General features: G+C 42.1%; 1 protein-coding gene across 1 annotated transcript; it reads right to left on the reverse strand.

The window, feature by feature from the left end:
* Nucleotides 1-547: 547 nt before the first annotated feature.
* On the reverse strand, nucleotides 548-91,006 carry RSBN1L (round spermatid basic protein 1 like). Its single transcript, XM_065406043.1, has 8 exons — nucleotides 90,448-91,006; nucleotides 71,298-71,414; nucleotides 50,255-50,898; nucleotides 25,766-25,903; nucleotides 24,259-24,401; nucleotides 22,920-23,087; nucleotides 1,760-1,868; nucleotides 548-1,672 (listed from the first exon to the last, which is right to left on the reverse strand). The coding sequence occupies exons 1-8, from the start codon at nucleotides 91,004-91,006 to the stop codon at nucleotides 1,016-1,018; spliced, it is 2,535 nt and encodes an 844-aa protein (XP_065262115.1). The 3' UTR covers nucleotides 548-1,015.
* Nucleotides 91,007-113,492: the final 22,486 nt, after the last annotated feature.

A 113,492-nucleotide genomic window follows, 5' to 3' on the forward strand; every position in this document is an offset into this window, starting at 1 on the left:
CTCTCACACTGCCTGGGGTCCTGGCCACCGATCCGGGGGGGGGGGGGGCGGCTGCTCAGCATTTTAATTTAATTTTAAATGAAGCTTCTTAAACATTTTAAAACCCTTATTTACTTTACATACAACAATAGCTTAGTTATATATTATAGACTTATAGAAAGAGACCTTCTAAAAATGTTAAAATGTATGACTGGCACGTGAAATCTTAAAATTAGAGTGAATAAATGAAGACTCGGCACACCACTTCTGAAAGGTTGCCTACCCCGGTGTATAAGGCTGTGCCTCTCCTGTTCATCTGCCAGCAGGCACTAAGGAGTGCGTGGTACACTTTTAACAAGCAGCTGCAAGTAGTCCTGTAGAGGGCATTCAGACTGATCTTTCGTTACAAACACAGAATGCCCCATGCTATCTGTCTGTCCGCTGCAGCTCCTCATTCCAGAAACAAGCAAGGGCACAACTGGGTCTTTCAGCAAGTACAGCACAAGTAGATAAACTGCCTCTTTAAACTGTTGTGTAACTGAGTTGTTCTTTTTTGCTGACCCAAAAGTAAAACCAATTTGTTATTCTGAACCTTTATTAAGCGGCTCACATTTCAGTATAAATCACACTAAAAAGATTTTTTAAAAAAGCTATTTACACTACAGTGCTGACACATTTAAAATGAAAAAAATTGGTATAAATAAGCTCTATGGAAAAGCCTGGAATTGTCAAAAAGAATTCTGGCTCATCTTACAAAAAATATATATGTTAAATGTCAGCTCTACTCTAAAACCTACAACTCAAATTATTTAAAGACTTCTTTATGTTAAACCTGCAGTGTTTACAGTGCATCTGGCCCTAAGTGCTTTGATACTTCACAGTTATGGACAGGCACTGAGGAATGTTACAAAGCTACATAAACTATTTTCTGTAACAGATGTGAGGGCAAGTCACAAGCTTGCCTCACAGAATTTATGAATCTTTACATTATTACGTCATTCAGTTTAAAAAGGAATTTAAAACGATATGTACAAACTTAGCACAAAAAGTCATCTTCTCTTTGTCCATGCAGATTTGGATATGTTGAACCCTGTTGTCTTGTATCATACAGACTTATGTGACTTCCAGAGCACAACTTATCCTGTAAGTCGTTGTTGCCAGGTTCAAATTTAGAGTCCACTTCACACTTAAATCCTGTCAATTCAATATTATCAAATTTTCCTTTAACATTCTGACATTCCATATCATTAGGTGCCAATGTCTTCTCAGGAAGATTAACATTCATGGATTCCTCTTTAATTCGGTGAGATGCAATAAGTTCATGTTTTATCTGTGTGAATTCCTGCTGTACATATTTAGTTTGCAGCGTATCTGAAAATTTGGTGTCTTCGGAGGTATTTTTGCTTATTGTACAGATTATGTTGTCAGTCTGAAGTCCAATAACCGAAGACATGGGGTCTGCAGATGTGCCTGCTTCATAGGTGCTTGCATTTTGAGAAACATCTCCCTCTGAATGATATAGCTTGAGCCGAATGTGCCAAGCCAAACTGCAAACAGCTGAAACTGTCTTGAACTGGTGCACAACATTCCTTGGAATAAAATAAATGTCATTATCATATAATTGAATCCTAGCATATCGAATGCCTTCCCTTCGCAGTTGGTTAAGTTTTGCATCATCAACCCACTGGACACACTGAAGGAGGAAAAATAAGAATAAAGATGAAAAATCTATTCTAAAACATGAGAAATATTCATGATTAATAATTCTCAATAAGCTTACCTGTGAGAGTGGAGGCTCATGCAAATCTAATTGCATTCGCTGAACTACCTCTAAGAAATCTTCAGCATGAAAACAAATTACATCTTTGGTTATACGAGGTTGCTCAGGCCTACAAAATAAATAAATAAATAAATAAATAATAATAATAATAAGCAGAGTCAGGGCCACAATTTAAATTGCTACAGACTTTGTTAGTCTCTGTAGCAAGAACAAAGCAAACAGAATCTAATATTTTACAACACAAGTTTGAAAAGAAATTTGAAAAAGCCTGTTAGTAACTAGCTCTTCAGCTACAACACACTAACCACACTCAGGAATATAATTCAGTTAACCAGTTTCTACCAGTGCCACCAACAGTGACTGTCTTTCATCATGAAGAAAGGCAGAGGTTAGATGTTCCAGTATGTTCTTCTAACAGACTGTCAAGATAGAGAATGGTACAGACAGAGCACTTGTTGCTCTGATAAAGGACTTCCTTCTGTACAATGACAAGGGAATATCACCAAATACTTGTGTCCCACCTTTAAAGTTGCCCTAGGGATGGAGAGAAATATTCTGACATGCTTCTGGCCAAACACAGAGACACTTATTTATGGGCAACTATTCATCTCAAAAGCTGTCCCCTATGGAATCCTACAAGGTTCAATCATCTCCCCTGTATTGTTTAGCCTCTGGGAGAACTGGAGAGATAACATGGGCTGAGATACTAAAAGTTGATGGTCAACATCCAGCTCCACATTTCTTTTATGCCAAATGTGACCAGCATCATCTCCCAGCTTTCTCAAAGCCTAGGTGAATCATCACCTGGATGAAAGTAGCAGGACAAAACAATCTATGCAAGACTGAGGTAATGCTGAAAAGAGGGAAGAACTTATCTCCTTTATAACATGCCCCCCCCCCCGGGGGGGGGGGGGGGAGATAACCTCAGATTAAGTCAGTCTGCAGCTGTAGGGTCCTTTGGTCACACAGAGCAGAGTCCAAAGAGCCAACCCTGCAAAAATCCACATTTCTATTGGCATCTGGCCAGAAGATTGTACATCAGGCACAGACCTGGCCACAGTGATCCATGCATTTGTGACCCCTAGGATTTGATTACTGTAACTCAAATAGAATGAAGGCACACAATGAATACAGCAGACTGTCTGATTAGCTCAAGTTGTGGTGAGTGCCTTGCTCTGGTGCTCTGCCCTTTCCTTCTACTCCCTGTTGAATTCAGAGTCCAGTACCTCATTACTGTCCTAATATTCAAAACCCTCCATGCAAGTTCACCTCTCATCCCACAACCATGACTTCCCACAATAGCTGCATCATTCAATTAAACCATGAAACTGTCAACCATAGGGAAGAGGCTCAAGAACACAGGAGAGAATTTTCACAGAAGCTGGACTCCAGATAATGGAACCCACTCTCACAAAAAGCAAGACTTACCATGTTCCTTATTACTTTCACATCTGAATCCAAAACTCAGCTCTCCTTCAACAGCATACATACACACACACACACGCTACTCATGCTATTTCTCCTATAGGGTAGAAAGGATGAGAGGAATTGGATGATATTCAAATATTACACTGATGGGGGGAGGAGATTTAGTAGAGGTTTCTAGGTATATATTGAAGACAAAAGTAATTGTTGAAGTGTCTGTCTGTTCTATTCTGTAATAACACGAAGCGACTGGTTGTGGAAATATGCATAGCAGGGATCGGCAACCTTTGGCACACAGCCCATCAGGGAGATCCGCTGGTGGGCCAGGATGGTTTGTTTACCTGCAGCATCAGCAGGTTTGGCCGATCGCGGCTCCCACTGGCCATGGTTCGCCGTTCCAGGACAATGGGGGCTGCGGGAAGCGGCGGCCAGCACATCCCGCCTGCCTGATGTATAGGAACAATGTCTACCTGAAAATAATTTCTGGTGTAAAATGTTGTGCATACTGGAGTTGCAATTAACAGGATTACTGTAACTAAGTTACTGAAAACATCTTCCCTGTGCGACGGGAAATGCTGCATTAAGTATTGTCAAAAACACAAACTGCATCTCCCTTGCAGGGTTGCAAGGCACTTTCTGTGGAAGGGGGCAGACGAAGATATGGAACAGTGTCAGTTCAAGTTTCCCCTCTAATGCCCTGCTAACGTGGCATAGTTGAAGAGGGGCATAATTGGTTTCTGAATGAGGGCTCAACTTTCAAAAGTCTAAGAAACAGCAACCTAACAGTTAATTTAATTGTTTCTCTCTTGGTGTAAAGACTATTGAAGAATAGGGGAGGCAAAAACACCTTCTATAAAAAAAGTTTTTGTTTTTAATTCAGGATGTATTTAATAGGTGCTGAAACACCTTGGACTTAAAAAAAAAAAAAAAAAAAAAAAAAGAAGAAGTCAATTATTTAAAAAAAAAAAAGCTGATTGTGTCCCTTTAATTGATCTTTGTTTCTAATTACTTGGTGACTAACACATGGAGCTACTCTAAGTTCCAAAGAGTTGGTAGACTAAAATTTACAGTTAATTTAAAACTGAGATAACAAATGTTTAGGCCATGTGCTGTTTTTCTTCAATAACTTGCAATCTCAGCTATGAAACAGCTAATCTGAACATTTATATCAAGTTGGTTTTGTTTGTTTTATTTAACAGAATAGTGAATTAGTCAGGTATGTAACCTACATCATTACATTAAAACACCAAATTACAAATTCTGTGCTAAACTAGGATGTTCCCTTATGAAATTTAGACACTGACAGTACTGTAATGAGAATTTCCAAAGCTTACAACACAAATTGGATGACAGGAGAGGTCCCAGACGACCGGAGAAGGGCTAATATAGTGCATCTTTAAAAAGGGGGGAAAGGAGGAGCCAGGGAACTAAAGACCAGTCAGTTTGACCTTGATACCTGGGAAGCTACTTGGATAAAATATTCCATTTGCAAATACCTGGAGGATGAAGGGGTGATCTCTAGCAGCCAGGATTTACCAAGAACAAATTATGCCAAACCAAACTGATTTCCACCTTTGACAAGGTTATTGGTTGCGGTGGCCATAAGATACCTGGATTTTAGCAAGGCTTCGGACACAGTCCCACATGACATTCTCATAAGTAAGCTGGAGAAACATGGGCTTGGTAGAATTACCATTAAGGGGATACATAATTGGTTAAACAACCACAAAGAGTGGCTATTAATGGAATGATGTCAGATTAGAAAGAGGTTTCAAGTGGGGTTCCACGGGGATCTGTTCTGGGTCATTTTTATTAATGATCTGGTTGTAGGAAAAGAGAGCTTACTGATCAAATTTGTACATGGTGGGGGAGGGTGTTGTGGGGGGATGCAAATACTTGGAGGACAGAACTAAAATTCAACAGGATCTTGATAAATTGGACTATAGACACCAGAATGAACTTCAACAAAAACAAATGTGAGGTGCTACACTTAAGGAAGAAAAAAAAACAAAAAACACACAGATACAGAATGGGGGATAACAGGCTTGGCATCAGCACTGCTGAGCAGGATCTGGGAGTCGTGGCGGATCACAAACTCAACATGAATCAACAATACGATGTTATTCCAAAAAAGCAAATGCAATTTTGGGTTGCATTAACAGAGGTACAGCATGCAAGTCACAGGAGGTGATAGTACCACTCAGCCCTAGTTAGGCTTCAGCTGGAGTACTGTGTCCAATTTTGGTCACCAATGTATAGGAAGGATGTAGAGAAACTGGAAAAGATCCAGAAGTGAGTGACAAAAATGATCAAAGGGATGGAATGCAAGCCATATGAGCAAAAGCTGAAAGAAATGGATATGTTTAGTTTGGAAAAGAGGAGATTAAGGGGGAACATGATAGTGGTCTTTGGATAGCCTGAAAGGCTTCCATAAGAAAGATGGAGAAAAACTGTTCTCTTGCCACAGAGGGCAGGACTAAAGGGGCAATAGGTTCAAACTACAGCATAGCAGATTTAGAGTAAATCTCAGGAAAACTTCCTAACTCTATGAACAGTATGACTATGGAACTAACTGCCTAGAGAAGTCATGGAATCTCCTTCACTGGAGGTTTTCAAAAAGAGACTGGATAGCCATCTGTCTTCGATGGTTTAGACACAACAAATCCTGAATCTTGGTAGGGGGTTAGACTAGATGACAACTGTGGCCCCTTCTAATCCTCTGGTTCTATGATTCTAATTTGAAAGATATGTGATCATATACATACATTAAAAATAAAAAGAGCAACTGCCTGTGGCTCTGACACTTTAGACAACTTTTTAAATATACAAGAAGTGAAAAGCACCTACAAGCATCCTTCAATCAAAACAGCCCAATTACAATAACTAACTCAGTTCTAAAATATTAATAGGTTATGTTCTGACCCTTTGGAAACCTCTAATTATTACAAGTTAGTCAGTCAAAATGAAGAAGTGTCATCTCCATTTTCAGATACAAATGAAGTCGCATTTTTATCCCTCACTCCTGAGCATCATAAACTTCAGAGTGAAATGAAAAAAGTGACACTATTTTTACACGATTTAAAAATTCAGACAACTCAATGCTAAGGTTCCCATAGTGGCCTTAACTTTATCTTGTTGCTTTATGCATTTACATGATCTCATTATACAACTACTCAAACTGGACAATCTGCAATTCAAAGCATCAACTGTTTCTCTTTCTAAAGCCTTTCAAAATGCTCCGTAGATTTATTTATTACTAAATAAGCTTTGTGTTCATGTAATGAGACATCTGTTACAATGTGGATGTGTGCACACGCCCCCACACATGAAACAGGGCAGAATTAATTTTAGTGTGAATTTTAACTCCATTTTCTGACTTGTGGTTTAGCTCAACTTTAATGTTTCATCAAAAAGATTAATGTTTTCTTTTACAAAGTATAAAAATGATAAAAAACACATACCTAAGAATAAAAAAGATTTAAAAGAAGAGAATGCTTTATAGAAAGCTCATTTCAGTCTTTAATCATTTTTGTAATAAATGATGTAATTTCTATAGGCCATGACACCTATAATTAAGGGGTCCGCAAATGTTAAAAGGTTGAAAATCACTGCTCTAGAGTCAGAGAGGTGTTTTTTGGTGTATATATACACTGCAACATAAGCCAGTGCTTCAGCTCAGGCTCAAGCCTAACCCACTTGCATCTACACTGCTAACCCAGGACTTGGACCCTGCAGAGCTGGAAGTTCTGAGCTCGAGTTAAGCCAGGACCCAGGGTCCGAGCCCTGTTGCTTTGCAGTGTAGATGCAGCCCCGCTTGACTTAGGTCCCAGGAATCAGTCAGAAGTATCCCACAATTCCATGGGACAACTTCCTTAGTCCTTTCTATCCAAACAAACTCTACTGAAAATGGAAGTCCCCTTCCTCCCCCCACCCTCCCATTTCCAAAAGGCAGCAGCTCAGGTCAGCATTAATCCATTCTCTTCTGATCACTGATCTGCAAGCGCACTATCAGAGAGCCTCCTGGGTTTGCAATGGAGAGCAAACTGATCAAGCCTTTTGCAAAGCGAGCTGCTTCCTGGTAACATGCAGGGTGGGCAGTAAAGTTTTCCCACAATGTACTACAGTCCTATGGCTAGAGCAGCCACATTTGGGGAGTGAGGGGGGGTGGATGGGAGGGAAATGCTAGGGATTCAGATGTGGTTACTTTGATGTCTGTGCACTGCAGCGTGGACGCTAGAGCCCTAGGTTCGAGCAAGGGTTAGCAAACTCTTAACATAGGGTTAAAATACAATATAGATGCTCAAATCCAGGGTTCCCTACCACAGGTCAGTTGACTCGAGTCCCACTAATCCTGGGTTTACATTGCAGTGTAGACATACCCTTACTGTCCCTGTGAAAAATCCATCCAAGGCCATAAACTGAAAATCCCACAGGCAACCTCAATTCTGGCATTTCCTAATCTTTGAGTGCTTGACTTTGCAATATTAACATTCTTTAATGCATTTTTTTGTGTATGTAATTATTTTGTTGTTTCTGGGTTAATATATCTGGGAAAAATGACAAGTCTGTTTATTTATTTGTGAGTTTTAAAAAGTTTGTCAAGGTTGCCTAGATGGGTGCTTTTTAATAATTTGTGTATATCCAAGTAAATAAGCCAAACAATGGAATAAATCTAAAAACTTTATAGATGGCTTGCAAAAGAAAAAAAAATAGGATTTTTGTACTTTTTTTGTTCATAATGATGTATAATGAAGCTATGGAAGTTTAATGTTGTGTCTCTCTCCCCCCTCCACAAAAAGTATTTTTTTACTGCCTCTTCAGAAATTCTGATCTTGTCTACCCTGAAAGACACTATGGTGACTGAATAACTAGTGAAATCTCAAGACTGAAAGCTGAGTAACTTAAAGGCAAAGAAATGTGTTGGGCTGTTTTAAGTTATTTTTATTAACATTTACAATTCTAATACCTAATGAACACCTGGGAGAAAGGATATCTTTGTTAAAGATTCAAATACTCCCACCATTTCAGTTAAATATGAAGAGTTCACAAATTCCAATAAATCCTTTCACAAAACTAGGGAAGCCATGGCACAACATAATATTCCTGATCTTTCTAAAAGAAAGAAAGACAAGCTGATTTTTTTTTTAAATGAAAAATCATACAAAACAAGAAGGCAAACTAGATAATCATAATAATCACTCCTGGTCTTAAAAATCCATAAATGAATATTCTTCTATTATCTTATCAAGCAGTCAACTCCCTTGCCATCTTACCACCTGAACATTACCAATTGTTGTATAAGGATAATTTAGAAATAGGTCAATACAGCTAATACCCAAGTTCCCTCTGGCAAAAAATGCATAGCTTGAGATGTACTGGACAGGAAGCAGAAAGGTATCAAAGACAACAGTGGATGAAGGGTTATTCTTTTTGATCGTTCTATTTCAGAAAAGAATTACACTGAGGACATTGGAATCCCAAGACAGTATATTACCTAGGATATTTAGACACTCTGGGTAAAGGCAAGTTTCTTCCCCTCCCACAGAGTTGCATACATACTTGCCTTCTTTCCCTGATAGAAGCTTAAAGATGACCTGCAAAACGATTTTAAATAAATTGGAATTGTAAGTTTGTTCTTTTGTTTCATGACACATTATGGTGGCCTGAAGAGTATTTTTCTGTATTTTTTTGTTTAAACATTAGAAATAACAGGAACATAAAATCTGGACTTCTGCTGAACAATCACTGGGCAGCATACATGTCAACATGGAATAGAAGCAACTTATGTACAACACAAAGGACCAAACTGTGAAATGCCTGTCACACCATAACTGACAGATAATGCTTTTTGGCTATAAAAACAGTTATTAAGGATGTTTATTCACTGGGAATAAACAATTTAAAAAGAAAACTGGAAGAACAAATTCCGTCACTGTGTTCAATGTACAGATGACCAGGATTCCCGCCTGCACCGCAGCCTCTCTGGCTTCCAAGTTCCAGAGGCAGCAGGGTAGATAAAGACTGATGATAAACAAACCTATTTAAAATTAAATTTGAAATCATGACAACCTATGTCAGGGCCTAAACTTACTATAATTATTAAAATCATTTTAAGTAAATAAAAAATATGCTACATCAATGACCCCTACTCAAAGTTTAAGAAGTTAAAGGGTGCTACTTTTTAAACTATATACAGAGCTTGGGGAAAACATCTTCTGAGGTCAACTCAAGCTTTATAAACGTATTACAATGTCATGTACTGTATTAAGTTACTAAATCATATTCAGTGTTCATAATGAAGGAATGGGTGGTATTTACATTTTTTCAAGTGTCTGTACTTTCAGTTTCTGTTGTGGAGAAAAGCTTTAGCCTTAATTATTTTTGGTTTCAGCTTATCTAGCAGATGTAGAGAGAATATTTTCTTTATTTGGACTAGCTATTCAAAGCTGAGAAACTAACAGGGAGCTGAAAGCTAGTTTTACTCTTCCATCTATTAATAAAAGCAGGTGTACTGTAACTGTTGTTCTTTGAGATGTAGGTGCAGACATGTATTACATTCTGATATGTGCATGCCCAGCACACTGAAGCTTTGGAGAACTCTGCTTAACTGTACCCCTGGGAACTGAACTCGCACCCTCTGGTCCTCATAGCCCCTTCCATGGCTATTTAAGGGTGGCACCACCCCGACTCCCCTCAGGTTTCTTCGCACCAGAATCTTAAGATGGGAGACTCCAATGCAGAGAGGATGGGTCCTGGAATAAACCTCTGCACCCATATCTTGAACAATTGTTACAGTACACGTAAACCATTTTTTCTTTTTTCAAGTGGTTGCAGATGTGTATTCCACTCAGATGACTCAAGTAATTAATGCAAGTGTAGCTCAGAGTCTTCTTAAATAACTGCAAGAACTGCCTGTCCAAATTCTGTGTCTGATCTAGATGCCATCGTAATAGCATAATGCTTGGTAAAAATGTGTGTGGAAGACCAGGTAGTGACCCAGTGGAAGTCCAATATAGAAAAGTCACTGAGAAGCACAACAAAAGGTGCTTGATCCCCTGTCAAATAAGCCACCAGTCTCTGTGGTCATGGAGGTGTGGCCTGAGTTACCCCATATGCTGTGGTAATCCATCTGGAAACAGTGTGTGCAGAAACCACCAAGGAATGAAGTCACTGTTCATCTGCATTTGAGACAGGCTTAGGAAAAAATAGAGGTAACTATATGGTTTGGTTAAGGTGAAATTGTGACACCACTTCAGACAAAAACTTAGGCCACCTGGCCTTAGAAAAACTGATCATATACAGACGCTGTGCCATGAAGGCCTACAGATCAGTAGCTCTCCTTGTAGAAGTTATGGCAACAAGAAAAGCTGTCTTTTGGTACGTAGAGACACAGCAAGTGGCTAGGGGCTCAAACAGAGGACCCCTGAGGGCAGCCAGTACAGTATCAAGGTCCCGCAAAGGACTCTTCTTTTACAAGTGGAAAGAGGTGGACAACACCTTTCAGAAATCTAACTACAATGCAATTGAAAAATACCAACTTCCCTTGGATCAGAGGATGAAATGTTAAGTTCATTGCTAAGTGGACCCTCACCAAGCTGAGCGACGGACTTGAGAACTTAAGATGCAACAGGTAATCCAAAATGTCTTGAATACATACTAGCATTGGCTAAATTCCCCAAGCCAATGACCAAACCAAAAAACACTTCCCACTTAGCCAAATAGGTAGCCCTAGTAGAAAGTTTTCTACTATTAAGCAGGACTTGCTCATTTAACCATGCAGCATACATGCCATCAGATACGGACTGCTCAGCATTGGATGCCATATCTGACTGTGGCATTGTGTCAGCAGGTCAGGAATGAGGAAAATAGATCTGGGAAGTCAGACTGTGAAGGTTGGAAAACTAACACTGTCTCGGTCAAGCTGGCGCAATGAGTATCATCTTGGCATGATCCAGCTTCAGCATGAGAATCATCTAGGAAATGAGTGAGGGGGAAGTGTGGGGAGGAAGGCATACATCAGTGCCAATCTCCAATTCAAATGGAAGGGGTCAGTTAATAAGGCTGGACTGAAACCTGCTCAGGAGCAAAAACTGACTGCACTTCTTGTCTTTCATTGCAAATAGGTCGATCATTGGAATGCCCCATTCCTTCAAAATGGACCTCAGCACGCCACTCTTTTGAGATTCTGGGAAAAGTTCCTGCTGAGGTGATCAGCCAAGTGACACTGAGCACCTGGCAAGTGAGCAGCTGTAAGAATGATATCTTCCCTGATACACAATTGACAAAACTTCATTGCTTCCTGACAAAGATGGCTGGAGTGGGATTCTCCATGCTTGTTCACATAATATATTGCGGTGGTATTGTCGGTGAGGATATGAACCACTGTGCCCTTGATCTATATCCAAAAGGCATAGCACGCATTGCAAATGGCTTGAAGCTCCAGGATGTTTATAAGAAGAGATGCTTCCTGTTCTATCCACAAACCTCAAAGTTTCAATGTTTCCAGATGTTCTCGCCAACCTATTGTGTAGGATGGTCAAAGAGAACACCTTCACAAACATTGATTGGATCTGTCCACCATTGCAGGGTCTTCAGAGTTGCCGGTGGCACTCACACAAGGCTGTCCAAAGACTGACATTCAGGTGATAGGCAACTTCAACCAAAATTGAAAAGGACAAAGGCACAATCTTGCATGCTGGAGTACGTAACTGCATGGAGCCACATGGCCTAGTAATAAGGTTGCCAACCCCCCAGGATTGACCTGGAGTCTCCAGGAATTAAAGATTAATCTTTAATTAGATTATGTCATATGATGAAATCTCCAGGAATTTGTCCAACCAAAGTTGGCAACCCTACCTAGTAACCTCAGGCACACATGGACTGTAGCTGAAGCGTGAGATTGAAGGTAGAGATAGGTGATGAACTGTTCTGAATCGCTCTTGAGGGAGAGTATCAAAGGGGTAGCCGTGTTAGTCTGGATCTGTAAAAGCAGCAAAGAGTCCTGTGGCACCTTATAGACTAACAGACGTATTGGAGCATGAGCTTTCGTGGGTGAATACCCACTTCTTCGGATTTTCTTCGGAGAAAGGCCCTCACACTCGTAGAGTTTAGTAGGGCCCAATGAACTTGATTTTTTGTGTTGGAATTAAACAACTTTTCTTTAATCAAAATCAGCCCAGATCCAACGTGAGCTGGACATGATGGAGGACTTGGATCTTCTGATTTGCCCCCCATTAGCCAATCGTCTAGGTACAGGAAGACATGGGCTTGGGGAATCAAAAGTAGCAGTAGAATCCCTATCCTCCGTGCTGACGGGGAACTTCCTCTATGGCTTCCGAATGAACAGGGACTCACGAGAGTTGTCCCTGAAGAGGCACGAGATAGGTGGGTGGGAAAGAGGTATGGACAGGAATTGGATGGCATAACCTGACCTCACAGTGCATAGGACCAACTTGTGATTAGTTATTGCTTCCCAATCACTGAAAAAGCAGGAGAGGCTGTCCCCAAACAGAGGAGATATGGTCGAGAAGATCTCACCTAGAATGATGTCCTCACTAGGAGAGTCAAATTAACTGCTTGCCCAAAGCTGATGGAGGATGGTCTGGTTGGTTGAAATTAGAATGAGAAGGCCTTCTCCTTTGCAACTTACGTCTCTTTCTGGAGAAGTCCTGCTCTCTATCTCGATAAACCAACTGCTGGAAATACTGTTGGGAATGTAGTCGGTAATGTTGCTACTATTGTTGCTGACTCCGAGTGACATCTTTATCGCTGGGATATACACTCCCAATGAACCTAAAGTAGTTTGTGTCTTTTTTTTTTTTTTTTTTTTAAAGGGTGTAATGTCTCTCCAATTTTCTCTGAAAACAAAAACTAAGCCATCAATTGGTAAATCCTCCATGCTTTGTTGGGCCTCAGGGGCTATGCCAGAGTTCCATAACCACAAAGCTCTTCTCATTATTACAGCTGAGGCCATAATACTGGAGGCATCCGCGATATCTAGTGCTGACTGTAGAGATGTCTTAGTGATTAAACGACCTTCCTCGACGAAAACATTAAGCTCGTCTCTGGAGGATTCTGGTAATTTATCTGTAAATTTGTACATAGTGCCTGCCAATTATTGATGAATATTCATAAAGTGAGGTTGAATAAATTTTTCTTCCCATTAAATCCAACCTTTTAGACTGTGTCTTTCAGCACTGACTTAAATCTCCCTTCATTATCTGTCATTTACAGCCATTACAACCAGAGAGTTAAGGGCTGGATGTGAGAAGCAGCACTCAAAACCCTGCATAGGGACATAATACCATTTGTCAGCGCACTTCGTTGTGGGCAGTAAGAAAACTAAGTATGCCAAAGTGCTTCATTTATAGGAAGAACTACCCTCTGGAACTAAACACTGGAGAATATCTACTCATGTATGGGTATTGTCCTGAAAAAAACTGTGCCTAAATGCCCAAAGTTGTATTCATTCACCTTAGAAGATCCTGATACAATTTAAAATCCTCAGGCACAGGAGGGAAGGAACCTGGTAGAGCAGAACTGTCCTATGAACGAGATGAAGAGGAAAGCGGGGGCCAATGGAATCTGCTGCGATCCTGCTTACTCCTGCTCAGATGAATCAGCTCAGAGAGCACAATCTCAGGGTATATCTTCACTACCCGCCATATTGGCAGGTAGCAATCAATTTATCCGGGATCGATATATCGCGTCTCGTTAAGACACGATATATCGATCCCCGAATGCGCTCACCGTCGACTCCGGAACTCCACCAGAGCGAGCGGTGGTAGCGCAGTCGACGGGGGAGCCGTGGCCGTCGATCCCGCGCCGTGTGGACCCCAGGTAATTCGATCTAAGATACTTCGACTTCAGCTATGCTATTCGCGTAGCTGAAGTTGCGTATCTTAGATCGATTCTCCCCCCCAGTGTAGACCAGCCCTAAGTATGCATCTCCAGCCTAGTTGGGTCAGGAGGTGAGACAGGAAGAGGGTTTGATGATCATGCCCTGGAATGAGTGCATGAATGCCATGGAGGAAATAGACATGGCACTGGGAGCCAGTAGGAACTAGGCTATGAACCCCTATCTCTATTGCAAGAATGGTACCGATCCTGGTACCAATAATGATCCCCCAAAGATCTTGAAGACTTTCGAGCTTGGTATCTGGATGAAAAAAAAAGTGGAAGCTGACTCTGAACTTGAACGCAAGGAACCCTCCAAACAATCCAAAAGGAATGGAAGAGCCATGCCTGGTGGAGCCATCACATGTCCCGACTGACTCATCGGCACAGTATATGGGCACAGAAGAAGGCAGAGCAGTCACAGTGCCTTGAATATTGGCAGTGTCATTAAGGCAGCACTAACACTCAATACCAGAATAGACATCAGTATCAAAGTAGAGACCAGTACTGCATTCGTAGCTCCAGCCCGTATCAGACCTGTAGAAGCCAACATTGTTTCTGAGGGTCGAAGATGGAATCAGTATACAAGAGTTCCCTCAGTGCCAACAAGGACAGTAGTCTTGTCTCTTCAGCCTGATTTTTAAATGGTGCCAGAGACAACACTTGCAACAGCCTGTATTCTGAGGTAACCAACCCAGATGGTCCAAGGATCACAGAAGATACCGCCACGGCTGAAGACTCCTGTATCACAGCTAAGTCCAGCACAGAGAGGCAGAGTAAATCTGCAGGTGCTTGAAAAGCCTGTGGAGTCAGTATGGTCAGTGTCGAGACCCATGTTGTTGGTAACAGATTCAAGAGCTGCTCTACTAATGGTACCGAGTCGACAATGGGGTGCTGGAACGATCTCACCATGACACAGGAGAGTGAGTAAAGTGCCCTGCTCTATCCTGTGTACTCAAGGAAACCTGGTTGTGGCCAGCACCCCACTTAGACAAGGATGAAGAATCTCCCCGAACCTTAGAGTGACTATGGTCAGTTTTCTAAGTTTTCTTTCTCAGGTGATGAGAGGAAGGATAAAGAGTCTCCTCTCCTCCTTGGAGAAGAGTCAGAGCCTCAGCAGCACCAAAGGCCTCGGAGAGGCCAGACAATCTGATCCTGGAAACGTAGTGGGCTTGCTCTATCAGGGGCTGCTTTAGGCGCAAGTCTCTAGTTACCATGTCCTCTTTGTGAACGACTTGCATATGGAGTATTTAAATATGCCCCTTCCTCAGGCACAATAAGCAATGAGTATGGGGACCATTATTGGGTATGGCTACCCCACATGAGACATGCTTCTTGCTACTTGGAGAAGGCACTGCACCAGGCAAAAACAAAACTATTAATCTAACTAATTGAACACTAAGGGTATTACTACTAACAGGAAAAACGGAGTTAACACAACAAGTGAGAGGTAAATACCACACAGAATGCTCCAACTCAAGCCAGGAAGGAATTGAGTGGGGTTGATATGGCATTGAACTTAAAATAGTCTTGGGAAGGGCTACAAGGGCCAAAGGGTGCAAGCACCTCCCCAATGTGTACTGTTAAACAAAGTTCTCTGGCTTTGGTTTGCTGGGCATGTGCACACATGAGTGGAATAGATGTCTGCAGACACATGAAGAAGAGGAGGATACCTACTAATTCTAAAAACATGAAAGATCCAGAGTCAGACTTTAAAAGGTATATAGGTGCCTACAGATATAAATAGGTGCTTAGAGTGATTTTCAAACCCCCACTGGGAGTTAGCTTCCTAACTTGCTTAGGCACTTTTGAAAATTGCATCTATTTAAATAAAATAAAATAAATAAATAAATTAATGGAGATATCCCATCTCCTAGAACTGGAAGGGACCTTGAAAGGTCATCGAGTCCAGCCCCCTGCCTTCACTAGCAGGACCAAGTACTGATTTTGCCCCAGATCCCTAAGTGGCCCCCTCAAGGATTGAACTCACAACCCTGGGTTTAGCAGGCCAATGCTCAAACCACTGAGCTATCCCCCCCCCCGGGCAACTTTACGCGTCTATATACCTTTGAAAATTTGGCAAACGCTATCCAGAAAAAAAAAAAAAAAATCAATCAGTCAATTCACTGGCTAGAGTTAAGTTTCCTTTATTTAATTAATCAGTTTTAAATGCAAAATGTTTTGATGAACTTAATTTTTTTCTTATGTATCCAATACATTTAAGGCAATTTTACTTAACCAATAAAAACTATTTTAAAATGCTGTGCATTTAATTGAATTCCAATTTCATCCAAATGCAGCTTGACACAAATCACGAGTAAAAAATTATCTAGTAAACAAGTGTGTCATTCACCATTTTCTAACTAAAAATGTAAAGTTAAGAATCTTAATAAATGTATGTTGAGATATATAACTGCTTAAATAAATGTAAATAGACACTGACTCCTCGGTTTAGCAAAAAGTAGTATTGTAAAGGCTGCAAATCATCATGTTTAATGATTATACCAACCAAAGAAAATGAATTTTTCTTTAGGAAAATAACTACAAATGCAAAACATGATTAAAATCAATAATTTAAATTAAGGTTTAATTATTTAAATTATCACGAAAATCGATAATTTAAATCAGTCCACTCTGTCTTGTGGCTTAGCTCACTGAACTCCTCCAGCATGGCATGACTCTCCAGATCCCCTGGATAGCGGGCTTGCTTGGGCAGCCCAGAGGAGCCAGTAGCCCAGTGAGCAAACAAAAAGTTTCCATTTTGGTTCTCCCAAAATTAACTTTTTTCCCCCCTGCTGAAAAAAATTCAAAATTTTTGATTTTTCTTTCCAATTCATGACAATTTTTTTTTTTTTTTTACACTTTACATTTTTCAAGAGGAAAAGGCTGTTTTCCAGCCAGTTCTAGTAAGGACCCCCTGCCGCATGGGTCAGCATAAGAGTTCAAATTCTTGTCCTTCAGATTCAGAGCACAGACTATTACTTGAGCTAGAGGAACAAGTGTTATCCTCTATGTCAGGGGTCTCAAACACACGGCCTGCGGGGCTCTTGCTTGTGGCCCGCCAAGCTCCCTGTGCCCCCCCACCCTGCCTACCCATGGGATTGCCCCCTGTGAAGTTGCGAGCCCCACGCCGCTGTCTGAAGCAGCTGGCAGCATGCCCCTTTGGGCCGGGGGGGAGGGGGAAGGAGATAAAGGGCTCCTGCATTGCCTCCTTCCAGGCACCGCCCCCCGCAGCTCCCATTGGCCGGGAACAGGGAACCAATGGGAGCTTCGTGGGAGGTACCTAGAGGAGCGGTAAGAGCAGCGCACGCACGGAACACTGAGCCGCCCCCCCCTCTCCCCCAGGGGCTGCAGGGACACTGTTCCAGCTGCTTCCTGGAATGGAGCAGCGCGGGGCCGGGAGCCTGCCCTGGCCCCGGTGTGCGCCGCCACCACCCCGGAGCTCGCACCCTGCACCCCAACTCCCTGCCCTGAGCCCCCTGCCACATCCCACACCCCTCCTGCACCCCAACCCCCTGCCCTGAGCCCCCTGCCATATCCCGCACCCCAACCCCCTGCCCTGAGCCCCCTGCCACTTCCCATGCCCCTCCTGCACCCCAACTCCCTGCCCTGAGCCACCTGCCGCACCTCTCACCCTCTTGCACCCCACCCACCAACGCCCTGCCCTGAGCCCCCTGCCGTACCCTGCACACCACCTGCACTAGTCCTCATGTGGCCCTCGTGGTCATTTGAGTTTGAGACCCCTGCAATATGTGGACCACTAGTTTGGGTGTGCAGCACATTTTTCCAGTTACATAACTATATGCTACACAGCACTAGAAAAGTGGGGGTCAGGATTTCTAGGTTTTATTCCTGCCCTTAGGAGAGAAAAATTTATTTAGTGGTAAGAGCAATGGGTCCGAATACATAGATTTAGCACATTCTGAGGTAATGTGGTTGAAAGGATGAGAGCGTTGGTATACATAAAGGTTTCATTCCCAATTCTGCCTCAAGTGACATTGTGCCACCTCTCAGTTAATGTGAGGGGAATGATACTTGCCTCCCTCAGAGGGAAGGGATATGAGACTGCATCTGGAGCCATCCTGCACTCAGAACCCCTGCCTCCGGACCCCCACTGAGCTCCCTGCACTCAATCCATGACCCTAATGCCCCATCCCCTGCACCATCCTGAGCCCCTACATCTAGACCCCCAAGCCACTGACTCCCAACTAGCTGCACTCAGACCCCCCACCCCAGCACCCAGACCTCCTCCTCCCCTGCTGGGCCCCAACCACCTTCACCTGGAAGCCCCTGCAGAGTCCCATTGCCCCTGCACCTGGAACCCCCCAACGGGCCTCTGTGCATCCAGATCCTCCCACACCTAGCCCGCCCCACTGAGCTGCCTGCACCCAGATTGTCCCACATAGAATCCTCTCACCCCACAACTGGATCCCCCCCACACTGAGCCCCTCCACACTTGAATCCTGCCTGGTTGAGCTTGCCTGCCCCACACCTGGTGCAGAGGGGCAGAGCCCCAGGGTGTTTCCTTGTGCTGTGTCAGAGTCGGGTGCAGCCTCACCGCTGAGTCTGTGTCCTGGGGGTGGGGGAGCTTCAGGGTGATCTCCCACCTTCGTGCAGCCAGTGGCCTGTGCTCCCCACTGCCATGCTGGAGCCTCTACATTTATTTATTGACAAATAAAACTTGCAGAATTTTAAAATATTGTGCATAGAATTTTTAATTTTTTGGTGAAAAATGCCTTTAGGAGTACTACAGTAGTCAGTGAGGAAAGGGTGACTTTAGATCCCATGGTCTCTTGGCTTCCTGCCCTGCATACCTTCCCTTGAGTTGAAAGGTATTCTACAGGGCAGGACCTCTTCCTCTCTCCATTCACATTCCAGCTTGGCTGTACTACAGAATAGAAGATAAGCATGTACACCTAAAAATTAGATTATTTCTACTAAAAATGTCTGTAGATAGCATTATAATGCATCCAAGCGGTAGAGGCAAGCTGCAATATGTTTAAATAAAAAAAGAAAAACTCATGCAATTTACATATCATTTTGTACTTTGGACTAGCATAACTATGTATTTTACTGTTCATATTCCCCTGTGCTTGCCAGATAGATGCAAGTTGAGATTTATGTGCACATAGATTTTTGCCCTTTGGGACACAATTTTTTAAAAGCATAGTAAAGAGATGGCAGAAGCTGCCATCAGGACATTCAAAATCTCATGATCCCATGACTTCAGAGTGGTTTTCCTGGACCACATGAAGTAGATTTTTTCAATTGCACCAAATGTGTATTTTTGTGCGTTTGAAGAAGGGGTGGCAAAAGGTCATCGTAAGAACAAACATTAGTCCTATGCCTTTAAAACTTTCTTTGCTTCCACAATCACTAACTGCCTATGCATGATTTGTATAAATCAAGATAAACATTTTCTAACTACAACAAAAAAAGAGCATCCATCTAATGCTCTGGGTGCCCTTGACAGTTTTTTAAAAATACACTAAAATAAACATTCTAAATTCCCAAATCAACTCAAAGACATAGTGTCAACAAATATAACTAAAATTAATAACTCACCACACACAACCCCCGTCACCACTACCTAGCTCTACCCCACACTCAATTCTTCACAGGCAAAGGAGAAAAGGTGGGCCTTTCAGCACACCCTGAAGTCTAACTAACTCAGACTTCCTCCAGGGAGGAAGCAAATTCCAAAATGCTCTGCCAGTAACCCCTCTCCCTACTATCTAAGGGTACTGTCTGCACATACTGTTGGAGCAAGCCTCCAGCCCAGACAGATTTGGAATAGCGGGACTGACACTAGTGCTCTAAAAAAAAAAAAAAAAAAAAAAAAATTGCTGTATAGATAGCACTTTGAAGTTGCAATTCGGGCTCTGAAGTGTAGGGAGGAGGAGGGTTTAAGAGCCCAAGTTCCAGACAGAGCTGTAACTCAAAGCACTGTCTATCGAGCAAATCCTGCCAGCCCAAGTCTATTGACCTGGTCTGGAAGACTCACTTCAAAATGCTATGTAGATCAACCCAAAGTGCTTCAGCTCAGGTACCTCCACTAATCCTGCCACTGAGGCATTATGTTATAGGGAAAGAGGCAAGGTCTTACACAGGTAGATCCCAGGCCTTTTAGGGCTTATAGGTAAAAAAATCAACATCTTAAAATCAATCCGGAAACCAGATGCACAGTGCGGAGCATAGGTTTAATAGGCTCAAGGAAAGAAACATTGCTTCATAAAGTAGGGTTACCATACGTCCGGTTTTTCCCGGACATGTCCAGCTTTTTGGTAATCAAACCCCCGTCCGGGGGGAATTTCCAAAAAGCCGAACACGTCCGGGAAAAATACTCTCAGCTTTGCCAGCATCCCTGGCTTACCTTAGAGCGGGCTCCGGCGACTGCTGCTGCTCCCTGACTCCTCAGCTCTGTAAGAGCAGAGCTGCCCGAGCGCTACCGGCTTCGGGCAGCCCCCATGCCTCTGGACCCTGCGCCCCCAGAGCCTAGGAGGGGAAGTGCCCGGCCGGGGGTGCAGGATCCGGAGGTATGGGGGCTGCCCGAAGCCAGTAACGCTCGGGCAGCTCGGCTCTTACAGAGCTGAAGAGTCAGGGAGCAGCAGCCGCCGCCGGAACCCGGGAGGGGAAGTGCCCGGCGGGGGGCACAGGGTCTGGAGACATGGAGGCTGCCCGGCAAACCGTGAAGCCGGTAGCACTCGGGCAGCTGTTTTGCGTGGCTGGGAGGGAGAAGGGGGGAAAGTGGGGTGCTCAGGGGAGGGGGCGAGCCGGTCAGGGAAGGGGCGGAGTTGGGGCAGGGAAGGGGAGGGGCCAGGGTCCCATGGAGTATCCTCTTTTTTTAATTTTTAAATATGGTAACCCTATCATAAAGGCACTGCTGAATTCTGCATCAGTTGCAGTTTTTTTAATAGATTAAAGCTGGCCAACAACTCTTAGATTAAAAAAAAAGTACTGTCATTCTAAAGTGTTCCCAAGACTTCACAGCCCACAAGATACTATGCTTTAAAAATCACTTATTTCTAGGCATTTCACTCCAGCTGTGATATCTGATCATTAGCAAGCACCTCAAAGTTGGCTACTGCATATATCAGGAAGCTAATGTTGATATTAAAAATGTTCAGACAGTATAAAAAGTTAGTCATCTGCCAGAGCTAGAAACCATCTACCACTAAAATGTTTAAACTGAACAAAATAAACAAAAATAATAGAATGACATTTTATGGTCTAATCTTTTGTCTTTCTAGGGTTATAAATCCATGTTTTATACCAATGGAATGCGGAGACTCCAATCTTTTCAACAGTATATTCATGATCAGTCCTCATTGTGCAGATGCTATTTCATCTAACAATCATCACTGATCCCTGAACCAAGCAGTGCTTTTTTGGAACTGGTCCAGGACTGACGATAGAATAAATTATGGACCAATGTAATTTTCGATCTGTTTGCCTTTGACAATATGTAAAGAACAAAACTCAGAGTTTAATAGAGTGGTCAAAAACTAAAAAATGAAAGATTGAAAATTTTTTGCATTCAACTTTGAATATGAAAGTACACATATTCTGCCTGATATAAAAGAGTTTGCCATAAGTGAAATCCAACCTTTTGACAACAGAAATCCAACTTCACTAAATGCCAACTTCTAAGTGACCAATAAAGGAGACCACCACAACAATGAATGAGTTAATAGAACTGTGCCAACATTTCCAAGTCAAACGTGGAACAGTCCTGAATTTGCAGGAACTAGACTACAGGCCTTGAAGCTTTAAAAAAAAAAAAAAAAAAATGTTCACATTTGAATGACCCAGTTCCCTCCCATAGGGAATTTCTTTCTTACAAGTTCTGGTTCATGCACTGTTACACATATTTGCACCATTTCACACAAAGAGGGATTAAGTCTGGGCTCTGATGCAATATCAGAATTCTTGTCTCAGTAACCATGCCAGTCAAACTATAAAAAGCATGCGTGTTCTCAATAACTGAGCAGGGGCGTTGGAACAATTTTTATAGTGGGGGTGCTGAGAGCCATTGAACCAAACTGTAAGCCATGTATATAATGGAAACCACTTCAAGCCAGGTGGTGCAGCAGCACCCCCCAGAACCCTTAGTTCCAGCACCTATGTAACTGAGTGGGAATTACTGAAGGTAATGTACTACAGCACCACATGCCAGTCTCAGAGACAGAAGTTAAGAGGACCAAAAAAATCCCCCAAATTATCACTTTTCCAGCTCAGTGAAAGAGCCCAACTAAAATGTACTCTTCTCTTTCTGATAAAACAAGCAAAAATGGATTCTGCTGAGCTGGGCTGATCCCCTGGATCACATATGAGAGTTTCAGACTATTTGGGACACTAAAGAAATGCCATGCAACTTCCACCAGGCTTAAAACAACCACCACTCCCTCGAACCAGAATTGTGATGTTTGTTTTTATCCACAGACAGAGCAAAATGTTCCCTGAAGATTCTATGTGCAGTTCAGATAAAAATGTAGGCAAGCCACTACTGTACTGGTTCACAAACATCAAGACAAAAATCTAGACAAGTTTGAGTGCAACAATTTACACAACTGTATTTATGAAGCTGTTATTGAGACGGGAGGCCTTTCTCTAGTTTCCACCAGACTGCAAAGTTGTATCTACATTAGAATGTACCCAGCATACCTAGCTCCTCAAGACAAAAGAAAAAAATACAGTTTATTCAATAGTTATGGCTTTTTCCAAAACATACTAGTAACTGGATTAACATATTAACTAATGATCCTTCTAGAAGCTATAAATGGAAATTCATGCAAGTATTTTTCAAATGTCTAACAAGACTAAACCAGTTGACACATACCACTCTCCACAGTGCACAGCCTTTAACACTCCTACAGCAGCTGTAGTCTGTCGTTCAAAACCTTGTCCTATGTGATCTGCATGGGCTCGTGTCCTGTCTTCAAAGAGCATTTCACGGGGCTCACTAGTTCGAGGTAGATATTGCAGGTTTTTTATTTCATTGGTAGTTCTGTTTAAAAAACAAAACAAAACAAAAAACAAAAAATGTAACACTCCCCCCGCTCAAGTTTAGTTTTCTACATTCAACAGGATCCATTTCTTCCTTCAGCATGCACATATATTAGAATAAGAACATCTTGGCCAGATTACAGGATGATTAGCAGTACAAAAGTCATTTAGGGAACATTTATGAAATGCTAAAAGTAATCATATGTGCATTCACATTCATTTGTTTACATTTCTACTGAACAATTTGAGTGTTGTGTATTACAGCTCTGTTCCACATTTCATCACTGGGTAGGAAAAGGTTTGCAAGACTACTCGTCAGAGATGTTAGAGTAAAAAGAGAAAACATCACTGAGGTGGAACAGATCCTCTATGATCATTCAATTGCTAATCTAAAGCTGATAGTGAGAGACCATATCACATTAGGTGGACATCTGAGATTCTACAAACTAGGAGTCCCACCTGAAAAATATTTGGATGGGAAATCCACAAGGAAAATCTACATGCTAAAAGAAGTTATGTTTGATTCTGTAGGTGGCACTCTTCATTTTGAGTCATTATCTAAATCAGTACCCCAATATGATGTTATAGTGACTTTGTACTGTTAGAGGTCCCATCTTTCAGATGGAGACAGAAGTCTTTGTCACTTGTAGTTTTTAAAGGTCCAATGGCACTTAAAGGTCCATAAGCACTTAAGAATAGGGGAGTTAATACCAGTATCCTAGCCAAATTCAAATTTGAGTAACCGTGTGCTGCCTACTTAAAATTTCCCCTACAGTATTCATATAGATATAGCATTCTTCACTTTTTCCCCAAAACACGTTTCATTTTGCTTTATGCTGTTACCTCAAGGTAGCTGCAGTTTAGGGAGAGTGAAGAAAAGATGACCTGCTTTGTAAAATTACTGTTTTAGTATTCATTACAGAAGCCCAGAGGCTGCAATCAGGATTGGCACATCATTATGCTAGATGGTGTACAAATGCTTACAAAAAACACATTTCCTTCCTTGAAGAACTTAAAAACTAAGAAGTGATTTTGTTTCTTCTTTTGGGGTAAAAAGCTATATAAACATAAGAATTATGCTATAATATAGCTACAGCCATTGGGATGAGTGGAAAAGGGATAGGTTAAAAAAACTAACCAGATAACTCACCAAGCTAAGAATCTTAACATACCTTTTCCTTTTGAAAGGTGACTTTGGCATGTCAGCCACAGGGATCATCTGTTCTCCTGGACGTACCCACATGATGGGACCATCATCGCTATCTTTACGACTTTCTAATTTTAGACTAGAGAGTGTCCCCCACGGCAATGTACACTAATGGGAAATATAACAATCCACATTTTGATGTGAGTTATTTTCAAATACATTTAAAAAATGGTTATTTGGTAAAATGAAAAAAGTTAACATCTGGTAAATAAGTGAATGTAGGCAAGTGTGATGACTTGAGGAAACAGTCTGTACAATTTATGAATTCTGAACAATTCAGGAGATTTCATCTTTACCAAGATGAAAACTCCATCCTGAATACAGGGGCTAAGCAGTCTTCTCTGTGGTCCCTCTACCTCCATGTTGGACTGAAGTTCCAACAGGTAGTGGCACAGGACTGACAATAGAGGGTCATTAACTCGAAATGGTCCTCTAGTCTAATACAAGCATCCTAGGTAACAGATTGGCTTCCACTTAGAAGAACTGGTTTCTCAGCAAACAGAATGCCTGGCAATGAAGTCACTTGGCAAAGAGGACCATGATCACCTGTTGAGGTCGATCCAGAAGTCACCCGATTAAGGGACTGAAAGGTGATAAAAAGGATTCACAAGGGGAAGGCTGAGGGAGACCAACAGGAAGTTTGGTCAGGAAAGGGGACAGTCTGGCCAAGGTCACAGGAAGCAAGCTGGGGGGCGGGGAGGGGGAGGTGCAAGAGAGCTCCATGGTTCAGAACCCAAGCCATGCATTGCAAACAGAAGGACTCTGGATGGCCCCAGACAACCCTGACCCTAGCCCAAAGAATGTTCTGGAAGGGGCAGGTAACTGAGGCAACGAATGCATGTAGGGTTTTGTTTTTTTAAAAAAATAGATATGTATATTTCTGTGTTATTGAAGAAAGAGCAGTGGTAGTTCAGAATCTTGTGCAATCTTGTCTGTGTGTATTAAACATGTGTCCCCTTGAAGAGATAAACCAGAAGGCCAAACCTTCAGGTGGAGTTCAGGGAAAGGGTGCGTTTAAGTTCTGAGGAAGCCTGAGGAGCCAGCACTGGTTCCAAGGACTGGGCAGTGGTCCACATGGTCAAAGTTCTCAGGAGTGGGTGCCAGAGAGAAGATCTGCACCCTGAGTATGTGCCAAGAACAGCAACAGGACTCTGTTCAGATCTGAGGCTTAAAAACCCTGGAGACTTAATGGCTGGATGCCTTCACAGGAGCCTGGTGAATGGCCAACATGGGTGCTCAACCAGACCTGTGAGATAATAAGTATTACAGTTCTTTTACTTTAATATAGAACAGTGGTTTTCAACCTTTTTTTTTAATTTGTGGACCCCTAAAAAATTTCAAATGGAGGTACAGACCCCTTAGAAAATTTTAGACATAGTCTGCAGATCCCCAGGGGTCTGTGGACCACACGTTGAAAACCACTGATATAGAGTATTTGGAAGAATATCTCCCCTTTCCCATCTTCCCCTTACTTTTAAGAAAGGTGACTCTTCCAACATATCAAGGAACTCTGGAAAGTAATCCCCCACTTCCTCATCCACTGCTCCAACCAAGCTGATCTGTCTCATTGGGCCAGCTCTATATGTACCATGGGAGTATGTTCTTTTTACCTAAAAGAAGAATATGAAAGTCAATTACGAGTTACATTGAGTTCATTAGGACTCAACAAAAGTTTACAAATCAATGCCATGTGCACATCCTGTCTTTGTCTTCTCTAAAACATGTGACTAACATTAATACTGTATACAGTCCTTATTAAACAGTATTAACAACTGTATTATATACTATCAATTATAAAACCATTATTTTGAAACACCAACTGGCTGAAGTAGCAGGTAGCTTGAATGTAAAACTCATTTACTATATCTGAAAACATGTATTTAAAATACAAAAGAATAAAGATAGAAGATATTTCTGGCAAGTTGCAAGATTCACAGTTATGTCAAGTTAAGGTGGAATTTAACAGGGTGTTAAATATTCATTACTATGCATATCCAAACAAGCAGCAAGATGTTTTGAGTGATGTTCCTTTTACAGAAAGGGGATGGAATGTTGAAGTTATGGTTCCATGACAGCTGGCTAGAAAGAGGCCTACAAAAAAAGTAGAACAGGGGGACAGAAACAGGTAATATCAATATGAAGCAGGGGAAAGCTAGAGAGAGTGTAACTGTATAAAGGAGGTGAACCTATTGAAAGTAAGAAGATGAAACAAACCATCTTAAAACTTGAAAAAAGGGCAAAGAAGTGAGACCAAGGCCATGTCTACATCGAGACTGTCAAGAAAGTTAAGGCAAATCAACCAAATGTATGCAAGTTAAAGCACATTAAACCCCCAGGTGGATTTTCTCATTCAGGAGTAAAGTGACCTACGGCACGTCTACACTTGAAACTTACCATGGATTTTGTGTATCTGCGTTATGTGATCTGCAACAAGTGTTTCACAAGCAGTGCATCCACATCACATTGTTATCCTGTGATTAAGGTACTTCTGCCTCATATCATTGCACCCACACAGCACTTTTGAAATCAGCAACCAGCATTCTGGGCAGACATCCCAGGCGCACTGCTCTGCCACTGTGCTCTATGCATTCTGGGATTTTTCATGCTGAGCACTCAGATACTTATTGGAAGGCAATGGAGTTCTGGAGTTTACTGTCAAATTAAATTCCCATGATTCCTCATTTCATCCTATCAGGCATTAGGGTTTTTAGAGCCATCCAGTGCCATTTTCAAAGCACTGTCATGCAACATGCAACACACATTGTGATCGCTACAATCCACACTGTGATGAACATAAACAAGCTGCTGTTAACATCTAAAGTTGGGCAGTGACTTCAGAACTGGGATGATAAGGCGACCAGAAGAGGAGATGGCAGAAATCAAGCAGACACTTGCACAACTTTTCCTGAAGCAGCTTCCCTTGGTGGAGCACCACTTTGGAGCGTGGCCAACAAGTACCGACTGGTGGGAAAGTACAGCACTGCAGATTGGGTATGAACACGAGTGGCAGCAGAATTTCAGGATGTCAAAAGCCACTTTCTTAGAAAGCTGTGCAGAGTTCACACAGGGGCTACAGCAGCAGAATATCTATGTAAGAACTGCCCTCAGCATAGAGAGGAGTGTGGCCATAACCATCTGCAAGCTTGCCAACCCTACTACCTACAACCAGTCAGTAGCTAGCCAGTTCGTTGTTGGTAGATCAACTATCTGGGCTGTTGAAATAGAGATGTGCAATGTTATCAAGGCGGCTCTATCCCACTGTATCTTAAGACTGGGTAATGCACAGGCAATTAATTGGTTTGCATTGTTGAGGTTCCCAACTTATACTGGAGCCACTGATGGGTCCCACATGCCTATTCTTAACCCTCCGTATCAGGCCTTAGAGTCCATCAACAGAAAAGGTTTTTCCTCTTCCCCCCATGGTGCTGCAAGGCCTGTTTGATCACCATGGAAAGTTCACCAGTATTTATGTGAGATGGTCTACGAAGTTCCATGACACCAGGATCTTCAGGAAGTCTAGAATGTTTTCTCCACTGACCAGTGGAACTTTTAAATCAATAGTATCAATGTACCTTGGTGGCAATGCCATTCCATCACTCATTCTGGGAGACTCAGCTTACCCTTTGCTTGCCTGGCTTAGCAACAGGTGGCCAGACTTGGCAAATGTTTTGAACAGCCAGACTGGAGGCCCCTACAAAAGGATGCAACTACTCTGGGGCACAGAGCAAGAGATGCATTGTGTTCATACTTCAAGTTTAGGTGCCATTTGTAAAGAATGCATATACTTTTGCATAAGGCACTGATCAGCCTTACTGAATATGTCTTGTGTATGTGTACTGGTGCAAGGATTTAATCATACTTGGTGTGTATATCATCACATTTCTTGTTGCGTTTTTAAGATATTGTGAGAATTGTTGTATTATAATGCTTGAAATATAGCTGGGGTTTATGTATTTATTGTGCATGCGTGGATACTGTGACCATGATGCTGCACATTTGAATGAATGATGCAAGACTCAATCATGAATGTAAACACATTTTCAATATTTCAAAAGGAATGAATACACCAAATTGAACATTGTGAGCAGTAAAAATAATATATTCAAATTCATAAAGCTGTGCAGATTCAGATTTGAAGACCATGCGCTCCAGGAGGTTTCTTTACCTCTCCATCACCTGTGTCTGATGTGCTACCCATTTCTCTGACCTTCCCACCCACTCACTCCCTCTCCCCGTGGGTGCTATGGGGAAAGAGAGGACAATGGACAAATTATTGTCCAAATTGTAGTCTCCATGCCAACATAGATAAAATGTTGCTTTTTCATTAACTTTGAAATTCCATTCCCATAGGCTCTTCCCAGTCCTTGAGCTTGGAGATGGTAAGACGAGCTTGGAGATGGTAAGACGAGCTTGGAGATGGTAAGACGAGCTTGGAGATGGTAAGACGTTTGCAGTCTTCCCCCTTTGACAGGGTCCCCTGAGCCTGTGGTGTGAAAGGATAGCTAGAGGAGGTGTCTGTTCTGCCAATTTGGGATTCAGGATAGTATATTCCAGGTGGACTATGAGTGCTTGCTAAAGGGAGTGCTTGCTAATAACTGAATGTGTTTCTCTGCAGCTTGCTGATAGAATAGCAGTAGGTTTGGGAGTGAGGGGAGCAGTGGCAGACTAGTAATTGAACATGTGCTTCTGCAGGCTGTTCTTACTTTGGAGGAGGTTACCCTGATAAAACATCCCCAAAAGACAGAAAAGGATTTGTTTAAGAAGGTATTGAACAAGTTTGAAAGATATGCTGTGCTGGTGTTTGCTAGGATAATTCCCCTAGATTTGGTGCAGGAGCGGAAGGGAAACAAGCTCTGTGTGCAGTGCAGAGATAGCTGCATCACTCTGCAATCTCCCTGCCAAATTAGAGCACTGTTCACGCCTTAAGTTGATATCTAACATCCACGATCAGCATAAACTGCACTGCAAAATTAACAGAATTCTGAAACAAAATAATTCATGTCCCTTTTAGTTAAATGTTTTAAAATCTCTCTCTATGAAAATGTCTGTAGCATGATTTGGGCAAGGTAATATAACTCTCGTTCACTCAAAAATGAGGACATTCACAAAACTGTGGACCATGACTTTGTTTCTTCTTTGTATTAGATGCCTTTCTTCATATAGTCTCATGGGTCAACTAGGCAGTGCTGCCATTATGAGAGAGAAAAGGGGTTGGGGAGGCAAGAGAGAGACCAATAAGCACCATCAGAAGGGGGTGTGGATCAGTACATGGCAAGCTTAAGCGGCACTTGTGTTTTTGTTTATAGAAAAAAGGCATGGAGAGTTTGTACAGTCTCTGGTATAACCATCACTAAGTAGAAGGTGTGGGTGAGACAGAGGAGGCAGAGAGAAGGTAGATCAACATTGTGGTACCCTTTACAGTACCTGGAAATAAGTTATTCAAACCCCTCACCCTCCTGGCTTAAAGTGTTATTGTAATATGTCATTCCACACTCACTAGAATTGGTCCCCTCCAGTTTGGATCTGTGCCCGTGGTTTAGATTGATCCTCCAGCTGTGATTTGAGATGCTCCTGAATCTCTGCAACTGTGTCTGCCCTAGAGTTCACTAGATGAATGAGATCCTGGTTTGGAGGCTCAATCAGAAAGTCCACAACATGCTATGGCTGAGTGGCGCAATCTCTAGCAAACATATGGTCCAGCTCCTAATAGTACCAGTAGACTGTGCTAGCTTTCCCTGAGGTCCCATAGTACTTAGCAGTTCTATACTCCACTGGAGCTCCTTTGCCTTGATGATGATGATGATGATGGAGTCTCACATCAATGATGATGTATGAAGAGTCACCAAACACTATAGGTGAACATGTGCCTTACTGCAACACTGGAGAGTGTCACAGCTGTGCCCCCATCTTGCATTTGTCAGGATAGCCACTTTCACACCTGTGCTGAACAACTGGTGTTCAGATGTGCCTGATCACATGCCTCTCTCTAGAGGGCAATCAAGTCCACAATCTCAGCACAGGACCACAGTAAAGAATGAGGATGACTGATCAATAATCAGGAGCACGACAGAGGTTTGCGAACTCCACAGCAGCTGGAATTACGAAAGACAGAACCTGGTTGTGTGCCAGCATTTAAAACAGGGAGGTGACTGCTGGTTAGGAGGTCCCTTGAGCAGCGCCGGGCACACAAGTAAACAGAGAGGATGAGCAGATAGCCAGTCAAGTGTGGTATACCAGTAGGGTGACTTAGCAGATGTGCAACCATTTTTTTGGGATGAAGATGCACCCACACATACTTTGCTGAAAGTAAACTCCTCCCGCATCTCAGTGAACCCATCTTCAAAGTGGGTTTAACAATACACATTAAAACGCTAGATGATTTGTAACAACAAGAAGAAACGTTTAGGATGCAAGGCATTTAACAAAAAATAAATTAATCCACAACAAATTTCAAGCACAGACAAGCCCTTAGTTCACTGTAGCTTAATCCTCCGCCAAGGAGAGTTAAGCTACAGCAAACGAAGGCTATTTTACTCTTGAATGACAGAATTCACAAGGGGGTTTAATGCACTTTGACCAATGTGCATTAATGTCACACCTTTAGTTGATTTATATTACTTCCTGAGTGTCCCCATATAGACAAACCCCACTACTGGGGCAGATAGAAACCAGAACATGAGATTCCACCTTGGGTAGGGAGAAGCTTTCAGATCCAGAACTTTTAGGTGACTGATTGGTTGGGAGTTTATTTGTTACAAGTTTTTTTTTTTTTAACTCATACATTTCCTACAAATCAAAAATACGCAATTAGAAGTGATGACTGCAGTAAATTAGCTTCCCAAAGAGATTTATACTTACATATTTTAAAGATTTACATTTCAGTCAATGGTTTTCAATAATTCTCTTTTCCTCTCTGCTTTCTATCATAAAAGCATAACTTATTCATAAGAACATAAGAATGGCCATACTGGGTCAGACCAAAGGTCCATCTAGCCCAGTATCCTGTCTACTAACAGTGGCCAAGAGAGAGTGAATCTAACAGGTAACGATCAAGTGATCTCTCTCCTGCCATCCATCACCACCCTCTGACAAACAGAGGCTAGGGACACCATTCCTTACCCATCCTGACTAATAGCCAATAATGGACTTAACCTCCATGAATTTATCCAGTTCTCTTTTAAACTCTGTTATAGTCCTATCCTTCACAACCTCCTCAGGCAAGGAGTTCCACAAATTGACTGTGCACTGTGTGAAGAACAACTTCCTTTTATTTGTTTTAAACCTGCTGTCCATTAATTTCATTTGGTGGCCCCTAGTTCTTATTTTATGGGAACAAGTAAATAACTTTTCCTTATTCACTTTCTTCACATCACTCATGATTTTATGTACCTCTATCATCACACTCCCTTAGTCTCCTCTTTTCCAAGCTGAAAAGTCCTAGCCTCATATGCAGGGCCGGCTCTGGCTTTTTTGCCGCCCCAGGCAAAAAAGCCTCCGCCGCCCGCCCCCCCCCCCCGTGGGGGGGGGGGGGGGCGGGGGCGGAGCCCGGGGGGGGGCGGCGAGCCCCGGCGGGGGCTCCGCTCTCCCGCCGGGGGGAGGGCGGCCGGAGCCCCGGGGCGAGGGTGGCGAGCTCCGGCGGGGGCTCCGCTCTCCCCCCGGCGGCCGGGGGGAGGGCGCCGGAGGGGAGAGCGGCCGGAGCTCTGGGAGGAGGGCGGCGAGCCCCGGCGGGGGCTCGGCTCTCCCCCCGGCGGCCAGAGCACCGGGGGCAGGGCGGCGAGAGGGTGGCGAGCCCCAACTGGGGCTCGGCTCTCCCCCCGGCGGCCAGAGCGCAGGGCGGCGAGCCCCGGCAGCCGGGGGGAGGGCGCGGGGGGGAGGGCGGCCAGAGCGCCGGGGGGAGGGCGGCGAGCCCGGCTGTGGCCCCGCTCTCCCCAGCGGCCCGAGCGCCGCGCCGCCCCCCTCCAGGTGCCGCCCCAAGCACCAGCTTGGTTGCCTGGTGCCTGGAGCTGGCCCTGCTCATATGGGACCCGTTCCAAACCCCTAATCATTTTAGTTGCCCTTCTCTACTGTTTGCAGTATTCAAGATGTGGGCGTACCATGGATTTATATAAGGGCAATAAGATATTCTCTGTCTTATTTTCTATCCCCTTTTTAATGATTCCTAACATCCTGTTTGCTTTTTTGCCTTCTGCTGCACACTGCATGGACGTCTTCAGAGACCTATCCACGATGACTCCAAGATCTTTTTCCTGATTAGTTGTAGCTTAATTAGCCCCCCATCATATTGTACGTATAGTTGGGGTTATTTTTCCCAATGTGCATTCCTTTACATTTATCCACATTAAATTTCATTTGCCATTTTGTTGCCCAATCACTTAGTTTTGTGAGATCTTTTTGAAGTTCTTCACAGTCTGCTTTGTTCTTAACTATCTTGAGCAGTTTAGTATCATCTGCAAACTTTGCCACCTCACTTTTTACCCCTTTCTCCAGATCATTTATGAATAAGTTGAACAGGATTGGTCCTATTCAAATTCAATTCAATTCAAATTCCAACTAACATTCAGAAGGTATTAATGAGGTTTCTAGTTTTTACTTTATAGATAAGCATTGACAGACTATACTTTTATAGAAGTTATGCAATAGGAAAGGAAATACACCTCTACCCCGATATAACGCGACCCGATATAACACGAATTCGGATATAACGCGGTAAAGCAGCGCTCCGGAGGGGGCAGGGCTGCGCACTCCGGCGGATCAAAGCAAGTTTGATATAACGCGGTTTCACCTATAACGTGATAAGATTTTTTGGCTCCCGAGGACAGCGTTATATCGGGGTAGAGGTGTAGCAAGTACTGGACTTTGAAGGGGAGATAATTTAAAGAATCAACACTAAGAGAAAAAAAGTCTTCATTAGCTCAATAATTAAACAATAAATAAGAAAGAAACTCATAATGAAAGCAGACTAACCAGTAAGAACAGTATTCAAAGGGGCATAAAAGGTTAGCATGAAACTTACAAGGAACCAGAAAAAGACATCGCATTCATTGCTTCATGAACGCTTAATTTTATTTCATACATGCACAAACTCACACACAATGTTTGCCGCATGTTATATGAACAAACAATACTTAGGCATAGAACAAGACAAAGACTGAGGAGCACTGTTAAGTAGGGAACTGGAACCACAAACTTTAAGAGGAACCAAATCCTGGAGTGAAAGACCTACTGGTATTAAACAAAACATGATCACATCAAAACAAATGAGAAAGCAGATGGATTAGAACACAAAGTAGCCAAAGAGAGACACCTCATGGGGTATCATCTACCATGATCCTGCATTCAGAGCAACAAGGAAAAAAAAGAGCAGAAAATAGTTAATTATACACAACTCACTCGCATCTAAACAGACTATTAGATTTATAAGAACAAGAACAGAAGAGAACCAGCAGAAGCAATTCCACAAAATATAACTAAATAAGCTATACTGCAGAGTTGAATACCTCGCCCTTCCTAGAAATTAGACTTGCCTAACAAGTGTGTTCCAGACCGGTAGGAAGAACCTAGTCTTCAGAACATCTGCTGATCACTAAGTGACAAATGAGTGGAGGCTTAAGTGAGACCTTTGAATCACCAAATGTTTATATAAACCAAAAATTTATGCTACTAAAGTCAGAAGCAAGGAGGTCGACTCAAAAGTTTTTTATGGATGTACCCAAAGTAATCCACAGCTTTAACTAAATGGTACAGTCTCACACATCAGGGAGAACAGATTTTTCAAGCACTGGGTTGAAAGAGGGGTAATTGGGCATAGTGGACAGCACAGATGATGCGGGAGAGTTTGTCAAGGTTTTTAAAAAAAAAAAAAAAAAAAAACATCTGGCAAATGTTCCTTTATCGGGAATATATGCCACTAAATATCTACAGAAACATAACATTTGAAAGTTTAATACCGGATTCATTTTAATCCTTGAATGAAAAAGTTGAATGTAAGATTTAATCTACAAAGGGAAAACAATCAGAAATTCTTAGGAAACAATAAGGAAGTTGTTATTGTTACAAGCCTGGATGATAGGGAGAACAGATGGAGAGGTTAACTGGTTTTTGGAGAGAGGGGTGGATAGAGGACAGAATCAACTGTCACTGGATACTGAAGGGAACAAGTGAAGTTGTGAAGTGCAAATGGACTTAGTTGCCAGAAACTAGGAATTTCTGAAAGGTGGGTAGGGATCCAATAATAGTTCTATATAAAGCTGGCTAACTCATCATATTCTTCTTCACCCAGTGTTGTATTAACTGAGTGGTTATGCCTCATTCTAATTGTAATAAATGTGAAAGCTGCTGACTGTAGATCTGGCTTGACATGAGTAACTGGACAAGCTAAATTAAAAAAAAATCCTAAAAGGTCAAAAAAGCCAATGTCTGTTACCTATTTGCACAAAACCAAAGCAAAAGTATGCCACCCTTCAAGGACTATATTTAGTAAATACAGTATTGCAGGCAAAATGTACTACATTAAAAAATAAATGCCAAAAAAAAAAAAAAACCCAACAACCTTAAAGCCACCAAAAAAATTAGCTTCTATGGAGATATACCTATCTCATAGAACTGGAAGGGACCTCGAAAGATCATCAAGTCCAGCCCCCTGCCTTCACTAGCAGGACCAAGTACTGATTTTTGCCCCAGATCCCTAAGTGGCCGCCTCAGGGATTGAACTCACAACTCTGGGTTTAGCAGGCCAATGCTTGAACCACTGAGCTATCCCTCCCCCCTAAAATGTATCACTTCAAAACAGTTTTTGCACAAATAAACACTGCAAAGTTCAGAGGGAATTAAAGAGTTGCGGAATGTGACAATGTTAAAGTAAAAGCATTAAAGAGGACATTAAATTGTTAAAGAGGAGAATTCTTGGTTTAATAATGAAACCCAGTTGTAGTAGTATAACTCAGTGCAGTCACGTCCGGGGAAACCCTTAGTAATAAAACAAATTGTGCAAAGGGGAGGTCAGGTGATGACAATTAGCACCACTATGTTTTTTCCCCCATTAGAAGTGTTCATAGCCATTCTGGAGGAAATGGGCCCTTCCTGATGGAATGGATCTATAAATAATCAATTGTAAATGACACTGCACGTACACAGTGACAATTTTATTTGTATTTCTAGACTATGGACAGTACAGTTGAGACACTGGGATACTGGTAAAGTAAGAACTGCCTATGCTAGTAACAAGTATTGTGTGGTGGCTAAAAAAAGACCACTTCTGGCATATTTTTAAATAGTTGTACCAATTTTTAAAATGTAATAAAAGCAAAATTAAAATTAAAAAAATGCTTTGAAGACAAAGCAAGCTTGTAATGTAAAATTACACCCTATTGTACTATACCAGAGGAGATGAGCTTGCACCCCGGGATAGTACTTTAAAGACTACTATTAATAGTAATTCAAATAATTACAACTACTATAATCTTCAAAATGTGTTGCTAAATAGTATACTTTAAAAAAACAAAACAAAAAAAATACAAATAAAACAAATGCTAATATTAAAAAGAAAAACAAAAGCAGTGGAATGTAACCCTGGCTTGACACGAGTTACTGGACATGTGTGAGGCCTCATTTCTTGCGAGACAGGATTAGGGAAGTAAATGGATCAGCAGGCTGGAAACAGAATGTCTGTACTAGCTAAGTCCTGGTCTACACCAGATAATTAGGTCATCATAACTATGTGGCTCACGGATGTGAAAAATCCGCACCCCTGAGCGGCATAGTTAAGCAGACCCAATTTTCTAATATAGACAGCGCTAAGTTGACAAAAGAACTCTGTCAACCTAGCTACCACCTCTTGGAGAACAGGCTGCCCCAACACTGATCAATATTGCAAATGAAGGATTACCAAATACCAGCATGAATTTCTGACTCAATATACCCAAAAGTTGAAAAAACAAGTGACTGGACTTAAGGAATGAAAACCAATAGCCATTCCAAGTAAAATATAAACAAATATTGTCAGGAGTTGTTAAGCAGCAAGATAAAGGATTCATGTTCATCGAGAAATGAAGAAAATCAGTTTATCTGGATTCTTTTTTAAGATCACATGTGCCACTGAGTAAAGTGTTGTCTAGTGAAATGTAAGAGAACCTGAATGAGACATTTTCTGTAACTGAATGGCATCAAAATGAAACTGATAACAGAAGGCCCTATTCCACATCTTCCAGAAGAGCTCTTCAACCAGGTCTGTTCATAATTCTGTTAGCTTACAATGACCAGCAAATAGCAAAGATCAATTGGCAATTATGCCATAAAAACCAAATTAAAAGGAAAAAGCAAACTAGTTAAGAAAAGCATGAATTTTTACACTTTCAGTGTAGTACAAGAGGAGAAATTTAAAGAAATGACTGCACCACTTAAACCTGGATATACTCCTCCAGACAGATTTAAAAATGTGTAGGTCCACTATTAGTCATTGCAAGTGAAGTAGTGGAGAAAAACTTAAAATAAACAAAACTAAAAAGAATCAACAACATTAATAAAAGACAGTTGGTCAAACAAGATAAATGACTGGATAATAGCTATAAGCATCCAATAAGGGAAGAATGAATTCCTCCCTAATTTTATTTATTCTAATCAGAAAGGAAATCAGCAAAATATTTTGTCCTGATCAAAGTAGCTGAAGATGTCATTCAAGAATGCAGATAAAAGTATGACAAGATCTTTGTCAATTACTCAGACAACAAAGTAAAGTGAAACCTTATTGAGAAGGTAGCAATAGCAAACAGTCTTCATACACACTGCAATTTTGAAAAATTATTTTCACTATCTCCCTCATTTAACATGATGGATGGTATTGAAAAAGAAGGATTAATGCCTAAATTTCTGATGATATTGTCAACTCTTAAATACCATAATGATGAATGCAGTCTCAAGAACCTAAACAGAATTATGTATCTACATTTGCTATAAATTATCCTATATTTCAAATCTGCACTGAGTAGAAGTATAGTAACTGATCAAAATATAGCATGCTGTTTAAGGGACTATGCACAAAGGTAATCAGCTTACAAAAACAATGATAGGCCGTTTCTGAGAGACTTGACAGATCACAGGCTGATACTCCACTGTCACAGTGCCAGTGAAAATCTTGCTTGTTACAATTAAACAGAGAACTGGAACCATACAGGCACAAAAATCAAGAAAATAGTCAAAGCAGCTATGGAATCTTTCCATTATGTAGTCTGCATGACTGAATCCAAATTCACAAGACATAGGCAGAGTCCAGCAGAAGAAGTGACAATGTCTACTATTTAAAATTGAAGATACAAATGTCTACCCCAAATCTGTCTGTAAAGGAAGATGTGTCAGAGTTTACTGCATGGAAGTGATGTAAAATTGTGGAAGTAAAATCATCAGACAGGATAGTTGAAATCAAAACTGTCAGTTTTTCACTAACATCCATTTCTGTGGTCAGCGTAGTACCAATCAAGTGTGTTTTTAGCACAGTCTGATTAGTTTAATAAAGACTTCAGAACAGTCCAAGGCTTTAAAAAGCAAATTAATTTGGTAAAACTGTACAGGTATCTAACAGGGAAACACTAAAGCGTTATTGTGGGGGCTCAATACAGAATTACAAGGTTCATTTTGGACAATGTGGACTTTATTTGTAAGCATTTTTAAAGTAAAACACAGTGTATATTTTAATAAACTAAATACTTTTGTGCTTTCCTTTTCCAAATTGGGGGCGGATAGGTGATAGAAGCTAATTTTGGATTAGGGCGAGTCACAGCCACACTTTGGGTTTAGTTTAGCAGGTTCCGTCCTCTGGCATTCATTTGATACATTTTTCAAGCCCTAAACTACAGTGGGCTTGTCTACATGATGCCAGCAGAGCACTAGAAGGGTGTGATTTGTAAAGCACCCAGACTGGCACATTGGAGATCCTGCTGGTGCACTTTAAAAGGGTACCACATTGCATTAACAGTCTGTGTGAAACAAGACTATATTAACACAAACTAGGTTCCTTTTAGAGCATGCCACCTGGGTCTAACACAGGGCAGTCAGAACACAGCACATCAGTGTGCTTTACAAATCACACCCAACCCCAGTATGTTGCTGTTGGAACTTCATATTTTCAAATCCTGGATTTTTCTGTTTTAAGATTTCAACTTTAAAACCAGGAAGTCAAAATACAAAAGGAGGAGGAAAGTGGTGCAGACAGACTACTTTAGGCTGCAGACACAATTTAATGCAAAAGCTGAACTGGAATTAAGTACTTCTGGAAAATCCAAACCTCTATGTGAACTCTAGTTCCACTTGTGTAAAATGTGTTAGGAGACCAAAGAGTTGCAGGAATGTAGCTTTGAATTTCAGTGCACAACGGCATAAGCCATGCGCTTACACTTGTTACTGCCTATCTTCTGGACTTCCTGCCTCCTCACCTAAAACTTACAACTGGCTGCTGTAATAGCCCTGTTCAGGAAGTGGTGGGGTAAGGACTGCAGCAGGCGTCAGGTCTTCGCTGCCACCTCTTTAAGCTCTGCAGAGCTGACTCGGTAACAACTCGTCTCCCTTAGTCTTCATGGAGATCTTGGCTCTCACCCTCATCTAGCTCTTATACTTTTCAGAGTAACCCTCCTACTGCACCCTTTGGGTACGTCTATACTTACCTCCGGGTCCGACGGCAGGCAATCGATGTTCTGGGATCGATCCCGGAAGTGCTCGCCGTCGACGCCGGTACTCCAGCTCGGCGAGAGGAGTACACGGCATCGACGGGGGAGCCTGCCTGCAGCGTCTGGACCCGCGGTAAGTTCGGACTAAGGTACTTCGAATTCAGCTACGTTATTAACGTAGCTGAATTTGCGTACCTTAGTCCGAAGTGGGGGGGGGGGGGGGTAGTGTGGACCAGGCCTTTCACTTCGATAGCTGGTCAATATGCTACACAGTTAATGGTTTACCCAACCCACAAGATTTTAAAAAATTTTCCCCATCGCGTACTGGGATGAAAAGAAAGAAGAAGAAGAAGAAGCTGAGACTTTTGCAAATCAAAAATTTTAAAAAAAAAAAATTCAGATTAACAATCAAATCATTTTGTTTTATAATTTTAAAATGTTTACTTTTATTTCAGGTTTTTAAATTTTGTTTTACTTTTTTACTATAAATTAACTTGCATTTCAAGCAGAAAAGTAATTTCAAACCAAAAAAAAGATATATATAATTTTTTATTTCTAAAATATGTCCAAATTGAATTTTTGACAACTGGAAAACGTTTCAAAAACAGAAAATTGATTGAAACCAACTCTTTCCTGTGAAAAGTTTTGGTTTTTGACAATTTCTGATAAACATATTTTGTCAAAAAATATCCGACCAGCTCTACTACACAGCACAGCTCCCTCTGTTTCCCTCTACCATTGCTACTTACCTCTGTGGTAAGAGCGCTGCCTGGCTAGCCGCTGCTGGGGAAGACAGAGCATGAATGCACCAGACTTTCTAGAGCATGCTAACCTGCAACTCCACATGTGAATTGGGAATGGCAGGAAGAGAAGGGGAAAGAAAGCCAGTGGATGAACAAGATGATCCAGGTAATTATATGCCTGTTATCTTACCTGGGATGGATTTTTAAAAATAATGTAACTACTAATAAGGGACTCAACAATAAAAAAAAAATTCCAATCTTTAATGCCAATCAACATGCTTGCATGGAAAATATATCTGGTCAAATCAACTTCACAAGTTTATGGAGTCTAGTTGAGAAATGTAGCCAGCTGTGTTGACATATTTAGACTTCTAGAAGGAATTTGAATTGATATTACTAAAAATTAGCATTATACAAAAATCAACATGGCATATATTAAATGGATTAAAACTAGCTCAAGAGATCTCAAAATATAATGGTCACTGAGAAAATCAACAGGAGTCTGCATGTGGTTGCTTCTAGTATAGTTTCATGTAGACTGATTCTCTGCCCAATGCTATTCAATATTTGTATCAATAATCTGGGAAACAAAATCACTGCTTTGAGTTAAACTTTGCAGATGACAGATTGGTGGAATAATAAATGAGATATGTCATACAGTATCATCTAGATTGCTTGGTAAAATAGGATGCAAACAAGCGAAGTTCATTTTAGTACAGCTAAATGCAATCATAAATCAAGGAACAAAAGTATAGGCCACACTTGCAGGATGGGGAATTTGTACAACAGAAAGCAGTAACTGCAAAAAAGGATTTCAGGGTTATAGTCTATAACCAAGTTAACATGAGCCTCCAATGCATCACTGTCTAAAACAGCTAAGGTGACCCTTGGATGTCTAAACTAGGGAATATGAAGTAGGAGTAGGAAGGTAATAATACCTCCATATATGGCATTAGTGAGACTACTACTAGAATACTTCGTCCAGTTTTGATGTACACATTTTTTAAAGAATGTTGAAAAACTGGAGAGGGTGTTCAAAAAAGCTGATTCACAGTATATAAAATATGCCTGACAATGAGAAACTTAAGGAATTATTAGCTTATCAAAGAGAGGGTTAAGAGGCAATTTGATCATGGTCTATGAGACCATTACATTTTAGAAGGCTCTTCAATACAGTAAACAAATGCATAGCAAGAAGCAATGTTTGCAGGTAGAAACTCAAAAAAATTCTTTAGAAATAAGACAAATCTTTCATGAGATTAATTATTGGAAAACCCTACCAAGGAATGAGGTTAGAATTTCCATCACAGAGAATCTTTCAATCAAGATTGGATGTTGCTCTTATATATATTTTAGTTCAACCACAAGTAGGCTTACCAACTTTCCAGGATTGCCCTGGAGTCTCCAGGAATTAATCTTTAATTAAAGATTATGTCATGTGATTAAAGCTCTAGGAATACGTCCAACCATAATTGGCAATCCTAACCACAAGTAATTGTGTTTGATCTAGAAACTACTGAGTAAAAATTCTATGGCTAGTGTTATGTAGGCAGTCAACCTAAAATGGCCATGACCAGGGCCCTGAGGTACCACACAGCACAATGAGAACAGAACCCTTAAATTCCATGGCAGTGCGAATTTATTCTGCTGCCATGACGGTAATCCTTTGATATTTAAAATAAAAGGTCAAATTCTAAAATAAGACTCTGTAGCAGGAGCTGAATTCTGCAGAATTTTGCTACATCACAGAATACCCAAGGCCCTGATAATAAGGTCCCTTATGGACTTAAAATCTATGAAATGAGCAGATGAAAAGAACTAGGTATTTGTGTAAAGGCCAAGAGATGAGGAAACAAGGTAGGTCGGAGAGGAGTATTTATTCCCAAATATGCTGCAATATTCCTCTTCACACATCAAAAGAAATAGAACGCTGGCATGGCAGCTGAATTTGACAAATTAGAGAAGGAGTAGACTGAAGAGTAAGTAGCTCCTGTACAAAGGGGACTACTACAAACCCACCAAGGAGGGTAGCATTAATTGGAGGCAGGGGACAATGAAGAGAGAACAGCATAAGCTAGGTAAAAATGAGTTGAGAAAGAGAAAACGGCTGGAGAAACAAAAAGCCAAATCCAAACGTGTCAAAAAGAATGACCTGAAAAGTGATACAGGGAGAACCAGGGGCATGAGTATGTGAAGAACCAGAATCACTGCCTGGCCAGGTTTGCTTAAAAAACAGAACTACGCTTATCACCAATTTACCCCTCTAGGACAGGAGTAAAGCATGGCAAATTGATTCAGGAAGTAAAATTGTTAGTAGTGAAGTATTTGTTGTGCACTGTGAGGATCTGGGGCCACAACAAGGGATTACCTGTCATCCAATGCTAGGGGCATCTGGCTGTAGTCAACAGGAAGGGGCTGTTTGAGGCATTTACCTTGAGTTAATGAATAGCTTAGACAAAAATGGGATGACTGCAAGGCATAGCTTACTCCTGGGGGAATTCTGCGCAGAATTCATACTGTCTGCAGATTTCTTTGCTCCCCTACAGAACAATGGGTATGTAGAGAGATGTTAAGAGGGCAGGGCAGGGCGGGGCGGGTGCCTGCCTGCGAATGAGCAAGAAAGACTCACTTTGTCCCTCTCGCTCACTGTTGTAGTGCCCCCAGCTTGGAGGAGTAAGGCTTTGTAAGGCAGGTTCTGTCCCTGAAGCAGAGCAGAAATGTAACTAAGCAGGTAGGCTGCTAATGTTCCTATTGTCAGTTAACTGTTCTCATTCTTAGTCAATTCCCCCAGGAGCCTAAAATGTGTAAAAGTTTTAAGGCTCTTTTACATTGCCAGAGTGGTGTAAAGGAGTCTTATTGTAAAAGACAGTAAGGGAATCCTCAGCTAGAAAGATCTATGTGCTTTCTTGCTTTTTTCCTGTGACAGAGTGGCACAATGGGGTTAGATTACAGTTCAGGATCTATTTTACTTACCCATTTTTTAAAAATGCAGCACGATGATTAACAAAACTGTATGACTTTCATATGTGAAAGTCTGAGCAATTTAAAGTGACATTCTACTTTATTTTTATTTTGGTGTTTGGTATTCTGTAATGTAATTTAAATGAAAATCCAGGATTATAACTGGAATGCAGGGTATTGGTTACCAAGTATTTGCAACTTAACTTTCATGTGTTTAGGAAATGCTGACCAGTTATTGTGATTTTTTTTTCTGTATGGTAGTTTAAATAAATTACCAAAATAAGTGAAACTGATGTGATTATATTGCATTATTTTGACAAATACAATATGTAGAATTTTGCAGAATTTTTAATGTTTTGGTGCAGAATTCCCCCAAGAGTAATAGGTGGTGCTCAGATGTTTCAGTGATGGGGCTATATAAGGAAAGAGTGTACAAGAAGGAAAAGGTTCTGTTTTGGAATTGGCTTCCTTGTGGATGACCGATTTTGAGACACAAACTGCAGACAACTGAAACATATATGGCAGTAGAAAAAAGAGTGAGCATGAAGCACTGGTCCTGGTGTAAGACCTGAGACCTGAATCATAGTCAAAGTCAGACCATGCCGTGAATCAAGGTCAGGCCATGTATTAAAGCAGATGCTTACTAACTAGTTCACTGTCTGATACATGAACTTGGCAAGGGTACTGCTAGCGTTGCTAAAACACAGGCACACCTAAGAAGCAACAGATGCTGGGTTGTTGTTTGTATGTATGTTTGTATGTGAATACATTCCAAAAGATTAACACAGGTGCATCCTGACCTAACACAAGAAAAAAGGGCTTAAATAGAAGTGATGTATAGGGATGTTTTGCTCGAGACATCTGGAGCAAGGTACAAGGGAGATAGATAACAAGCAGATGTTATGAAACACATAAGGTGGTAAGCAAATTGTTTGTCTCAGTCTATAAATATCAGGGTACCACACTGTAACCTTTTGTGTGGCCAAGGGGACAGCAGAAATTCCCGCTGCTGACTGAATCATTCCCGGGCAATCATGTTAGTTTACCTGTAGCTACTATGGGATGCTAGTACTGAGCCTTGAGGGCAATAAACTTGGCTGAGTGCCTTTTGTCACCAAACCATTCCTGTGGTCTCTCTTTATGAGTAACGTCAAGGTCTGCTGAATTAGCAAGCTGCATTCTCTTCTACAGTGTTCCCTCTAAGCTGCACATCTGCGTGGCTGCACAACAGTCCATCAAGTGCCACACACTTGATTATTACAGCCATGCACATCCTCAGCAACTTGTGTTCAATGCCCCATCCCTACTGCCACACTGCTCCTGTCCTCTGCGTTAGAGTCGCCCTGGCCAGCTGCACCCAGGAGCCTCCTGCTTGCTCCCGGGAGCCTCCTACTTGTATGTGCAGAGGAGGGGGGTGCTGATGTCAGGGTGTGGTCCCCCCCCCTCACCCATGTACCCCATCCCCACAGAGCAGGGGGGGAGAAGAGGGTCATGGCTTGGGAGCAAGATGGAGCTGCTGGCAACTGCTGTTATGTCAGAACAAGCCTTCAGACTGGTGAATGCTGCTCTGCTTAAAGTGATAGTACATGGTTTCTCATACACTTTCCCAGCACACAGTCTCCATCTCTCTTACACACACGGTCTCTCACACGGTCTGTCTCACTCTCTTAGACACCCACAGTTTCTCTCTCACACTGTCTGTCTCTCTTTCACACTGTCTCTCACTCTTATACACACACACACACACACACACACACACACAGTCTCTTTCACACTCACCTCCCAACACATACTTTTATTGTTGGTGTTGTTACTTCTTGGTACTTCCTGCAATACACATATATTGTCTGTAATTTCAATTATTTCAAAGTGCTGTTTTAGTTTTTTGACTGGTCTATGCATTTCATAATTTTCATCTCTCTCATGCTTAAATTTAATTTTTTGAGTAGTGAATTTTAAAATGCCTAACCTGTCCTGGCTGGAGTAATTATCATTATTACTTTTATTATCGTATTGTGCTTTGTCATTCAGTATTTAAAGTGGTATAATCAAATAATAGTACCCTTCTAGAATGTAACTTTAACTTGTAACCTTAGCTGTGCCAGTTTAAAAAACATTAACTAAACACATAAAACTTTAGACACTGTGCAGATGTACGCTGCTTATTTTCAAATTGTATTTTTAGTTATATCTGTAAAATAACAAAATTTGCATGAAAATAAATGTAGTAAATCTAGGGTTTTTGTTTCTACTGGTGGTGCACATCCACACATTACCTCAATATTGGTGCACATAACAAAATTGATTCCACACATGAATGAAAAAAAATTAGAGGGAACAATGCTCTTTTAGTGCCGATAACACTGGGGCTCCAAGAACGGAAGCACTGAGCACCTGTATCAACCTGGCAACAGTAACAACATTCTTAAGCAACATACTTAACAACAATGGCCACCTACAACACCGAGGCAGATGGTCTAAGGGAGAAGATCATAGATTTTATCTAGGTCACCTGCCAACAGAATTACACTGCCACATGAACTCACATATCTTAAATTCCGTTATGGGTGTCTTCCAATGAGAATTAAAGACAAATATCTGGATCCTGACCCAGCACCCTGAGGAAGCACAAAGCAGTAACAAGTATGCGAGAAACAAATGTCTAGAAATCACTAAGGAGAAAATGAGCATTTGGGAATACATATATAGCTCAACTATATTTCCAAGACTGAATCATAGACCTCATAGATCTGAGGGTATATACTACTATTAATGAAGGATTCATCTGCCAAATGCAGAAGGGACGGCCTTATCACCAGGTATTGAAAAAACTAACCTGAGAAATACAGAAGTTCAGAAACAGCTAATATGACAAGGAAAGGGGTAACCACAAAAAAAACATGAAAGCATAGTGGAATCTTCTCTCAGATTTTGCTGGAAACTGAATCCAGATGCTAAAATGAGGCCTTGAGAATGAAAAAAACATACTGAAGGGAACCTCAAGTCTGCATTTCAGCTAACCAAAATTAACAGGATGACAGTTGAGGCTCTGAAGCAAGTCCTTCACAGTCTTGCAGAGCCATCCAAAACCAACTGTTGTCTGGCCCAGTAAAAACTTAAATTACAACTACACCTCTACCTCGATAGAATACTGTCCTCGGGAGCCAAAAAATCTTACCGCGTTATAGATGAAAACGAGTTATATCGAACTTGCTTTGATCTGCCGGAGTGTGCAACCCCCCCGGAGCATTGCTTTACCGCGTTATATCAGAATTCATGTTATATCGGGGTAGAGGTGTACATTGCATACAGCAGCAAGTTGAAATAGTCTATTTAAGGCTGAACTGGAAGAGCTAATAAGAAGGCTGCAAGTTTGTGGAGATCAGGAAGAGGATACAACTGCTTCCCATCCACAACATGAGTCTGATTCACCAAAAGAGTAAGATTCAGTGATGATAATACTAAACCATCATACTTTATATGCAAGGGTCATCAGAGGATCTTAAAGTGGTTTATAAAATGGGAATATTTGCTCTCCTTGATAGATGGGAGAAACAGTACAATTAAGAAGTTTTTCATGATTACACTAGAAACAGTCTCTAAGTCTCCCAACTCATACTCTAGCATCCTATCCACTGGACTATATGCAGGCAGAGTGCTCACAGATGGGAGCTATGCTGGAGGCAGAAGCCTAGGACTTCTATAATGCAGAGCTAAAGGCAGATTTGAAAAGTGAAAATTCTTCAAGATGTACTGTAATAGAAGCAGAAGGCGTAAGAATCCCTTGGGTAACCAGGGAATATTCAGAAAAAACGTTGCAGCTCAGAGGAAGCAGCTATGAAACTCGTATCCAACGGCTGCAAGAATCTTAGTTTAACTTTGTAGTCCTAAAATCTGCCTAAGAGGCAAAATGAGAAACACGAGAAGATGGATATGAATTACAAGCAAGCAGACAGATTGGGGAGGCTTAGCAGCATTAGTCCTTTATGACCAGCCATCCAAGATCTTGATTCCATTGTTTTCTGGAGACATTAAACCAAAGATGGTAATGAGAATTTTCCCAATATATGTAGTGTGCCTATTAAGTTAGCAAATACACAAGAAGCAAAGCATTAGCTGTCATGCAGCCAAATTCTGACAAGCCAGCATATGGAGAGAGGTCAGTGATCAGACAACTGAGAATGCATTCCAAATCTACTGAAAACTTGACAGAAAGCACAGAGAAGAAAAAACACAGGATACAAAGCTTTCATTCCAAATAAAATGCAGACAATGAAAAAGAAAGAAGAGAGAATCTTGGATGCATTAATGCATGGATCTTTTGCCTCCTCAATCCCTATCATCCTTAGTCTTTTTGCATGTCTCCAACTAAAATTTTAAATTTAAGCACAGAAAGTTTTAGAAGTTCTTACAACCAACAGTCACAGAACTGCTGTAATTATGAACGAGGAATGGAGACTGTTATAATGTGGCATTAATTAGTAGTTTTAATAGGATGTTTGATTTACCATTTATATGAACACATGTAGGTACAGTTACAAAGCAGAACAAAAAGTAACAGTTCTTCTCTGTAACTTGAGATAGAACAACAACAAATTCTGGGGAATGTAAAAGGATACACAGAGTAATATTCTTTTCCTCCCTACTGCTAGTCAAACAGCCATCAAATGGCTCTTTAAGAGAAAAGATGGAATATTGAATTAAACGTTCCATAGCTGTTGGCTACAAAAAATAAAATAAAAAAAGGTCAGTGCAAAGTATAGGGACAGCAACAAGTTCCCTTTGAGAAAGAAAGGCTGAAAAGATTATAGGAAGCAGTGTAAAGCGGGAGAAATAGCATAAGGGAGGTGAGTGAGTTGAAAATAGGAGGCTGGAGTGAGAAGAGCCAACATAACCAGACAGAGAGAGAACAAGGATAAATGAGATGTGCTCCTAATTATACTAAGAGAATTCAAAGGGTTTATTATTGCCTGAACTGCCTCAGTACAAGAGACAAGCTACCTAACATAATTTATCAGAGAGAAAAAAAGTCTGAGACCACTAGATGTTCTGGTGAATGGTAATTTTGTTCAGAGGGCAATACTACTAGTACTGAGGCAGTTAATGGAACATGGTACTGTGATTCAGATTCAAAGAATTATCAAACTAAGTGATTCTGGGTCATTAAATTCTAGTTACACTGCACTGGAAGGAAAAATTATAGCATGTGTTCTCTCTAACAATTTCAGACCTAATGACAGTCCACAGAGGAGCTATATTAATCTTTCTTTATCCAAAAAGAGGCTGCTGAAATGCAAGGCTTTTGTGAGGGCTTAAGAGTAGATCACAGATGACACCTATTGAGGAGACAATAGCAGAAGTGAAAAAACAGAAGGAGGGAACGGCAGAAAAATGGTATGGGAAGGAGGGAACAATTGGATTGGAATATTTTGGCCACAAGTTCAGTCAGTATATGACAGAATTAGATTAAAGAAACTGGAAGAATCTCTCCACTTGAGAGAATCTGGGAAGGTCTTCACTTGAAACTGTTGCTGAGTGACTCTCTAGGAATGTAACTAAACATAATTAGTTTTCCTTACAGCTAACCTAACTATAAGGATAGTTAAGCTCAGGAATAGGCTTCCAAGGGAGGCTCTGGCATCCCCATCATTAGAGTTTTTTTAAGAACAGACGGGACAAACACCTGTCAGGATGGTCTAAGTTTACTTCGTCCTGGTACAGTGAACAGGGCTGGACTTGATGACTTCTCATGGTCCCTTCCAGTCCTACATTTCTATGATTCTACAATAAATACAAGAAAATCAGTTGTATTTAATGCTCTCTTATTAGGATTTCTTATTTAAACATATGATTCTATTGTAAAATGCAACTAACATAACACAGAGGTGGTCCACATGTTTCAAATTTCCAGATCCAATTTGCTCAATTTACAAGATATTTTATTTAACTGATAATACTACAAACTGAGCTGGGACTTAAAGTCAAGTTGTGGTCTGACTTATGCTACAACAGCAGCTACTGCAACTGAAATTTTGCTATACTGATTCACAAGACAGAAAAGAAATCTAGTTCACTCTCCCAGAGCTATGTATCTCTCCGTGGTGCTAAAAAAAGCAGAAGCTTATATGTGTCACTTGAAACAGGCAGATAAGATCCAGAATATACACAGGGAAAAGTTCAGCTGTAAGTGCCATCTTCACATACATTTCTTGCCATAACCATACAGGTAATCAACCCATAGCTTCAGGGTAGTTTATCTATCTAAAAACTCACTTCTAATGCATACATCACCACAGTATCTAGGTACAGAATTAAAGACCACAGTTGGATCCATCTTGACTACTTTAAGTTGTCTCATGAAGTGAGAACATTTTTGGTAATTATTCCATAATTCTAGAAGTCTTATTTAAGACAGGGAGTAAAGCTTTGGTACAGATATTTGTGGCAGTACTGAATATAGGTGTTCTGTAGCAAAAGAGGATGCTTTGTCTGTTAACCACCAGAGTTTTCACAGCAACATGTCTTAATTCTGGGTATTCCTTGTGGGCAGTTCTTTTCTGTACACTACGCATGTTTTAGCAAAAGGTTATTTTGCAAAGTTTTACACACAAAGTAAGATGTATAGTACACTATTCACATTTGAACACAATTTTTTATGATTACATTTATATAGGCGAAAGTTATATGTGATGTTTTTAAATGATATATGAACATTCTTTAAAAACTACATAGTAACTGGTTTCTTCTGGCAAAAAGTTAAATGTAAATATTATCCAAATTTGATGTTATCAAAAATAGAATTCTTCAGCTTCTTCATTAGTTCTTTCGTGAACATCTATATAGGTGTTTATACGGCATTCATCATGGAAATCTAATGAAACTAAAAATAATCTCCTGAAGTTATACAAACTGAAATGATTTTTGTTTCTCTAAGAAATAATAATGTCTTTATAGCTCTTAAAGAAAGAGAAGAAATATCTAGCAAACAGCAGCTATTGTTAGAGATTATACAATAATTTTCCTCAGATAAAACCTAATTCAGGAAGTTGACCCACCATTTTGCCCCATGATTTAATAACTTTCAAGGGAACATAGTTAACTGAAAGGATTCAGACTAGCTGTAGGTCAGTGCCACTATATGAATGCATTTAGAAGCATCAATATATATCTTAATATACAATAAAATGTGCATTAGATGGGCTCTATGTATAAAATGTTACTATTATGTGAAAAAAGAACTGTTGTAGCTTTATGATTCGTGTCCAGATATCTAAATGAAGCCAGCACCAGGCAGAAAATTCATTCTCCTGTTCCAAACACGACAGCTATTTTTCAGCCAAGGAAAACCAATCTCCAGAAGTGCATACACGTACACACACTTCAACTGATCATAAAAAATGCAATGTAATGTTTGAATGCAAACAAAGCTTCCTTATTGTCTAGATTTTAAGAATAAATAGTTGATTACTCAAATATTCTTCGGTTATTAATCTTCTGTTTTATCTATACACTCTAGCTGATAGCAACTGCATTAAAAAAATCATTTACAGTTTATTTGAAACCATTAGATGTTTTTAGAAAAAAAAAATGTGTAACCTCTTACCTGAGCATGGAAATTTGACATAGTCGTTGTCTCTATATCCTTCTTTCCCAAAATCTCCATTTTCACTGGTGAATTGGGAAAATTAAATGAAAAGTAGTCTAAAAAGTCAGGTAAATAAGTAGCTGCCCCATGAACAATACCCATTACATAGTAAGCTGCACAGTTTTCATTTTCACTAAAAACCAGACCCACAAACTCTTCTGCAAACCTCTCCATCTCCACAGGAGACAAGTGAGAGAGTTCATTACTGTAGGCATGGATAACTGATGCACCTCCATTAGGCTGGTGCTCAATATGAATGAGCTGTTTGAACTCCAATGTGTCCAACCTTTTGAGTTTATTCTGAACCCGTGGCTCCTTTAACGAGACAAATGGAAACTCACTGTTCTCAGGTACCTTGGACCCACAGTCCTTCTTGGGATCCATATTCTTCTCACTGAAATCCTTAAGATGATCATCTATGATGCCTTTGGCTTCTTGATCCTCAACATCAGAAACCAATCCTGAGCAGATGGTCTGAATAGATTTGCTGTACATTTTTGGACGCTTCCTTTTCTCACATTCTTTGTGTTTCTTTTTCTTTTTCTTCTTTACCTTTTTAATTAGTAATTCTTCTGCATTGGTTTTTGGTTTTTCCTTCCCACCTGTAAAGAGGAAAGAGATTTCTGAAACATCTTTATTTCCCCATTTAAGTAACAGCATTAAAAGTTACCCATACATACCCCCATAAGAGGCATGCTGAGTGAGACTTAAGACTACAATTAAAGTATCAAACAACTTTAGAGGCATTTTACTGAAACCAAATAGAAACTAGAGCAATGTTATACAGTCACGTTATGTCTGACCACTTATTCTAGCAGGATATTGACCATACCACCAGTCATCTCCAGAACCCCAAAATTTACCATTAGCTATAATTCTATCAAATGTATTTTATCTTCATATTATGCATTATGAAATAAGTACTCTGGAATACTGTAGATAGAATTACTATTTATGATTAGAAACATGGCCCAATTGTTAAAAAACAGGGAGTTTTCAGCTTTTTAAAAAAAAAATTCAGCAGACTCATGCACTCTGAAAAAGTTAATAACCCTACTCTGAATATTGTTTTTTTGCTTATACTACTGAATTAGATAAGATGTGTGTGGGTGCAGGAGACGGCAAAGAAAGGCACACCAAAAAAACCCAGATTGACCATGAAAGGAAAGTTTTGTACAATCACAATCTTACCTATGCTGTTTAATCTGTAGTGCAACCGCATCAGCAATTATGCCAGTAGGTTAAATGATTTAAATGCAGACTGCAGTGTTGTAGCCATGTTGGTCCCCGGGTATTAGAGAGACAAGGTGGGTGAGGTAATCTATTTTATTTACTCCTGGAAGAATTCTGTGCCCCTGCGCAATTCAGAATTTGCACAGAATTAATGTTCTGTGAAGAATTTCCTTTTTCCCCATAGAATTGGCGCTGTACAGCTGCTGGTCGCCCCTAGGAGCAGCTGGATCTGACAGAGCCCAACACCCCAGTTCGCAAATAGAAGACTGCTGGTGGGAGGGGGAAGGAGGAGCTGGAGAGTTCCTGGCAGCTGCAGTTCCTGGCACACCCTGAAGGAAGGAGGCAGTGTGCAGGAAACTCCATACAAGCCTGGGACCCAGCATCAGGCTGTTTCTCTCTCTCTCTAGATCCCTGGGCTCTAGAGGGTGCCCTGAAGCTAGGCTCTGTGGGGAAGAGGTTGTGGGTGTCTGGGCTGGGGGGCCCCATGCCTGGGCTCTATGGGGGCTGGGTGAGCACCCCAAGGCTGGGCTCTGAGGGGGAAGGTGGTGTGGGTGTCTGCACCAGGAAGGGGCACCCTGCAGCTAGGCTCTGGGGAAAGAATGTGTGGGTGTTTGGTGGGGTTTCTTTAACTCTCTACTCCTGGGGGAATTTTTTTTTGTCATCTGTATTATTACAGACAGAGTTGCTGACAGATATTTTGAAATAAAATTACCAAAATAATTGAATCTGGTGTGATTATATAGTGTTATTTTGACAAAATATGCAGAATTTGAAAATACTGTGCACAGAATTTTTAATTTTTTGGTGCAGAATTCCCCCAGGAATATTAATTGGACCAACTTCTGTTGGTGAAAGAGACAAGCTTTCAAGCTACACTGAGCAATTCTTGAGGTCTAGGAAAGGTACTAAGAAGTGACACAGCTAAATACAAGGTGGAACAGATTGTTTAGAATAAGTAGTTACATTCTAGGAGACTATTCAAGATGAAATGGCCCATTAACCCCTCTGCAGTCATAGAATAAAAAAGGAAGGTGGTGCATTACAGACTGTTGTAATAAGCCATAAATCCAATGTCTTTATTAAGACCATGATTTTTCGTGTCCAGCAAAGTTATGAATTTAAGCTCCCAGGCTCATCTTTTGAAGGTGTTGCACAGGTTTCCTCTGACAATGAAGACTGATAGGTCAGATATGGAGTGATCGTTTTGTCAAAAATGTTCACCACATGAATGTTTTTGTCTTCTATCATGTTTCTATGAGAGTTCATTCAAGAGAGTTGAAATTGTCCGGTTTCGTCCACATTGTATTTTTGGGGGCATTTAGTGCAGTGGATGAGGTACAGCACATGTTGCAATAGACATGTGTAGGTAGGGTTACAATATGTCCAGGTTTTCACTGACATTGCCTCTTTTTTGAGGTTCTATCCTCTGTCCAGGTGGTTTTTCCAAACAGGAAATATCCTGGATTTCTACAAAGCAGACACTGCAGCTCAGAAAGAGTCCCAACTGGTCCATTCACCGGCAGCCACATCCCGCTCACCCAGGCCCCGGATCCCAGCCCTGGGGAGGAGGTCCTGCAGGGAGGCACTGACTGATGGCTGTTGCTGTGCCCTAGGCTTGCACCAGACATGCTGCCACTCTGACAAGGAGCAACACTACTCCCCCATCTCTAGTGAGTGCCCCCGCCACCGGTACCCCCTCCAACTCCCCCAACTCCACCTCCAGCAGTATCCTCTGTTTGGGAACTTGAAATATAGTAACCCTATGTGTAGGACCCACAGATCTTGAAAGGTAGCGTTATGGGGGTATTGAGATATGTCTGCAGATTTTTCGTCTGTGGTTATGGCTGGTTCTGGTGCTGCTTTGTGTTGGTGTCCTGGTCTGTGGGGAGCTTGCTTCCGATTATGAGCTTGGCAAGATTGGGAGATTGTTTGAAGGCCAGAAAAGGGGGTCAAGAAAGATTTCTTTCAGGATATGGTCCCCACTGAGTAGGGACTGTAATTGTTTAATGATACTCCATATGGGGTCCAGTTATGTGGAAGGTGCGTTATTACTTAGAATGTGTCTTTACTGCTTATGCTAAACAAGCTGTTCCACCTCTGAGTACCATTCCCAGATCTGAAGAGTTCTCTAGGGCAGCGTTTCTCAAATGCAGCCACGGTGACCACATGGCCACCAGGGTCTTTTCTTGTGGCCACAGGCTCCTGGGCTGTGACTTGAGGGGGGGTGTCTGGCATGCAATATAGTGGGCCCTCCCCCTTACTCCTGCATGCACCACCTTGGTGTTGATTGCTGGGGCTGCCAGCAGGGGTTGGGCCCTACCCCCCTCGGGAGACACCTGGGGCACAATGCTGGAGGAGCAGGCAGCCAGTGAATTCTCCATCTTCCCAAGGGCAGTGGGGGGCTCAGGCTTAGGGCTTCAGCCCTGTGGGGGTGGTAGGATAGCAGGTTGCAGCCGGTGGGCTTCAGGCCCCTGCTGCCTCCCCAGCCCCTCTCCCACCCATCAACCCCCATTGCTCCTGGCCTCCACTGCCTCCCCCGACTTCCTATCCCGGGCTTAATTTGGCCCCAGGCTTGATAGGGCTGAGTAAGTCTTCTGTGAAAAGTGATATTTGTATGCTTATTAATATCACTTTTAACAACAGACTTACTACCTAGCAATAAATAAAATTACAGTGATTTGGAGGTGTATATGTACATATTCATGTGTTTTTCCTAAAGCAAATTAAGTATTTTAGAAAAAAGTGAGAGAGCAGCCACCAGCAAGAGTTGGTGGCTGCACTCTGAGGCCACCAAAAAACCATGTCCTGAGAACCCCTGCTCTAGGCCTATGTCTACACTTAAAATGCTACCACAGCACAGCTGCAACACTGCAATTATGCCGCTGTAGCACTTCACTGTAGACAATCACTACACTGATGGGAGGAGTTCTGTCACTGTAGTTAATCCATCTGCTTGAGAAGCAGGTGGTTAGGTCAGTATAGCTACAGCCAGAGTTAGGTAGACATAAGCTGCCTTATGTTGACCTAACTCTAAAGTGTCTACATTACAACGCTGCTCCTGCTGATGTAAGTGCCCCACTACACTGACCTAATAACTCCACCTCCACAAGAAGTATAGCACTTAGGGTGACACGGTATCTGTGTAGACGCTGCACTACTGACATTGCCCCAGCTGGGAGCCCTGCACCCAACTCCCTGCTGGGAGCTTGGTGCAGAGCCAGCAGCCTGAGCTGTCAGCCTGCCACACTGCCCTACTTAAGTCTGTTCAAGCGTTCCTGGTGAGGGGACACACCACCAGCAGAATGAAGGTAGCGTGGACATGAAAATCTGCAGTAATTACTGCGGCGGCTATGACTTAATTGTGTAGTGTAGACAGGCCTATGTCTCGGAGGGGTGGATTTTTCACATCCAAAAAAGATATAGCTATGTAAGTTTTTGGTGCAGACCAGCCATAGCTCAACAGCTCAACTCTTTCACCAACAGAAGTTATCTTTTATTGGAGCATTATCTCACCTCTTTAAATGTTGTCAGACAGGTTGCTAAACAAAAGATCTGAAAATTGCCATTGTGTATCCATCCATCCACCTAGTTGCCTGAGCTCATGCTGCTGTCAGAGTCCTCTCCTCTCTTGACATGTAAATTATGGAGTGGTCCTGCCAGCACCACATACAATTGAGCAGGACTTTTCAGATAGAGCTAGTTTTTCCAAAGTGTCTTAAAATCTACATGTATACTGAAGTTGGCCTGAAAATTGCTAAACGGACCAGAGTAGAGTTAGTGGTAGAAGTTTGGGATCATTTGCTAAAGGGGCTCCCAAGCATAACTCTCTCCAGATCATCTCATTTTAAAATTTGCTGTTTCTTACAGCACTTTTCTTCCAAACTTTTTTTTTTGGGGGGGGGGGGGGCGGGGGAGAGAGAAAGAGGGACACTGTAGGGGTACATATGGGCAAAAAACTTATCCCCCAAAAAACTTCTATCACGGGACTACGCTGAGCTTATTTAGAGTCTGGCTCCACAATCCAGCTTGAGAATTTAATAACTGAAGTTTTAGGCTTTCTTACTGGGTCTACAGAATGGTGCACATGACTGATTCAAGCTCAAATTAGCCACATGCCAGAGGCTCCCCTTAGATACAGTGAGAAAGGCTTGGAGCAACATTACTGTACCACATATAACCTCTAAGTGCTCTAAAAATTCTCAAATTCCAAAAACTGGTATGCCACACCAAGGGTTGGGTGTAGACATTGCAGTACAAATTTGGGGTCCTTGAGCCAAGAAGTTCCAAAGATGCAGTTCTCCAAAAGTGACACATTTTAAAAAATGGTGGCTTGGTGCATAGCACTGTCCACATCAAGCTGAGAACTAGGAGGTTTGGGGTATGACAAGCATATAGTGCGGAGATTAGCAGGGAGGAGAGAACCACAAGTTGATGAATGAGTTAGGTCACACCTCTGCCAGGCTACTGAGGTGTGAAGCTGCTACTACAAAGCTCCCGGTATTTCTAAAGGGGGGGAAAAAATAACATTTTCCCCTGCTTCTGTGTGGGGAGGAGGAACTCTGAACTCTTTTCCCACTCATTTTCCCCCCCAAACAAGGAAATGGGCTCTGGGATTCCCCATCACCCATCCTTCATGACAACGCCCCCTCCGGTCACCAGTTTCTTAAAAAATAGGGCTGTCACACAATGAAACAAATTAATCGCGATTAATTACACTGTTAAACAATAGAATACCATTTATTTTAAATATTTTTGGATGTTTACTACATTTTCAAATATATTGATTTCAATTACAACACAGGTATCAGAGGGGTAGCCGTGTTAATCTGAATCTGTAAAAAGCAACAGAGGGTCCTGTGGCACCTTTAAGACTAACAGAAGTATTGGGAGCATAAGCTTTCGTGGGTAAGAACCTCACTTCTTCAGATGCAAGTAATGGAAATTACTTGCATTACTTGCATCTGAAGAAGTGAGGTTCTTACCCACGAAAGCTTATGCTCCCAATACTTCCAATTACAACACAGAATACAAAGTGTACAGTGCTCACTTTATTTTTTATTACAAATTTGCACTGTAAAAAACAAAAAAGTGTATTTTTCAATTCAACTCATACAAGTACTCTAGTGCAATCTCTTTATCATGAAAGTTGAACTTACAAATGTAGAATTATGTACAAAAAAACTGCATTCAAAATAGAACAATTTAAAACTTTAGAGCCTACAAGTCCACCCAGTCCTACTTCTTGTTTGTCTGAGTGATTGGCTGACCAAGGTTGGTTACAATTTGTAGGAGATAACGCTGCCTGCTTCTTGTTTACAATGTCACCTGAAAGCGAGAACAGGCGTTCGCATGGCACTGTTGTAGCTGGTATTGCAAGGTATTTACGTGCCAGATGCGCTAAAGATTCATATGTCCCTTCATGCTTCAACCACCATTCCAGAGGACGTGCTCCCATGCTGATGATGGGTTCTGCCTGATAACCATTCAAAGCAGTGCGGATTGACGCATGTTCATTTCCGGCATTTGGCTCAGATGCCACCAGCAGAAGGTTGATTTTCTTTTTTGGTGGTTCGGGTTCTGTAGTTTCTGCATCAGAGTGTTGCTCTTTTAAGACGACTTCTAAAAGCATGCTCCACACCTTGTCCCTCTCAGATTTTGGAAGGCACTTCAGATTCTTAAACCTTGGGTTGAGTGCTGTAGCTATTTTTAGAAACCTCAACGGTACCTTCTTTGCGTTTTGTCAAATCTGCTGTGAAAGTATTCTTAAAATGAACATGTGCTGGGTCATCATCCGAGACTGCTTAAGGTGAAATATATGTAGAATGCGGGTAAAACAGAGCAGGAGACATACAATTCTCCCCCCCAAGGAGTACAGTTACAAATGTAATTGACGCATTTTTTTTTTAAACGAGCATCATCAGCATGGAAGCATGTCCTCTGGAATGGTGGCCAAAGCATGAAAGGGCATACGAATGTTTAGCATATCTGGCATGTAAATACCTTGCAACGCTGGCTACAAAAGTGCCATGCAAACGCTTATTCTAACTTTCAGGTGACATTGTAAATAAGAAGCAGGCAGCAGTATCTCCTGTGAATGTAAAACTTGTTTGTCTTAGCAACGGACAGAATAAGAAGTAGGACTGAGTGGACTTGTAGGCTCCAAAGTTTTACACTGTTTTGTTTGAGTGTAGTTATGTAACCAAAAAAATAAAAATTAAAAAATCTGCATTTGTAAGTTACACTTTCACAATAAAGAGATTGCATTTCAGTACTTGTAAGAGGTGAATTGAAAAATACTATTTCTTTTATCATTTTTACAGTGCATATATTTGTAATCAAAATAATAATATAAAGTGAGCACTGTGCACTTTGTATTGCATTGCAATTGAAATCAATATTGAAAATGTAGAAAAATATCCAAAAATATTTAATAAATTTCAATTGGTATTCTATCGTTATAAGTGCGATTAATCGCGATTAATTTTTTTGAGTTAATTGCGTGAGTTAACTGCGATTAATTGACAGCCTTATTAAAAACAAGGGAAATTCACTAATAAAAAGCTTTGTTAAAGGGGTGTTAAGGCTGCTTAGCAGTGCCTCATATCCTTCCAGAATGTGGAAGTTGGAAGCCAAAGAAAGGCTCTAAGAATCAGGAACGGCATGCAACCAGACAAAATACAAGTTCGAAAACCAACTATTGTCATGCTTCCTATACCACAATGGACCCAAACTTCAGACAGAGGAAGTAAAAAACCCAAAAATATGGCACAGGGAAGTAGGTATGTGTCTTATACACCCACATGTGGCTCGTAGCAACAGAAGAGGGGGGAAGGGTTGGTTTTTGTATTTTCTTAGTTAAATAAAACAAATTATAGATAAGCAGGGAGCTTGAAGGCAGGTGTAATACCTGAAACCACTTAGCTCTTTATATTGTCTAGATTTAACGTTGGTGTCCCTGCAGGTACCATTTTAAACATTACTATATATTTCCAGACTGCCCTATGCTGAAAGCTACTTTGGCAACCATGAGTGAGATCAAGGGATTCATTTATCTGTCAGGGTAGGGACAACCTTCCCTCCACTTTCAAGGTGGCAAAGAAGGGAATGGAGGTTGGCTTCTTTTTGGGGGGTACTATCAGTAGTATTGAGAATGGCAGCCAAACCCATTAACACAAGTATGGAATTACATCTGATTTTTGATTGTTTAAACATACCATGAAGTACTAGTAGGTTCCTACACTTTATTTTTAAACAGATACTTGTTTCCCCTTACCCCAAAATGACACAGAAGAGTACTGAATGTTTCACTGTCTACCTTGGGTACTTTGTATAATGGCCCCCATTACTGTAGTATCTGAGCATATCACAATCTTATCTATTTGTGCAAGACAGTATCTCAGAAACTAAGATAAGAGAAAGGTTCTTTGATTGGTCTTCTATGGGGGATTATGCCCAGCTCTGGCTGTTCAGTGAAGCCCAAACAGCAGATGCTATCAATATATTTCACTCTACCTCTCCTGCTAAGGAAGATGCAAGAGTGGCAAACATACTTGTGCAATTTTCCACTTCTGCTGTACATGCTTTGTAGAGATAGTGGTGAGAAAGAGAGAAGTCATTTCTCTTACATGCAGTTTTTAAACCGTCACAGATGATTCTTAGCCACACTTGGGTGTGCTTAATTGTATACATTGTATAGTGTACAATGCAAACGTAGACCCCCAATGAGCTTGCAGTTTAAGGCTATGTCTTCACTACCGACTATGTTGACAAAATTTATGTCGCTCAGGTGTGAATATTCCACTCCCTGACCACCACAAATTACGCCAACATAGCACTAATATGCATAGCGCTGTCAGCAGGAGAGCTTCTCCCGCTGACATAGCTTATGCCGCTCACATGGGTGGTTTTTTTATGCTGACAGGAGAACGCTCTCCTGTTGGCATAGAGCGTCTTCACCACGTGCGCTATAAGCATAGACCTACCTTAAGGCAGAAGTACTCAGTAAGTGGACAGCGGGCCAAATCCAGACTGCCACATGATTTTAAACAGACCATGAAATCTTTTTTATTTACTTATTATCATTACTGTTATTGCAGTGTGAAAAATGTCTCTCTGGAGTCTGGACCTTGACTATACCTTGACCAAGAAATTTGGACACTGACGAAAAAATAATTGACTTCCCCTGATCTAAGGTCTTGTCTACACAAGAAACTTGCACACGTTTAAACCGATTCTGAAATAGATTTTAGTTAAACCAGTGCAAACCCATCTCACACGTCTCATAATGCTTCCCCAGTCCTGTTGGCCCTTGAAGTCCATGACCTTATCTTCACTAGGAAAAATAATGGTGTATTTAACACATTGGCTAACGAATGTGAAAATATACCTTTCCTCTCCCCCCCCTCAGTACAGAACTGGTTCATCAGGTTAGTTAATCCTTCACCAATCACTAGAAAGAACTATCTGTTCAGTTTTGGAGGCAACAAGTATACATACATACATATAAAACTCCTAAGATTACTAAAACTGAAATATATTAGCAATAATCCCTATTTCTTTCATTAGAAATATAAGCATGACAGGAAGTGAAAGTGACTGTATACAAAGTTTTAATCACATGCTGGAGTGATTATACCATTTATGCACATAGCTGCAGTTATCTCAGAACTATATTCGCCCCCAGGCCCTACAAGAAGGCATAAGGCTACTGTTGCTATGTGAGGTTTAGGGTCAAGGAAGTACCTGCTGGCAGCATGACCCTCAACAGGACCAGAGAGAGAGGTCCTCTCATCTTAACAAGACTCAAAAAAAAGTACTGGAACAGCCAAGCAGGGTAGGAATTAGTCTACTTTCTCTGACCTCCACACCTGGGGGCAGGAGAGGGACGGACAAAAGAGAAGCAAAGTGCTGGATGAAATTCCTCACCAGATCTTGAATGGAAAGCAGTGGAGATCCCCCCATACCATCTCCCATCTACAGAAAATAGCAAGGAGAAGCAGCAGGTCTGGAGATCAGAGTCATCCCTTGATCTCTCCTTGGGGCAAGGAGGGTGGGAACGCCTCCAAACAGAGAATATGAGCTGAGCAAAGAGGAAGTAGCACAGACAGGAAGGGAAACTGAAAACAGCTCATATTCCCCTGCTGAAAGACCCTTAAAATACACCAACTAGAGTGCAGAAGTAGTTTTCTTATTTTTTAAAGGAATTAAAGTTTCTGGGCTTTACTGAGAGGCTGCACGATTAGAGAACTGGGTACTTTAAAGTTAGTCTTTAATCTTTCAAATTGACAGCCTCTCTTTAAGAACGGAAGACTTTCTTAAAGCTCCCTGCATTCTTACACTGGTCTTATTCTTCACTAAAGTTACCATTAGAAACAGCTTAACAATGCAGAACAAGTTTTTTGTTTTTGTTTTTTTTACACTACATACATGTTAGTTTTAATCAAGCATTGTGCTTCACTTTTACTCTGAAAGCAAATCTTGCACTTTACTTAACAGCCCAAGTTCCTGTATGGAAGATCCTTGAATCTCACTATAATCATATGGGTCACTATCTTACTACATATAAAAAAAGCAACATTAAAAAGAAAGTTATTTAGGTTGCAAAATCAAATTGTTGAAATTTAGAAATGCCAAATTTAAGATTGTGTTCAGGATTAATCCTGGCCCTCGTGTGCCCTTCCAATGCATTGAATGAGACAGGGATCCTGTGGTAAAAAGTAGCATATGATCATGCAACTAAAGACTGCATCGTAATGCATATTATGCACAATGGGGCCAAATCAATGTTGCACAGAATCTTAAATCAGGCATTTCTTAACTTTTCAACTTAAGTGTTCTTTAAGTTGATTTTTACTTCCCCAAGAGAGCAAGTAAGAGTGCCTCTAGGGCATAGTGCATAAGCAGTTTGATGAAAAGATTACACAGCAATCTAAAGCCAATTACATTCCGATATCAATTCTGTTTTACTATTCTGAATCAAAGCAAGATGAACAGTTAAACTATAAAAGGCTTAAATTCCAAGTTAAACTTGATTTTTATTTAAAAAATTCAAATTTCAAACATGGAAAATGTAGGGCCCACTCAAGGATATGCCACTGGCATTCACACTCACTGAACACACATCAAAAAGCTAAAGGTATGTGTTCACTGCAGAGTCAACTTGGATGACCAGCACCCAGGTTAGCTTAGCTGAGGTATGAGCAGACACGCTGCAAACCATTCCCAAGTTAGTGTCCTCATTGGTGCTGCATTCAATGATGTGTGTTGCTAGGACTCCTGAGGGCGTCTCTCATTGTTCTTTACACTGTAAAAAACTCAGCCACCCTATGCTTCCTTCCCAGTGAATTGTGGGAAAACTTGTATGTCATTCCTGGCACATGGCAAGGGGAGGGGGAAATTGTGGAAAGGTTTTGGAGGACTATCAGCACCCAAGTGATGTAGCCGGTGTCCTCACAACACACGGGATAAGTTACCAATCAGACTGAAAGCAGCACTGAGCTCTATCCTATGCACCCAGCTAGGCCAGCTAGCCTGGCCTGAAAGCACCACTAAAGTGCTCCCCACTGAAGTTCAATGCCCTGTAACACACACTGTAGCTGACAGTCATTGTAGGACCCTATCTATTCTTCTCTGCATATTCTCAGTCTTAAGTTCTGCTATATCTCCTCTGCAGACATGGAGAAATAACTCGATTTTGTTTTGCACATTAAGAATAGCCACATGCCCAAGCCGCCCGTATAGCTTGCAAGCTCCTTCCACTCCTACAGCGCTTTTGTGGGGTTGGGGGGAAATCATCCTGGTAAATAACTTCACAGCATATCTTCCTGGTCTGCCCTTTGCCTTTCTGAATAAAACCACTTTCTACCTCCTAGTCATCCACCTCAGCATAATGTCATTGAGAATGAGGACAGCCTAGATGTGGAGGGAATTACAATCCAGCTCACCTCCCAAGAACCCATAACCCCTCTCTTTACACCTATGACATCATAACAGCACTTCCAGCACACAAACAGAACTACAAACATAAACCTGGAACCACCCTCACCCCTAACAGCATGGAAGCAGACAGTACACTGAAATCCAAATACATGCTGACCACTTAGATCTCTGAATTTCTTCCAAGAATGGGAAGTGTCGCGTGTAAGATCACAGACATGCTTAAATCATGGTGCTTGTTGTTCATATCCCAAACAAAGTAAGCTAAGGTTCCCTCCAACCTTCCCCCCCAACTCCCACAGCCATAGCACCTGCAACAGCCAGACAATCAAGGACAAAGTCTCTATATACTACTGACAGGCTGGCCAATCTGAGGGGGAGAAAGACGGCGACTAGGGACAACATGTTTGCAGAATTCATTCCAGAGTCACAGAGGAAAGCCAGGCTGCCTGAGAGGTGGAGGCTTTACATGAAGAATCAGAAGGACAGAGAAATGCACTTATTTCAGGAGATCATGGCAGCGGCCAAGGACAGAATCACCATGCTCAAAGAGCATGGAAAAGACAGATGCAGAGGCAACTCATGGACACTATCCTGAGCCAGAATGCCCTCCTGCAAAACATGCTCCTGATAGGGCAACAGGTCCTGCATTCCCATAATTTGGGACCCAGCCATGTCCTTCAGCACTTGGACACTGCTTTCCATTGGGACCAGCAACAACTCCTAACCTCTTCATCCCCACAGCAGTGCTCCCAGCAGCTGTGATCATTCACCACAGATCCAACTTTTGGGCACAAAGTACACTTGCACCTGGAAGTCCAGCTCTTTTAAGCCTTGCAACAACCCTGAAAATTTTGAGCAGAGGCACTCAGTCCCAGAATGCAAGCCAACAAGAGCCAGAGGCAAGGCTTACAGTCACTTATCTCCCTCACCAAACTGTGGTATTTGAAATGTCCTTACTGTTGCACTTTGAATTCTGTTTGCACTGTTGCGGTAATTAAACACTTATGTACAGTTGGTTAATATTGTATTTAGAAACATTTAACTAACCAAAGATATTATTTTTCCATTGGTTTCATTAAAATTTTATAATTTTGATTGTTTCATAATAAAACCATTTACAATACAGGCAGAGTCATCACGGCATTTAAAATAAAGAACCCTTGAAATAAAACTGAAATAATTCACAACGTTTTACAACGGCACATAAGGAACATTAAACTTCAAAACATGCACACAATGTTCCCCAGTGTTCGTGTCTGCATCTCACCACCCACCCCATCCCCCCAGGCTAACATGTTCAGGCATGTGACTAAAATACAAACAGTAGGCATCCCTGACAGCATTCCTATGGGTGTTTATGTTCTCTGTGGAACCCCTGCTGTCTGCTCAGACCTCAGAGCAAGTCTTCACACCTCAGGTCTCCCATCCATCAGTAAGGCTTTCCTTTGGCTCTCTCAAATATTGTCCAAAAACAAAACATGCAATTACAATGGTTGGAACATCTTTTTCTGCTGCTTCCAACCTGTTCCACAAACAATACCATCTGCCTTTCAAATGGCCAAATGCACACTTGACTACCAACCAGCAGCTACTCAGGTGATAATTAAAATGTTCCTTCCTTCTGTCCAAGCAACTTACGTATGGCTTCATTAGCCAAGGCTTCCGGGGATAAGCCAGATCTCCCAGAATAACCAGACCAACCTACATACCATTAATGTCCACATTACTCCTGGGGGGCAAATAGTTCTGAAAGATCCAAGCATCGTGGACCCTTTTAGACCACCCTGCATTTATGTCTGTAAACCTGCCATGGTGGTCCACCAGTTCCTGCAGCACCATGAAGAAATAATCCTCTGTTTATAAATGCTGCACCATGGCAGACGGGAGGGAAGGGATTGGGGGGAAATGATGGGGCAATTGATGGAACCATGTGCCCAATTCAGTTTAGGAACTTCAAGCATCAATAATCTGAGCATTACTAAGCTTCCTGAACTGGTTAGACAGCATCTTAATGGCTTAGCAAACCTGCATGAGAATAGTCCCAACAGTTGATTTCCCCTCACTGAATTGGTTGGCTACAGACCGGTAACATTCTGAAGTGGTCAACTGCCAGATGGCAATGCCAATGGCAGCCCGTCTCTTCACAGATAATATGGGGCAACGCACCTTGGTATGCTGTCCCTGAAGCTCCTGGGTCAGTTCTATACTGGTCTCAAAAAAGGTAACCCTCCCTGCTCTAAAGTTTTCTTGTCACTACTGGTCATTCGAGCACTGCAGAACCATCTTCTCCCACCAATCCACGCTGAATTTCCTGGCCCAGAAATGACACAAAATGCTATGTAAATGATCCAGGAACTGGTCCTCTTATTCCAAGATCTTGGCATCCTCCAGTTCTTCTACCTTGTCCTGCTGCCACCACTGCAGAATATCTTCCTGCTGCTAGAGGAGCTGCTGCTGCCATAGAATATTTTCCTGCTCCCACATCAGCTTGGTGGTGTGACACACAAAGTCCAATACAGAATTAATCTGGCTCCAAGTACTGTAATACAACTGAAGCAGCCTGTGCATATTCACAGTTGTCACCATAGAGATAGAGATACAGAGCAAGTTGTGTCCAGGCTGACGACAAACAGAAAAATGGCATGAGCCAGCCCAGAAAGGAAGTATGGGGCGGTTTTGGGTTTTTTTAAATTGGTACCCACCTGACTTTCCACATTTACAGCAAAAACAATCTTAGGATGCACACTGCTCAGCAGCAAAGCAACAGACCATAGGATATCCTTAGAGAACACTACATACACTATGTGCATATTATGTGTAACATCTTAGTTGAAACATTTTCTAATGAGATTATTCCAGTGTAGACATGTAAACCCATACAAAGGAAATAGCTTGCAACCTCAGATATTAGAGGCATCTATCATGGAGAATGCTGGTCAACACACTGGGAAAAATCTTAATACATTTTTTTTTTAAATTGAGATTAAGAGAAATCTAATTTCCATCCAGACAAATAGCAGAAAGCAACAGACTACCCTCTAAAATAGATCATTTCCATCTCTGGCTGCTCCAATCCATATTTATATGATCAGAGTTAAGAGTATATACACAAAACCCTCCCACATTGGGGGGCCCAGAAATATGAAGCAGAGAGATGTGAAAATTCACCTGTGCATTAAAATAGCCCTCTATGGAGTTGTGTGGGCCAAAGGACTCATTCAGAACTCCTAGAATAATGAGCAAGATTGTCACATATTATATATAATATGGTCTGGGAGGGTCCACAATGCCTGAATCTTTCATAACTCAATCCTATTTAAATAAATGGAGAAAACTGTTTGCCCTCAGGAATACTGTGGACACTAATAGTGTGGAGGTTGGTCCGGTTATTCTGGGAGACCTGGCTTATCCCTTTTTTCACCAAAAAGTTTAGTAGCGATTTGATGTCTAACACAGTGAATGCCAGTGAAAATGAAATAGGATCTAAAGCTAAAACAGGGAAAGAAAAAGTTAAAAAATTACTTGGACAAGTAAGATGTCTTCAAGTCACCAGGGCCTGATGAAATACATCCCAGACTACTCAAGGAGCTGACTGAGGAGATAGCAATTATCTTCAAGAAGTCATGACAGACGGGACAGATTCCAGAAGACTGGGAAAGGGCAAATATAGAGCCAATCTATAAAAAGGGGAATCAGGACAACTGGGGAATTATAGACCAGTCTGTTTAACATCAGTACCCAAAAAGATAATGGGGCAAAAAATTTAGCAATCAATTTGCAAGCACCTAGAAGATAATAAGGTGATAAGTAACAGTCAGCATGGATATGTCAAGAACAAATCATGTCAAACCAACCTAATAGCTTTCTTTGACAGGTTAACAAGCCTTGTGGATAGGGGAGAAGCAGTAAATATGGTAGATCTTGACTTTAGTAAGGCTTTTGATACTATCTTGCATGGCCTTCTCATAAACAAAGTAGGCAAATACAACCTAGATGGTGGCTGCATAACTGGTTGGAAAACCGTTGGGGTCCCACAGGGATCGGTCCTAGATCCTGTTTTGTTCAATATCTTCGTCAATGATTTAGATAATGGCATAGAGACTACACTTAAAGTTTGCGGACAATACCAAGCTGGGAGTGGTTGCAAGAGCTCTGGAGGACAGGATTAAAATTCAAAATGATGTGGACAAACTGGAGAAATGATCTGAAGTAAATAGGATGAAATTCAATAAGGACAAATGCAAAGTACTCCACTTAGGAAGGAGCAATCAGTTGCATACATGCAAAATGGAAAATGACTGCCTTGGAAGGAATACTACAGAAAGGGATCTGAGGGTCATAGTGGATAACAAGGTAAATATGACTCAGAGTAACACTGTTTGGGGGGAAAAAAGGCAGCAAACATCATGCTGGGATATATTAGCAGGAGTGCTGTAAGCAAGACAGGAGGAGTAACTCTCCACTCTACTCCGTGCTGATTAGGCCTCAGCTGGAGTACTGTATCTAGTTCTGGCACCACATTTCAGGAAATATGTGGACAAACTGGAGAAAGTACAGAGGAGAGCAACAAAATTATTAAAGGTCTACAAAATGTGACCTATGAGGAAAGAGTGACTAAAATTGGTTTTGTTTAGTCTGGAGAAGAGACGACTGGTGTGTGTGTGTGTGTGTGTGTGTGTGTGTGTGTGTGTGTGTGTGTGTGTGTGTGTGTGTGTGTGTGTGTGTGTGTGTGTGTGTGTGTGTGTGTGTGTGTGTGTGTGTGTGTGTGTGTGTGTGTGTGTGTGTGTGTGTGTGTTTTCAAGTACTTAAAAAGGTTCTTACAAGGAGGAGAGAGAAAAATTGTTCTCCTTAACCTCTGAGGCTGAGACAAGAAACAATGGGCTTAAATTGGAGCAATGGAGGTTTAGGTTGGGCATTAGGAAAAACGTGAGGGTAGTTAAACACTGGAATAAACTGCCTAGGGAGATGTGGGATCTCCATCACTGGAAGTTTTTACGAGCAGGTTAGACAGTCATCTGTCAGGGATGGTCTGGATAATACTTAGTCCTGCCTTGAGTGCCGAGGACTGGACTAGAAGACCTCTTGAGGTCCCTTCCAGTCCTACAATTTACTATGATATTTCCACCCGTAAGTATGCAAAATTGCAGCTACAAAGAAAGCTTGAGTTCATATTTCAATGAGGAACAGGAATAAGGTAGGGCAAGATTACAATTTTGCTTCCATTATTTGGCTGGAAATATATCATTACAAGAATGAGTTATCAGGGAAGCAGCATATTAACACAGGAACATTAAAAAATATAATTTGCATTTAATCTGTGTATGCATACATGTATGTGTTCAGTGAGAAAAGGCTCTTCTCTCTGCACTACAACTTTTAATATGCCTTGTCTACCTTCAGTTACAATTATTTGCAACCATAGCAGCTAACAGTTTTTGCCACTGCCTGAACCCTAAAATGGCACATGCATTCCTTCCAGCAACTAGTTCAGTACTCTTTGCAGTGCTGACAGAACCCTTGCTACGCCCACTTGACCAGTCCTCCCTCCTTTCTTCCAATTCTCTGTACAGCAGGATCTCTCAGCTTGTACTGCTCCCCATGCTGCACACAGAGCTGCACTAGCATGTCCATACCTGTTAAGGTTGGAGATTCAGAATTCCTGCAGTTTTATGCAAATAACCCAATGCCCTAATCTGCATGCTTGGTGAATATGCATATCCTTAGATACATAAATGGCAGCATATTCCCTTAACACCAGATTTTAAGACTGACAAAGCTGCAGCATGGAGGAACAAACTTTAGGAACTGCAACACTCCCAGGTGGTTTTGGGATCTTACCAGAGTTAACATCCAAGAGGGATGGGGGAGGGATAGCTCAGTGGTTTGAGCATTGGCCTGCTAAACCCAGGGCTGTGAGCTCAATCCTTGAGGGGGCCACTTGAGGGATCTGCGACAAAATCAGTACTTGGTCCTGCTAGTGAAGGCTGGGGGCTGGACTCAGTGACCTTTCAAGGTCCCTTCCAGTTCTAGGAGATAGGATATCTCCATTAATTTAATTTAATTTTAAAAAACTCTGGAGGGTCTACCTGGCTGCTTTTGGTCCTCGACCCTATGGAAGGTTTCGGTTGGGTTGCTAGCCTGGTGCTGCTTGCTCGGGATCAGGAGGCAGATCTGTTTACCTACTGTAATCAGCTGTGAGATACTCTGCTTGGGCATATGGCTCCTACCTGGGTGTCTAGTTCTGGCTACACCTTGCAGGGGAGGCTCTAGATGCCTCTGCACCCTGGTTGGGGGAGGGAAGGGGAGAATGGAAAGGAAGTAGCTTTTGGCTGCTATTCGGTTACAATCCCAAGTGACCACATAACCAGGGTCTGGAAAACATTTTTTTTAAGCCCTATAAAAATCCACCCACCAGCTGCTCATTTTTAAGTTTACATCACTCAAATATTTACAGGACTATAACAAGTGAAAGTTTAATACTAGAAGTTAAACTCTAATTGTAATCCATTAGTGAAGAAGTTTATTCTATAAAAAGAAAAGAGTTTCTATTATGCCTACTAGAGAATAATAAGTGTCTAGAAATTCTAGATGGATGGGAATATGTACAGTCATTGGTAAACAACAAGAGGGGTAAAGCGAGCGTGCCGAATCCCCTGTCGCTGGATAGGCTGAAAAACTAATAGGCTATGTGTTGCAAAAAACAAAAATTTCTTAGAGAGTGTACCAATACCTACAGTCAGATACAAAAGTGTAGCAGGCCTAATCAGTTAGATTGGGAACTATCAGCGATTTTGTTTTAACTTTTAGAATTGCAAGCTTTTATTATGGGAAGCATGCATAGCTTTTTGCCTGAGGAATAAATATGCTTAAAAAAAACACCACAGCACATACTGTGTAATTCACTCTTTATTTCATGACCTTTGTGGTGTTTGGAATTCCCTCTCCCTCCTGGTTGAAAGTCACAACCAATATGGGAAAAGCTGACCAAATTTTCCAAGAATGCACCAACACAAAACATGATTAAACAGCCTAATAGGTTTAGACATGAAAACAGGATTTAAGAATAGCTGCTACATGGCTACAAAAACTGTACCACACCATGTTGAACCACGTGGCTTCATAAAAAGAGCAGAACTTCATTAAGATGTGCAAACCTGCTAGAAAAGCATGATTAGAATTTCTTAATTATACTTTAAAAAAAAAAAAATCCACCTCTTTCCCCAGTGCCAAATCTAATCCTCAAAGGAAAACTATTTGTATGCAACTACGGGAGTTATGTCAGTTCCCTGAGTTACTAAGGAGCAAAAAAGGTTTTGCTGGCTGGCAGAGCATTCTTTCCGCACGATTAGAACCTCATGCCACTCTCCAAAAACAGAAACATCACAACAAAACTCACAGCTAGGATTTAATAAGCTAATTTCCATATAACCACAAATTTCATCTTAAAAAAATGATTCAATGATGGAGAAAGATATCGGAGGACTTCATTTATCAGGGCTGTCATGCTGTTCATTTACAAGACTCAAGCACGGCAAGCTTCCCACTGACATTGCCCTCCCAGCATGCTTCATTCTGATATGGAAGAAATTAGGAACTTTTAGGAGTAACAGAGAAGTTTAGTCTCTATGGCCCATGCAGATCTCTGCTTCTGTTGAATCTGCTAATTAGTGCAAATCTGTTAATTAGTGAATTTGTCATGTTGGGGCTGGAACTGAGACCCACCAAACTCATCTTGTATAGAGATCACAAACAGCCATTAAATGGGAGCAACTTTTAATCCAGGGGTCGGCAACCTCTGGCACGCGGCTCGCCAGGGTAAGCACCCGGGCGGGCTGGGCCAGTTTATTTACCTGCTGACGTGGCAGGTTCGGCCAATCGCGGTCCCCACTGGCCGCGGTTCGCCGTCCCAGGCCAATGGGGCGGCGGGAAGCAGCGCGGGCGAGGGATGTGCTGGCCGCGGCTTCCTGCCGCCCCTATTGGGCTGGGACGGCGAACTGCGGCCAGTGGGGGCAGCGATTGGTCGAACCTGCCGCATCAGCAGGTAGATAAACTGGCCCGGCCTGCCACGGTGCTTACCCTGGCGAGCTGCGTGCCAGAGGTTGCCAACCCCTGTTTTAATCCCTACTGAGGTAGGCTGGATTCATCTGATGATTTACCTGTGAAAGGCTTTGTAGCTCACTAGCAATGCCCTGAGGTATCCAGTCCCTCTAAAAGGAACCGCTCCCATTAACCACAATACAAAACACTAAAAATGCAACAAATATTTACGCAGCATCTAAGTTTGTGTCTAAATATGATGGCTTTACACTTTAAAATAATTTCAAAAGTTACAATTAATTTCAAAGTCATCAAAACAATTTAGAAAGAACTCCGCCCTCTCCCCCCCTCCCCCAAATGGGTCATAAGGAGGCTTTGAACCCAGTCTTCAGATCACCATTAGAAATCTCTTCTACATCATTAGAAATAACTGGAAGAAAACAGCCTTTTACCTCAATATGAAGCCCGCGGAGGGAAACAAACGTAATCCAATGGCAAGTAAGAGTCAATTATTTGAGAGACTGCATGAGATGTTGCAAAGTATGATGTATGGGGCATTTAAACTATGATAGCAGGGAGAAAATACTTGTTTCCTATTTAATAGCACATATGACAAAAGCAGATTTTCAGTTTTCAATTTGCAACATTTACACTGCCTCATTACAACCATCTGGAAAATGGGCTTTTAATTAAAATATGAAAAGTGCCACTAAAATTCAGCATTCACTGGAAATATACAATTATTTTAGATATTAACATTACTGATGAACACTGCTATTTCGTTTGAACCTACCTTTCTGCAATAATGTGACCTCACCATTCTCTTTCTTGATCTCATTAATTATTTTATGTTTCTTCTTTTCTTTCTGCTTCTCTCTGTCCCTCTCTTTAATTTTGTCTTTGATTTGATCTGAAAGGGAAACATTTTAAGACTGAGCAGGAACAGAAGAGTTTCACATGAAATTGTCACACGTATGTTCCATACTACACAAAGGGTCTAATCAGTTTGGGGAGGGAGTGGGAAAGGAAGAGATATTTAAGTCACAGGACTTGGACAATCAAACATTTACAAGTATCTCATATCTGTTGTACAATATTGAAAGTTTGTCTAGCTATGCTGAACTTCTGTTTTCTGGTTCTGTTGAACCAACTGTACACAACCTTTTATACACTCTGGTACTGTATCAGTGGTTAAAACAGTTTATGCATATTCATCACAAGTCAGTACTTCTGGCTATGTTTATATTTCATTGCAAGTAGATTTGATTTCTTGAAGTTCACAGGTTCATTAAATATTTTGTCTATTTCTTATCCTCCAAAGAAATCCGAAAGAAAAATTGGAATTTGCATTTTCCTACAGGCATGTCCACAACAGCAACTCTGCACCAAAATATCCTCAACCTGAATACTCCATATTGCAAATGAAACTTCAAAGGATACTTGAAAGATTCGAGTTGGTTTTACATTTGTCACTATTGCTGACCTGTTTGAAACTAACACTCCAGCCAAATCTGGAGATGCAAGATCTTTTACATGGAATGCCCTGGTTTCAGTGTAGCATAAACAGCAATTAGAATTAGATGTTAGTTTCAGATGGAAATGGAAGAGAAATATCAGGCCAGCTAGGCCTCTCCTTTTGCAATATTGTATTGGCACAACAAGAATTCTTTTTAAATTTTAAGCGTCCCAAGCATTAGGGCTTTCACCACTTTTCCACAACCTAATGCTTACCTGGAAGATTGTCTCAATATTCAGTTTTAATTTTCCCCCTTTTAAATTCAGTCTGGGTTTTATCACCATTTGCCATGGCTCTGACTTCTGAAGACTGAGCCACATAAGTAAGTTTTTGCACTTCATTACATAGAACAGTAAGTACTGGATCCATAGGTGTATGCTCTTGAGGACTGGCTCTTTCAGCAGAGGCCAACTCTCGGGGCTAAGCATTTATGCTCAGTCAAATGCAATCTTTATTCCTGGAGGAATTCTGCATCACTGTGCACGTGCAGAATTCATGTCTGGTGCAGAATTCTCCCCCTCTCCCCGCCCCCAGCAGAAAATACATTCTACCCAAGAAGTGCTGCAGTTCCACCTTTTACCCACCAGAGTCCGCTGTGGTACCAGAACCACCGGCTGCGTTCATGCTGCTGGTGGTTCTGGTGCCACAGCGGACTCTGGTGGGAAAAGTTGGAACTGCCGCACCTCTTGGGCAGAATGTATTTTCGGGGGGAAGGGGGAAATGGGGAACTTTTCCCTCAGGAGAAGTTGTTCATCACAGCACCCTGCCCACAGAGCCAGGTTAGGACAGACAGAGTGGGGCACACAGAACTGCTGGGGGGGGGGTCACAGACTGGGGTTCAGAATGGCTGGGGCGGACAGACTAGGGCACAGGCTCAGGAGCTAGTGTGGTGACAGCGTTGAGCCAGGGGTTGAATGGGAGTGGGGATGCAAGGCCACATGGGGATGGGGGAGGAGGCTGCAGAGACCCCTGAGGATGGGGGGGGGGGGGTTGGGAGACAGGGCAGATGTGCCTGATTGAATGGGAGAGGCTTGGGGTCAGCCAGGTTCTGCATGGGGGAGCTCCCCAACTCCTTAACAATACCGCCCATCCCCCCAAGAAACCTGTTCCGTACTTCTCAAACCCACATCCAACAACCCTCCAAGTTCACTCCAAGCTCCTTCCCTCTACCTCAGCTCCTCTGCTACCCCTGACTCCCCCCAAGTCTTTGCATGGTTTCTGATGAGTGCAGGAAATACAGTTATGTATTGTAATTTAAATGAATTACACAGTTCTATATTAATATGCCTAGTAAGGAATCTATTTGTCAAAAAAAAAAAAAATTACCAGAATTTTTTTTTTGGTCTGTATTGTTACAGACATACTTGCTGACAGGTATTTTGAAATAAATTACCAAAATAACTGAAACTGGTATGATTATATTGTGTTATTTTGACAAATAAAATATGCAGAATTTTAAAATATTGTGCGCAGCTTTTTGGTGCAGGATTTCCCCAGGAGTAAATCTTTGTGGATTCATAGTGACTGACACCATACCAGGCTTTTTAACCCCCTCAGCGAGGTCAGAGCTGAAGCTGCTGTCACCGCACTTAAGGAACCATGCATTTCAAAGCCAGAAGGCTTAGCCACTAATACTTCCTCAACAGCATAGCAAGGAGGCAATTCTAATAGTCCTTTCTGGTCCTGAGGGTGAGGGTAATGCACACAGAGCGAGGAAAAACGTTAATTACTTTCCATTAAATACTCCTGAGGGTGTTCTGTGCCAAAAAATCCTGCACCAAAATATTTTTTAAAAAATTCCACAAATTTTATTTATGAAATAAATGTGGAGGTTCCAGCCTAGCACTGGGGAGCATAGGCCACTGGCTACACAGAGGTGGGAGATCACTGTGCAGCTCCCCCTGGGACACAGAGTCAGCAGTGAGGCTGAACCAAACCCTGACAGTGCAAGGACTGGGCCTGCCCCAGAAACACCCCAGGGCCCTGCCTCTCTGTGCCAGGTGCATCAGGTGTGGGCAGGCAGGCCCAGCAAGATAGGACCCAAGAGTGGAGGGGATTAGCATGGGGGGGATCCAGGTGTGAGTTGAGAGGGTTCTGTGTGGGGCAATCTGGGTGTAGGCAGCTCAGTGGGGGGGGGGGGGGGGAGATCCAGGTGCGCGGGGGGGGAGGGGTGAATCTGGATGCACAGGGGCTTGTTGGGGAGGGGTTCTGGGTGCAATGGTAATGGGAATCTGAGGGGGGTCCAGGTGAAGGTGGTTGGGGTTCAGTAGGAAATGCATCAGATCCTGAGCCTAAAAAAGAAAAAACCTAATGCCTAATTAAAGACATCAGCAGCACTGGAAGTGATCTAGTCCAATAAATCCAATTCCAAGGACCTGGCAAGGTTCCTGATCCACCTGCTATCACAGTTGTAAGGAAATGAGGTAGTCTGTGTGCAATGTCCCTTTTACAGATGCACCCTTCAAATGTTCAGAACCACAAAGGTAGGGGCAGGGGACATGAAAGCGCCAGTCCAAGTCCTCTAGCACATCAAGAATGGGTATGTGAAGAGGCCCCTTGAAGAAGTACCACATTTTAAAGTGGACTCGCATGGAAACTAGTTTTGGAGATATTTTAGGCTGCATTCCATATTCAACATATTGAATTCACATGAAATACAAAGGAATTTTGAGAAGATGCCAAAATTGAGATATGGCCCACAGTTCACAATATTGTTATTTAAGTTGATTTAAAACTTTTAGAGAAACAAACTCAAGCACTATAGTACTTATGTAGAACAGCTATTTATTAATCAAGACATGCATAACTCCTTCACCAAGATAAGAGCCAATACACAGCAAATGACGTTTAAAAAAATAAAAAGTAGTGCCATTAAATCTAAGATTATATTTAGTGGGTGCCCTCCTTTAAGCTTTTTTTTTTTTTTTTTAAACCCTTTTGAAAAACAGAGCACTAGAGAACTGCTGAGATTATGTGATTCCACTCAGAAAAAGAAAAATAGTAAAGGTTCTTGCTTATTCTTCCAAATTATAAAGAAATATAAGCTAATCATATGAATCTTCTAGGATATATTTCAACCACATGTTGATAGGGTAATCTAAAAATATATTGGCATAAGTGGATCAAATTCTGTCTGAAAAATCCAAGGCCAACAGCAGGAACCCAAGACAGACGTTAGATAACCTTATTCTGATTCACCTGGAAATCGGTGGAGACTGTTCTAGAAATCTTAAAGTAGCCACAGATGGGCATTCTACCCTGAAGCTCAGAGGCTTCACAAACTGTGTTCCACAAACACATATGATTCATACTTTGCAAATGTATATGAAGTGAGGGTGCATGGGGCTGACAGCAGTCTGTATATAGATTGTTGTCTGCATCTATAAAAGGAGTGTTAGGAGCCTTTTGGTGCAGCTACATAACTTGACCTCTAATGTCAAAATAAACTTTCAATCATCATTTATTAAGCACCACAGATGTACACTATATACAGCATAGTTTAGCAGCAGAGAGATGACAGACTGAAAGGATTTAAAATGTAAAAAATAGGACACAAATAAAAACCTATACCCAATCTTCTTTTAAGCAGTTTCTTGAAGGTGGAGACTCAGGGGGGTTGATATGTTAGTGAAGTAATATTAAGCAAGATATTTACAAGTTTTTTTGTTTTGTTTTTTAAAAGACATGCACCATACATTAAGGCTCAGAGTACGTACTGTATATTAACTCTCACACACAACATAATTACATCTTGCAAAGGACAAACACCATTGTCCACAAAACAACCAAATCACCTCCTCCCCTCCCTACTTGAGAAAAATAGCACTTGGACCATCCTGAATATCAGTAAGCTTGTGATTCATTAAATCTGAAGAGGGAGCAATCTCCAGAGCCAAAAACCCAACACCAGAAGTGTCCTGCCCCCACAACTCACTCATGGCATTAACACCTGAAGATTTAGTTCAAGCACCTGGGCTAACCTCAGCTGATCACAAGGAGAAAGTTTCAGACAGCAAATAACCTAACCAGGGTGGATTAAAAAAAAAAAAAAAAAAAAAAAATCAATGGTTTAAAAAAAAAAAAAAAATGATTTTTTTTTTGATAAAATGCTTTTTGAGGGAAAAGAACACCTATCTAAAGATAGTTTTAATTAAGATACGTTATAGCTCAAAGGTATCTCATCATGGAATAGGGATTATAAATTCTATAGTATGAGACAATATATTCATGTAATGTTTAAGAAAAGTTTTGTAAATAAGTTACAATAGTTCATGGATTAGGGGGACCCAATCTTATGGAGTTTCAGGGGCTTCTGTATAGATTAATCTTTCTATCTACGCAATGGGACTCAGTGCTCAGTCTAGAAGATACCATCAGAGATGCTTAGTTTTGCAGTTCTTAAACTGTGGATTTGTGTCTCCAGAGAGAATATGCTTGTTAACAGCAAAAATGTGTTTAAATAAATAAATATATAGAGGTGAGAAATAACAGACCTCAACCCTATTGTCCCTCTGCAAATTTGTGTACACAGAGTCAATCCCTTACCTCTCACTAAAAGTGCAAATTTTCAAAAAGTTCAATGAATAGAAGATTGTTGGGGGCGGAATAGATCTGGACAAGGAGAAGAAGTCTGGAGAGAAATGTGAGAAGAGGGACAGGCAGTAGAAACAAAAGTGAAACTGTTTAAGCAGCATATTCCAGAAGTCTTGAGGTCTTTCTGAGTGTAGCCTTCATTGATTTGAGTTCTCTCACTAGAAGAGAAAACCTATAATGGCAGCAGGCCGTAAAAGAGACCCAATTTGGGAATATTTTAATGAAGTTCCTCTACCTGTGGGTAAGACAGGCATGCATGCAAAATGCAAACAGTGCAACAAAGAAATGCAAGGCCTGGTTGCCCGAATGAAACAACATCACAAGAAGTGTTCCTTCTCAGGAGGAAGCTGCGTTGAAGATGATGAAAGGCACATGTCTGAACATGCAGGATCTTCAGATTGGTAAACTTTATTTCATACTTCTTTCTTAAGGACTGCCGGTCTTCCTTCTGGACTATTCTTGAATTCTCATGTTTCAGCAAAAAATATAGTTGTTACTCTATGGTACTATCATTTTAGATGCAGTTGTGATAAAAAATAAATAGCTGAAATAAGCTGATCTTCATTTTACAATTTCCCCTTTAAAGTAATACTGAGTGTCAGTGAATGCAAGGAGTAATACTAAATGAGCAGTATGATAATAATTAAATAACTGCATTGACTTTTGTTTAGGAGAATCCATCCTCAACCTACAGCATTTTGAAGACTATCCACCTTCAAGATCACCATCATTTTCTATAGTTTCAAAGTTATCTGCCAATGATAGTGTTTCAGTCATATCATGTATGTCACATGACCACAGTATATCACCTGAAGCAAAAAAAAAAAGAAAAAAATCTCCATCATCCAGAAATCACCATACATAAATTTGGGATAAGAACCAGCAGATTACAAAGAAAGGTAATTGATGAAAAAATTGCCCGGTTTGCTTATGCAACAAACTCTCCTTTCCGTATGATTGAGAACCCACACTTCATTAACATGGTTCAGTCATTAAGACCAGGATACAGTCCACCCAACAGAGCAGAAGTCACAGGCAAATTGCTGGATAAAGTGTATGAAAGAGAAATTGAGCAGTGTGCAAGATGTCTAGAGGGTGAAACTGTTAACCTGAGTCTTGATGGGTGGAGCAAGGTCCACAATTATCCTGTTGTATGTGCTTGTGTGACAATAGAAGAGAATGTCTTCCTTACAGAAACAATTGATACATCATAAAATGGACACACAGCAGCATACTTAAAAGAAGTAGCAGTAAAAGCTATAACAAACTTACATTTTTTTTCAATGTCTAGCACACAACTTGGTCACAGACAATGCTGCAAATGTATCCAAGATGAGAAGAAATTTAGAAGAGAGTCCCAAGCTAATGACATACAGTTGAAGTGCTCATTTGATGCACCTCCTAGCCAAAGACTTCAGTGGGGCTTAGAGAGACTATTTTTGAACAATTAAAAAAAAAAAAAAAAAAAAAAAAAAGGGGGTAAAATATGCATCTCGTATATGCCACAACACCCTAGCTATAAAGGTTTCAGTTGTATTAGTTTGGAGGAGCTGCGTAACACACTTGCATGATCACCACTTTTGAAGAATGCAGGAGTTTCAAATTCATGTTGATACGGGCTTCATACTACGTTTAACATTCTCTATTTTATATACTATCTAAACACTACACCTACCACTGAAATGCAATCAACTAAAACAAGAAATGATGACTGTTTAACAGCATACTCTGCTGTTAGATCAACACAAAGAATCCCACTGCAAGGAAATCTTCGTTCCCACCCCAAGATACAAACCAAGGAATATTTACTGAACTAACTCAGAATGAAATAAGAAATGCAGAGTCCCTCTCCAAATCAGACAGGCTTGCTTTTATTTCAAGGGGTGGGGAGAGGGAAGGGAAAAGATGGGTGTGGGCTTTGGTTTTTTGGGGGGTTTTTTGTTTTTGTGTTTTAAGATAGGGAATGGGTAATTCTCATTTGTACAATAAACAGCCTTTCAAATTTAATTACTGCATTTTCCAGTATTAGTATCTACTAACCAGGTATCTTGCTGTTATCAACAATTTTCTAATTTTGCCTTCCAGCAACGTGAAATCTGAGGGAAGGACAATCCTGTTCAGAATTACGAAATTTAGCCTAAGGTCTATTGGGGGCTTTCTATACATATAGTGTTTTAAAATGAATGATCATAAAACAAGTCAGTCAAATTATTCCCAGTCTTGGAAGCAGAATACATGCAAAACAAATAGTAGCAGCCACATTTTGAATATCGTATCCCTAAGCCTATGAAGCCGCAAGAGAGGTTTAACCAGTCTGGTTTAGAACTGGAAGCAACAAGCTTTAGGACCTTGTAGAATGTCAAAGGCTGTAGCTCAGGGGTTCTCAAATTGGGGGTCGGAACCCCTCAGGGGGTTGCAAGGTTATTACATGGGGGGGTCACGAGCTGTCAGCCTCCACCCCAAACCCCGCTTTACCTCCTGCATTTATAATGGTGTTAAATATATTTAAAAGTGTTTTTAATTTATAAGGGGGTTCACACTCAGAGGCTTGCTATGTGAAAGGGGGTCAACTGTATGAAAGTTTGAGAACCACTGCTGTAGCTGCTTTGCATTAGTTTTCCAGATAGTAACCCACATCAGTAGTCAATCACAGATTACATTCTAAGTGTTCTTCCTCTGCCTCCTCCCTTTGATTTAAAAAGAACTGTCATAAGGCAAAATATTTACTAATTACTGTTAAAGGATAGTCAATGTTGCTAACACCGACTGTGCTACACTTAGGGAAAAAATTAAGAAGAGTGAATGTAGAATATTGGTCTTAGTCTGCCCCTCCTTATTTTAATACTAATGCTTTTTAAAAGTGAAATCTCAAATATCCATTTGAAATCCACTTATTTGGTTATGTAGATACAGAGGAATGTTTAACAGTTTAAGAACACTACTTCACAGGTTGTGACACCTGCATATGTGAAGTGCAGGCAAACACACAATAGCAGGCCTCCTAGACTTGTGTGCAAACAAAACACACAGCATTTCTGGCATACAGAAAGAGTTATTTTCTTCTTATTCAAACAGCCAGAAAGATTTGGCTGGTGTCCCTTTAAGCAGGGAAGAACAAAATCCTGGAAGAACAGAACTTGGAATCAGAAACGTTATTCCAGAAATCTCCTTGCCAGTGGAGAGAAGGAAATTTTCCCTCGTGAACGGCAAAGAAAGACTTCCTTACATTTCTGTAAGTTTCTGAAGAATTTAAGTTTTCATCTAAAAGATATAAGGGTTTAGTCTTCACGGTTCCAAAGAAGGCCTTCTAAACATATAAAAATGCAGTTTTGGTTTTTTGAATATGCAGGAAACAGCCTGAAGAGAGGTATGAATTTACAAATTTAAGGCCCCAAACCCAGCCTGAGCACTAGGGAGTTCTGCCAGGGATTGGAAGAGGAGGAAAACAGGACATTGCATCAGCACAGCAAACAAGGCCACCAACTCCAGTTTTAGGGCTAAGGACTATGCCACTTGTATCTTAACTATGTGCAGAAGAATGATCAGTTATTCTGTACAGCAGCAATCAACCTCAGCCCAAGTTTCTGCTGCACAATAGCATGCAGAGCTGGATTCTAGTGTGCATCTCTATATATGCTCTCCATGTCCTGTCCCCTCACAAAATAAAACCTGTAAGAATATTCTGTGGGAACAAAACAGGAACAGGATTTGCCCTCCAGAGAAGTATAAACTCCCTCAATGCTTCTCAGAAAGTGAAGCTTCTCTCAGTTTTAGTTTTATAGTTCAAAACTAAACTTCTGTATGTCTGGAACTTTTAAGAGAATTCCACCATCTCCACCACTGCCCTCACACTTCATGTGCACTTAAATATATCCTATTGATCACTACTGCTCAATCTAATGAGATACTGGATGACTTGTAAGAAAGCTGATCAGAAGCTTCTGGAAAGTTTATAATGATAGCTGGAATGGAAAAGTCTGAGCAAGTTCCTACTGTCTATGTTCTGAAAGTGAAATAAGACTACCAATTCCTACTTCACTGAGGAAAGAAAAGGGGGTGAGGAAGTGTTCACATGAAGCATCATATAGAATATGAAGGAAACGAAAGCAAACCGAATAAAGGGAAAGGGTTAAATTAAAAAAAAAAAAAAAAAAAAAAGTAGAAGAGAGGCATGCTCCCAATTCCACTAAGTGTGAAAAAGATAAAAATATATTTTCCCAAAGTCAGTGGGGAAGTCTGAATATCAAGCAGGATCCCCAGCAGATGTAAAGTGAAGTAATGCAACTCCAACAATTTCCATTTTTCTATTTCTGTCTAGCGAAGCCCACTAAAAAAGTTAAGCCTACCAAAAATTCTGAGAGAGCTGGAACAGCAGAAGTAAGGAATGAACTACTGCCACATGACCAAGGAAGTGCTGTGGAAGGACTCCACCTACCCTGCGGGGGACAGCAGAAGCAGACAGTCTCTTTCCACTACAAAAACAGAGTTGGTTCTTTATTTACCTCCTGTCTTCTAATGGATCCTAATTAGTTTCTTTATAATGTTTTGCCAATTTGTAGCAAAAAAGAAAAATTACTTCACTGGACTCCTGTAACAGTGATTTAGTACCTTTACTATAATTCTGAACAGTAACCTTGCCTATCAAAAGTTATTAAATTTCTCTTTTTAGAATTATGTGAGGTAATGTCAGCCCTGTCATGCTTACTTAAACCAACAGAGGGCTGCTAGGACCCTAAACTTTACATTTAAAACATTATTTCCTAGCCCTTTTCCTCAGAGACTGATCAGAATGTAACCCAGTCATTAAGAGGTGCACTACTGGAATTTTTTTCTCCATAAAGAGACTTCAGAACTTCATAAGGCTCATCTTGAGAGCCAAGAGGCCACCTAAAACTTGTTGGAGGTTCTCCCATCCTGTGGGCTTAAAGAAATCTTTAAACAAAAATCCAACCCCTCATAGCACGCACATGTAGTGCGCATACTGCCAGAGGCCTTGTCATCCCATGTATTTTATAGTTCTGCTGCTGCTCCTTGGCTTTGTTCTGGCACGGAGATCTGTCCTAGGAGTAACCCACTTCCTTCATTTAGTAAACCTTAGCATTCCAGTGACTGTTGGAGAGATGAGACTGGATGTGCCCTCTCACCGCATGGCAAAACTCAGTCCAAGGACCTCTTTACAGGACCATGTGGAAGCAGGGGGGACTACAACTGCCTCACACCTTGCAATGAGTCTGAATCACAAAGAGACAACAGGGCATATGCCAGAACAACAGATTTGAGAGTGCGGGTAGGAGGCAAGGACACAGGATATCTTATCTAGGGGACCCTGACTCTGGAGCTGTGGCGTGTGCATAATTAACCAGACAAGTCATTTCAGCAGTGACCAATTGCAGCATGGGATAGCCATTGAAAAAAAATAATTGAATTGAACTACTTATATCGGAATGGCAATGCATCCACATGGAGCTTACACCAACTGAATTCCAACAAAACTGAGTTAAGTCAATTCTGAAGTGGCTTAATAATTTAGTTAGCAAGATAAGCAGACAGAAGCTCATCTGTGTGTGAACACAAGGCAGATTGTGCTGGAAAAAGAAAAGTGCAACTTCCTTGCGTGCACAAATCTCAAAGAAGGGAACAGTGCCCAACTACCTCCTTCCTCCACTTCCTTGTTCTCACTTTGTCTCCCCCTCAAGGGCTATAGAAGCAGGGATCCCCTTCCTATGACATTAGGAGATCTGTAGAAGGGAAGGGAGAGAAGGAGGCCTATTGGAGGGTGAAGAAATCATTTTCTTTTCTGTGGATTTAAGAACCACCCCACACACACGAGGTTCAGCAGCTAACACACACACCCAGCCAGAAGCAGTTCCCTCAAGGTATGTCTACACTGCAATGAAAAACCTGCAGCTGGCCCGTATCAGCTGACTCCGGCTGCGGGACTGTTCCATTGCAGTGTAGACTTCTGGGCTCAGGCTAGAGTCCAGGCTCTAGGACCCTGCAATGTGGGAGGGTCCTAGAGCTCAGGCTGCAGCCTGAGCCCAGAAGTTTTGTGAACAACACAAAGCTGGGAGGTATTGCCAATACAGAGAAGGACCGGGATATCACACAGGAAGATCTGGATGACCTTGTAAACTGGAGTAATAGTAATAAGATGAAATGTAATAGTGAAAAGTGCAAGGTCATGCATTTAGGGATTAATAACAAGAATTTTTGTTATAAGCTGGGGACTCATGAGTTGGAAGAAAGAGAAGGACCTAGGAGTATTGGTTGATCACAGGATGACTATGAGCCGTCAATGTGATATGGCCGCTAAAAAAGCTAATGCGGCCTTGGGATGCATCACGCGATTATTTCCAGTAGAGATAAGGAGGTGTTAGTACCATTATACAAGGCACTGGTGAGACCTCATCTGGAATACTGTGTGCAGTTCTGGTCTCCCATGTTTAAGAAGGATGATTGCTCTCTATAAATATATCAGAGGGATAAATATGAGGGAGGGGGAGGAATTATTTAAGCTCAATACAAATGTGGACACAAGAACTAATGGATATAAACTGGCCATCAGGAAGTTTAGACTTGAAATTAGACGAAGGTTTCTAACCACCAGAAGAGTGAAGTTCTGGAACAGCCTTCCAAGGGGAGTAGTGGGGGCAAAAGACATATCTGGCTTCAAGACTAAGCTTGATACGTTTATGGAGGAGATAGTATGATGGGATAATTAATTGCCAAAATTAGGCTGATCTTTGACTATTAGCAGTAAATATGCCCAATGGCCTGTGATGGGATGTTAAATGGGGTGGGATCTGAGTTAATACAGAGAATTCTTTCCTGGGTGTCTAGCTGGTGAGTCTTGCCCACATGCTCAGGGTTTAGCTGATCGCCATATTTGGGGTCGAGAAGGAATTTTCCTCCAGGGCAGATAGGCAGAGGCCCTGGGGGTTTTTTGCCTTCCTCTGCAGCATGGGGCACGGGTCACTTGCTGGAGGATTCTCTGCACCCTGAAGTCTTTAAACCATGATTTGAGGACTTCAATAGCTCAGACATAGGTTAGGGGTTTATTACAGGAGTGGGTGGGTGAGATTCTGTGGCCTGTGTTGTGCAGGAGGTCATACTAGACAATCATAATGGTCCCTTCTGACCTTAAAGTCTATGAGTCTACAATGCAATGAAACAGCCCTGCAGCCCAAGTCAGCTGATATGAGCCAGGTGCGGGCTTTTCTTTGCAGTTTAGACATGCCCTCTGTGCCACTCCCTACCCCCCCCCATGACCCTTTTATCTGCTGACCAGTCTTTTATGGAAACACGAGAAGATGTAAACCAATCTGTGTATTAAAGTGCCTTTCAGATGCTTCCTTACTTATGGTGGGTCAAAGTTAGCTTTCAATAATTTAAAACCACCATTCATAAACTATCTCACATTTGAGAGAAGGTACCAGAGGGCCTCTAATGTTAACTTGCCCAAAAAACAAACTGTGCATTTCAAATTTTCAAAGTTAGTATTTGTATTACATCAGCTTAAGCCAGAAATGCTAGGTCTTTAAGCTATGGTGTTAATCATTGTCAGGTAATTTGCAAAGGTAGTTAGGGTCATCAGTTTGATTTACCTGGTGCATTTGCCAGCATACTAACAGGACACTAGTATACGCACACAACAAAAGTTTTCTGTCATTGCCCTGCAAAAGCAAAGCAATCAGGTATAGGAAGGAAAAGTGTTTTATGCATGTCACCTGCTATTTTTGAAGAGTTCAGATACCATTTTCTACTCTAAAGGTTAAAAGAACTTAAAAAAAAAAAACCCAAGACAAATGTACTCCCACTTTTATTCACCCCATTAATAACCCACCAAATAGCTTAGTGCAACATAATATGGTCAGTGCTAGTAGAACAGAAGACCAGGACTTATTTTACATTTTCATTTTATAGTCCCTTACTTTGCTGCCTCTAATCTCTCCAATTTTATGCAACAGTCTTGGACAAACTAATACGCAATTTAACAGTTCATTCAACAGGAGGATCTCAAAAAAAATCAATTAAGCCTCATATATCAAGGTGCTGAGGAAATATTATCCCCATTTCAAGAATGAGAAAACTGACAGAGATTAAAAGATTTGCCCAAGATAACACAGAGTCTCTTGTATATCTGGATACAGAATCTGAATCTCCTAAATCCCAGACCTGTGATTTAGACACATCACAATCCATCTCCTTAAAATACAGTCTTTTGCTGCATATTCACATTGTCAGTCTTGTTCTTACTGACCCAAGACTTGTTAATGATGACCTCTGTGTTTGGAAATTGATATGCTTATAGAGTGAGCCACACTCAACTTTATATACTGGCCCTGCATTATATAGATCTTAAATATGTAAATCGTTTAAAAATGTTTAACAGCTATAATCAGTAGGGGTATGCTACAGGCCCCAGCTGCCTTAAAAAACAAAGAACATAAAAATATAAGAAAGAAATATCCAAATTGTAAAACCATATTACACCACTTACTGTAACCTTGTAATCTGTTCTTCCTACCTCCTAAGGATGAAATGGAGGGAGTGTGAAGGGAAATTTAATTGAGAACTAATGTATGTCACTTGCACAGTAAGCAAACATTTCATATAATACGTTACCAAAAAAAAATAAAAAAAAATGGACTGATAGCAGCCAGGGTCACAGGGAAACAAAGCAATAGAAAGTGGTGTATTAGAGAAGACAACATTCAGAAGAAAAGGTAGGCTGCTTTTCTTAACTGTAGAAGGAAGTCTACTGTAAATCTGAATAAAGCTACAGAAAAATGCATATGTCTTCTGAAGGTAACCTTTTCTGCTACAGGTCTCAATTTTTTTTTTTTAAATGAAAGACAGTTGCATCATTTTGACATCTTGTTTATGTTTGATAGCATGGCATTCTGCTGCAGAATCCTGTGCTCTTTAGCTACTACAAGATTTTCTGAATGAGAATCGTGTCATGCTTGGTCATGGAATTTAGTCATCTAAATTTTATCTCTATACCTGTGTTATATTGCTTTAGGTTGATAAGTTTTCAGTTTTGTTCAGAAGAAACTGAGGATGGTCATTCTATGCTTTTACGCAGCAACACATTACTTACCACAGGGTGCATGACATAATTCTAATCCTGGGGGAATTCTGCACAAAAAAACTGCACAGTATTTTTGAGTTCTGCAAAATTATGCATATTTTATTTATCAAAACAACACTAGATAATCATACCAGTTTCAATTATTTTGGTAGTTTATTTCAAAATATCTGTCAGCAACTATGTCTATAACAAAACAAACAACAAAAATTCCCCCAGTGTAAAGAGTTAATTAAATAAAACCCTATGACAACCCAGTTTCTGTTCCTCTATCCCCTCTCCTCCCCCCGTGAGCCCAGCTGCTGGCCCCCCCTCAGCCCAGACATCCATACCAGCCCCCCCCCCCCCCCCGAAACCTGCAACCCATCCACCCCAGAACCCAGCTGGGGAGGCGCCTTCCAGAGCCCAGGAATCCAGAGGGAAAAACAGCCTGGGTCTCGGGCTTGTACAGAGTTTCCTCCAAGCCACCTCCTTCCTTCAGAGTCTGCTGGGAACTGCAGCTCCTCAGAACCTTCAGCTCTTCCTGCCCCTCCCCCAGGCTGCATCTTCTATTTGCAAGCTAGGAAGCTGGACTCTGCCAGGTCCAGTAGCCCCTAGTGGCAGCCAGCAGCTCTGCAGCACCAATTCTGTGGGGGGGGGGGGGGAAAGGAAGTTCTGTACACAACATGAATTCTGCACAAATTCTGCATTGTGCAGTGGCACAGATTTCCCCCAGGAGTATGTACTCCGATTGTGTGGAATCTAAGCTCTTTAAAAAAAAAAAAAAAAAAAAGTTTCTCACTCTCATGGCTGCAGAGAACCTCCCAAAAAATGAACAGAGTTTAAATCGAAGTTATGATGTTCAAGTGTCAACATTAGAGACCATCATGGTGATGGCACTGCCAAGTCAACATTAACCAATCATTCTGGTGGATGGAACAGGTTAGGAGGGAGAAAAGCCCTCAAGGAGCAGGAACTGGGAGCTGCTGCAGAAAAGAAAATACAGAAATAAGAGTTTAGATACTACATAAATACTCTATAGTCCCCTTGATGTCTGTGGGAATTGCCTACTATCATTAGTGTCATTGTGGAAGGAGGGAAGTACGCCATTTTGAATTTATACCTGGGCACTCAGACCATAATTAAACATGGGATCTGTCCCTCTCATCCAAATGAGCTTCACATCCTTGGTCTACAAGATTTAATTTCTTTGCATTACTCAGGAAGAGAAGGTTCCTCAGTAATGAGCTCAACTACCAAAGGAGGATACCCAGTAAGTGAACAAAAATCAACCGCCCTGACTGATTAAAGATTTAAGTACAATCATTTGAAACAGAAGGAGAAAACCCCACTTCCTTTCTCCCCTCCAAAACATTATTCTCTAGCCATCAAATAACAAATTAGGACTATGGAGATGCCACTGCAAATCATTCTCCCTGTCTGTTGGCAAAGACAACTTTTTTTGACAATTGCGACAAGGTGAAGTTTCTTCACAGGCTCCTAAACTCATGCCAATTATAAAGATTGGAAGACTTGCTTCTGAAATGTATTTGAGACATTTAGATTGTTAGTATTGCACTAAATTACATTAATAATATTTTTATAAAAACAAAGCCCAGGGACTATTTGTCTGTTTCTCAGCCAACTGCTATTTCTCATTTCAGCAACACAACAGCTGAAAGCAGAGTTCAGTACCATTAACAAAAAGACTAGCTGATACACAGACCTGTTTAAAAAGTGCTGGAAATGGGAAGAGACTAAGGTATCTTCTATTTCCCTGCCAGTTCAGGATTATTCCCTAAGGTACATTCCCTAAGGTGCCTTTTCCAACCTAATTTTAAGCATCTAAAAACAGGACCATCACAATGTGCCTCAGAAGACTGTTTCCACAACCTACTATGTATGTCAGGACTTAATTATATACAGCAGTGGTTCTCAACCAGGGGTACGCGTACCCTTGAGGGTACACAGAGGTCTTCCAGGGGGTACATCAACTCATCTAGATATTTGCCTAGTTTTATAACAGGCTACATAAAAAGCATTAACCAAGTCAGAATGAACTAAAATTTCATACAATGGCTTGTTTATACTGCTCTATATACACTATACACTGAAATGCAAGTACAATATTTATATTCCAATTGATTTTATAATTATATGATAAAAATGAGAATGTAACCAATTTTTAGTAATAGAGTGCTGTGATGCTTATAAAATCAGACAAATACAAAATAAGTAGTTAAGTGAGATGAAATCTGGGGTACACAAGACAAATCAGATTCCTGAAAGGATACAGTAGTCTGGAAATGTTGGGAACCACTGGTATACAGGTAACAGTTTCCCCTTTTTAAATTTAGTTTCATGATTCCTAGTTATACTAGGAATTTGCTACGACACCCAGAAAACTCAAGACTTGGAAAGCATGGTAGACATCCCACCAGGAGTTTATCCCCATCCCTAAAACAACCAGAGCATGAAGAATATATCTCTACCACTATATCATTCCCCCCTCAGTCTCTTCTAGGATCTCCTCTCCCTTGAATAATTCCAGGACATACCTCTGCTAATTCTCATAGTTTTCCTCAAGCAAATGTGAAATTTATTGTTTCAATACTGCCCGTGTTCTGAATACCAACTATGAAAAAGTGACCGACCTTGTAAATTTCATGATGCTGCTCATCATTTTCCCAGTAGTAAAAGCAGGGGGACTGTCTGGCTGCAGACTCAGGAGGATGATACTGCTTCAGCTTATATTAAGTTCACATTTAGAAAGTTATAATTACAGCCAAAAGAGCAAGATTAAAAACCACCACAGAATGCTATGGAAAATTTATGTTGTGTGGCCCTCATTTGCTTTGAAAAGTTTTACCCATTAGGGTGCATGGATTTTTCAAGCAGTAATTGAAAGTTTAGGACAAAATGTTCACAAGGCTTTACAGCTAAAATCTCAAGTACTTTTGCCTGTCCATATACTATCTCTGTTTGTCATTTCCCAGAGAAAAGCCTGTTGTTGTAGCACCTCTAATAAAGGGCCAACCACTATTTTCAAGAGGGCCCAGCTTCATGTGACAATCATTTTTATCACACAGTATCTTTTAAAGATTGAGACATTTTATCTAGCTATTGTAACATTGTTTCCACAGATGCATTTACATGTTTGTGACACATTGAGACAATATAACAACACTCAATGAACATAGAGATTTTTTCCAAAACTTTGTAGCAAACATACTGCTGGGTAGCTCTTAGTACCCATTTTCCTAGCAGGCAGGAAGACTTCATCCCTATTAGACAGATATATGGAAAATTACCTTTAAAAAAGATAAGTATTTTTGGTGAGACTTGTGAAAGAAAATATTTTCATAATTAGTCTTAAGTATTTTACTTGTTCAACTATTGTGTCTCTGGCTTGTCAATTTAAATACCAGAAATGTCTAGTGTTTAAGACCCCAATCCCACAAAGACATATGCACGTGTTTAACTTTAAGCTTGTGAATAATATACAGAACTATTCACAACACTAAGCATATCCTTAAAGTCTTTACAGGATCAAGGTTTAACATTAATGACTAAAAATATGAATAGAAAGAGCCTAATTATTAAAACAAGCTAAGTTTTAACTAAAATGGCCACTAACCTAAGATAGTCCTAAGCATCAGGAATTGTTCTAAGTTCTTCTCATCGTACATGGGAAGACGGGCTTGTAGACCCTAAAGTTGTGTGATGATTTTGGTCAAACATAAAAAAGCTAACACATTATCTACCACTCCTCCGGAGGAAAGTACAAGCTCTCTGTAGTTAATGTTCACCCACTTAAGTCAGCCCAAAACACCTTCAGTTTCTTCTGAGCCCTCTTAAGTATTTCTCAGAAGTTTTACCCTGATGATCCTCTGGAAAGGATTCTGAAAAGGCACTCAGATGGGGTGTTCAGTGGCCACCTCTCTAGAGTCTAGAAGCATGTTGTTCTCTGCCACTGCATGGCACAACCCATAAAAAATTAATAGCCTGGAAAAAAAAAACACCAGGGTCTCATATCTGTTACAGGAAAGCGTTTGCAGCTTACACCTTCTCGGAATATTAATTATTTCCACAGCAACGGCAAGAAGAGTTTCATTTGATGAACTGAATCAGACCACTAGCCATCCTTATTTCCCTAATAGGTATGAAAACCTAAGGCCTCTGGCAGCTTCCAGCTGACGCCATCGCTAATTCCACACCCCCTTTTTTGACAGGATCCGCCAGACCGAGCTGTTGCTGCCGCCTTCTCTACGAAACCTACACAACAGCAACTGTCTCTCCCAGCGTGCACTCCAAGCCTAGGTATCCCCGGCCCCTTCCGTTGTCGGGGGTGGACGCGGGCATACTCCCTTAGAAACACCCTTAACAAGCCAACGTATTTACTGGGGGGAGGGGAGGAAGAGAGGCAGCCATTCCGATCAAAGAGTAACTCAACATTACAACCATTTCCTGCTCCCAGCCCAGCAGCTTCAGGGAGACCCAAAGCCCCGTACCCGGGAAACCCCCACCTGCCAGCCACGCCCTCCCCCCGCGGTGCTGCCCCCTTCCTGTCTCCTCCAGGCCCTGCCACATCCCCCCTTTGATTGCTCCCCCAGCCCCTCCCATCACCACCTCCTCCTCAGTCACCCTCCCTCCAAGGCCTCCATTGAAACCGGCGGCTTCTCAGGTGTCCCAACCCGGGGCAAGGGGGGGAGGGATTGAGGGTTCAGTCACCCGGCGCCACGGAGCGCAGCCCCGGGCACCCACCTTTCTGCAACAGCAGCTTCACCTCGCCGTTCTCCTCCCGGCCGGCCGCACTCAGGCCGCCTCCCGCCGCCAGGGCCCCGTGCTTCCTCTTCTCCTTGTCCCGCTTCTCCTTGGGCCTCTTGGGTTTGCTGCTGCCACCGCCACCCCCGCCGGCGGCCGGGTCCAGGCGATGCCTGTGGTGGCGGTGCTGGTGCTGCTGGTGGGAGGGGGCCGGCAGCAACACGGCGGGCGGCAACAGCTTGCCGTGCAGTTGCGAGGGGAAAGCGAAGCCTCCGCCGCCCCCGGGGGGGCCGGCAGGGAGCGCCGCGAAGCCCCAGGCGGTGGGGCCGCCGTAGCCCGACGCTGGTGGTGGCGGCGGCTGCCTATTACTCCCGCCACCACCGCCCCCTTCGCCGTTGACGCGCTTGGGGCCCTTCAGGCCCTTCTCGTCAGCTCCCTTCAGCCTCTTGGCGGCCGGCTGGGGCCCCCGGGAAGCCTTAGCGGCCGGAGGCGGCCTGGCGCCGAACGCCTCCTGCTCCGGCGGCGCCGCGCCGCGAACGGGACTGGGAGACTCCGCCATTTTGGGCTCCTGCTTCTATTTACTCTCCGCTCGGATCAACCGATAGCACCGGGAGGGGCGGGGAGCAGGGCCGCGGCGCCATAGTCTCGCCCAATGGGAGGGGGAGGCGCCGGAGAGACAACGCGCCCAGCCAATCGCAGGGGAGAGGGGCGAGCTCTGAGGGGGATAGGGAAGGCGGGCTCGGCTGAGTGCGCAGTTGGTGGGTGAGGGGTGGCAGGGCTGCTGTCATGGGCAGCTCAGCTGCTCAGGGGGCGGAGACACTTGAAGCGGGAGTAGGCAGGAAGGGGAGGCTGAGGGGAGTGCGCGCCAGCCTGAGGGGCAGGCAGGGCGCGGGAGGTGGCTTGGCCATGCCTGTCATTTTACCACGCGGGGACGCCGCGCCTCCTCCCTGGGGCAGGGCTGGGGCCCCTAGAGCACCACAGACGCCGGCCTTGGGTGCAACCAGAGTGCACGGGCAAACGGTGGGAGGCCGGCCCTGGCAGCACTGACTGGATCACTAAAGTATAGAGAAAATAAGATTTTGTGTAACTCTGAATTTTAAAATAAACTAACAATATACGTGGTCTCCTGATATCTTTGCAGAGTACAGTACTACCTCTAAGAGCTGGCTTGAGGGCCAAAGAAGGAAACTATGTCCTGTGATCACAGTTCTAGTCCTTGTGTCCACACATAAAACTTGCACCAGTTTAGCTAAAGGTGTGGGTTTCTTTTACACCAGAGGTTCCCAAAGTGGGCAATACCGGCCCCTGGGGAGCGCTGGAACAATCCGGGGGGCAGTAGTTGCCTCAGGTGCAATTGGGGGGCGTTGAATAAAAATAAGGGGGCGGTGGAAGCATAAAGAAAGAAGAGAATATAAGAAAATTTTGAAAAACCGTTCGTACATGTTTTATCTGTTGTGTAACATAGAGTTAAAGTTGTACTGATTACTTTATTTTCCAAATAAATTCACAAATTATAACCGATCAGGTGTCAAGTCCGCCAACAGCTCTTAACAAGCAAGTGTTGGCAAGCGAGCGTGTCGCGCATTGTCGGGAAGTCCAGCTTGCATCGGCAGGAATATGTGCGTGTAATGACTTGTTTACAATAAGATACTATAAATAGGCGACATGTATGAAATCTAATTTAGATTGTTTCTGAATTGTGTAAAAAGCAGTTAACAATAGTGCAATAAGTATTTAAAAATTTTTATTCATATTCGATACCTTCGATCTTTACGGATTACGGATCACATACAAAGCAAATTGTATTATTGTTGTTTCAATAAAACAGCAATTTACACGTGAGTATTTTTATACATTTTCTTACATATCTACCGTACGTTTCTGTGTCTCTAGTGCTTACTAATAATAAAATCGTAGCAGGCTTGTGTCGGTACAGTACTATTTGAAGTGTACAGTCAATATATTTGTCATATTTTTTATTACAATATTAACAAAAACGGGAATGAAATCAAAAAAACTGTTAACTATTAACATTTATTTATATCTATCGAGTCATGTGTTAATTGGTAAATAAGGCGTGTGTTAATAAGGAACAATTATTTAAATAAGGGCAAACTAAATTAAAACTATTAACTGATTTTAATTGCATATTGATTATTTTTTAAATTAATTATTTCTTGATAAATTTAGTTTGATATTTGACAATTTAATATCAAATACATATATCTAATGCTGAGCAAAGAACAAAACCCAGTTTATTAGTTTCATTAGTATTTTAGTTTGGTTGTCTTTTGCCGTCTTACGCAAAAAACACTGTATACCTGATGTCGTGGGTGATATTCTAATAACACATCTTTCTTTACTATATTGTAGGACGTAGGTAGAAATATAGATACATAAAAGAACGCAAATTTGTCACTGCATCTTTCTGTTTGTTCGCTTAAAGAAGGTAGATTTCCAGGGGGGCGCTGAGTAATTTTTTTTCTGAAAAGGGGGGCACTGAGTAATTTTTTTTCTGAAAAGGGGGCGGTAGGCCAAATAAGTTTGGAAACCTCTGTTTTACACCAATTCATGTAAAATGGAGCAAGCTTGTTGGCAGACCATCTTATTTCAATTTCAGACCTGCTAAGTCTCCTACTTTAGCAAGGAGACTCCTGTTTTTAAACTGCTCTTTGAACCACTCTTGCCCACAGCTTAGATCTCCTGACTTGGAGCGCTGAGGATTTATTTTAATGGTTTAACCAGATGTAAAAACATAAAGATGCCTATACAAGTCTCTAGTCTCTCTAACAATTAATCCTACAATAAATACATTTAAATTATGTCTCAGCGGCATTAACATCATTTCCACGTGAACTTGGCCAGCCAGCCACATACCTCCTTCATCATCTAGGAAACATACAGAATGTGTACACTGCACTGTTAACTTGGGTGATTAGCACCTGGTGAGCAGGGCCGGCTCCAGGCACCAGCATTCCAAGCAGGTGCTTGGGGCGGCAATCTGCAAGGGGCAGCAGTCCGTATGTTTTTGCCGCCCCAAGCAGCGCGCCGAATTGCCGCCGTGGATGGTGGGGGCAGTCCGTGTGCTGTTAGGGCAGCATGCGCGTTTCCGCGGCGGCGGCAATTCGGCGGCAGCTTCTATGTTCAGCTGCCCGCGGTGGCAATTCGGCAGGTTCTGTCTTCCGGCTGAAGACAGAAGCTGCCGCCGAATTGCCACCGCCGCGGAAACGCGCGTGCCGCCCTAACAGCACACGGACTGCCCCCACCATCCACAGCGGCAATTCGGCACGCTGCTTGGGGCGGCAAAAACAGTAGAGCCGGCCCTGCTGGTGAGGTACTTGAGGGTTTTTTCCCAGTCAGTTGTGGGAGAATTTGTCTGTCCTTTGGAAGGAAATTATGAGAAGGGCACTATCAGCACTTGAGTGAGTTAGGCTTCAGCCTCACTGCAAAGTTAAAGTGGAGCTTGGGTTCTAACCCACAGACCTACAAAGTAAGCTGGTCCAGGCTTAAAGTGCCTCAAAACCTGGGTCAGAGATTTGTTTGTGTGGATAGTAAGGGGGATAAGAATAAAACTGAGGTAACAGCCTGGGTTAACTGTGCTGTGTAGATATAACTATACCCTCAGCCATCTCCAGAAACCCTTTTTCAGCTTGCCCCAAAAGTCACCAAATTTGGGCTCACTCAAGCCAATTTCCAGAGTCTCAGAAACCTCAAAGAATGTCCTGACAGGCCCCCCTTCCCGCCTCCCCAGCCATTATACTGAGGTTTCAGCTCAAGTGTCCCAGCTGATCACAGCTGTGGCCTTATGGCATGGGGAAAGAGGAAGTCCTTTCAGTAGGCTGGTCCCATGCTATTTAGTTACAACCTATAAAGCCCTAACAACCTAAACTCCATCTGAAGGAGGATAGCCCATGTAGATTCCAGAACACTGGTGTCATGTGTGCTCATTGAGATGCCCATTCTAAGCGAGCATCTGCATTCTCCATAGCTTCAGTCTCCAAATGGAGAGTGCATTGCATTAGTCCAATATTGAGGTGACCACAGCATGAATAATACTGTAGTGGCAAAGTTAGAACCTGAAGGGAAAAGGTCCTAACCTGCTAGCCACATACAGATAGTAAAAGCCTGAGTGGACTACTGCTGTAATAAGATTATCAAACAGCAACTGGGAGGTAAAATCAGCCCTAAATTTCAAACACTATTAACTATTATGGCAGACATACTCCTTCAGTCAAAGGAGCTAATGTTACCTCTGCCATCTCCCTGCAGTATCCTATGTTAAAGCTCTTCAGGAAGAGGAGCAATTGCCCACAACTACTTATTGAGATATATCCAAGAGAAAAGAACAAAGCCACTGAAGAGCAAGCCTATCCATTCTCACTAGGGTCTGCAGGTAAGTCAGCAATATTTCAGGATCAACTGAGATCTAATACCATCTGCCTAGACACCTGGTCTTCACCACTAAGACAAGATCATAGAATCTTGGGGTTGGAAGGGACCTCAGGAGGTCATCTAGTCCAACCCTCTGCTCAAAGCAGGACCAATCCCCAGACAGATTTTTGCCTCAGATTCCTAAATGGCCCCCTCCAGGATTGAACTCACAACCCTAGATTTAGCAGGCCAATGCTCAAACCACTGAGCTATCCCTTCCCCCTCCCCCATCAGCCAGTGCAGTCTGTGCCATAGCCAGGTCTATGCCCAGAGTGACAAGGGTCAAGAAGATCAAACCCTAACCCTAACCCTTCTCCACAATCATACACAAAAAGGGACGATGTTGGTAATTAGCAAGATTGTCAAAGTTCAGCAATGACTTTTTGAGCAAAGGCCACACTATTGCTTCCTTTCAAGCAATAGGCAGCCTGCCCTTTTAAAGAGCGGTGTTAATAATCTCCACAAGTAAGTGACCCAATACTTGCCCATTGGCTTTCACCATCTAGGAAGGATCTGAATCCAAACCACATGTTGTGGGATCAAGTTCTCCCAAGCAACTCTAGTATATCAAGAAGCATAGTTGTCTGAAACCCTAGCAGCAAAGATGAGGCCCATGTTTCCTCAAGACCTTGTTCTGCCACTACAGAAATAGACAGCCCCCCTAATCTGATCAATCTTGTCTGCAAAATAGCCAATAATTACCTTGCAACAGGAGGGATCCATACTAGCTACTTAACTGAGACAGTCTGGATTTACCAGACTACCACCTGAAACAAATCTGTTGCCCAAGACTTTGTAGGTGCTAGGATAGTGGAAAGGAACTTTTTTTTTTGGCCATTCTCACAACCATAGTTTAAAACAATCTTTACGCTACAATCAAACAGCCTTAGCAAGAAACTTCTGCCACTGGTGCTTTAGCCATCTTCCCACACCCCAACCTCAATTTTGTGAGCATTCATGGCCTGCCATACAATTTCTATTCCAAGATGTGGCCTTTGGGCCAAAAAGTTTGCCCACCCCTGGCTTAAGAGGTACCCAAATTCAATTGTAGTGCTCACCCTAAATAATCAAGTGAGATTAACTTGGCTCCTAATCTTAGGATCCTTAGAGCCACATGAGGGAGCTTAGAACTTCAGAGAGTGACTGAATCTGCAATAGCTGTAATTGTATCTTGTTTAATTTTACCATTTTAAATGGCTAAACCTTTCCTAACATGACAATCGCTATTACATCTTTATATGACTGAACTTATTTTTTCTAACTTGGCTTTTTTGTTCATGTGAAATGTTTTGGATCAGATTTTTTCTTCTATTGAGAAGTTGTAAGAATAGATCTATAATCACAGGGATGGAGAAAACTTGAGAAATATTAATACACACACAATTTATCTCATATTTCAAAGGTAATCTTCTCGGCTATAGTCTTTTGTTAACATCCAGGGGAATTTAGAGACAAGTTGAGAAGTCGTCAATATTTTTCCATGAATATAATAGAAAATGTTGAGTGACTAAATTGTTAATATAAATTTGAATACAGGATAAGCACAATGAATTTCTTACTTCATACTAAGATCTCTGTACATACCTAAATTGTAAGCTCCTTGGATCAGGCACCATCTTGTTCTGTGTTTGTACAGTGTCTAGCACAACGGGGTCCTGGTTCATGATGAAGGCTCCTAGACACTATGGTAATACAAAAGAAAAGAATCAGACAATTTACTGTGTCTTTTGCATCAACAGAGAAAACCCCACTAGATTTGGAGATTAGTGTTCAGTAAATACTCTCCTATTACAATTATTTTTTATGTATTGGAACTGTTTTGGGAAGCTTAATACAAATCTCATTCTAACATTTCGTACTGTCAGGATGGTACCCTAGATTTCTCTTTTAGTCAGTCCTGAAGAGACATGCATACATAGTAACTGCAGTCCTCATTTTCTAACTTGTCTTAGAATCAAAACCATGACACTCAGTTCCACCTAAAATTCTTTCAAGATCTCACTTTTTTAGGATTTATTCATTTCCATGGGTTTTATATGTGACAGATTCAAACAATTTTGCACTATTTATAGTTAACCTGGTAGAATCATAGATTAGGGATGGAGGAGACCTCCGGAGGTCATCTAGTCCAACCCCTTGCTCAAAGCAGGACCAACACCAACTAAATTATCCTAGCCAGGGCTTTGTCAAGCCAGGCCTCAAAAACCTCTAAGGATGGAGAGTCCACCACCTCCCTAGGTAACCCATTCCAGTGCTTCACCACCCTCCTAGTGAAATAGTGTTTCCTAATATCCAACCTAGACCTCCCCCACTGCAACTTGAGACCATTGCTCCTTGTTCTGTCATCTGCCACCACTGAGAACAGCCTAGCTCCATCCTCTTTAGAACCCCCCTTCAGGTAGTTGAAGGCTGCTATCAAATTCCCCCTTACGCTTCTCTTCTGCAGATTAAACAAGCCCAGTTCCCTCAGCCTCGCCTCATAAGAGCTAGACTTGTGGTTAGCCCTGTGCTGTTGCACAAGAGGAAAAGCCACATTGCATACTGGCAGTGCTAGCCACCTCAAAAGGGGAAAAAACATCTGTGACTTGCCCCCTCCAAAACTTGAATAAAGAGAAACATAAGTGCCACCCTGTACCCGAGTGGTACAGTGGCTGTGCTTCCAGGAACTCCAAGAGGAACTGTGCCTGCTCAAGGAGCCACAATTGAGTTTAAAGTAGCCAGTCTTCTATACAGTACCATCATGTAGGTTCTAAGCTGATATTGAACTGAAAACTTTCATGAAGTTCACAAATTCTGTCATCTGGAATTTGTTATTTTGAGTTTTTAATGAGTTTTCTTAAGCATAGCCTGTCTCTCTTTGATAAATCAACATTGACTACAATTTTATGAACTCCATAACTATGCAGGGGGAAACCTAACAACATAGCATCACCATAGCCTAGTAGCATCCAGCTACCAGCATAAGGGGGATAGCTGTGTGCAAGGGGGATACACAAGGTTTGCCTACGTCCTGGCAATTTCTGGATATCAAGGCAGACACTTGCCAGCCGATGTATGTTAAAGCAGCCTTTGGGGACAGTGGGCTCAGGATCAGGTGAGTCAGTGCAAAGGGCATTTTTTGCATTCCCATTTTTAAAATGCACGAATTGTGTCTCAGCCACATCTGAAGAGCTGGTCCAAAGATTAAACTGAACTTTGAGCCTTGGGAGACAGGAAAATAGTGGAGTGAGAGTGGGTGAACGTCAGTGGAAAGAAGTGAGGAAATTGAGGAGGCATTAAGGGATACACTGAAGGTTCGATTAGGAAGGAAGAAAGAAATCACAGTTGAAGAATCAAGGAGAAAGATGAAGTGGAGGAGGAAAGTGATCAGCAGCGTTATGGAAGGCAGACAGATCAAGTATTCCCCATTTAGATTTAGCGAGCAGTAAGCAACTGTTTAAGCCTAAGTGAGGACAATTCTGGGGAAGCAAAGAGGATTGAATCCAGAGTGGAGGAATGAATTGAGGATGAAGTCAAAGCTATGAGAGCTCCATAATTTTATAGGCAAAATGGAAGAGAGAGATACATGGCAGAATTGAGGGAATTCCCCCCCCCCCCCCAAAATAGAAGAAAGTGTATGCTTGAGGCATGGAGGTGGGGGAAATGTTCCAAAAAAAAGAGAGTGTGGTCAAAGAAAGATAATTTTAAATAACTTGAACTTTCCTTCTTTCTTTTAATTCCTCCTCCAGAATATTGGAATGGAGCCTGTTTGGTTCTGGTGCATTATCCACCTTCAATAATTTCTATTTTACTTTTTATTTTTAACTGAGTTCTTCCAGTATTTAGTTTTTCTTCTAGAGAAAATGTATTTCTGTGCTTGTCTTCAGTCTACGCATAGTCTTTTGTGAACATTTAAAATTAATAATTCATTTAGCAATTCTGCAATATCTGCTTATCCTATCATTGTTACCTAAACTCCTCTTACATGTTGTACTGATTTATTCTGTTCCTTATTTGAAAAATGACTTGTCTTCTGCAATCTTCATTGTTAATTTCCCCATCTTTTTGTACAGTATACCTAAGTTTTGCATTTGTTATGTCCATTTCCTTATCTGTGATTATTGCTTGTATATCCACATTTGCCTTCTGCTTATGTCATACAGTGAGCCCAATTCTCCTGTTACACTAGTCAGCTAAGGAGCAATTCCATTAAATTATTCAAGTTTTACATTGTTCTATTACAGCAAAGTCAAAAGTTGAGAATTCTAAAGGTTCAATTACTCTCTCAGGACTACCTGACATTAGAAGCAGCAGCAGATGACAAGTGCTGAGATGGTGTCCTCTGGGGAATTGGACTGAATCTTGTGTAATACCTCAAGGCCCAAAATGATATCAAGCTATTCAGAAAGTCATTCAATGCCTTTTTCCACTATCCAAGGAAAAATAAGGAAAGGTCACAAGCTGTTGGAGGTCCTGCAGCCACAGGACAAAGTCAGAGTGGCCTTTTCTAGAAACATCCGTCTTCTTGACCCAGCTAAGGATGTATAATCTCAAACTCCCATCAGTTGCTTGAAGTTCTGACAAATTTTCTCAGATTCTTTGGCAGTTTTTATTTTCTCCTTCCCCCCCTCCCCCCAATGTATGATAACCACTTCCTTGGTGACCTCTGATCAATTCAAGGGCAGAAAGACATTATGAAGGCTCCACAGGACAAAAATAGCAGGGAGGTTTAATCAGCTCTATAGGAAAACTTTTTTGGCCAGACTCTGTGTATTGTGTGGCAAAACTAGAACTAAATTCTGTGGCAAGGGCCCTGGTATCTGTAGCACTCTGGGACTACAGACCAGAAATTATCCAGCAGCTATAGGTAAATTTTTTAATGGATGTTTTGATTTACAAAGAAAAAATAAATAAGCAGTATAGTATTCCTTGTGCTATTTGTTTTTATATTCAATTTAATTTGGTTTATTCCATGTTTTCAGTATGTAACAGTTTTGTATTAATACATAACTGTACTTAAAAGTTGTCTCAGGTGGGAGAATGAACTGTAGACTTTGGTAGCTGGGTGGGTGACATGGGAGGCTTTTGGCACCCAAAAAGACATAGGAAGTGATCCGAGATCAAGATAAGCACCTTAGCATAAACTTTCTGCTAAAATTATCAGCTGTCAAATAGTTAACAATGCTGGCATTTGAAGTTGTGATTTGGTTTCAGTCTTCAAAACTCCATTGGGGAGGGTGGATCAATTGTTGCAGGCTGTCCAGAGACTCAAAAGGATAACACTACATGGAGTTTATACTCTGTTCACTTTTAGGATATTTTCTTGGAAGCCAAAATAACTAAAACTGCATCTTTTTACAAAACAAAAAACTTAGATTCTGGAACACACGTATATAAGAGGTGAATTCTGATCAAATTTTTGTGATGGCAGAATACAAAGCCTGAGAGTATGATTGTCTCTGTATTGACCAATTTCCATTTACTAAGAGGTAGACCCTTAAAGCCATAAAGGGTGTAAATACAAGGCAGATTGCCAAGGCCTTGCACCATATCTAAATATGATCTTAGCCCTTTGACCTATTAAGATCAATTCTCATGCGTGGTCATTAGGCATTTCCCATGCAACATTAGGACTACAGCACTTACAATGAGACTTGATGTGATAGGACCCTTTGGTTCATGCGCTTTTTGACAAAACCTCAAAGGGAGTAGGTTCCACCCACCCTTCCTTCCCCACCTGTTCTTGGAGATTATACGTTATTCCACCTCTTCAGGATGGCCTGCATGAAATTCCCTAACAGTCTAGACCCATAGAGTTTGTAGTAAAACAAAATGTATTATGGCTCAAAGGAAATCATTTACACAACAAAGTGGTGTGCATAGTCTGTTGTATCGGAACATATTAATGAAAATCCTACTCTTGGGTACTTTGTTTTCAAAACAAGATCAGCCCAAACTCCCCAAACTTAAGAGTTTTAGTGTTCAGATACTATAATCATGGGAGATATATAAACTGTGTGGAGCTAAGATTATCTTTCTGATGCTTATACAGGGCATAGCACAACGAACCCCTTTGTCCTACTGTAATACAAATAATAAATGAGGACCTACATAGAGTTTTGGGCACTGCTGATTCCCCTTCCCCCCCCCATACCAGAGAGTGGTACATTCTATCCCTTAACAGTAGGGATTACAATTGCTGTGTAAAGTCCGAGGCCTTTTTCTGCAGTCATACTAGGAGCGCAGCAGCCATGAGCCAAGAAGCAGAGAGTCACATCCTCACATTCCTTCTAAATTATATCAAAACAATGTAATATCAGGCTGTTAAGGCAGCCCTCCTAATAGTACCCACCATCCCCAGATAAGTAAGGAATCTCTTAAGATGTTTAAAGAAAACTTTGCTTGATAGCATTCTGTTGGGCATGGAATCACTTAACAGTTGTGATTGTAAAATCTATACTTCTATTGTTTTGCCTTTATGGTCCCTACTTCTCTATTGTTTTATCAATATGATCTCTGTCTGGTTCTTTGATTGTTTCTGTCTGTTAGATAACTAATTTTGTAAGATTTAAATCAACTAAGGTGGTGGGGTATGATTGGGTGAAGAATTGTTTCACAATATGTTAAGATTGGTCAAAGAATTATTTTATAGTATTTTAGTTTAAAATGATAGGTTAAGGTATAGCTAAGCAGGACTCAAGTTTAACTATATAAACTGGGGTCCAAAAGGAAGTTCCTTGGAACTTAACTCCAGGACACAGCCCCAAGATCAGAGCTACCAGCCTCAACACCCTGCTAATCACACCGTGCAGAAGCTGGAGTCCCCAAATGACCTGATCTTGACTGGCCATTAAGAAAAGTTCCTCTCCCTTTTTGGGAGTGAGAGTGGCACTGGAACACATTTTAGAGTGGGGGTGCTGTGCCCCCCTTACCTCTGTCCACACTCCTCACCACCCCCTGGAGCTGGGGCCAGGAGCAGGGCCGTGGCTCCGGGATGCGGACAGGGGCAAGGGGGCTGAGGCTGGGGCCACAGCTGGGGGTAGGTGCGGAGCCCTTGCGTAGGGCCGACTGCCAGGACCACAGGCGTGGGGCCAGGAGCTGGCAGCTGGGACTGGAGCCAGCAGCCAGGACTGGAGCTAGGCGTGGAGCCGGGACCAGAACAGGGCATGGGGCCCCAGGGCCATGTGCGGGGCCAGTAGCTGGAGCCAGGGATGGGGCGGGTAGCCAGGAACCCACGTAAAACCTGGGGCTGCTGCAGCACCTCCCACACCCCTAGTTCCCATGCCTATGGTATGTGGTGAGCATTCATTGTATGTTTAGCATGTTCATTCTGTTTTGATGATTGTTAATAAATAGAGGTTAAGGATATTACTGTGTAAGGCTCTTTCACTGGTAAAAGACTCTGTAAACCTCCAGAAAATTATGCCCTGAGCCCTAGGTGTGGGTGGCCCTGAGTCCTAGGAACGGGGTAAGGGTGGGGGTGCCTAAATCAACAGGGTTACATCTTGAACCCTGGGAACTGGGTAAAGGTGGGTATATTCTATCCCTTAACAGTAGGCTCAGCAGTCCCTTCTCTCTTTAACCTGTTTAGCTCCTTTTTCTTGGCAAATGGTGAAGAAGTTTCCAACCAGTTGCTGAGCCTTCAGTTTAAAATGCCAAGAAATCCCCACGAATGTCATGGAGTGGCTCCCCTCCCCTGAAAACATCCCCCATTGTCATTTACAATTTACCTTTGTTTAAAAAAAAAAAAAAAAAAAGACAGTCATGTTGAGGTGATTATGGTGAGAGACACACTTTTGCCTCAGAAGGCCTCGGATCACTTCTCTGTCTCATTTTCAGTTTTCTGGGGTGTTTTTAATATTTCACCTGTTCTTTATTTTAGCAACTTCCTGTTCTGTCCTGAAGTGCAGTTTAAAAAACTGATTCCAACTATGACGTATGTTCCAAAAAATACTATGTGGGTGGTAGAATCCTTGATGCAGGGGAAAGCTTACCTCCAAAAAAGTTACACCTCTGAACATTCAAGGCCAATAGGAGGCAAGAGGGAGTTCCAGGGACTATGGGCCAGCTCTTCAAAGGTCTCTAGGTAGCTAAAGATTTAGGTAAATGCAGACGGGCTTTTGAAAATCCTATTAAGCAGGTTAGGTGTCTAACTCCCATAGAAATCAATAGAAAAGTTAGGCACCAAACATGTTAGGAGCCTGTCTAAATCTTCTGCCACCTAAATATCTTTGAAAATCTGGCCCTCTGTCTCACAGGATCCTGACCACTTGTTGCATTAAGGTCAGAGCTGGCTATGCAGTTTGAAGTATTCTCCATGATGTCTTCAGAGTGTAAATACCTTTTGAACTTGGTGCATCGACAAGATCAGACCACCACAATGCACCATTAGAGCTGGTGCAATAACAGTCATGCGACTCTCTATGTACCTATATGATACCCAAAGCATCTGAGCACCTCCAGAGAAAGTAGGAATGAAATCTTGGTCCCATTGAAATCAGTGGCAAATTACCATTGGCTTCAATAGGACCATGATTTCACCTTAAGTATTTGAGGAGGAATAATCTATTTCTTCCTTCTTTGCCTGTAGGAGGAAAAGTGTAGGGGAAGAAATGAGTTTTGCATTCAGTCTGTTCTTATCTCTTATGAAAGTAAGTTCCATAGTCTAGGTTGAGCTCCTGTGACAGTTCTGTTTCCTGCATTAATGAGCAACTCTCTCTATTGACAACTGACAGTTTAATTATTCTCATGGAATGTCACTGTTGTGGGAGGCTATGGTAGTGGAAGGAAAGGCAATCTTTTATGCAACTGGTGACACTTCCAGGCAGAGCTTTGAATATCAGGACAGAAACTGAACTGGACTCTATTCACTGGGGAGCCACTAAAGAGCCAGTGAAGGGGATTAGGATCTAAAATCTCTCTTAAATGAGTCAACAACTAGAAAACACATTAGTCCTCTTTTGAGAGCTCTAGGCAGTTTGGTTGGCTTTAAGCTAAGCTAATATCTTAAAGACCAACATTTTCTTTACAACCTGGAATTTTGCTCTGAATAACATTCCTGTTTCCACTCCTGACTCTTCATATACCTGTTTAAAAGGCAAAAACGTTTTCTGATGTGTTCGTATGAAGGGGATAAGTAATGACCCCTATGATTTTAACTGCTTTCAGGATTTGCTCCCCAGCCTGTCTATTGGACAAAATAATAAAAATAATGCTCCCTTCATTGTCTTCATGTTTGATGTAGAATTACTCTACATATATGGGATCACTGATAGTGTCATGTCTCAGCAGTAAAGACATACCTTTCTCTATGATCTGGGACTTAGAATCAGTATCTGCTGGTATTCCAAGGACACATATTTCAAATGGACTTGTTCCTCTAGTACTTCTACAATTTTCTCGCCATTCAAGAACTGATTTTAAGAAGTTATTTTAGTAAGGGATGTTTCAAGTATGGACATCTCTTTTTCAGTTCCCTTTTTTTCCTTTAAGCTAAGATTCCACATGGCTTATTCTCTGTACATCTCTAGAAATTCTTGAATCGAAAGTGACAGAATCCCAGAAACTAACTCCATTATATACTACAAAATTCTCCCTCTTCAGGAGAATCCATCTTAGCACAAAGGTCCAAGGAATTTACTTTAATGATCTATCAGAGTCCCTTCCCACAAAGAGTGGGAAAGATGGTACGAGCATCAAGCCATGCAAAGCCCTGTGGCTTGGAAAAATCTGAGCTGTCCCATTTCCCCAACCTTTTCTCCATTTTTTGGTTACCTCAGTAAAGTGGCGCAGAAAAGGTCTCTCTCACTGTGACAAAGCTCTGTCCTTGTCTCCGTGGGTCCTGCGTTTCCTGACGGATTTCACTAGCCTCATAGGCTCACTGTGACCCTCCACTTAACCCTTCTCTCTCTAGAAACAAGGGTCACAGTCTACTGAGCCATTTTCATCATAAGCCAGCGAGGGAGGTGAGGAGAAGCTATCCTCCCTTGCACAGTCTCTGTTGTCTCCCAGTCTCAGTGATTAATCAGAGGGGCAAAGGTGGGGAGCCCGGGCCCGCCCTCTACTCCGGGCTCCAGCCCAGGGACCCTAATAGTATCAGCTATGGTAGCTGACCTTTTAGGAACAGGACACGTATGATTCCTTGGGCTACTTCCCCACAGCAGCCCCCACTTCCTCAAGCTCCACTTCACCCTTTCCTCAGGGCCTCCTTCCTTGTGCCTGAAATGGTGTGTACAGTTCAGTCTCTCCAACAGCACAACTTCTCACAGCTCCTGACATGCGCGCCCACCTGACTAACTGGGAGGCTTTTAACAAGTTTCAGCTAGCCCTTGATTGGCTTCAGGTGTCCCAATCAACCTAGCATCCTCCCTGCCTTCTGGAAAGCTCTTAATTGGCCCCAGGTGTCTTAATTGACCTGGAGCAGCTGCCATTTACTTATCCTGGTACCAGAGATATATTAGCCCCAGGTTAAACAAATCCATCTCCCACTACTTTTCTATAGCCATCTGGCCTTACCCCATCACACTCCCATATCAACTTGAGAAGAGCAAAAAGTTCGGGTTTTGGTGTACTTGATCAGCTGTCAGTTGTCCTAGCTGGAACTGTGCCTCCCTGCTTCCTCCCCATTTGACCCTCTCTTTCCCCCCCAAAATGTATTTATTTCCTTTGTGACTGCTACTGAGGCCCTTTCCATCTGCAGAGCTCCCATTTCTTCGGCCTGGTCTACACTATGACTTTAAATCGGATTTAGCCGCATTAAATCGAATTAACCGTGCACCCGTCCACACAACGGAGCCATTTATTTCGAAATAAAGGGCTCTTAAAATCGATTTCTGTACTCCACCCTGACGAGCGGAGTAGCGCCAAAATCGATTTTGTCATTTTGAATTAGGGTTAGTGTGGCCGCAATTCGATGGTATTGGCCTCCGGGAGCTGTCCCAGAGTGCACCATTGTGACCGCTCTGGACAGCAATCTGAACTCACATGCACTGGCCAGGTAGACAGGAAAAGCCCCAGGAAAATTTGAATTTCATTTCCTGTTTGCCCAGCGTGGAGAGCACAGGTGACCACAGATAGCTCAGCTCATCAGCACAGGTAACCATGCAGGCTGATAATCGAAAAAGAGCACCAGCATGGACCGTACGGGAGATACTGGATCTGATCGCTATATGGGGAGAGGATTCAGTGCTAGCAGAACTTCGTTCGAAAAGACGAAATGCCAAAACTTTTGAAAAAATCTCCAAGGGCATGATGGAGAGAGGCCACAATAGGGACTCAGATCAGTGCCGCGTGAAAGTCAAGGAGCTCAGACAAGCCTATCAAAAAACAAAGGAGGCAAACGGTCGCTCCGGGTCAGAGCCGCGGACATGCCGCTTCTACGCCGAGCTGCATGCAATTCTAGGGGGGGCCGCCACCACTACCCCACCTGTGACCGTGGATTCCGGGTCGGGGATAGTCTCATCAGCTACACCTGAGGATTCTGCGGATGGGGAAGAGGAGGAGGAGGAGGAGGAGGACGATCTTCCAGAGAGCATCCAGCACTCCGTTCTCCCCAACAGCCAGGATCTTTTTCTCAGCCTGACTGAAGTACCCTCCCAAGCCTCCCAAGCCAGTAGCCAAGACCATGACCCCATGGAAGGGACCTCAGGTGAGTTTACCTTTTAAAATATAAAACATGGTTTAAAAGCAAGCGTTTTTTAATGATTAATTTGCCCTGAGGACTTGGGATGCATTCGCGGCCAGTACAGCTACTGGAAAAGTCTGTTAACGTGTCTGGGGATGGAGCGGAAATCCTCCAGGGACATCTCCATGAAGCTCTCCTGGAGGTACTCCAAAAGTCTTGCCACAAGGTTTCTGGGCAGTGCAGCCTTATTCCGTCCTCCATGGTAGGACACTTGACCACGCCATGCTTGCAGCAAGTAATCTGGTATCATTGCCTGACAAAGCCTGGCAGCGTATGGTCCCGGTGTTTGCTGGCATTCAAGCAACATCCGTTCTTTATCTTGCTGTGTAATCCTCAGGAGAGTGATATCGCTCATGGTAACCTGGTTGAAATACGGGAACTTAATTAAGGGGACAGAGGTGGCCGTTCCTACTGGGCTGTTTGCCTGTGGCTGAAAAGAAATCCTTCCCTGCAGTTAGCCAAGCACAGGGGGGGGAATTGGCCCTGAGCTTTTCGCGTTTGGCTAGCAGGGATCTTCCCTGTTACCAGCCACGCGGTCGGGGGAGGGGTACATTGATCATCCCAGGGAATTCATGGCGGGAGGAGGGGGGAGGGGGGGTTAGTTTGGTTTCTGCAGGAATCTTCCCTGATACCTGCCACGCGGTGGGGGGAGGGATAAAGCGATCATCCCAGAGAATTGGATGGGGGGGTGGTTAGTTTGTTTTCTGCTGCTGAAGGTTAACAGGAAAACCGCAGCAGTCAACAGGCTTTGCTTGGTATGTGGGAAAGGAGGGCGCAGAAGCCGAAAGACAATGGCTTACCATGGCTGCCTGCAAGCTGAATTCTGTTGCCCGGACCTGCGTCTGTGATCTCTAACACCAAAGCCACAGGCACTCAATATTAAGATGGAAAATGCGACCTTGTACTGAAATCACATGTGCTATGTAATGTGAATAGTGTTTTTCACCATGAAAGAGTATAAGCATTGTTCTGTAAAATGTATCATTTTAAAAACTTCTCTCCTTTCTTTCAACCCTCCCTCCAGCAGCTGCAAATATTTCAAGCCTCCCTCCTCCGTCCCGAAGGCTATCTCAGATAAGGAGGCGTAGAAAGAGGACGCGAGACGACATGTTCACAGAAATAATGGAATCCACCCGCAATGAAAGAGCTCATTTGAATGAGTGGAAGGACACTGTATCTAAATTTAGGAAAGATGCCAGTGAACGTGAGGTCTTGAGGGACGCTCGAGATGAGAGGTGGCAGGCTGCAACGCTGGGGCTGCTGCGTGAGCAAACGGACATGCTCCGGCGTCTGGTGGAGCTTCAGGAACGGCAGCAGGATGACAGAGTGCCGCTGCAGCCGCTGTATAACCTCCCTCCCCCCTCACCATGTTCCATATCCCCCTCACCCAGACGTGTAAGAACGCGGGGGGGGGGAGGCTCCGTGCACCCTCCCACTCCACCCCAGTGGACAGCCCAACCAAAAGGCTGTCATTATATTGAATTTGTTCAGTGGCCTTTTACTTCCCTCCTATCCTCCTCCCAAACCTCACCCAGATTACCTTCTTGGTTCTCTCCCTATGTTTATAATCACTTAATAAAGAATAAATGATTTTTAAACGATAGTGACTTTATTTGGTTTGAAAGCAAGCTGGGGGAAGGGGGAGGGTGGGTTCCTTACAGAGAATGAGTCAATAAAGGGGGCGGGTTTTCATGAAGGAGAAACAAACAGAAATTTCACACTGTAGCTTGGCCAGTCATGAAACTGGTTTTCAAAGCTTCTCTGATGCACACTGCTTCCTGGTGTGCTCTTCTAATCGCCCTGGTGTCTGGCTGCGCGTAATCAGCAGCCAGGCGATTTGCCTCAGCCTCCCACCCTGCCATAAAGGTCTCCCCCTTACTTTCACAGAGATTGTGGAGCACACAGCAAGCAGAAGTAACAATGGGGAGATTTCTTTGGCTGAGGTCAGAGCGAGTCAGTAGCGATCGCCAGCAACCTTTTAAACGGCCAAATGCACATTCTACCACCATTCTGCACTTGCTCAGCCTGTAGTTAAACAGCTCCTGACTCCTGTCCAGGCTGCCTGTGTATGGCTTCATGAGCCATGGCATTAAGGGGTAGGCTGGGTCTCCAAGAATAACTATTGGCATTTCAACATCCCCAACGGTCATTTTCTGGTCCGGGAAGTAAGTCCCTTGCTGCAGCCCTTTAAACAGAGTAGTGTTCCTGAAGACACGAACATCATGAACCCTTCCCGGGCAGCCCGCGTTGATGTTGGTGAAACGTCCCTTGTGATCCACAAGTGCTTGCAGCACCATTGAAAAGTACCCCTTGCGGTTTATGTACTGGGTACCCTGGTGCTCCGGTGCCAAGATAGGGATGTGGGTTCCATCTATCGCCCCACCACAGTTAGGGAATCCCATTGCAGCAAAGCCATCCACTATGACCTGCACATCTCCCAGAGTCACTAGCTTTTGTAGCAGCACCTCAGTGATTGCTTTGGCTACTTGCATCACAGCAGCCCCCACAGTAGATTTGCCCACTCCAAATTGATTCCCGACTGACCGGTAGCTGTCTGGCGTTGCAAGCTTCCACAGGGCTATTGCCACTCGCTTCTCAACTGTGAGGGCTGCTCTCATCTTGGTATTCTGGCGCTTCAGGGCAGGGGAAAGTAAGTCACAAAGTTCCATGAAAGTGCCCTTACGCATGCGAAAGTTCCGCAGCCACTGGGAATCGTCCCACACCTGCAACACTATGCGGTCCCACCAGTCTGTGCTTGTTTCCCGGGCCCAGAATCGGCGTTCCATGCCTATAACCTGCCCCATTAACAGCATGATCTCCAAAGCACCGGGTCCCACGGTTCGATAGAATTCCATGTCTATATCCTCATCACTCTCGTCGCCGCGCTGCTGTAGCCTGCTCCTCGCCGCCTGGTTTTCCAGGTTCTTGTTCAGCATAAACTGCACGATAAGGCGCGAGGTATTTACAATGTTCATGACTGCTGTCTTGAGCTGAGCGGGCTCCATGCTTGCCGTGGTATGGCATCTGCACTGTTCACCCAGGAAAAAGGCGCAAAACGGTTGTCTGCCGTTGCTTCCTGGAGAGGGGGGAGGATATACCCAGAACCACCCGCGACAATGTTTTTGGCCCCATCAGGCATTGGGATCTCAACCCAGAATTCCAATGGGCGGAGGAGACTGCGGGAACTATGGGATAGCTATGGGATAGCTACCCACAGTGCAACGCTCCAGAAATCGACGCTAGCCCCGGTACATGGACGCACACCGCCGAATTAATGTGCTTAGTGTGGCCGCATACAATCGAATTTATACAATCTGTTTCCCAAATTCGAATTATATAACTTCGGATTAATCCCATAGTGTAGACATACCCTTCTAGTACTACTCCATATTAGCCATGGGTGAAACCCTCTGCTGGCAAAAAACCTGCATGACATGCAGTCAACATCTTGGCCCTTTATATCGCACCAATAACTTATGACAATACAACCCGTGAGGTATGGGTGTTTAACAAAAAAACAAAACAAAAAAAATTACAAGACCTCTGCATTGGGTTGCAGGAAGTAATTTACTCTTCTCGCCACAATTCCCCAATGGACCACAGCTAATGTCTCCTCACCAGCTCCTGCCAGAAGCTTTTTCTGCCATGAAATAAGTCATCCCTTTTTAGTGCTCATTTGGCTAAAACTCAAGATTCCAGTTCAGGCCAACACACTTTATACTATCAATATTCCTTAGACTTAAAGCCCCACCAATTATTGTTTACCACTACTTCCTTCCTTATGGGTGCAATACATATTGCATTAGTGTTATACCACTTAACCACACCTTCAAGTTATGAGTCTCTTGCAGAACTGAGTACCTGTTTAACATGTTCTGTACAAGTTATTACCCCCAGGCAACTACAGCTTGTTCTTTACTTGTACTCACTACAATCCAGCTCCTATCTGGTGCACTTTTTCCTGGTCTATTTAGTCCTATTCTTCCTGCTTTTGACATACTCACCTCTTATTATGAATCATTTAGAAATCTTTAATTCTTCTGTATATGATATTTTTGGAGCAAACAGTCTATCATGATAAGTTATTTTGCTTTTCAGGTGCTCACAAGATTATTGTGGAGACTAGTTTGTGACTAGAGCTGATGAGTCACTTGGCTATGAAACTTGTTATAAAACCTGAAATTTCGACAAGTGCTTTTTCTAAACAGCACGTGGTGTGTTCTTCATGTCAGTGGGAAGCATAAAGAAAGGTTATTTACCTTATTGTAACTGAAATTGGAGATATGTGTTCCCTGGGTGTGCATACACTCTGGGGGCCCAGAACCAGAAGTTCTTCAATAGCAGTATCCATTGGTCTATACCTGTGCCCTTCATCTCCTTGTACTGCCTACAGAGAGCATGAAGGGTGGTACAGACCAACTGCCTCTCCAGTTCTTTCTCTGGCATAAATCTGAAGACAATCAAGCAGAGGTGAAGGAGGGTGGGATGTAAATACCCATGAGGACACACGCCTCAAAGAATTCCAGTTACAATAAGGTCACCTTCCATTCTTCAAGTGCTGGTCCCCGGGGGGGTTCGCTGTGGATGATGTCCAAGCCATGTTTATTAAAGAGACAGGTGCAAGGAAGTGCTCTGCACCACAGTTAATGGAATCGCTGAACTCAAGGAAGCCTCCTCAGCCGAGGCTTGAATCAGGGCACAGTGTCTGGTAAACGTGAATGGAGCCCTAGGTTACCGGTCTATAGACTTTAGAGAGTGGGATTCCATGCAAGGAAACCACTGAGGTCACTTGAGCTCTGGCAGAATAAGCCCTGACAGACTGAGGAGGAGGGGCTTCTGCAAGCTCATAGCGGAGGAAAATGCAGTTGGAAATCCATTTTGAGAGTCTTTGGGAAGGTATTTCCTCTCCTTTCATCATCTCACCATTAGAGATGAATAACCTCAGAGGTCTAAGGGCCTTGTCCTGTGCAGGTAAAAGGCCAGATCTCTGTGTGTGTCAAGGAGTGGAGTTTCCTGTCCTTCCTATTATTGTGAGGTTTCAGATAAAGTACAGGTAGTGAATCATCTAGTTCAAGGGAAAGTCAGGATTCTGGATATTATCCAGTCTACGGCTCCTTCCTAAGTGGCTCTCCCTATTAATTAGGCCATTTTGGAGCCTGCTAAGAACATGCATACACCCATGTCCTGACCCCTAAAAGGGCTGAGCAGAAGTATTTTGTTCCCTCCAAGGAGGCAGAATACTTGTTTTCCCACCCTAACTCACTCTCTGGTTTGGGGGGAGGGATAGCTCAGTGGTTTGAGCATTGGCCTGTTAAACCCAGGGTTGTGAGATCAATCCTTGAGGGGGCCACTTAGGGATCTGGGACAAAATCAGTACTTGGTCCTGCTAGTGAAGGCAGGGGGCTGGACTCGATGACCTTTCAAGGTCCCTTCCAGTTCTAGGAGATGGGATATCTCCATTAATTTATTTTATTTATTTATTTATTTATTTATTGTCCAAGCAGTCATGGAGCAGAATAGGCTACACCAGCCCAGGTCCACTCCTTCCAACAAGGATGCTGAGAAACTTGATTCCTTTGGCAGAAAGAACATTTCATTGGCCAGCCTATTACTCTGTATTGCAAAGTACCAGGCACTCATATCACAATATGACTGTATTAATTACAATAAGCAATCAGAATTTGTGAATAAGCTACTGGAGAGCCCAATTCTAGGCTATCCTAGATGAAGGGAAGCTGGTGGCCTCAAAACAGCAGACACACCTTCTCACTCCATGGCAACCTTTGTGGTTACAAGTCAGGACTCGTGACTGCAGTCATTGGAGTTCTCCATGGAGGTCCAGGCAACAGCTGAAGATCTCCCCTTCAAGAGTAACAATCTCATCTGTGAGAAAACCAATGCGTTGCTTCACTCATGTAAGATCTCTCCCGCCACCCTCTGCTCCTTGGGAATATACATCCCAGCAGCTTGCAGGTAATAGTCTAAGCTGCTACCGCATAGATACCAGCCAACCCCTCAGCCATTCTACCACCAGAGGACCTACAAGTCACCAAGAAAATGCCAGAGAGCACAGCACAGCAGACCGACCACACTATTGCTATCGGCTCTCTGGGCCCAGCTGCCTACTAAAAAGACATTTTGATGGCATGCTCAAGAGCCCAACCCTTGCATGGCAGGTCCCTCCCACCACTTTCAATGGATGCCTGGTCCATTTCTTTCTGATGTGGCAACTTGTAGACTGAAGGACTCTTCAATCTATAGATGAAAAGTACTATTAAACGGAGTACTATTATTCTGTTGCATATATAGTACACTGAAAAGGTTTACCTTTTCTGATTTGCATTATACATTAGTCTTTTCTGGCTTCAGTTCAAGCCAGGGGGATTCAAGTTCATGATCCAATTTCTATGCACTTGGTATCAGTTGGTAGCTGCCCTGGGATAAAAAAACAACAACACAGAGCTGCATGTTATTAGCATATTGTTGACATTAAAGTTTATGATAAAGCTTTGAGGAAGTGGGGACTAGAGCTTCTGGCTACACAGCTCTCTGATAACACTCCCAGATTGGAAGAATGATTGTTGAGATGTCAAGATCAGCAGTGTACTATAGATACAATAGTACTCAGTTTAATAGCACTTTTCATCTATAGATTTCAGAGAGTCCTTCAGTCTCTTAATTCATCTAAGTCTATTAACTCATACTACGGCATATATTTAATTTGTGAAAAAAGTTAGGGGTAGAAGAGGTTTCACAGTGTCTCTAATAAATTTGTTAGTCTCTAAGGTGCCACAAGTACTCCTGTTCTTTTTGCGGATACAGACTAACACGGCTGCTACTCTGAAACCTTAAATTAAGCCAGTTACTTAGGCTCCTAAATCTATATTTAAATGTGTAGAAACCCATTGTTTAAAATCTTGGCCAGAATACATGGAGGCAAAGGAATTAATGT

This window comes from Emys orbicularis, chromosome 1 (genome assembly GCF_028017835.1).
Source record: "Emys orbicularis isolate rEmyOrb1 chromosome 1, rEmyOrb1.hap1, whole genome shotgun sequence".
NCBI lineage: Eukaryota > Metazoa > Chordata > Testudines > Emydidae > Emys > Emys orbicularis.

Excerpts from the sequence above, each read along its gene's own strand:
- RSBN1L (XM_065406043.1), bottom strand. The coding sequence starts at position 91,006 with ATGGCGGAGTCTCCCAGTCCCGTTCGCGGCGCGGCGCCGCCGGAGCAG. Across the intron at positions 24,402-25,765 it reads AAGAGTCACCTTTCTTAAAA|TGTACATTGCCGTGGGGGAC; the intron begins GTAAGGGGAAGA and ends ATTTCCCATTAG. Across the intron at positions 23,088-24,258 it reads TCACCTTTCAAAAGGAAAAG|AACTACCAATGAAATAAAAA; the intron begins GTATGTTAAGAT and ends TTTTTTAAACAG.